At 49.9% G+C, this 141,900-nt stretch overlaps 5 protein-coding genes across 9 annotated transcripts in view; 1 reads left to right on the top strand and 4 right to left on the bottom strand.

Moving 5' to 3' along the window:
• Positions 1–23,107: 23,107 nt before the first annotated feature.
• On the top strand, positions 23,108–28,394 carry LOC140396799 (uncharacterized). The gene is made up of 5 exons (XM_072485521.1): positions 23,108–23,381; positions 23,718–23,855; positions 23,901–24,697; positions 27,238–27,321; positions 27,461–28,394. The coding sequence occupies exons 1-5, from the start codon at positions 23,333–23,335 to the stop codon at positions 27,464–27,466; spliced, it is 1,074 nt and encodes a 357-aa protein (XP_072341622.1). The 5' UTR covers positions 23,108–23,332; the 3' UTR covers positions 27,467–28,394.
• A 4,190-nt stretch (positions 28,395–32,584) lies between these two features.
• LOC140396800 (caspase-7-like) lies at positions 32,585–41,909 on the bottom strand. Its single transcript, XM_072485522.1, has 4 exons — positions 39,906–41,909; positions 38,646–38,818; positions 36,848–36,995; positions 32,585–35,906 (listed from the first exon to the last, which is right to left on the bottom strand). Exons 1-4 carry the CDS (start codon positions 40,129–40,131, stop codon positions 35,674–35,676), a joined length of 780 nt encoding a protein of 259 aa, XP_072341623.1. The 5' UTR covers positions 40,132–41,909; the 3' UTR covers positions 32,585–35,673.
• An 11,488-nt stretch (positions 41,910–53,397) lies between these two features.
• Positions 53,398–97,163, bottom strand: LOC140396801 (cell division cycle and apoptosis regulator protein 1-like). Of its 2 annotated transcripts, XM_072485523.1 has the most exons (23): positions 97,070–97,163; positions 89,864–89,980; positions 88,970–89,037; positions 86,821–86,930; positions 86,324–86,438; positions 82,093–82,228; positions 75,665–75,788; positions 74,527–74,667; positions 72,792–73,017; positions 72,185–72,298; positions 70,751–70,917; positions 69,332–69,542; positions 66,522–66,605; positions 64,594–64,794; positions 61,114–61,305; positions 60,552–60,863; positions 59,220–59,331; positions 58,320–58,393; positions 57,676–57,822; positions 56,736–56,862; positions 56,052–56,243; positions 55,233–55,438; positions 53,398–54,087 (listed from the first exon to the last, which is right to left on the bottom strand). In XM_072485523.1, exons 2-23 carry the CDS (start codon positions 89,898–89,900, stop codon positions 54,055–54,057), a joined length of 3,129 nt encoding a protein of 1,042 aa, XP_072341624.1. In that variant the 5' UTR covers positions 89,901–89,980; positions 97,070–97,163; the 3' UTR covers positions 53,398–54,054. The 2 variants fall into 2 exon arrangements, with proteins under 2 accessions (XP_072341624.1, XP_072341626.1); XM_072485525.1 differs by lacking the exons at positions 86,324–86,438; positions 86,821–86,930.
• A 954-nt stretch (positions 97,164–98,117) lies between these two features.
• On the bottom strand, positions 98,118–115,050 carry LOC140396803 (uncharacterized). Of its 4 annotated transcripts, XM_072485528.1 has the most exons (7): positions 112,744–115,050; positions 111,571–111,945; positions 107,171–107,332; positions 105,942–106,158; positions 104,477–104,592; positions 102,383–102,489; positions 98,118–101,174 (listed from the first exon to the last, which is right to left on the bottom strand). In XM_072485528.1, exons 2-7 carry the CDS (start codon positions 111,892–111,894, stop codon positions 101,132–101,134), a joined length of 969 nt encoding a protein of 322 aa, XP_072341629.1. In that variant the 5' UTR covers positions 111,895–111,945; positions 112,744–115,050; the 3' UTR covers positions 98,118–101,131. The 4 variants fall into 4 exon arrangements, 3 of the variants coding, with proteins under 3 accessions (XP_072341629.1, XP_072341628.1, XP_072341630.1); XR_011936635.1 differs by lacking the exon at positions 112,744–115,050 and having other exon boundaries at positions 105,958–106,158; positions 111,571–112,731; XM_072485527.1 differs by lacking the exon at positions 112,744–115,050 and having other exon boundaries at positions 111,571–112,731.
• Positions 115,051–125,915: 10,865 nt separating this feature from the next.
• The window catches only part of pdlim2 (PDZ and LIM domain 2 (mystique)), a 16,840-nt gene continuing 855 nt past the window's right edge, over positions 125,916–141,900 (bottom strand). The window contains exons 2-9 of the mRNA XM_072485526.1: positions 137,060–137,211; positions 134,875–134,944; positions 132,675–132,823; positions 131,155–131,224; positions 129,747–129,904; positions 128,275–128,420; positions 128,054–128,150; positions 125,916–126,187 (exon numbers count right to left, since the gene is read on the bottom strand). Coding sequence (XP_072341627.1) covers positions 126,019–126,187; positions 128,054–128,150; positions 128,275–128,420; positions 129,747–129,904; positions 131,155–131,224; positions 132,675–132,823; positions 134,875–134,944; positions 137,060–137,211 — 1,011 coding nt within the window. The 3' untranslated portion in view covers positions 125,916–126,018. The remainder of the gene's footprint in view (positions 126,188–128,053; positions 128,151–128,274; positions 128,421–129,746; positions 129,905–131,154; positions 131,225–132,674; positions 132,824–134,874; positions 134,945–137,059; positions 137,212–141,900) is intronic.

Genomic DNA, 141,900 nt, shown 5'->3' on the forward strand with positions numbered 1-141,900 from the left:
AGACAGGTTAGGGGAGTGGGCAGATGGAGCATAATGTAGGAAAATGTGAAGTTATGCACTTTGGGAGGAAGAATAAAGGTGCGGAAAATTATCTAAGTGGAGAAAGATTGCAGAAAGCAGCAGCACAGAGGGGATTTAGGGGTTCCCTACATAAAATCATAAAAAGCTGGTATGCAAGTTCAAGTAATAGGGGAGGCAAATGGAATGTTGGCTTAATTTCAAAGGGAGTCTAAAAATCGGGAAGTCTTGCTAAAACTAGACAAAAACCACACCTGGAATACTGTGAAGTTTTGGGCCCGTTATCTAGGGACTGGTTTAGCACAGTGGGCTAAACAGCTGGCTTGTAATGCAGAACAAGGCCAGCAGCACGGGTTCAATTCCCCTAACAGTCTCCCCGAACAGGCGCCGGAATGTGGCGACTAGGGGCTTTTCACAGTAACTTCATTGAAGCCTACCTGTGACAATAAGCAATTATTATTATTATTATTATTATTATTATTAAGGAAAGATTTACTGGCATTGGAAGCAGTCCGGAGAAGGTTCACTTGGTTGATCCCGGAATTGGAGGGATTTTCTTATGAGAAGAGGTTGAGTAGGTTGGGCATGTACTCATTGGAGTTTAGAAGAATGAGAGCTGACCTTATTAAGACATTTTCAGGCAATTTGACAGCGTAGATGCTGAGAGGTTGTTTCCCCTTGTGGGAGAGTCTAGGTCCAGAGGGCAAAATCTCAGAATAAGGGGTTGCCTCTTTAAGACAGAGATGAGGAGGAATTTCTTCTCTCAGGGGGGAGTGAATCTGTGGAAAGCTTTACCGCAGAGAGCTGTAGAGGCTGGGGCGTTAAGTAAGTTTAAGGCTGAGAGAGACACATTTTCAACCAGTTGGAATCAAGGGTTATGGGGAGAAGGCGGGAAAGTGGAGTTTAGGATAATCACATGACATCAGTCATGATCTCATTGAATGACAGAGCAGAATAGATGAGCAGAATGGCCTAATTCTGCTCCTACATCTCATGGTCAGTGAGGGGTGTGAGATAGATCAACGTGTTTTGGCGAGGGTTGTAAGGTGCAGCAGTGTAGTGGTTATTTTATTGAATCAGCAATTCAGAAGTACGAGTTGAAATCCCACCGTGCCAGTTGGGGAATTATTCAGTTTATTAACTTAATCTGGAATTAAAAAGCCAGGCACCATGACGGTGATCGCATTCTAGAGTTTACTTTCGAGAGTCGAGGACAGAGCAAGTTAGGATGATCAAGATTTGGGTGTTAATGGGATGCTTCAAGAGACCTGGGGGAGTACAGGGGGGGCCCGCGATGGGTTTTGGGGGATGTCTTTCGATGAGAGGTTAGGGGACCAGAGGTTTGGCCTCCAATTAAGATCTGAACATCCTGTTTAGCTCGTAAAATCACCAGCCACATGGATTTTGCTTGTCTGGCTGATCTTTTCTGAAACAAAAACAGCAGTGTTGATCAAATGATATGTTAGCCACATACTTCAGTTAATGTTACAAGCTTTGCACATAAAATGAAGCTGAAAGGCAATGATTTAAATTGGTGTTACCACAGCAGTAAGCCCCTCATTACCAGTCGGATGAGTTGCCTGCTCAAGTTAGAGTTGTGTGACCTTCCAATCTGAATATGTATGACCAGCTGGCAAAGGCAACTCAATCAGATAACAACCACCATGAGGCCTGCATCGTTTCCTTGCAAATGAGCAGGTAGCAGCTGTATTGCCAGCCTCTTTGCCCCTTCTTACTTGTTGCCTCCTGTTGCCCCCTTGAGACACTGCCCCTTTATCTGTGCTGTCCTGGCACAGCCCTTGAATCAGCTAACAAGAAATTCAACTACTTACATTTATGTGAGGCTGGTAAAATAGCCAGATGTTCTAAGGTGCTTCACAGCAGTCTTAAGGGAGCAAAATTTGACACCGATCCATACAAGGAGATATTAGGACTGATGACCAGAGTTTTGACACAAGAGGTAGATTTTAAGAAGTATCTTAGAGGAGTCAGAGAGTCGTTGTGGCACAGAAGGCAGATATTCAGCTCATTGAGTCCATGTCACTCTCTGCAGAACAATTCAGCATTCTATCCCTGTAATCCTGCAAGTTTATTTTGAGGACCTACTCCTAATTTCCCACACGTCCAATTCCCTTTTGAAATCCTGGATCATCTCTGCTTCCTGTAACCTCGTAGGCAGCGAATTCCAGATCATGAATACTCCCGAGATAAACAGTTTCTTCCTCACAATTCGCCGGCAGTGAGACTGTGGAATGCGTTGCCAGCTGGTATGGTGGGTGCTGACTATCTGCCTTCAATAGGGAGCGAGACTGATTCTGACTGGCAACAAGATTACCTCATACAGAAGCAGAGTATTTATAGAGAAGACCGTTTGTCTAACCTCCTCAACTCTTTTTAATTGTCTGATGCAGTCAGGATGGGACTGTATTCCTGATTAGCTCTGGGATTCCCTAATCTTTTGCACAGTTGAGGGAGCAGGGGTGGGTGTGGATGGAGAAGGGGTGGGAGGGGAGGAAAGATGGAGGAGTGATCGTGCCATGGATACACTGGGATAGATTGCATCAGGGAGATGCCTTTACTAAATCCCAGCAGAAAAGACAATACATTACTTAAAATTCATTTTACGGGCAGCACGGTAGCACACAAAGACCAAAGAAAAGTACAGCACAGGAACAGGCCCTTCGGCCCTCCAAGCCCGTGCCGACCAATCTGCCCGACTAAACTACAATCTTCTACACTTCCTGGGTCCGTATCCCTCTATTCCGATCCTATTCATGTATTTGTCAAGGTGCCCCTTAAATGTCACTATCGTCCCTGCTTCCACCACCTCCTCCGGTAGCGAGTTCCAGGCACCCACTACCCTCTGTGTAAAAAAACTTGCCTCGTACATCTCCTCTAAACCTTGCCCCTCGCACCTTAAACCTATGCCCCCTAGTAATTGATCCCTCTACCCTGGGAAAAAGTCTCTGACTATCCACTATGTCTATGCCCCTCATAATTTTATAGACCTCTATCAGGTTGCCCCTCAACCTCCTTCATTCAGTGAGAACAAACCAAGTTTATTTAACCTCTCCTCATAGCTAATGCCCTCTATGCCAGGCACCATCCTGGTAAATCTCTTCTGCACCCTCTCTAAAGCCTCCACATCCTTCTGGTAGTGTGGCGACCAGAATTGAACACGAGACTCTGAGTGTGGCCTAACTAAGGTTCTATACAGCTGCAACATGACTTGCCAATTCTTATACTCAATGCCCCGGCCAATGAAGGCAAGCATGCCGTATGCCTTCTCGGCTACCTTCTCCACCTGTGTTGCCCCTTTCAGTGACCTGTGGACCTGTACATCTAGATCTCTCTGACTTTCAATACTTGAGGGTTGTACCATTCACTGTACATTACCTATCTGCATTAGACCTTCCAAAATGCATTACCTCACATTTGTCCGGATTAACTCCATCTGCCATCTCTCCGCCCAAGTCTCCAAACAATCTAAATCCTGCTGTATCCTCTGGCAGTCCTCATCACTATCCGCAATTCCACCAACCATTGTGTCGTCTGCAAACTTACTAATCAGACCAATAAAATTTTCCTCCAAATCATTTATATATACTACGAACAGCAAAGGTCCCAGCACTGATCCCTGCAGAACACCACTAGTCACAGCCCTCCAATTAGAAAAGCACCCTTCCATTGCTACTCTCTGCCTTCTATGACCTAGCCAGTTCTGTATCCACCTTGCCAGCTCACCCCTGATCCCGTGTGACTTCACCTTTTGTACCAGTCTACCATGAGGGACCTTGTCAAAGGCCTTACTGAAGTCCATATAGACAACATCCACTGCCCTACCTGCATCAATCATCTTTGTGACCTCTTCGAAAAACTCTATCAAGTTAGTGAGACACGACCTCCACTTCACAAAACCATGCTGCCTCTCACTAATACGTCCATTTGCTTCCAAATGGGAGTAGATCCTGTCTCAAAAGAATTCTCTCCAGTAATTTCCCTACCATTGACGTAAGGCTCACCGGCCTGTAGTTCCCTGGATTATCGTGCTACCCTTCTTAAACAAAGGAACAACATTGGCTATTCTCCAGTCCTCTGGGACATCACCTGAAGACAGTGAGGATCCAAAGATTTCTGTCAAGGCCTCAGCAATTTCCTCTCTAGCCTCTTTCAGTATTCTGGGGTAGATCCCATCAGGCCCTGGGGACTTATTTATCTTAATATTTTTCAAAACGCCCAACACCTCGTCTTTTTGGATCTCAATCTGACCCAGGCTATCTACACATGTGGCTAGCACTGTGGCTTCAAAGCGCCAGGGTCCCAGGTTCGATTACCAGCTGGGTCACTGTCTGTGTGGAGTCTGCTCCTTCTCCCAGTGTCTGCGTGGGTTTCCTCCCACAGTGTAAAGACGTTCAAGTTAGGTGGATTGGCCATGCTAAATTGCACTTAGTGTCCAAAAAGGTCAGATGGGGTTATTGGGTTACGGGGATAGGGTGGAAGTGAGGGCTTAAGTGGGTCGGTGCAGACGCGATGGGCCGACTGGCCTCCATCTGCACTGTACTATGTGGCATTTATTGCCCATCCCTAATTGCCCTCAACAAGGTGGTGGTGAGCTGCCTCCCTGAAGTGCTGCAGTCCATGTGGTGTAGGTACATCCACAATGCTGTTCGGCAGGGAGTTCTAGGATTTTTGAAAGAACGGCGATGTATTTCCAAGTCAGGGTGGTGAGTGACTCGGAGGGGAACCTCCAGGTGGTGGGGTTCCCAGGTATCTGCTGCTCTTGTCCTTCTGGATGGTAGTGGTCGTGGGTTTGGAAGGTGCTGCCGAAGGAACCTTGGGGAGTTCCCGCAGTGCATCTTGTAGACGGTACACACGGCTGCTGCTGTTCGTCAGCAGTGGAGGGAGTGAATGTTTGTGGAAGGGGGAGCAATCAAGAGGGCTGCTTTGTCCTGGATGATGACGATACATCGATAAATCTCCATCACTGAACAGCAACTATGGAAGCTGTTGGGTCACAGAGTCCCACCTTATCCTGATACAATCCCCTTCCCCTTGGAGACCGATAACTTATCGAAAGAAAGGAATCTCCATGATGTCAACGGAAAGAAAACCCTTGGACAAGATTTCACTTTTACTGTAACAACCAGCGAAAAGCAACACAATTCAAACATTCATGTACAGGTGAAGGGTATTTCAAACAAAATGTAATTTTCACTTCAAATTAAAATAAATTTAAAGTACCCAATTCTTTTTTTTTTCCAATTAAAGGGTATTTAGCGTGGCCAATTCACCTACCCTGCACATCTTTTTGGGTTGCAGGGGTGAGACCCATGCAAACAGGGGGAAACAGTGGGGTTGTGTGCAAACCCCACACAGACAATGATCGGGGCTGGGATCAAACCCGGGTCCTCGGCACCGTGAGGCAGCAGTTCTAACCACTGCACCACCATGCCTTCCCGAAGAATAGTTTCTTGTTAAAGCTCTTTCTCCTTGCTCAAAACCTAGTGGTTTCGATGTCTGATCACGGCGAGTAACTTGGTTTTTGGTGTTGTTGCTCTCGCACTACAATGGTGGTAGTGTCAGGCGGTAAGAGCAAATCACACTTGGTTCTCAACTTCAAAACAATATTATCGGCGGGTTTTGGGGTGTCACATGGGCGGTGTTTCTGTAGGAAATGATAAACTTGTTTATTTTCTTCGCTATCGGTCCTTTGTCCCTTGATGGCATTCTTCAATAATTGTACCCACCTCTCCGCCGACCTGTTTGTGGAGGATGATGAGGCGCAATTCGCATTTGTTGTCTGTTATTATTTTGAAGAGAGTCCACAAACACTTTCATGTGAACGGAGTCCCGTTATCTCGAGCTAGTTGTTCCGGTTTTCCAAATGGTGCAAGTATTTCTCCCAGACGCTCGACTGTCTTTTTCGACCTCATTCTCATTATTTTGGGCCATTTGGAATGTGCGTCCACTCGGACATGAAACATACAACCTTCAATTGGTTCCGCAAAATCGATATGTATTCTTTTGCCATGGTTGCTTTGGCCAATACGAGTGAAGTGGTTGAAGAGGTGGAGTATATTGTATCCTACTACAAGACTGACATTGACCTCTTTCTTTAATCTGCGAGTCCTGGCCATCAGAAATACCCTCTTATGAACTCTTCCATATGTACAACTCCAGGATGTCTTTCATGGATTTGATCTAGTATACGACTCCACACAATGGAGGGACGATGACTCGGATCCTCATGTACTCTGTTTTGTATCGGAAAGATCACGTTTCCTTGTTCAGTACGGCTTAAATTCCGGATTCCTCCTTTGTTTATCCGGTCGTACAACTTGAAATGAAATGAAAATCGCTTATTATCACAAGTAGGCTTCAAATGAAGTTACTGTGAAAAGCCCCTAGTCGCCACATTCCGGAGCCTGTTTGGGGACAATGTCCATGATCTTTCCCATCACCACATGTGACATTGCGTGTCTTTACACTGGAGATGCAGTAACAGGTACACCATACATCTGGGTAAAGTACACAAGTTCTCCTGTGACCCGGCTTTGTCCCACATCGGCATTCGCATGTTGCTCCGATCTGCTATCTTCAATCTCGTAATTATGCACTGATAAGATGATGGAGCATCTTTGCAAACGGTTCGCAGCTGGAGACGGTATTCCTTTGTATGGACCAAAGATCATTGTTTAAGGCCGGTGGGCTGTCCATGAGGTATAATGTCTTCCATAGACATGATGAAATTGTTTGAGTCCAAAAACTATACTCAAGGCTTCTTTTTCCAATTGAGCAGAGTTCTGATCAGTGTTTGTCAGCGTTATCGAAGTGAAAGCTATTGGTCTTTAGTCTGCATTTTATTAGATGACAGACAACTGTACCCACCCTATAGGGCGATGCGGAACATGCAAGTTGTATTTTCAACTGAGGGTCAAAATGAACTAAGATTTCCGATTTCTTCGGCACATTTTTGACTTCAGTGTCTGCGTCTTCAGTCTTTTGTCCAAGTCCATTGTCGGTTCGCACATAATAATGTATGAAGTGGTTGTAATATGGTAGTGGGATTCCGAATAGTTTCCATAATTGATGAATCCCCAAAAAGATCTGTAGTGGTACATTCTGCGGTTTTGGCACATCTGAATTCACAATCACCTTCTTAGGTTCCTTGTGGAACCCGTCCTCATCAATTACACGGCGAAGATAGCTTATTGATGAGTGGAAAAATTTACATTTCTCTCTTGACGCAGAGATTGTGTCTTTCAAGACTCTCCAATGTGTCTTCTAAATTCTGCTGTAGTCCTTCCAGTAATTATTGAATTTACAGTACAGAAGGAGGCCCATTGAGTCTGCACCAGCCGCAGGAAAGAGCACTCTACCTAAGCCCACACCTCCACCCCATCCCCGTAACCCAGTAATCCCACCCAACCTTCTTGGACACAAAGGGCAATTTAGCGTGGCCAATCCACCTAACCTGCACATCCTTAACTGTGGGAGGAAACCGGAGCACTCGGAGGAAACCCACGCAGACACGGGAAGAACATGCAGACTCTGCACAGTCAGTGATCCAGCGGGGAATCGAACCTGGGACCCTGGTGCTGTGAATCCACAGTGCTATCCACTTGTGCTACTTTGCCGCCCACTAAGGTGAAAATATTCAACAATTTGTACGTGTACTATGGAAACTAGCAACAAATTGTCAGTTTGTCTGAACCTTGAGGACATGCTGCGAGACAGATCTGTGTGCAGATTGAGAAATGAGACAATCCAGAAATGATTGGTGACAGAAAGCTCTCCAACACCACCTAAACTTCCTGTTGAAATAGCGGTGTCTATGGAATTGGCAGAAAAAGCTTCCCAAATTGGAGCTGGTGCCAAAATAAACAAGATGAATACTTAGAAAAGAAGATCTCTCAATGTGCATGCTTACCATAGGTGTGCCCAGATGGGGCACTCTCCACAGGAATGTTGATGTCGAGAAAACAAATATCGTAATTGTGGCAAGAACGGTCACATTACAAACGTGTGCTGGGCTAGACAAAGTCCTCAAACCTCGAAGATGGGTAAAGGCAAGAACATACCCGAATGCCCAAAAAAGAACGACCAAAGACAATGACATTTCCCAGAAGGACACAATGTCTACAGACATCAAATAACCAAGTATTATTGGGATCTATCCGAAACTGGGAATGAAATGAAAATGGATGTAGCTACAGGAGCCACTGGATCGCTCACTTCTATTTCAACAAAATCTCAACATACCATTAAAACCATCTGATACGGACCTCCGGGTGCGGCTATGCAGAGCTAGGTCGCATATTCGGTAACTCCCGCTTGGAACGGACTTTTAGGCTCTTTTACAGGGCCCCCACGGCATTTGTTTGACATTTCCCGGTGTGGCAAGAAGACTGCAGCATTCCCCTGACAGTGTCTCCCAGGAATGTTATGTCTTTTGGCTACCAGGCCCAGCAGAAACAGTAAATGATTTGGCTTTGGCTGCAGGTTTAGACAAAAGCCTCTTCCAGCATGCAGGCGGGGGAAGGGCAAGCTTAAAGCTGCAAGCTGGCTTGACTCTATCAAAGGTGAATTCTAGCAGCAGAGGGAACAACTGATCTACCAAGGCCATTGAAGAAGCAGGGACGAGGCTTCCGGTGGCGGCCATGGAGGAGTAGGTCGCACATTCGGCAGCTCCCGTCTGGAACTGACTCTCGGACCTTTTTCAGGAGTTTCCATAGACTTTTTAAACGGACCAGAAGTGTAACGGCCAAAGGAGCGACACTGGAGCAACGGGAGAAGCGAGGGAAAGAAAACAAAATGGTGGCGGCCAGGGACAAAGGGGAGCTGCAGGAGTTCATCAAGCGCTGCTTCGAGGAGCAGCGCAAGGAGATGTTGGCGCCTATGCTTTCGGCAATTGAAGGACTCGGGATCACCCAGAAGGTCCACGAAGCTAAGATCCAGGAGGTACAGAAAAGAGTCAGTCAGGACGAGGACGAGCTCGTGGGCGGTGAGTGTGGAGCAGAACAAGGCGCTACACAAGAGGTGGGCGGGAAGACTCGAAGACCTGGAGAACAGGTCAAGGAGAAAGAATCTGCGAATCCTGGGTCTCCCTGAGGGAGTGGAGGGGGCTGATGCCGGGGCATATGCGAGCACGATGCTCGAGACGATGATGGGCACAAAGGCCCCTTCGAGGCCGCTGGAGTTGGACGGGGCACATCGGGTGCTGGCGAAGAAGCCCCAGGCAAATGAGCCGCCAAGGGCGATGGTGGTGAGGTTCCACCGGTTCACGGACAGAGAGTGGGTCCTGAGATGGGCCAAGAAGGAGCGGAGCAGTAAGTGGGACAATGCAGAGATCCGAATATACCCGGACTGGAGCACGGAGGTAGCAAAGCGGAGAGCGGGTTTCAACCGGGCCAAAGCGGCGTTGTACCGGAAAGAAGTGAAATTTGGAATGCTGCAGCCAGCTTGACTGTGGGTCACATACAAGGGCCAACACTATTACTTTGAAACGCCTGAAGAGGCGTGGACCTTTGTACAAGCCGAAAAGTTGGACTCTAACTGAGGGTTTATGAGGGTAGGGGGGATGTTTGAGGTTTGATGTGTGATGGTTGTTGTATATAGGGGGTCAATCACACGCAGGAAATGTTACATGGGCTGGGGGAGAGAGACAAGACCGCGACAGGAGCTGCGCCAGAGGGGGCAGAGCAGGCTTTGGAAAGCGTGGGGTGTTTTCCCACGCGCGGGAATAAAGGCGGGAAGGGGAACGAAGGAATGCATATGGATTGGGAGACTTCCACGCGGTGAGGTCAATGGGACAGCGGGGTCAGCAGGCGTCAGCTGACTTACGGGAGTGACATGGGGGGAGCAAAAAAGCTAGACAGGGGTCCAGCGGGGGGAGGAAAGGGTTGCTGCTGCACTGGCTGAAAGGGAATGGGACACAGAAGAGGTGGTCGGGACGGGGATCCCCCGGGACTGGAGGGTGAGGGAGGCGTGGACACGGGACTGGCCCAGAAAAGGAGATGGCTAGTTGGCGGGGCGTGGGGGGTGTGAGAGCCCCTCCAATCCGGCTGATAACGTGGAATGTGAGGGGCCTGAATGGGCCGGTGAAGAGGGCTCGAGTGTTCGTGCACTTAAAGGGACTGAAGGCGGACGTGGCCATGCTCCAAGAGACACACCTGAAGGTGGCGGACCAGGTCAGGTTAAGAAAGGGATGGGTAGGACAGGTATTCCACTCGGGACTGGACACGAAGAATAGAGGGGTGGCAATATTGGTGGGAAAGCGGGTGTCATTTGAGGCCAAGACTATTGTAGCGGACAATGGAGGGTGATAAGTAATGGTGAGCGATAGGCTGCAAGGGACGTGGGTGGTGTTGGTAAACGTATACGCCCCGAACTGGGATGATGCAGGATTCATGAAGCGCATGTTGGGGCGCATTCCGGACCTGGAGATAGGAGGCCTGATAATGGGAGGGGACTTCAATACAGTGCTGGATCCAGCACTAGACCGCTCCAAATCAAGGACTGGAAAGAGGCCAGCGGCGGCCAAGGTATTTAGGGGGTTTATGGATCAGATGGGGGGAGTGGACCCATGGCGGTTTGCAAGGCCGCAGGCCAGCGAATTTTCTTTCTTCTCCCATGTACACAAAGCCTACTCCCGGATAATTTCTTTGTTCTGGATCGGGCGCTCATCCCGAGGGTGGAGGGGACGGAGTATTCGGCTATAGCCGTTTCGGACCATGCCCCACACTGGGTGGAACTGGAGCTGGGAGAGGAGAGGGACCAATGCCCATTGTGGCGGCTGGATGTGGGACTGCTGGCGGACGAGGTGGTGTGTGGGAAGGTGAGGGGGTGTATCGAAAGGTACTTGGAGACCAACGACAACGGGGAGGTCCAGATGGGGGTGGTATGGGAGGCGTTGAAGGCGGTGATCAGGGAGAGCTAATTTCCATTAGGGCTCACAGGGAGAAGACAGAGGGTATGGAAAGGGAGAGGTTAGTGGGGGAGATTTTGAGAGTGGACAGGAGATACGCAGAGGCCCCGGAGGAAAGATTACTTGGGCAAAGACGACGGCTCCAGACGGAGTTTGACCTGTTGACCACAGGGAAGGCGGAGGCACAGTGGAGGAAAGCACAGGGGGCGACCTACGAGTATGGGGAAAAGGCTAGTCGGATGCTGGCACACCAGCTCCGTAAGAGGATGGCAGCGAGGGAAATAGGGGGAGTCAAAGATGGAAGGGGAGCCACGGTTCGGAGTGCGACGAAAATAAACGAGGTATTCAAGGCCTTTTATGAAGAGCTGTACAGATCCCAGCCCCCAGCGGGGGAAGAGGGGATGAGACGATTCCTAGATCAGCTGAGATTCCCGAGGGTGGAGGAGCAAGAGGTGGCTGGTTTGGGGGCACCAATTGGGTTGGAGGAGCTGAGCAAGGGTTTGGGGAGCATGGATGCGGGGAAGGCCCCGGGACCGGACGGATTCCCGGTGGAGTTCTACAGGAAGTACGCAGACCTGTTGGCCCCGCTACTGGTGAGGACCTTTAATGAGGCAAGAGAGGAGGGGACCCTGCCCCCGACAATGTCGGAAGCGACAATTTCTTTGATCCTAAAGCGGGACAAGGACCCACTGCGATGTGGATCGTACAGGCCGATCTCGCTCCTCAATGTGGATGCAAAGTTGCTGGCAAAAGTGCTGGCCACGAGGATCGAGGACTGTGTCCCGGGGGTAATCCACGAGGACCAGACGGGATTTGTAAAGGGCAGGCAACTAAACACCAATGTGCGGCGGCTCTTAAACGTGATAATAATGCCATTGGAGGAGGGAGAGGCGGAGATAGTGGCAGCTATGGACGCCAAGAAGGCCTTTGACCGAGTAGAGTGGGAGTACCTCTGGGAGGGTGCTGCGTAGGTTTGGGTTCAGGGTAGGGTTTATCAATTGGGTTAAGCTCCTTTACAGAGCCCCGATGGCGAGTGTAGTGACGAACCGGCGGAGGTCGGAGTACTTTTGACTGTACCGAGGGACGAGGCAGGGGTGCCCCCTGTTGTTCACATTGGCGATCGAACCATTGGCCATGTCATTGAGGGAGTCTAATCAATGGAAGGGGGTGGTCCGAGGGGGAGAAGAGCATCGGGTGTTACTATATGCGGATGACCTGTTGCTGTACGTGGCGGATCCAATGGAGGGGATGGTGGAGGTCATGCAGACTCTAAGGGAGTTTTCGGGCTATAAGCTCAATGTAGGGAAGAGTGAGCTCTTTGTATTACAGGCGGGGGACCAAGAAAGAGGGATAGGGGACCTACCGCTGAGGAGGGCGGAGGGGAGCTTCCGGTATCTGGGAATCCAGATAGCCAGGAGTTGGGGGACCCTACATAAACTGAATCTGACGAGGTTGGTGGAGCAAATGGAGGAGGATTTCAAAAGATGGGACATGTTACCGCTCTCGCTGGCGGGTAGAGTGCAGTCGGTCAAAATGGTGGTCCTCCTGAGGTTTCTGTTTGTGTTTCAGTGCCTTCCCATCGTGATCACCAAGGGCTTTTTTAAGAGTAGGCAGGAGTATTATGGGGTTTGTGTGGGCGAATAAGACCCCGAGAGTAAGGAGAGGGTTCCTGGAACGCAGTAGGGACCGAGGAGGGTTGGCGCTGCCAAACCTGGGGAGCTACTACTGGGCAGCAAATGTGGCGATGATCCGCAAGTGGGTTATGGAGGGAGAGGGGGCGGCATGGAAGAGGATGGAGATGGTGTCCTGTAAAGGAACGAGCCTGGGGGCGTTGGTGACGGCACCGCTGCCGCTCTCGCCGACAAAGTATACCACGAGCCCGGTGGTGGCCGCAACGCTAAGGATCTGGGGCCAGTGGAGACGGCACCGGGGTGCAATGGGAGCATCGGTGTGGTCCCCGATCAGGGGTAACCACCGGTTTGTCCCGGGGAACATGGATGGCATCGGGCGGGGATTGGAAGAATGGGGGACCTGTTCATCGACGGGACGTTTGCGAGCCATGGGGCACTGGAGGAGAAGTTTGAGTTACCCCCGGGAAATGCCTTTAGATATATGCAGGTGAGGGCTTTTGTGAGGCGACAGGTGAGGGAATTCCCGTTGCTCCCGGCACAAGAAGTTCAAGGTAGGGTGATCTCGGATGTATGGGTCGGGGAGGGCAAGGTGTCGGAAATACACCAGGAGTTGAAAGAGGGGGAAGCGCTGGTAGAAGAGTTGAAGGGTAAATGGGAGGAGAAGCTGGGGAAGGAGATCGAGGAAGGTCTGTGCGCTGATGCCCTAGGTAGGGTTAATTCCTCCTCCTCGTGTGCCAGGCTCAGCCTGATACAATTTAAGGTGGTCCACAGAGCGCACTTGACGGGGGCGAGGTTGAGTAGGTTCTTTGGGGTAGAGGACAGATGTGGAAGGTGCTCAGGGAGCCCGGCGAACCATGTCCATATGTTTTGGTCATGCCCGGCACTGGAGGGGTTCTGGAGAGGAGTGGCGGGAGCAATATCTCAGGTGGTGAAAGTCCGGGTCAAGCCAAGCTGGGGGCTAGCAATATTTGGAGTAGTGGACGAACCGGGAGTGCAGGAGGCGAAAGAGGCCGGCATTCTGGCCTTTGCGTCCCTAGTAGTCTGGCGAAGGATCTTGCTAATGTGGAAGGAGGCAAAGCCCCCCAGCCTGGAGGCCTGGATAAATGATATGGCTGGGTTCATAAAGTTGGAGAGGATTAAGTTCGCCTTGAGAGGGTCTGCGCAGGGGTTTTACAGGCGGTGGCAACCGTTCCTAGACTATCTCGCGGAGCGTTAGAGGAAGGTCGGTCAGCAGCAGCAGCAACCTTGGGGGGACGGGGACGTCCTGGGAGGGGGGACGTCCTGGGAGGGGGGACTGCCTGGGAGGGTGGATGAGCAAGAGATAATATGAAGGGTTGGGGAAACTGGCACGTACGGGTGAGGGCCAGTGTACAAAGCTATGTAAATATACTATTTTGCCATGTATATATCTTGCTCTGCGCGATTTTTTTTTTTGTTGTTGTTACGGGGGGGGGGGGGGGGGTATTGTTTGTAAGGGAGAAAAATTGTGTTAAAAAACTTTCATAAATATATATATTTTTTAAAAAACCATCTGATACAATCTTGAGAACTTACACAGAAGAGGCGGTTCCAGTGAAGGGTTGTATCTTAGTGCAAGTTGAAGTGAATGATCGATCTGAAGAATTGTCATCACATGTCATAAAAGGACATTTTCTGCACTTTTCAGAAGAGCATGGTTCAACAAAATTGGTTGATGGAAAGAACACATTATAGAAACTTGGACAAGTACAAGAAAATATTTGAAAACACTTCAGAGGAAATGAGCAGAGTCGAGGCACGATTCATGATAAGACCTGACAGCACCACAAAATGCTTAAAGGCAAGAACTGTTCCATGTGCTAGCAAACCAAAAGTCAAAATGGAACTTGACAAATTGATCAAAGATGGGAGTGATCGAGAATTTGACGAGCGATTGGGCAACCCATTGTTCCAGTTATCAAGCCAGATGGCTCAGTCAGAATCTGTGATGACTTCCAGTGTTTTGAGCCGACTAGTATACCTTACCATTAATAGAGGATCTCTTTGCTGGATTGTTGGGTGGACAACAGTTCAGTGAGCTCGATCTGTCCCAATCATACCTCTGGATGGAAGTATTCGAACTATTATAACACACAAAGGACTGTTCAGGTACAAGCGCCTCCCATTCGGAAAAATGTCACCGCTGGTCCTATTCAGTCTATAGACCAAATCCTTAGGGACCTCAATGGTGTTCAATGTTATCTGGATGACATTTGGGTGGGCAACACGGTGGCACAGTGGTTAGCACTGCTGCCTCGCAGCTCCAGGGTTCAATTCCGGCCACGGGTGACTGTGGGGTGTTTGCACATTCTCCCAGTGTCTGCGTGGGTTTCGCCCCCACGTTGGAGCGCAGGGTAGTGGATTGGCCACGCTAAAATTGTCCCTTAATTGGAAAAAATTGAATTGGGCACTCTAAATTTATCTAAAAAAAAAAAAGTAATTGGGTGAAAGTTATCTGTCCTGTTACACTCAAGAAAGTTGCTGCTTTAATTTAATCCGGTATCCTGTTTGCAACAAGGTAATATTGAAATCTTTCTTCATAGGACCTTCTGCATTTGCATTGAATGGTTCCATGGCAGTGTCTTTTCCTGCCATCGCAGTTACCTGTTCTTCAGTTCTAGTCCAACATTCCTCCCCATTTGTTTATTTTCTTGGTTGGACTGTGGCTTTAAAAAAAAAAATTGTTGTTTGGTTATTATTTTTATTTCATTCTGAGCAGTTGTTTTTTTCCAAAAGCAGACATTTCCTTGTCTCTGAAATCGAGGATCCAAATCCGGAACTTGCGAAAGCTGGGAAAGATTCTCATTTTACTCAACATACCCCCTTATTTTCTTTCTCTGCTCATTTTACAGATTTGGAGCCCACCAGTTGTTTGATTCACCCAGTTATACCATCCACATGCTAGCTGAGAAAAAATGTTCTTTTCCCGCCTCTGTATCTCCGAGCACCTGTGGTTGAGTAAACAAAGTTAAGGAAGAGCCTGGAGTGCTTTCTATAACTTTTAAAATTAATGTACACCCTTAGCAAATGCCAACACTCTGTTTTCAATGGTCAGATTTACCACACTTCATTCGATGGTGGAGTGTTCGCCTGAAAATCAATCCTTGACTCGAGGTCATGGTCTGAATTATCTTTTCTGACTACTTTTACCGAAGAACCATTCTCGTTGCCAGCTTTGTCTTTAGTACGGTTATGTTTTGGGGGGTTTGCTTTTCTTCACCGTAGAGACAAATGACAGCCAGGCTGCCACACCATAGGTTACTTAGCCAGTTGTCAGAGTTTATTGCAGAGGTGTTGCTTGCTCAGTCTAAGGTGGAACATAGAACATTACAGCGCAGTACAGGCCCTTCGGCCCTCGATGTTGCGCCGACCTGTGAAACCACTCTAAAGCCCATCTACACTATTCCCTTATCGTCCATATGTCTATCCAATGACCATTTGAATGCCCTTAGTGTTGGCGAGTCCACTACTGTTGCAGGCAGGGCATTCCACGCCCTTACTACTCTGAGTAAAGAACCTACCTCTGACATCTGTCCTATATCTATCGCCCCTCAATTTAAAGCTATGTAGCCTCGTGCTAGACATCACCATCCGAGGAACAAGGCTCTCACTGTCCACCCTATCCAATCCTCTGATCATCTTGTATGCCTCAATTAAGTTCACCTCTTAACCTTCTTCTCTCTCACAAAAACAGCCTCAAGTCCCTCAGCCTTTCCTCATAATATCTTCCCTCCATACCAGGCAACATTCTGGTAAATCTCCTCTGCACCCTTTCCAATGCTTCCACATCCTTCCTATAATGCGGTGACCAGAATTGCACGCAATACTCTAAACGCGGCCGCACCAGAGTTTCGTACAGCTGCATCATGACCTCATGGCTCCAAAACTCAATCCCTCTACCAATAAAAGCTAACACACCGTACGCCTTCTTAACAACCCTCTCAACCTGAATGGCAACTTTCAGGGATCTATGTACATGGACACCGAGATCTCTCTGCTCATCCACACTGCCAAGAATCTTACAATTAGCCCAGTACTCTGTCTTCCTGTAATTCCTTCCAAAATGAATCACCTCACACTTTTCTGCATTAAACTCCATTTGCCACCTCTCAGCCCAGTGCTGCAGTTTATCTATGTCCCTCTGTAACTTGTAACATCCTTCCGCACTGTCCACAACTCCACCGACTTCAGTGTCATTTGCAAATTTCCTTCTACGCCCTCCTCCAGGTCATTTATAAAAATGACAAACAGCAGTGGCCCCAAAACAGATCCTTGTGGTACACCACTAGTAACTGGACTCCAGTCTGAACACTTCCCATCAACCACCACCCTTTGTCTTCTTCCAGCTAGCCAATTTCTGATCCAAACTGCTAAATCTCCCTGAATCCCATGCTTCCGTATTTTCTGCAGTAGCCTACCGTGGGGAACCTTATCAAACGCTTTACTGAAATCCATATACACCACATCAACTGCTTTACCCTCATCCACCTGTTTGGTCACCTTCTCAAAGAACTCAATAAGGTTTGTGAGGCACGACCTACCCTTCACGAAACCGTGTTGACTATCTCTAATCAAATTATTCCTTTCCAGATGATTATACACCCTATCTCTTATAAACCTTTCCAAGATTTTGCCCACAACAGAAGTAAGGCTCACTGGTCTATAGTTACCGGGGTTGTCTCTTCTCCCCTTCTTGAACAAGGGGACAACATTTGCTATCCTCCAGTCTTCTGGCACTATTCCTGTTGACAAAGATGACTTAAAGATCAAAGCCAAAGGCTCAGCAATCTCCTCCCTAGCTTACCAAAGAATCCTAGGATAAATCCCATCCGGCCCAGGGGACTTATCTATTTTCACCCTTTCCAGAATTGTTAACACCTCCTCATGAACCTCAAGCCCTTCTAGTCTAGTAGCCTGAATCTCAGTATTCTCCTCGACAATATTCTTTTTTTCCTGTGTGAATACTGACGAAAAATATTCATTTAGCACCTCTCCTATCTCCTCGGACTCCAAGCACAACTTCCCACTACTGTCCTTGACTGGCCCTACTCTTATCCTAGTCATTCTTTTATTCCTGACATATCTATAGAAAGCTTTAGGGTTATCCTTGATCCTACCTGCCAAAGACTTCTCATGTCCCCTCCTGGCTCTTCTTAGCTCTCTCTTTAGGTCCTTCCTAGCTAACTTGTAACTCTCGAGCACCCTAACTGAACCTTCATGTCTCATCTTTACATAAGCCTCCTTCTTCCTCTTGAAAAGTGTTTTGACTGCCTTAGTAAACCACGGTTCCCTTGCTCGACCACTTCCTCCCTGCCTGACAGGCACATACTTATCAAGGACATGCAGTAGCTGTTCCTTGAACAAGCTCCACATTTCCATTGCGCCCATCCCCTGCAGTTTTCCTCTCCAACCGATGCATCCTAAGTCTTGCCTTATCGCATCATAATTGCCTTTCCCCCAGATATAACTCTTGCCCTGTGATATATACCAATCCCTTTCCATCACTAAAGTAAACGTAATCAAATTGTGGTCACTATCACCAAAGTGCTCACCTACCTCCAAATCTAACACCTGTCCTGGTTCATTACCCAGTACCAAATCCAATACGGCCTCGCCTCTCGTTGGCCTATCTACATACTGTGTCAGGAACCCCTCCTGCACACATTAACAAAAACGGACCCATCTAAAGTACTCGAACTATAGCGTTTCCAGTCAATATTTGGAAAGTTAAAGTCCCCCATAACAACTACCCTGTTGCTTTCGCTCCTATCCAGAATCATCTTTGCAATCCTTTCCTCTACATCTCTGGAACTTTTCGGAGGCCTATAGAAAACCCCTAACAGGGTGACCTCTCCTTTCCTGTTTCTAACCTCAGCCCATACTACCTCAATTGACGAGTCCTCATCAAACGTCCTTTCTGCCACCGTAATACAGTCCTTGACTAAATGCCACCCCTCCCCCTCTTTTACCACCTTCCCTGAGCTTACTGAAATATCTAAACCCCGGCACCTGCAACAACCATTCCTGTCCCTGCTCTATCCATGTCTCCGAAATGGCCACATGTGGAAGAGAGGGAAATCTTCCAAATTCCCTGAGGATGTCACCACATAATCATGAGACACACTACACAGAAGGGCATTGGTTACAATACATAACACTACCCAAGAAGGGGCGTACAAAGTCCACATGTACCCTCGTCCAGGAATGACCAGGCCATTCCCATTGGGTGGATGTTAGCTGAGGGTGGCAATGTCTGCTGTGTCTGGCAAGGGTCGCACTGACGCACCATGTGTTAAATATCCGCCAAATATAGCTCCTAGCTCGTATTTTCATGTTTGGCCTGGATGGGGAACAATGCAATAACTGGCCACATTTATCACGGTGCTACCTGGCTAAGATCATGCGCTTCACTTTGGACTGGACAGGACGGGTTCGTGTTGCATCCAGTTCTTCAGATACACAAGTATATAAGAACTAGAAGCCCTTCGAGCCCACTCTGCCATTCAATACGATCATGGTTGATCTCATCTCAGCCTCAACTCCACCGTCCCGCCCGTTCTCCAGAACCCTTCAACCCTTTACCGATTAAAAATCTGTCTAACTCCTCCTTAAATGTACTCAATGTACTCTGGGGCCGCGAATGCCAGATTCACCACCCTTTGTGAGAGGTAATTTTTGATCATCTGTTTTAAATCTGCGACCGCTTATCCGAAACTATGACCTCTCGTTCTCGATTGCTCCTCATGACGAAGCATCCTCTTTATGTCGACTTTGTCAAGTCCCTTTATCATCTTACATACCTCAATTACATCTCCTCTCATTCTTCTAAACTCTAGAGTCTTGGCCTCAATTGCGCGATCACTCCTCATACAACAAACCCCGCATCTCTCGAACCGATCTGGTGAACCTCCTCTGAACTGCCTCCAATGTAACTACATCCCTCCTCAAGTAAGGGGATCAAAACTGTGCACAGTACTCCAGGTGAGGTCTCACTAATGCCTCGTACAGTTGCAGCAACACTTCCCTACTTTTATACTCTGTTACTTGAACTATGAAGGCCAAAAATACATTTGTCTTCCTTATTACCTGCTGTACCTGCAGACTAGTTTTCTGCGATTCATGCACTAGGACACCCAGATCCCTCTGAACTGAAGCTTTGTTCTGCTATGTTCTTAGGTGCTGGGACTTCTCTCATGGCTCTTACTTTGTCTTTGAGTGGGTGCCGGTCTTTTGAGTCCACTTTGAACCCTAGGTGTGACCTGGCTAGGTTGAAAAGTGCACTTCTCACGTTTCAGTCAGATTCGCGCATCTCTGAATCTTCTCAGCACCTCTTCTAGGCTTGCGAGGTGATGTTCCTGTTACTCGTCCAGGTAGGTCACAACCTTTGGAATGTCAGAGAGCAGACTCTCCATTGAGAGTTGGAATATCGCACAGGCCAAGGAGATATCAACGGGTAATTGGGTTATTGAAACAGGCCTTTGTGTGTGTGAAAACCTGCGAGAATCTTCATCCACTTTGAACTGCAAATAGGCCTGACTGAGGTGGAGTTTGGTGTACGTGAGCACCCCCCAACTTTGAAGAAAGGTTTTCAATTCATGGAATTGGACATGTGTCTACTTGAGCTGCCTGGTTCATCATAAGCTTGAAATGTCCACATATTCTAACTGAGGGGTCCGGTTTCAGCACAGGGACGATGGCGGCTGCCCATTGAGAAAACTGCACGGGTCTGATAATTCCCAATTCCTCCAGGTGTTTATGTTCGGCTTCCACCTTTTGGTGTAAGGCTTAAGAGACGGGTCACGCCCTGAAAAACTTCAGTGTGGAATTAGGGTTGATGTAAATCTTGGTTTTTACTCCCCTTATTCGACCCAACACGTTCTGAAATACATCTTTATACTTACATAAGAATTCCTGTAAAATATGGTCAGACATTTTGAAGACCTCCAACCAGTTCAAATGATTTGGATGAAGGGACTGAACATATGATTGCTAAATGTGCTGACGACAAAAGGTAGGTAGGCAAGTAAATTGCGGAGGACGTAAGGAGGCCAGAAAGGGCTATATGTCGATAAGGATCTGGCAGATCGAGTATAATGTGGACAAATGTAAAATTGTCCATTTTGGGAGGAAGGATAAAGCAGAAGCTTATTATCCAAATGGTGAGAGATTGCAGAGCTTTGAGGTGAAGAGGGATCTGGGTGCTCAATTCCCGTACCTGCTTACCTGAACAGGTGCCGGAATGTGGCGACTAGGGGCTTTTCACAGTAACTTCATACTTGTGACAATAAAAGATTATTATTACAAGGAGTTTTAACAGGGTGGATGCGGAGAGGATGTTTCCTCCTGTTGTCAGGAATACAGAACAAGGTGATAAAAGCCAATACTGCGGATGCATAATCTGAAACAAAAGCAGAAAACAATAGACAATCTCAGCAGGTCTGACAGCATTGGTGGCGAGAGAAGGGAGCTAACGTTGTGTGCATGACAAAGCTGGAGAGATCTGGAAATAGGGTCAGTTTTACACTGTTTTGGGGGGCGTGAAGCAGGATAGATGGGCCAGGGATAGGAGGAGACTGACAAAGATTTGTGGACAAAGAGACAAAGGAAAGGTAAATGCTGGTGATCAAGGCTAAGAAGGGTGCGACTAGTGGCACATAATGAGATCAGAATGTGTTGGTATAAGGGCGTCACAGTGGTCAGCCCTGCTGCCTCACAGCTCCAGGGGCCCAGATTCAATTCTGGCCTCAGGTGACGGTCTGTGCGGAGTCTGCACTTTCTCCCCGTGTCTGCATGCGTTTCCTCCGGGTGCTCCGATTTCCTCCCGCAGTCCAAAGATGTGCAGGTTAGGTGGTTTGGCTATGCTAAATTGTCCCTTAGTATCCAAAAGGTTAGGTGGGGTACTGGGTTTTCTGGATAGGTTGGGAGAATGGGCCTGGGTAGGGTGCTCCTTCCCAGGGCGAGTGCAGACTCAATGGGCTGAATGGCCTCCTTCTGCACTGTAAGGATTCTATGATTCTGTGGCCTAAGGGCCACTGTTTAAAAATAAGGGGTTGCTCATTTAAGACAGATGAGGAGAAGTCTTTTCTCTCAGAGAGTTCCGAGTCTTTGGAACTCTGTTGCTCAAAAAGCAGTGGAAGCAGAGTCTTTGAATTTTTAAAAATAAATTTAGAGTGCCCAATTCATTTTTTCCAATGAAGGGGCAATTTAGCGTGGCCAATTCACCTAACCTGCACATCTTTGGGTTGCGGGGGCGAACACTGGGAGAATGTGCAAACTCCACACGGACAGTGACCCGGGATCGAACCTGGGACCTCGGTGCCGTGAGGCAGCAGTGCTAACCACTGCGCCACCCATCTTTGAATATTTTAAAGGCGGAGCTGGATAGATTCTTGATTAACAAGCGGGTGTAAGGTTAATCGGGGCCGGCAGGAATGTGGGGGTGAAGTTACCATCAGATAAGCCACAACCTCATTGAATGGAGCAGACTAGGAGGACTCATTTGTATGACCGTTGGTATGTTAGTGGGCATTTTCTCTGGAGAATCACATGGATTCAAAATGTTAACTCTGTTGCTGCAAGACCTTCTGCGTTTTGGCAGCATTTTGTTTTTATTGCCCTCATGTGGTCCGATTGTGGATTTACAGTTTTCACAAGCTGGACGGAGACTGAATCCGTTTCCCATCAGGACAGTGCGGAACAGGCCAGATTACTGAGGTCAGGCTAATGACAAGTCACCAAGTGGTGCTCACTGATTTCTAACCCCAGCTAATTGCACAGAAAATCCTTCCAGAAGCCATTCTTGCCCCATCCAGTCCCTGCAGCCCAAACCTCAAATACTTCCGCCTGGAGCAGAACATCTGCCTCCACCCACCCCCCAGGAGCCCTAAACCTGGACTCTGGGCCTGCTCGGGCGGGGGGCCCGGGCTGCCCAGCCCCGGGATTCAGCGCCTTGTCCGGACCCCACAGCCCCTCCGCCTGCCCCGCGGTCCGAGCAGCGCCTCCGCCATCGGCTCCCACTCACTGCCTTTCCATTCCGGCGCCAAACCGAGGGACAGCTCCACCTCGGAGTGATGTCGCGCTCCCTCCAGACCTGCTGTCATTTTCTCTTTCACCTCAGAGAGCGCACTTCCGGCCGCCTGCCCCTCACTGACATCACTTCCTGTCATCTGCCCCTTAGTTAACTAATTTCCGGTCACTTGTCCTCTTCACCTCAGGTGAATGAATACCTCTTCATTCGCCTGAGGAAGGAGCAGCGCTCCGAAAGCTAGTGACATCGAAACAAACCTGTTGGACTTTAACCTGGTGTTATAAGACTTCGTACTGTAATTTGCCGCTCCGTGGGCTCAATTCCGGCCACCTTGCCCCTCACTGACATCACTTCCTGTCACTTGTCCCTCCGCGAATCACTTTCCGGTAACCTTGCCCCTCACTGACGTCACGTCCTGTAATTTGCCGCTCAGTGGGCTCTTTTCCGGCCACCTGCCCCCTCACTGACATCACTTCCTGTCATTTGCCCCTCAGTTAGCAAATCGTCGGCCACCTACCCCCTCACTGACTTCGCTTCCTGTCGTTTGCCCCTCAATTAGCTTATTTCGTCACCTGCCCGAAATTTGCCCCTCACAAAGATGGTGGCTGTCATCCCATTCGTCAGGGTTTCGTGGCTGACCCGCTCCAGGTTTTAGCTCTGATCCGCTCCGGGTTTGTGCGGGATCCGCTCCGGAGTTGCTGTGCCGCCGGGATGAGGCCCTGGTTGTTGTTGTTGCCGCTGCTCCTGTGGCTTTGGGCCGGTGAGTGACCCCCTCCCCACCCCCCGAGGCCGGGACCTTCCTGATTATCCCGGGCCTAGGAACCCGGAAATGCCCCAAATCCGCCTTTTTCCTCCAAATCTCCCCAATCACAGCCCCTTCTGTCATTTAAAATACCCAATTATTTACTTTTCCAATTTAACACGGCCAATTCCCCGAACAGCCGCCGGAGGAAACCCACTCAGACAGTGACCCAGCGGGGAATCGAACCTGGGGCCCTGGCGCTGTGAGGCAGCAGTGCTAACCACTGTGCTACCGTCCCTTCTGCCCCCCTTCCCACACTGCTAATTTTTAATTTTCTGCTTCTTTGCTCCTCAGATGCAGCCTCAAGCAATAATCCCACCAACTCTGCTTCACCCAGTATTCATCATGCTGAAAATGCCACAAAATCTGGCCAAGAGAAGATGGCGGGTGATGGCGGGGGCAAGGCCGCAGGTGAAGGGGGCAAGACCGCAGGTGAAGGGGGCAAGACTACAGGTGATGGCGGGGGCAAGACCGCAGGTGATGGCGGGGGCAAGGCCGCAGGTGATGGCGGGGGCAAGACCGCAGGTGATGGCGGGGGCAAGACCGCAGGCGATGGCGGGGGCAAGGCCGCAGGTGATGGCGGGGGCAAGACCGCAGGTGATGGCGGGGGCAAGACCGCAGGTGATGGCGGGGGCAAGACCGCAGGTGATGGCGGGGGCAAGGCCGCAGGTGAAGGGGGCAAGACCGCAGGTGATGGCGGGGGCAAGACCGCAGGTGATGGCGGGGGCAAGACCGCAGGTGATGGCGGGGGCAAGGCCGTAGGTGATGGCGGGGGCAAGGCCGAGAATGAGAGCAAGACTCAAAACAGCACCAAGGGAGAAGCCAATGGCAATAACCAGGCTGCCAGGGTAGGGAAGATGGAGAACAGGACGAGGACCAGCAACGAGGACAAGACTGGGGCTGCCGGCAGTGGAATCCACAATGTTGAGACTGGTGATCGAACTTCTAAAAATGCAGTGAATGAGGTGAGGGGCAGTGAGCACCCAGCAATTGCTGGGCAGAGCGAAAAGGACAATGAGGGAGATGGCAAGGAGGGTGGTGCTGATCAAGAGGAGGATGATGAGACACCAGAAACAGTTGGAGATGAGAATGTCAAGGAGGCTGGTGACAGTGCAACTTCCAATGGTGGATTGGTGAAGGATGGAGCAGGGACGGACATTGGTGCTGAATCAGTGCCCAGAGACGAACCGGAGAGCAGCCATTTCTTTGCATATCTGGTGACCACAGCAGTTATTGTTGCAGTTCTGTACATCGCCTATCACAACAAGCGCAAGGTGAGAGGGATGCGTGACTGAGCTGTGCGATTGCCCTGAGAAATGAGAAAGTTGCAGAGAGTAATACATCTATTCAAAAAGGAAGAAAGCAGGAAACCAGACCAGTTAGCTTCACCCTTGTCATAGGGAGATTTCCAGAATTCTTTATCAAACAGATAGTAGCAGAACATTTAGAAAATCATACTACAATCAGGCAGAGTCAACATGGTTTTGTGAGGGGCGGCATGTGATGCAGTAGTAGCACTTGGACTGCGGCGCTGAGGATCCGGGTTTGAATCACGGCTCTGGGTCACTGTCCAGGTGGAGTTTGCACATTCTCCCCGTGTCTGCGTGGGTCTCACTACCACAACCCAAGGATGTGCAGGGTAGGCGGATTGGCCATGCTAAATTGCCTCTTAATTGGGGGGGGGAGGGAAATTGGGCACACTAAATTTATATTTCAAAAAAATGGTTTTGGGAAAGGGAAATAGTGTTTCATAATTTTCTGCTAGTTCTTTGGGGATGGAACTGTCAAGGTGAATAAATGGAAACCCGTAGATGTCACGTGCTTGGCTTTCCAACGATACCACAATAGCAACGTTTACGATGTATCTTGAGAGACACATGAACGGGCGGGGAACACAGGGACACAGATCGTTTAGGCATTATGTAGTAGGTCTAAATAAGGAATCTGGATCGGTGCTGGTTTGGTAGGCCGAAGGGCCTGTTCCTCAGCTGTAACGTTCTTTGTTCTTTGATTGTAGCCAGATTTGCTGACGACACAAAGATAGGTGGGCAAGTGTTATGGGCTAGGGTTTAGAGATCCCCAAAGTGTATCATGGAGTTCACCTGACCCACAACTTTTATTAGATTGTGGTATGGGGGGCACAGGGCCCACTCTACAGGTGTGGTGCAGCAGACAGCGAACAGTATTTTTTTCAAGCAAAACAATGTTTATTTGATGAACTCAAGTTAACCTTTTAAAACATACAGTGAACATCTCAGCAACCATCAATTCAAATATAACCCCCAAAGAATACAACACTAAGTAATCCTTAAACTTCCCTTTTAACATCCATAAAACATTTTTAAAAAACTTTTAACAGAAGCACATCAGGTTTAAATTCACTACTGAGAACTGTTATTACTCTGGATTCACCAAATGATCAAGAGATCGTCTTTACATGGCAGAGAGAACAACATTACACCATCTCTGGCTGGCTGCAGCTCCAACACTGAAACAAAACCAAAAGGCACAGACACACCCAAGCTTTTCTCAACGTGAAACTAAAAGCAGAGCCAGAGCTCAGCTCCACCCACTCTCTGACATCACTGCAGTAATAAACACCCATTTCTTAAAGGCACTCTCACGTGACACAAGCAAGTTAGGAGGAGACAGGAAAGAGTCTGCAAAGGGATATAGATAGATTGAGTGACAGATGGAGTGTAATGTGTGAAAATGTGAGGTTGTCCATATTGGCAGGATAATAGAAAATGAGAATATTATTTACATTGAGAGATACGGCAGAATGCTGCAATGCAGGCAGATGTGGCTGACCAGGTATCTATCCCAATAGGTCAGTGTTCAGTAACAAAGGCAGCAAACAAAATGTTGGCCTTTATTGCAAGAAGGATAAAGCATGAAAGTGGAGGTCTTGCTCTACCTGTACAGGGTATTGGTGAGACCACACCTGGTACACTGGTGCAGTTTTATAATTGCTTGGAAGCAGTTCAAAGAAGGTTCACTCCGCCCATTCTTGGGATGAAAGGGTTTGTCTTATGAGGAAAGGTTGAGCAAGTTGGGCCTGTACAGAGTTGAAAAGAATGAAAGGTGACCGTACTGGAACATGAAGGCACTGAGGAGGTGTGATGGGGTCGGTGATGGGAGAATGGTTCACTTCGTGGAAAATGTGGAACCAGAGGACATGGTTTAAAAATGAAGGATTTCCCATTTAAAGCGGTGTTGAGGATGAATTTACTGTCAGAGGGTCATTCGTCTGTGGAATCCTCTTCCCGTGTGAGTTGTGGAGGCTGGATCATTGAATATGAGTTACAGCAGTTTTAAATGATAAGTGAGTCAAGGGTTATGGGGACAGACAGGAAAGTACAATCAAATCAGCCATGATCATACTGAGCGGCATAGTGGTGCAGTGGTTAGCACTGCTGCCTCACGGCGCCGAGGTCCCAGGTTTGATCCCGGCCTCGGGTCAGTGTCCGTGTGGAGTTGTCTCGCCCCCACAACCCAAAGATATGCAAGGCAGGTGCCCCTTAATTGGAAAAAAAAGAATTGGCTACTCTAAATTAATTTTTTAAAAAGCCGCGACCTTGCTGAATGGTGGAAAGATTTGAGAGGCCGACTGTTGCTCCTAATTCAAATGTTCGGTTGCTCACTGGAGGCATCATATTAGGTTCTCTCCAACACCGTCACCCCAGCCCTTTGCGCAACCCACCCCCAGGAAAAGTAGAGCATATGTCATTGTGGGTCCAGGAGAAAATAGAGTTATCCTGGGGGTGGGTTTATCCCGAAGCAGGATTGTATTAATGCTGTTTTTCTGTTGTAGATTATTGCTGTTGTTATTGAAGGTCGGAGGTCAAAAGCCAATCGACGCCCAAAGTCAACAGATTATCAGCGATTGGACCAGAAGGTATGTCCATCTCCCACCTCACCTTCCACTCTCTGTCCTTGACCCCCCCTCCCCTTAGCCACTCCCCTTATCCACTCCTCTTTCTCTGCCCCTCACTCAAGTCTCAAGTTTGATTTTCTATTGTGCCTTGTCTCTCCAGATGTGAAGATCCTTTGAACACCGATGGACCCCCATGCAGAAGCACTTTTAACCCCCCACCCACCTTCCTTTCTAACCTATGAGACTCTTAAAGCCTGCCCAAGGCCAGTTCCGCCAAGAGCTTGATTCAGAATCATTTCTCCAGTTTCCAATCAGCTTTGTGTGAACGATATTTCCTTCTTTGTACAAAGACAATCTATTATGTTTCTGTGGGGTCGGGGGTGCGATTTGGGTCCTTCATTGAATTGTAACTATCTGATAATGCAGAGCTCAGCCACAATGTGCTGGATGGGTGGTGGGCTTGAATAGTGGGTAAGTATGGATGAGGAGTGGGGTCATTGGAATGCATAGGGGATTGAGTGTGGGGAGCGGAGGGGGATGAGATGAGGAGGTGGGGGTGAATGGGACAGCTCTTTCCTGGAGATTGCAGTTCCAGTGAGAGACAGTGACACTGGGAAGAGTTGCTATTGTTTCTAGGCTGGGTAGGTCCAAGGACTGGTTTTCAGGATCTTCTCTTCATATCTGAATCAACTTTGAGGGAAGCCCCTGCTCCCCAACTTTGCCCACGGTCACGGGGCCAGTCGCTGGAGGATGTGTGATGTCTGCCAGGGAAGGTTTGGAGTGCCCTCCTGTTGGAGGCCCCACCAAGGCTTGCTGAGTGAGCTGCTGAACAGTTAGTAAAATGGGCTTTTCAGCACATCTTAGTGACCAGGAAAGGAAGCAGTGCTTTCAGTGATGGACTCCACACATGGCTCCGTGTACTTGGCTAACACTCAGTCTCTCCCCGTTTGTATTTTTGGTTGAAAAAGGTCTGTAAATTATTGTAGCAGAGGATTGGTAAGTGCCGAGTCTGTGTCCACTGTGGAGCGAACCTCCCCTGAAGCCACACCATCATGTAATCATTCGAAAGAGAATTAAACTCACTGGCTGTTAAATCTCTTGCTGGTTTGACTGCTGCTTCCTTAATGTTCCTGTTTTCCACATTGCACCATTAAAATTCTTTACTGAGACATAGAACATAGAAAATACAGCACAGAACAGGCCCTTCGGTCCACGATGTTGTGCCGAACCTTTGTCCTAGATTAATCATAGATTATCATTGAATCTACAGTGCAGAAGGAGGCCATTCGGCCCCCTGAGTCTGCACCGGCTCTTGGAAAGAGCACCCTACCCAAACTCAACACCTCCACCCAACACCAAGGGCAATTTGGACACTAAGGGCAATTTATCATTGGCCAATTCACCTAACCCACACATCTTTGGACTGTGGGAGGAAACCAGAGCCCCCGGAGGAAACCAGAGCCCCCGGAGGAAACCCACGCAGACACAGGGAGGACGTGCAGACTCCGCACAGACAGTGACCCAAGCCGGAATCGAACCTGGGACCCTGGAGCTGTGAAGCAATTGTGCTATCCACAATGCTACCGTGCTGCCCTTGAGAACAAATAAATCTACACTATATCATTTTACCGTAATCCATGTACCTATCCAACAGCTGCTTGAAGGTCCCTAATGTTTCCGACTCAACTACTTCCACAGGCAGTGCATTCCATGCCCCCACTACTCTCTGGGTAAAGAACCTACCTCTGATATCCCTCCTATATCTTCCACCTTTCACCTTAAATTTATGTCCCCTTGTAATGGTTTGTTCCACCCGGGGAAAAAGTCTCTGTCTACTCTATCTATTCCCCTGATCATCTTATAAACCTCTATCAAGTCGCCCCTCGTCCTTCTCCGTTCTAATGAGAAAAGGCCTAGCACCCTCAACCTTTCCTCGTAAGACCTACTCTCCATTCCAGGTAACATCCTGGTAAATCTTCTTTGCACCTTTTCCAAAGCTTCCACATCCTTCCTAAAATGAGGTGACCAGAACTGTACACAGTACTCCAAATGTGGCCTTACCAAAGTTTTGTACAGCTGCATCATCACCTCACGGCTCTTAAATTCAATCCCTCTGTTAATGAACGCTAGCACACCATAGGCCTTCTTCACAGCTCTATCCACTTGAGTGGCAACTTTCAAAGATGTATGAACATAGACCCCAAGATCTCTCTGCTCCTCCACATTGCCAAGAACTCTACCGTTAACCCTGTATTCCGCATTCATATTTGTCCTTCCAAAATGGACAACCTCACACTTTTCAGGGTTAAACTCCATCTGCCACTTCTCAGCCCAGCTCTGCATCCTATCTATGTCTCTTTGCAGCCGACAACAGCCCTCCTTACTATCCACAATTCCACCAATCTTCGTATTGTCTGCAAATTTACTGACCCACCCTTCAACTCCCTCATCCAAGTCATTAATGAAAATCACAAACAGCAGAGGACCCAGAACTGATCCCTGCGGTACGCCACTGGTAACTGGGATCCAGGCTGAATATTTGCCATCCACCACCACTCTCTGACTTCTATCGGTTAGCCAGTTTGTTATCCAACTGGCCAAATTTCCCACTATCCCATGCCTCCTTACTTTCTGCAGAAGCCTACCATGGGGAACCTTATCAAATGCCTTACTAAAATCCATGTACACTACATCCACTGCTTTACCTTCATCCACATGCTTGGTCACCTCCTCAAAGAATTCAATAAGATTTGTAAGGCAAGACCTACCCCTCACAAATCCGTGCTGACTATCCCTAATCAAGCAGTGTATTTCCAGATGCTCAGAAATCCTATCCTTCAGTACCCTTTCCATTACTTTGCCTACCACCGAAGTAAGACTAACTGGCCTGTAATTCCCAGGGTTATCCCTAGTTCCTTTTTTGAACAGGGGCATGACATTTGCCACTCTCCAATCCCCTGGTACCACCCCTGTTGACAGTGAGGACGAAAAGATAATTGCCAACGGCTCTGCAATTTCATCTCTTGCTTCCCATAGAATCCTTGGATATATCCCGTCAGGCCCGGGGGACTTGTCTATCCTCAAGTTTTTCAAAATGCCCAACACATCTTCCTTCCTAACAAGTATTTCCTCGAGCTTACCAATCTGTTTCACACTGTCCTCTCCAACAATATCGCCCCTCTCATTTGTAAATACAGAAGAAAAGTACTCATTCAAGACCTCTCCTATCTCTTCAGACTCAATACACAATCTCCCGCTACTGTCCTTGATCGGACCTACCCTGGCTCTAGTCATTCTAGGGACACTCCGACTAGGGAAGGTTCGAGAGCCGGTTTGTCTTGGGATGAAACACAGTTCACAAAAATCCAAAGCAATTCCTTTTATTAAAAATATGGGGCAGGATTCTCTTGAGGCCAGCCGGTCAATGGGGTTCCCCATTGTGGGGCAGCCCCACACCGTCGGGAAACCCCCGGGATCCCGGCAAAACGGGGAATCCAGACCCATGGTTATTGCAATTTTTTCATTTTAAACAAAATAATATAAAACAATTAATTCATGTTAGAACGACAAAGAATACTACAATCAAAAGCACCAAATTAACTTTAACCCCACAGAATTAAACTCCCTCACAGTTGACGGTGACCAGCTCCTGAAAGCAGGAAATGAATGGCTGCCCTGAGGTAGAACCCCCCCCCGCACCACCACCACGCCTGATGGTGAACTTCACCTTCTCCAAATGTAAGAATGACATGAGGTCACCCAACCAGGCCGAGGCACTGGGTGGAGTAGGAGACCTCCATCCCAGCGGAACCCGTCTCCGGGCTATCAACGAGGTGAAGGCGAGGACATCCCCCTTCACCCCGTCTGCAGCCCCGGTGAGTTTGATACCCCGAAAATGGCCACCGGTGGACATGGCTCCAAATCAACATCCGGAATCTCGGACATGGTGTTGAAGAAAGAGGCCCAAAGCTGACCAACTTGGGAGAGAACCAGAACACGTGTGTGGTTAGCCGGCCCCCGAGAGCAACGCTACCCGCGTCCTCCACCCCAGAGAAGAATCTGATCATCCTCGCTTTAGTCAGATGCATCACCTTGAATTGGCCCAGACTTAGCCCAGCACATGAAGACGTGGAGTTGACCCTGTGAAGGACCTCACTCCAAACCTCATCGCCCAGAATGGGACCCAGCTCACCCTCCCATTTCACCCTCACCTCACTCGTCGGAGCTGATAGGATCTGGCTGTTTATGTAGAAAATAAATCCAGGCACGGCCAAAGACAAAATCGTCAACAGGGAGGAGGGGGGTGCCAAGGGGATAGAGGGAAGAGCCTTGCGCAAAAAAATCAGAAACCTGTATCTGAAAAAATTGGTACCAGGGAGTTGAAATTTCTCCTCCAGCTCCTTAAAGCTGGCAAACCTTCCTGCCACAAACAGGTCCCTAAATTGTTCCAAACCCCTCCCTTTCCCTGACTTAAACATCAAGTCCAAACCCACTGGCAAAAAAAGGTGATTGTTGCAGATAGGGGCCATCAAAGACATGGGACTGAGTTTAAAAGGCTGTGTGAACTGCTTCCAGATTCTCAGTGTGGACAGGGAAAATCTTACCAGAGAGCGGCAGTGACGTGGTTACTATTGCACCAAGGCTAGAACCCTGACTGGAACTCTCCCCCATATGGAACCCGGAGCAGTGAACCACAACTGTACCTTCTGAACATTGGCTGCCCAATAGTGAAATAATAAATTGGGTAAAGTCCAGCCTCCTGATTGCTGATCTCCCTGGAGGAACTCCCTCCGAATTCTCGTGGCTTTACCCGCACAAATCTATGAAGACACTAATTTATTAACTTTGACAAAGGACTTGGAGAGAAAAATGGGGAGACATTGAAAAACAGTGTCAAATCAACAAAATGTGGGGCATGGTCTGAAATCACAATCACTGAGTAATCTGCACCAAGGTGAGGAGAGAGATCGCCACCACAAAACCGTTGATACGTGAGTATACCTACTACTGCACCCAAATACACAAACAGAATACCGTAAGTCAAACATGAACCACTAAAACCTACCTCTAATAAACCTAACGCCAAACAGAACGAAAACACAAAGCCCTTTACCTAAAACAGAACTAATATTTCAGGTGACCAAACAAATTGGCGGCTTCCCACCCAGCTTCAGTCAACCCCTCAGCACCGCTCCCATTAGCTAACTCTTCAACTCGCAGGGCGGCTTCCGCCCAGAGTGAAGAGAAACACTTACAGAAAAAAGAAACAAAGTATAAAAACCCATTGAAACATCGTACTCCTAACAGGGAGCTTTTTTATTTTCACAACTTAAAACAAATAGAGCAAAAAAACCACAAGATTAAACCCTCTAAGTCCAACTTGAAAAACATTCTACCTAAACAAGAACAGAAAAATGCAACATGAACAAGGAACCCCAACAATTCCACATAGCATGCCCATCCCCAAAACCCAACAACCTCAATCACCCCACACTCAGCCCGTTTCTTTATAAAGCAATCTGCCTCCCCCAGCGCATCAAAAAAAGTATTTTCGGGCAGCACGGTGGCAAGCATTGCTGCCTATGGCACCGAGGACCGGGGATCGAATCCCGCCCCGGGTCACTGCCCGTGTGGAGTTTACACATTCTCCCCGTGTCTGCGTGGGTTTCACCCCCACAACCCTAAAGATGTGCAGGGTAGGTGGATTGGCCACACTAAATTGGCCCTTAATTAGAAAAAATTAATTGTGTACTCTAAATTTATTTTAAAAAAATATTTTTTAAAGTATTTTCCTCGAAAGTCACTCTTAGCCGAGTCGAGTGCACCACCCCAAACCAGGCTCCGTTTTTACATAGGGCAGCTTTGACCTTGTTGAACTCCACCCACACCTCCATCCCACATCCTGGTAAAACCTGACGGTGTGGCCTTTCCCATTTTGTAGTCGCAATGCCCCCTCGCCCATGTCAGGTTTCGCTCCTTTTCTTTGAAGATGTGAAACTTCCCGTTTGCTGCTCACGGTGGTTCGTGAGGACGAGGTTTCTGTCTAAGTGTCTGATGGGCTGGGTCTAGCTCAGAAGAGTTAGTCCACTCTCCCCACCATCTTCCCAAACATCTTTGCAAAATACTCTGTGGGAGTTGGGCCTCCCAATCCCCTCTGGCAGCCCCACAATTCAGATATATTGCCTCCCTGAACGTTTCTCCAAATCATTTACTTTGGCCGTCAGTGCTTTATTCACATCGGCCATCAGAGACATCTCTGCTTCCAGAGAGGCAATCTGGTCACGATTTCTCGACAGGGAGACCTCCATTCCTGTATCATGGCCCCATGTGCCTTTACCGTTTCATTGGTCCTCTCCAATGCCAAACAGATGGGAACAAGGCCCCTTCATCGATTTGCAGAGGTCGCCCCAACAGAACCAGTCAGTGTTTGTCAAATTTTGGTGTTAAGGTGCTCAGAAGCATCTCGGCCGTTACTGGAGTGGCTGGAGTCGCTGAGGCTGCCTCCGCCATTTCTTCCACCGACAAGCCCACCTAAACAAGTGGGTTTTTAAATGAAAATACCCCCTGAAACTAAGCGAAAAGGAGTAAAAGAGCAGTACCTGAGCAGGAGCCACCTTAACAATAATAATCTTTCTTGTCTCAAGTATTCTTACATTGACACTGCAATGAAGTTACTGTGAAAAGCCCCTAGTCGCCACATTCCTCCTCCTGTTCAGGTACACAGAGGGAGAATTCAGAATGTCCAAATTATCTAACAGCACGGGATTGTGGGAGGAAACCCACGCAGTGAGAGCGTGCAGACTCCGCACAGACAGTTTCAGTAGCTGCTTGATCAAAGACAAAAAGGAAATAGAAAGAAACGAAGGTGAACAAGGTAAAAGAGGAAAATGGAATTCCTGGCAGAGAGGAGGTCAGAACTCCCTCAAGGCAGATGTTCTTGGAAGATTGAGTGAATTGAGCAAAAGACTGGAAATCTGAATGATCAGGCAGCACGTCAGGCAGAATCTGTGGGTCTTCTTTGCGGATGACCTACCAAATATTTCTCTTTGATTCCCAATTTCCAACTATTTTGCTATTGCTTTTGTTAAGCATGACCTCTTCTCAACAGTGTGCAAGATGTGTAGCAGGAAGAACGGAATGTGATTCAACAAATGAGTCTTGTCTTTTCCAAATGGTCTTTCTCTGCTGGCCCTGAACTGTGAGCTCCTGCCGCCTCAGACACCGGCAGCTGTCCATCCATTTCCTCAAGTCAACCAACCATCAGGGAAATGTCACTCACTCAACCAGCGTTCGACAGGCGCAAAAAAGAAGTTTCATTTGCAACAAAACATTATACAGAAGTGAAACTACTGTTATGAGGATAAAACAGAAGACTGAGCAGAGAATTAAAGCCCTTCTCTATGAAGGCAATCTCTCAGCCGGATCCCAGAGCCAAGCAGTTGCAGAAAAATCTAATTCCCTAATTGAGCAGCAAGCCCAGAAACCTAAACAGGATTACAGTCATCTTCTTCCACGGCCTGGACTGTGGTCTTGTAAATAACCAGCCGAGGTTGCAGTATCTTTGTATAAACTCTGACACTGGAGCGAGACTGCACATCTTTGGAGTCCAAACTCTTGTTGCTCTTTGAAGCGACAGGTATCTCACTAGCTCAGCTCTTTGGGGCCAAGTGAGGGCTGTGCGCAGACACCCATCTGCCTAATGGCCATTTCCCAGTGGCTAACACATTTGCAGCGTCATAGCCAGAAGATTGTCGCTTCAAGCCCTTGTTCAGAGACTAGAGCATAAATTCCAGGCAACACTGGGTGCCATGGTGGCACCGTGGTCAGCACTGCTGCCTCACAGCGCCGGGGACCCGGGTTCAATTCCAGCCTTGGGTGACTGTGTGGCATCTCTATGTCCCCGTCCCCCCATGTCTGGGTGGGTTTCCTCCCACAGTCCAAAGGTATACAGGTTAGGTGCATTGGCCATGATCAATTACCCCTTAGTGTCCAAAAGGTTAGGTGGGGTTACTCGGATAAGGTGGGGACGTGGGCCTAGGTAAGGAGCTGTTCGGAGGGTTGGTGCAGACTCGATGGGCCAAATGGCCTACTTCTGCACTGTAAGGATTCTATGAACATTACCAGTGCAGTAGTGAGAGGCCCCTGCACTGCAAGAGGGCACTAACTTTAATCTACCTTTTTAAGCAAGCCTATAAATGATCTGCTCTAATATTCCCATATCTGTGGCTGGGTGTTAGAATGTGGAATGCTTTGGGGCGTTTAACTGCATGCAAGGGTGCAATATAAATACAAGTAGTGATTGAAACATTACAGCGCTCAAGGCTCAGCGGGTGGAGGTGTTGAGCTTGGGAATTGTCACTATGTGGGGCGGGTTCACATTGACCCATCAGAAAATGGAAAAGCCTCTCGGAGCAGCTTGGTGATGAAGCAAGGCATCTGCTTCTTGCCCCCAAGTCTCTGTCCTCTGGACTCGAAATTCCAGGCAACCAGCCCGTTAACTCTGGTCATGATCCGCAGTATTTCCAGGTGTCTGCCATTGCCGTCCAACACCCGACACAAACTCTGCAGGAAGACTGAGCCACCAGGGCTGAGAAAGGCAGCGTGATCTGGAAGCACAAAAATACCATTCAGTCGGATCTGTAAACATTGCTGATAGGGCAGCTGAGCATACAAGTTTGCAAAGTTGGCCAACGTGCCAGTTTGCAAGCTTCATCCTGCCTCTGGGCTATTTCCGAAAGGCAGGATCAGGAAAAACAACACACCTAAAAGCGGCAGCTAGTGACTGTCATGTGAGAGTACCTTTAAGAAATGGGTGTTTAAGAAATGTACCTTTAAGAAATGGGTGTTTATCAGTGATGTCAGAGTGTGCGTGGAGCTGGGCTGTCTGTCAGCTTTTTAGTTTCATTTTAGGCTGATTGCTGCAGGGTGTGTTTTAGCTTCGTTTTCAGTGTTGGAGCTGAAGCCAGACCAAGCAGGTGTACTGTTGATCTCTCTGCCATGAAAAGACTAACTCTTGATCATTTGGTGAATTCAGAATTATAAATGTTCTCAGTAGTGAATGTAAACCTAATGTGTTTCTGTTAAAAGGTTTCTTTTGTCTGGATGTTGTTTGGGAAGTTATTAAGGATTACTTAGTGTTGTATTCTTTGGGGGTTGTATTTGAATTGATGGTTGCTAAGATGTTCACTGTATGTTTTAAAAAGGTTAACTTGAGTTCATCGAACAAACAATGTTTTGCTTTAAAAAATACTTTTGCATTTCTGCTGTCCCACACCTGTAGAGTGGGCCGTGTGCTCCCCATACCACAATCTATTAAAAGTTGTGGGTCAGGTGAACTCCATGATACACGCTGGGGTTCTCTAAACCCTGGTCTATAACACTGTGCCTTCTCTCCTCTCCCTCACTTTATGTCCATCATCCTCTCTTCCCCACCCTCCCCTTTCTCTCTCACTCTCCCAATCACTTTCTCTATCTCCTTCTCTCCCCTTTTGTTCCTTCCCCTGCTCGGTCTCAGTGTTGAGTTGCCTGAACATTCTGCAACACTTACCAGAACTAGTGGAGAAATGGACAGCAGTGTCTTCAGGCACGGCTTCATAATGAGAGAAGGGATTCTGTGGAGGGTGCCCACTGGGTGTTTCAGTCCCTCTGTCAGTTTCCACAAATGCGCCATCATCCAGCTCTGCACCTCTGCAAGCCTGAGGAAAGCAACAGAGAATGGGCAAGATATCTGGGTACGCTGGCAAATCAGGCACATACTTAGGGGCACAACGTGGACCGGACATGTGCATACACAGCTACAGAATTACATTACATTTACAGCACAGAATCAGGCCATTTGGCCCAACTGTCTCCACAAGCCTGCTCCTCCACCTCATCACCATACCCCTATACCCTCCTCTATTTATCTAGCTTCCTATTTAATTTAGAGTATCCAATTCATTTTTTCCAATTAAGGGGCAATTTAGCGTGGCCAATCCACCGACCCTGCACATCTTTGGGTTGTGGGGGTGAGACCCACGCAGGCACGGGGAGAATGTGCAAACTCCACACGGACAGTGACCCAGAGCCGGGATCGAACCTGGGACCTCGGCGCCATGAGGCAGCAGTGCTACTCACTGCGCCACCGTGCTGCCCTGCTTTCTCTTAAGTTGATCAAAACTATTCATTTCAACTACTCTGTGGTAGTAGGTGGCACGAGCTCTCCACTCACCACTGTAATTTCTGTTGTTTTTTCAGTGACAAGTTTTTTTTCCGGCCTCTAGTTTTATTTTTCCTACAAGCGAAGCATTCTGTATCCACTCTACCAAAAGCTTTCATATCATTTTGACGATCTCATGTCAATCGTGTTATCACCCCCTGGGCTAGCGCGCGGTCAATTCCAGCCCCGCTTGACCTGGAGTAACAACACAATTGAAATTAACAACCAATTCTTCAAAAATACCCAGTCTCTGGCTGCCCAATAACTAGTCGCCAGGTGTGTAAATTTAAACACAATTAGTTTTTATTAATACCAATAACTATAATTAAATAGGCAGCAGATACAACTGGTTAACTAATTCTAATTCCCTCCCCCTTTTTAACTTCCCCCCCCCCCCACCCTCCCCTCTACACAAACATAAGACAGACAAATACAGAGCGAAGAGGGGTGTAAAATAATGATGAAAGTAAAAGGATGAGTCTTTGTTGTCTTCCAAGACACCTTTCTTCAGTCTAGGCTCTCAGTTCAAGGTTTCTGCTTTCAGTCTGTAATGGCTTTTATTGTAGGTTCAGAAACCTGCAGATAGGCAGTATGTCTGTGGAGAGTGGCATTCACAACTGCTCCTCTCACTGTCCAGGACCTGATTGCATCCTCTGAAAACCCTCCCAATCACCACCTGTCGCTGGGCATAATACGGCCTTTTGCCAATTCATTGGCCAACCAACCAATCGACTCAAATCCCTTCAATCTCTCTTGGGTGCCAGAAAGTCTGACTTCTGCTGTTCAAAATCTATCTCAGTGGTGCCTTTATGGGAAGGCTTACATTAACACTGCGATGAAGTTATTGTGCAAACCCCTAGTCGCCACACTCCGGCACCTGTTCGGGTACACGGAGGGAGAATTCGGAATGTTCAATTCACCTAACAAGCACGTCTTTCGGGACTTGTGGGAGGAAACCGATGCACCCGGAGGAAACCCACAGAGACACGGGGAGAACATGCAGAGTCCGCACAGACAGTAACCCCAACGGGAATCCCCACGGTATTTGACTATTGAATATTTGACTATTTTGGATCAGGGCAGAATAAGCAGAGATGGAGATTAAGAAATAAGAAACTAAAATTTTCCCCTGTATGAACACACATACCTGAATGAAGAAGATCTTTGGTTTCCCAGCCAGCGATGGACAGCTCTTCGGTGTGAACATGGAATAAATGTCTCCGAGCTTTACAGGGCAACTGTCTGATCCATAAATTACTCCTTCCTCACCATGGCTGGAGATTATTGAGATGAAGCAGGAGCCATGAGTCTGACAGCTTTCTGAGTTGGGGAGGAGGGGATGCGGGAAACATATCACTGATCCAGGATCCAAACATTGTACATAGCCCACTCTTTGCGGCCTTTAATACCCCACCCAGTCTTATCCCACTCTCCTGCTCTTTTGTTTGGTTCAATCATGGGATGTGGGCATCACTGGTAGGGCCGTCATTTATTTCCCCATCACTAATTGCTCTTGAACTGAGTGACGAGCGAGGTCATTTCAGAGCATTTTAAGAGTCAACCACATGGCTGTAGATCTGGAGTCAGACCAGATCAAGTGAGAACGGCAGATTTCCTTCCCGAAAGGACATTACTGAACCACGTGTGTTTTTGCTGACAATTGGCAACAGTTTCATAGAATCCCTACAGTGCAGAAGGCCGTTCGGCCCATCGACCCTCTGACAGAGCAGCCTACCTAGTCTCACTTCCCCCACCCAAACCTCGCACCCCACCTAACCGTTTGACACTAAGGGGCAATTTTAGCATGGCCAATTCACCTAAACCTGCACATCTTTGGACTGTGGGAGGAAACCGGAGCACCCGGAGGAAACCCACGCAGACACGGGGAGAACGTGCAGACTCCGCACAGACAGTGACCCAAGGCCGGAATTGAACCCGGGTCCCTGGTGCTGTGAGGCAGCAGTGCTAACCTTTGCACCATTATAAGACTTTTAATTTCACATTTTATTGAATTCACATTTCATGGCGATATTTGAACCCGGGTCACTCCTCATACCCTTTAATTTAAAAAAAAAATTTAGAATAACCAATTCATTTTTTTCCAATTAAAGGGGCAATTTAGTGTGGCCAATCCGCCTACCCGGCACATCTTTGGGTTGTGGGGGCGAAACCCACGCAGACACGGGGAGAATGTGCAAACTCCACACGGACAGTTACCCTGAACCGGGATCGAACCTGGGACCTCGGCACCGTGAGGCAGCAATGCTAACCACTGAAACACCATTTCATACCATTTAATATCCCATCTAGTCCAGCACATTCCCCAAATACTTTAATATTCCGCTCAGTTTAACCCCACTCTCCCCCTCACTCTCAGTTTAATCTCACGCCCCACCTCGTCACTTACCTTTCCTGTACTCTTGTAGAATCTCTTCTGCTGTGTAATCAATCTTAAATGCCACCTCAAAGCCCAGGTTGAACAGTACCTTGTGAAGTTTCTTGGTGTCCATTGAAGCTCCACACCTGTTTTCGAAGTTAGAGGGAGGGTAGAATTTCTGCACTGTCAAGATCAGCACTCTGGGTTTGATTCTGCTGCTGTGTGAACCAGCCAGGGAATCTGTCATTTTAACCATGAACAGAACACAGCTCTGATCGATTGCAGCTCGCAGTGACTGATCTACCGGTTTAATTAGAGGCGGTTCTCAAACACAGGTCCCCACAAGCTTGTGGCCCCACCCTGTTCAATCCAAAGGGATATGCTGTCACCATGTGTAAGGGTTTTATGGAGTTTGGGACACAAAAAAGGAGCGGGCATTATTTCTGCTGTACGATACAGATTACAGGGTCAAGAACTAAGAGATTGGACAGTTTAAACAGTATCATAGCAGAGTGCGAAACACTCAACAGATACTGGGTGTAATAAAAACAGAGCAAGCGTCACTGTCCTTAGCAGTTCATTCAACACCATTGCAGAGCGAAGTTGTATTCATGATTCCGGTACCTGACTCAGTTCTGGTGAAATGTTTTTTTGAATATAAATTTAGTGTACCCAATTATTTTTGTTTCCAATTAAGGGGTAATTTAGCGTGGCCAATCCACCTCGCCTGCACAACTTTGGTTGTGGGGGTGAGACCCACGCAAACACGGGGAGAATGTGTAAACTCCACACGGACACTGACCCTGGGCCGGGATCGAACCTGGGACCTCAGCGCTGTTCGGACATTGTATTACCTTAAACGTGCGATATTAATAGGCATTGTTAATCGGTGTCTTTCTAATCATCATTGCTCAGTTGCTAGTTTATAGTTCAATCTGATAATGAGATTATCTTCTCACGCAATGAGGTTAATCACGTGGTTAATCATTAGGATAACTCAGAGCCTGGCCGAATGAAGCAGCTGGAAGAATGAAAAGATTAGCGTTTATATAGCTTGTCACAACCTCAGGATATCCCAAAGCGCTTTACAGCCGATCAAGGATTGTTGAAGTGATGTCAGTGTGATCATGTAGGAAACCCGGTTGCCAACTTGTACACAGTAAGATCCCACAAATACAAATAAATAAACAGGCAGATCATCAGGTCAGAACCATGTTGCTGGAACGTTGAATTCTTTTTCCATGGTGGCTGTTATTTTGTTCATTTGTGGGATGTGGGTGTCCATGAGGTTTTGTCCTGGATGGTATGACTCCAAGCAGCGGAAAGACTCCTCCCGATTCCCATCAACGTATTTAGCTCAGTCCCCTTGATCCTACACTCGGCCAAATGCTGCTGGACAGCTGGTTTGTGATGCAGAACAAGGCCAGCAGCGTGGGTTCAATTCCCGTACCAGTGTACCCGAACAGGCGCCGGAATGTGGCAACTAGGGGCTTTTCACAGTAACTTCACTAAAAGATGATGTCAGGGGCAGTCACTCTCACCTCACCTCTGGCATTCAGCTCTTTTGTCCATGTTTGAAGCAAGACTGTAATGAGGTCAGGAGCTGAGTGACCCTGGCGGAACCCAAACAGCGTCCGTGAGCAGGTAACAGCTAAGCAAGCGGCACTCAATAGCATTGTTGATGACCCCTTCCATCACTTTACCAATGATCAAAAATAGATTGATATACTGATATACAGGACACACCTGGACAATCTTTCACATTGCCAGGTCGATGCTGTACTGGAACAGCTTGCAAGTTCTTGAGCATAAGTTGCCAGAACTATTGCCGGGATATTGTCAGGGCTCATAGCCGTTGCAGTATCCAGCGGCTTCAGACATTCCTTGATATCACGTGAAGCGGATTGGCTGAAGACTGGCACCTTTGATGCTGGTGACCTCCAGAGGAGGATCACCCACTCGATACTTCTGGCTGAAGAATGTTGTGAATGCTTGAGCCTGATCTTTGCACTGATATTCTGGAGTTGGAGTGATAGATTGATTAAGCAGAGTGAATGAACCAAAGGTATAACTACAAATCTTTCAATACATCAATGTCCCAAAGTGCATTGCAACATATCAATTAATTTTGAATTGCATTCACTGTTTAGCTATTCACAATATATATGAATGATTTAGATGAGGGAACAAAATGTCATATTTCCAAATTTCCAGATGACACAAAGCTGGGTGGGAGGGTGAGCTGTGAGGAGGATGCAGAGATCCTTCAGTGTGATTTGGGTAAGTTGAGTGAATGAGCAAATGAATGTCTAATGCAGTATAATGTGGACAAATGTGAGGATCCACTTGGTAGCTAAAACAGGAAGGCAGCTTATCTGACTGGCTATAGTTGCGAAAGGGAAAGAATCAAGGCGACCTGGGTGTCCATGTGCATTAGTCACTGAAAGTAAGCATCAAAGTGCAGCAGACAGTAAAGTTTTTTAATTTTCCCAATTAAAAGGCAATTTAGCGTGGCCAATCCACCTACCCTGCACATCTTTGGGTTGTGGGGGTGATACCCACATGGACAAGAGACCCAGAGCCAGGATCGAACCTGGGTCCTCGGTGCAGTGAGTGCTCACCATTGCGCTACCCATTCAACAGGCAGTAGAAGTGGTAAATGGTATGGAAAAGTAGGTAGGGGATCAGATATGTCTTGCTACAATTATACAGGGACTTGGCGAGACCATACCTGGAATAGTGTGCACAGTTTTGGCCTCCTTTTCTGAGGAAGGATGTTCTTGCTATGGAGGGAGAGCAGCGAAGGTTAATCAGCGAAGGCTGATTCCTGGGATTGATGTATGAGAAGCGATTGAGGCAGGTTGGTTTATATTTGCTGAAGTTCAGAAGAATGAGGGGGAATCTCATAGAAACCTATAAAATTCTAACAGGACTGGACAGGGTAGATGCTGTAAGGATGTTTCCGATGGCAGGGGAGTCTAGGTCCAGAGGGTCACAGTCTGAGGATACAGAGTAAACTATTTAGGACTGAGGTTAGGAGGAATTTCTTCACCCAGAGTGGTGAGCCTGTGGAATTCACTACCACAGAAAGCAGTTGATGCCAAAATGTTGTATGTCTTCGACAAGGAGTTAGGTATAGCTATAGGGGATAAAGGAATCAAAGGATACAGGGGGAAAGCAGGAACAGGTTGATGAATGATGGTGCAGACTCAAAGGGCTGAATGGCCTCCTCCTGCTCCTATCGGGAAACTTCCCTGTTCTGTGAATGTGTGATGGGATCTTTTGTATCTACCTCAGTGGGTAGAAAGAACCTTGAATTCAACATCTCATCGGAAAGATTGTGGAGTGCAGCACTCCCTCACAGCACGGTAGCATTGTGGATAGCACAGTTGCTTCATAGCTCCAGGGTCCCAGGTTCGATTCCGGCTTGGGTCACTGTCTGTGCGGAGTCTGCACGTTCTCTCCATGTCTGCGTGGGTTTCTTCCGGGTGCTTCGGTTTCCTCCCACAGTCCAAAGACGTGCAGGTTAGGTGGATTGGCCATGGTAAATTGCCCTTAGTGTCCAAAATTGCCCTTAGTGTTGGGTGGGGTTACTGGGTTATGGGGATAGGGTGGAGGTGTCGACCTTGGGTAGGGTGCTCTTTCCAAGAGCCGGTGCAGACTCGATGGGCCGAATGGCCTCCTTCTGCACTGTAAATTCTATGATTCGCAGGCCTCTGGAGTGCAATTCTAACCTACAATCTTCTGACGCAGAAGCTAGAGAAACCACAGCTGACTGTGGGTAAATAAATGCCGAGTGTAATGAGGCTGACCAGTCCCACATTTCTGCAGTGCAAGGAGACACAATCTATACAAGAACCGATATTTGGTTTGGAGTGTTGCTGTTTATCTGGTTATAAATATGGTGGTCAATATGGTCGCCTTTCCTAATCCTAATTATGTTTCTACTTTCAGAGTCGCCGGTATCTCTCGATACCGCCACAAGGTTCAACCCGAATACCGATCAAAGAGCCAATACAGCAGTTAGTTAGTTCAAAGTCAATACTATTTATTCACACAGTAAGATCTACTCATGCACAACAGTACAACAAACTAAACTATCTCTAACCCTAACGCCTATACTTAACTTCCGGTGCCCACTTAGTCAGAGGAACAATGGCCGTTGTTCGGATCTGAGGCTGTTGGGTTCAAAGAGATACAGAACAGCTAAGGTCGCGCGTCTAGTAGCGAGCGTTGCCCTTAAACTTACTTGCTTCTGGTGGATGAGTCTCTCCGCCTGACAGCCAAATCCAAGAGAGCAAATCTCTCGTGGGGTTCCTTCTTATACTTGGGCGGGGGCTTCGCGCGCTTTTAGGCGGGCCTTAAACTTGGTCACAATTAATTGGGCCACTTCTCGATCATTGTTATCGATCTTAACCAATAAAGGGGTGGGTGCCCTGATGGCTGGGCATGTCTTAGGTGGCCGTTGGCCTTGCTTTGTGTCTTTCTGGCGCCGGGATGTCTGTAACAGTATCAACTACCTGAGTGTTAGTCCTTTGTTCCTCGGAGATGGGCCATCAATATGCTAATCGACCCAGAGTTTCGATTCCGTCTCGTAACTGCTTCCCAAATATACATTCAGGCACTGTGCTTGCTTGTTGTCTAGCATTGTCCACATTTCCCTACATGCTTTGTGAGCGTCCATTTTGTATTCTGGAAGTGGCCATCCCAGATGGCTACACACCCTCATGATCCTCAACGCGAAGCGTGAAGGATCATATTACTGCTTGTTCTTTGTTCTCTGCCTAAGTCGAGCACCCGCAATCAAGGACAGGCTCTATTCTATTCTGTCCTATGGATTGGAACTTTACCTAAATTGTTTCATATACACACGATAATAAAATTCTACGGGGCGCTATGACATTCAGGTATGCATTACAATTAAAATACAGGAACTTCTAACTATTCTTATCTGAACTATCCTTAGTCAATTACAAGAATGTACAACATTTTATCCATTTTGGTAGGAATAACAGCAAAAGGGATTATTATTTAAATGATAAAATATTAGAACATGCTGCTGTGCAGAGACCTGGGTGTGCTAGTGCATGAGTCGCAAAAAGTTGGTTTACAGGTGGTTAAGGTGGCGAATGAAATTTTGTCCTTCATTGCTAGAGGGATGGAGTTTAAGACTAGGGAGGTTATGCTGCAATTGTATAGGGTGTTGGTGAGGCCACATCTGGAGTATTGTGTTCAGTTTTGGTCTCCTTACTTGAGAAAGGACATATTGGCACTGGAGGGAGTGCAGGGGAGATTCACTAGGTTAATCCCAGAGCTGAAGGGGTTGGATTAGGAGAGGTTGAGTAGACTGGGACTGTACTCGTTGGAATTCAGAAACATATTAAATTATGAAGGGAATAGATAGGATAGATGCAGGCAGGTTGTTTCCACTGGCGGGTGAAAGCAGAACTAGGGGGCATAGCCTCAAAATATGGGGATGTAGATTTATGACTGAGTTTAGGAGGAACTTCTTCACCCAAAGGGTTGTGAATCTATGGAATTCCTTGCCCAGTGAAGCAGTTGAGGCTCCTTCATTAAATGTTTTTAAGATAAAGATAGATAGTTTTTTGAAGAATAAAGGGATTAAGGGTTTATGGTGTTCGGGCCGGAAAGTGGAGCTGAGTCCACAAAAGATCAGCCATGATCTCATTGAATGGCGGAGCAGGCTCGAGGGGTCAGATGGCCTACTCCTGCTCCTAGTCCTTATGTTCGAACAGTATAAACTATACAGTAGCAGCAATACAGGTCTCTGTAGCTTGGCAGTCAAGTACAGAGTTTTACATCTTTTTATTAGAACAAACAAAAACAAGTCGATGCACTTTAATTCACTTAAAGAGAGTGGGGGGTTTGCTGAATTCCAGAAAAAGGGGGTCTGGATGTATATACTGGAGTGCGGGAGGCTTTCCTTCGCCATTTCCTAAGTCTCAGTGTCTGGATGACACAACAGAGCATTGCCATGGCTAACAGTGCTTCCACAATGTAGGACAGGGAATACCAGGTGATGACCTTGTCACACAAGGCTGGTGTATCAGTTGCTGTCTCTGGGTGTGGTGTGTGGCAGGGATGGGAAACATTCACGGCCTGTGAGGTAGGGGTCAGGGGGGGGGGGGGGGGTCGCATCCACGCGCAAGTGTAGGGATCCCGCGAAGATCCAAATGTAGACCATGGTGTCTGTCTTCATGTTCTCTTCTTCCTTCCGTGGTCTTCCTGTGGCTTCTGTGGTTCTGGATTTCTGCGGACACAAGCATAATATCTGGTATTATCTTGCTTAAGATCTCGTATGTCTGTCTGTCTGTCCTTCATTACCAATTACCCATTATAATTGGTCACCATCTGTGACTCCCTCATTTTTTTATTTATTTTTTTAAACCAAATATTTTGGGACAAGACATCCGAGAAGAAAATACTGTCACAGCGCGAGCAGTCTTGCAGCCTGTGCGATCGATGCGGTGAGTGTATCACCCCAGTGTTTGAGGATGTAAATAGCATATGGAGAGCAACCCAAGGGTCACTGGAAAACAAACAAAAGTTTTTAACCAAATGTTCCAAATGGGGTGCGTATGGGCCGTGGCGGGTAAGAATGGGTGGAATCCCCGGGTAGGACGGTGACCAGTGCCGTATGTGCACTACCCGAGCGTAGCTGACCAGATGGGGGTCCTCAGGCAGGGCGGGGACCAGTGCCATTTATCCACTGCCTGAGTGAGCGCACAAGAACTGAAAGAATTTGTGTTCATCGTGGATACTGCCTCTTGTGATTACCTTCGAATCAGAAGAGTAGTTATGATTGGGTGTCTGCCGACAAACTTGTTCCTTTAACTGCCAGTGGGCATTAAAAGAGTGGTGGTGTGGGGCCATGAAAACTTTAAGTGAACAAACAACATTCAACATTTACAGTAACAAACACTTAAAGTAACAAACTACCATAACAAAAATCGTGCCGGTTCCATCAGAAAGGACACCGTAAATCTCCATTGGTTCCTTTTTACCATCATCTCATTTACCTCATTGCTCTATAGCAAACAGAGTCGCAAAGGGGTTCGTTTGGTGGGAGTCAGAGTCCAAGTCATCATCTTCTCCCGGTTGCCATACTCATGACTGGAGTAGTTGTGCCAAAGCTGCTTGGGGCGAATTGGGGCCCATCTCATCATTCCGGATGAGTCTGTACGAATTGTCTCGGTATCAGTGTTTCGTGTCGAGGTGGTAGGGGGCAACCCATAATCATCGGTCGGTGGGTCCAGATCAGGAGCTTTAATATACGTGGTCTAAAAGGGATCGCTGGAATCTTGTTTGGAGTCGTTGGTGCATCTAGGATTGCTGTGTGCATTTCTTGGAGAGTGCCTGCTCCTACATTTTGTGGGTCGGGAAGGGCTGCCACGACTGAGGGGTCGAGGCTCAAAACTGTGAGCTTCACTTACTCCTTTTCATCCAGGCCGCACATGGTCGCCTGTTGTTTGACTCTTGCGAAATAATGGTGTGGGTCCGATGTGGGTAGGAACGGTGTTATTTTATCGCACGCATCCCTTAATTGAGTGACGGTTAATAGGGTGTACAGAAAGTCTGGGTCTCAGTTTGTTGTGGCCTGCGCTGTGTGGTGACAGGGTTCATAGGGTTGCGTTCTGCCTGTGCAGTCGGGGGTGGGGGTGCGTTCCTTTTCTGTGGTTTGTCCTGTGTACATATCTCTGGGCAGTCTCATTTAACTCCTGCCAATCGGGGCCATTTTCTTGGTTTAATTGGGGTCCAAATGTGTCCTGGAATCCATTTTGTACAGAAAGCAGAGATTGCAGGGCTGCAATTTGCTTTCGGCATTTGGCGTGGTCTACCGAGCTCTGCCGTTGTTCCGTCGTGGAACTGTGGAGTGCACGTAGGACTGCTTTTAAATTGTTACATTGTTTCTGTAACTGCTCGACTTGGTGTTCTGTTTCTTCTTTTACCAACACCGCGCGTCTTGGTAGGCATTATCATATTGCGACTGAAAGCTGCTTAAATGGGCGAGACAAGATTGGTGTGCCCGTTTGACATCAGACATCTCCTTGTCCTTCGCCGCTAACTGCTCTCAGTTCCCTGTTAACTTTCTCGTACTCACTCACGTCTCCCTCACTATTCTTATCTCTCTGTGGAGCGTCCTCACGACCTCCTCTGTGCCTCGCAACTGTGCCAAGCAGGACACGATTGCCATCGGCTTACGAGCTTACCCCAAGCTCTTTTTATGGATCTCTGTCAGGTTCTCCCACCAAGTATGCCCTATACTTCCGGGACCTGTTTCATCGTTCTCACAAAATTCACTCCAAAGGGGCCATCCTTTCCCTGAGAGATATTTTCTGATTTCCTCTTCCCACACGAGACACTGTCCTACTCCACTGGTCGCTGCGACCTCAAATTTCTGGGGGTTCATAAGGCGTTCCATTGCCATTTCTATCACCATCTCTGGGGTTTCTACCAAATTTGGAACAAGGGGTGATAAAGTGGTGATGTAAACACAGGCACGGCTTATGCTATTTTCCGGTCTACAAAACTCCCGACAGTTTTACGCAACAAAATCTCTCAGGTTTACCTTATAATCCCTGTTAGTACGCATGCAAATAACACATTTCCGAATCTTGGGAGGTTTGATCGGTATTGGTCTTACGCTTGTGGTTTTTCTTTTTCCAATTGGATTCCAATTCAAATTTGGGTTCTCTCGGAGTGACAAAACCACTTCTAGGTTGAGTCCCATTAGATGTTGCCAGTAATGTTGCTCTGTTTATCTGGTTATAAATATGGCCGTCAATATGGTCGCCTTTCTTAATCCTAATTATGTTTCTACTTTCAGAGTCGCCGGTATCTTTCGATACCGCCACAAGGTTCAACCCGAATACCGATCAAAGAGCCAATACACCAGTTAGTTAGTTCAAAGTCAATACTATTTATTTACACACAGTAAGATCTACTCATGCACAACAGTACTACAAACTAAACTATCTCTCACGCTAACGCCTATACTTAACTTCGGGTACCCACTTAGTCAGAGGAGCAATGGCTGTTGTTCGGATCTGAGGTTGTTGGGTTTGAAGATACACAGGAGAACAGCTAAGGTCGTCAGTCTGGTAGCGAGCGTTGACCTTGAACTTACTTGCTTCTGGTGATGCTGGTGGATGGGTCTCTCCGCCGGAGAGCCAAATCCAAGAGAGCGAATCTCTCGTGGGGGTCCCGTCTTATACTTGGAAGGGCTTCGCACGCTTTTAGGCAGGCCTTAAACTTGATCGCAATTAATTGGGCTGCTTCTCGATCATTGTTATCGATCTTGACCAATAAAGGGGTGGGTGCCCTGATGGCTGGGCATGTCTTAGGTGGCCGTTGGCCTTGCTTTGTTTGTGTCTTTCTGGCGCTGGGATGTCTGTAACAGTATCAACTACCTGAGTGTTAGTCCTTTGTTCCTCGGAGATGGGCCATCAATATGCTAATCGACCCAGAGTTTCGATTCTGTCTGGTAACTGCTTCCCAAATAAACATTTAGGCACTGTGCCTGCTTGTTGTCTAGCATTGTCCACATTTCCCTACATGCTTTGCGAGAGTCCATTTTATAATCTGGAAGTGGCCATCCCAGATGGCTACAGGAGGAAGGGATTTCTCGATGTCTGCCAGGACTCTGGTTGGGTTTGACCTCAGTGAGAGTTTTGGGAGGGCGTCTCTTGGAATAAACAGGCTGAGCTGAGGGTCTAATTTACAGCAATAAAGACAAGTCATTTTGTTTTTTAAAGGAAGTAATTTAGTGGACAGAGCAAGCATGTAAAACTGCTACAAGTAATGATCGATCAATGTCATCTGAGGCAGTTGCAGACAGATTTTCTGGAGTATTTATTTCTTCCTTTATTGGTTTGGGTTTTTTTCCTTGCTTTTTTTTGCCTCTCAGGTGACAAGGTTTGGGGGTGCGGGGGCAAGTCCAGTCATAATGCTCTTGGCCATTGAGAGTGGGGCAGGCTTTATAGGCACACTGGGTTTTGCTCATCCATCAATGTTATGTGGGCGGCACAGTGGTTAGCACTGTTGCTTCCCAGCGCCAGGGTCCCAGGTTCAATTCCCACTTGGGTCATTGTCGGTGTGGAATCTGCACATTCTCCCCGTGTCTGCGTGGGTTTCCTCCGGGTGCTCTGGTTTCCTCCCACAAGTCCCGAAAGACGCACTGTTAAGATAATTTGGACATTCTGAATTCTCCCTCCGTGTACCCGAACAGACGCCGGAATGTGGCGACTGGGGGCTTTTCACAGTAACTTCATTGCAGTGTTAATGTAAGCCTACTTGTGACACTAGTAAAGATTATATTATATTTCTATTGCATCTTTCATAATGTCCGGATGTGTCTGGGCCAATAAAACAGAGTTCTTATTGCAACAGAGGAACCTGATAATTTTGAATCTGAAACTAAAGCTAACCAAACAGTTTAATGCACCTGGTAAGGTGTGTAGCCTGGAGTGCAATAACTGCGGAGTCCGGATGAGTTTGTGATCCGGGAAACCGCAATCTATCCGGGGTTAAAGTTCAATCTACCACCTGCCTGAAGTTGTCAAATAACAACACCCAAGTTTGCAAATCATGAATACATCCAGTGCCAGCTGTTGCATAACCTAAACTCATTGCTCTTAAACTTCTGCTGATTGACCCACCTTGTGCAATCACTAACTCACTTACCTCAACCAACTTATCATTGATCTCTCACAAATTCATGGTTAATTGCTGATGGGGATGATGCAATGTTTAACTATTTGAATGCACAGTTTGCATGTCCCTGAGGAATGAGGAGTGAGGCACTACGAAGGGTAAATGCGATCTCGTGTGCAAGGATATGCCTGATACAGTTCAAGGAGGTAAACCAGGTACACATGATGTGGGCATGAATTAGTGCATTCTTACAGGGGTGGCAGACGAGTTTGAGAAGTGTGAGCAGGGACCAGCGAATCATGTTCATATGTTCTGGGGCTGCAAGAGGTTGGAGATTCTGAGCGTACTAACTAGGATAGTGGGGGAAGTGGAGCCGGACTCTTTGGTGGCGCTATATGAAATATCGGAGAAGCTGGAGCTGATGGGAGGGGAGGAGGGCAAATGTTGTGGCCTTCGCCTCTCTGATTGCCCGGCAAAGAATCCTGTTGGAGTGACAGTCAGCAGCGCCACTGGGGGGTTTGGATTGGCTGGGGGACTTATATGACTTTCTTGAAAAAGATTAAGTACTAATTAAGGGGTTCAGCATATGGCTTCGAGGTGAGGTAGGGAATGTTCGTGGCCATGTTTGAGGAGTTGTTCGTGGGGTGGGGGTGAAAAAGGGGAACATTTGTATAAACTGTATACTTGTGTGTTGGAGAGTTTGTTCCCCGAATTGTTTATGTTTTGTAATCTTTTATATACATTTAGAATCAAATACGTTCAGTTTGCAATGTCCCACATATCTGCCTTCATCGAAACCCAACATGAATCAATTGATGATTTGGGGGGGGGGGGGGGGGGGGGGGGGGGGGGGAGGAGAGAAAACACGGTGGCGCAGTGGTTAGCACTTCAGCCTCACGGCACCGAGTTCGATCCCAGCCTTGGGCCACTATCTGTGTGGAGTTTGCACATTCACCACGTGTCTGCGTGGGTCTCACCCCCCCTACAACCCAAAGATCATAGAACTTAGTGTAGAAGGTCATTCAGCCCATCGAGTCTGCACCGGCCTTTGGAAAGAGAACCCTACCCAAACCCACACCTCCACCGTAACCTCATAACCCAGTAACCCCACCCAACCTTTTGGACACTAAGGGGCAATTTATCATGGCCAATCCACCTAACCTGCACATCTTTGGACTGTGGGAGGAAACCAGAGCACCCGGAGGAAACCCACGCAGACACTGGTATGGCAACTGCTCGGCCCAAGACCGTAAGAAACTAGAGAGCCGTGAACACCGCCCAGTCCATCACACAAAGCTGCCTCCCATTCATTGACTCCATCTACACCTTCCGCTGCCTTGGGAAAGCGGGCAGCATAATGAAAGACCCCTTCCATCCAGGTTATTCTCTATTCCAACTTCTTCCATCAGGAGACACAGAAGTCGGAGAACACGCACGAACAGATTCAAAAACAGCTTCTTCCCCGCTGTTACCAGACTCCTAAACGACCCTCTTATGGACTGATCTGATCTCTTCACAGAGTACTATTGAGTAGTAATACACTCCTGTATGCTTCACCTGTCTATATATTTACATTGTATATTTTATGTTTGCCCCATTGTTTTCTTTTCATGTACGGAATGATCTGTCTGAACTGTGTGCAGAACAATACTTTTTACTGCAACTCGGTATACGTGGCAATAAACAAATCCAGTTGCCTTCTTGATCTGCTGAAGGTACCACAGGTCTATAAGGCAATATGTTCCAAGACTATAGACCAATAACGATGATAGAATAACAAAAACTGTCCAAGTCAGGGTATCAGAATTGGAGATGCTGATGTCCTTCAAAGAATTGGAATATATTTTCATGCGATCTTCATTAGCTAGACAGCCAATGCTATACTTTTAAAATGCATAAAAAATAGCTCATTTATGCATAACCAACTCCCACTACAGGAGTTTGAAGGTGCTGTTAAAGAAGTTTGGTAAGTTTATGCAGATTATAGACAATGCAGCCTCGCTGGTTGATGCTGTGATTCTCCTCGTTTTAGCTGGTGGGAAGGAAACCGATTGCCATTATCATAGAATCCCCACAGTGCAGGAGGCCATTCGGCCCATTGAGACCACACTTACCCCTTGAAAGAGCACCCTACCTAGGTTCACTCCCCCACCGTATTCCTCTAACCCCATAAGTCCATCTAACCATTGGACACTAAGGGACAAATTAACCTGGTCAATCCATCTAACCTGCACACATCTTTGGACTGTAGGGAGAAACAGGAGCACCCGGGGAGAATTGCCAGACACGGTACAGACCGTCTGATATTCAGGAGTATGGGTGCCAAAGTCTATTTTAACTGCTCGGCGAACATGTGACAAAAAGCTTTGATGGCTCAGGCAAAGAGAATAGTAGTTAAATAAATTGCTGCCTCATATTTACCCCCCCTCACAAACCCATCCATATCCCCAGCCCTCAAACCAGGGACAGCACAAGGTGCTGAGACCTCAGACGAGTCTGCAGGGAGCTGACAATTTGATCCCTCACTTGTCAATCATTCCATTGCCACTTCAGTACATTCAGGTACTGTCGCGGACAGCTGAATGACAGCAACACAGGAGCAGGGGTAGGCTGCTAATGATGCATGCAAATCCCTGTCTTGTGAACGCAATGAATGGAGTGTATCGCCCCCTTTCCTTTGGCTGAGGTGTAAAACTGTGATGGTTCCCCCAATGGCAGCAGAATCCAGTATGAACATTGCTGTGTCCAATCGGACTTGGCACCTCACACACAACCCAGTATACACTATCTGCTTCTCAGCTCAGCTCAACAATAAACCCTGGAAGAAATGAACACAACACACAGCAGATATTTTAAAAACAGTGAAGAATCTTTATATTGTAAATACTGTGACATCCTGACAGAGGACGGGGCAACAAGGATCTAAGGAAAGGCAGTTGTGGGAGGAGAGAGATCTGGTCCCACAAGCCTCAGGCTAGGGGTAGAAATGGGAAACGGGGTTGAAATAGTTTGCTCAGTGAATGCTCTGACCAGCCAGCTCCAACAATCAGTCGCCCGCATTCAGCAGGAGTCCGGAGAAGGCTGTTTTCTCTTCAGAGTCTGCCACGTGTTTCACGGGGAAAGGAAGCCTTCACAGGCTCGAGTGGACTGGAGAAAGGCCCAGACCACGCCTTCACACCCTGGCTCCAATTGAGGAGATATGAGGAAGAGAGAACAGTCCCGCTGAGGACACCACTAAAATATGGATGTTGACACACAAATATACACACTGATCTCTGTCCCCCTGTTGTACACCCGGAATAGGATGCACAGGACCAATGTAAAAATCAAAACACACGGTACAATTCAGCAAACTTGCAGTTTGGAGTCACTTGGTATTTCTATTCGGCCTTAATAATATTAGGAAAGCAAGGGTTCAAGCAGGTCACAATATACGAATCTGATGCTAGCTCACTGTATTCTATCGAGGAGTCCACGCTCTATCTCTGGGGACAAGGCCCCTTTCTCATTTCTCTTTCTTCTCGGTCACTGCATTGTTCTGAGAGAGAGAGAAAAGAAAAGTCTTTAGAATTGATGAAGTCACCCCAGGCCAACTACCCGCCAACAAGCTACGCCACACCCCATTTCCTTGACCCACCTCTACCCACCTGTATAAAGAGACAAGCCAACTCACCCAGAGAGCGCCGTCTTGGCAGACGCCCCAGCCCACTGACACCTATCCCACCCTGAAGGATCAGTGATTCTCAAATAAGACCTGCTGAATGATGACAAACTGGGGTTCAACACATAATTGGAGCCAGTCATGTGATGAACGTAGGGATTTCAGGTATATATTGTAAATGTATCTGGTACAACAATGGTTAAAAGACTGGGTTAGTGAGTGTAGGTATGCCTGTACTGCAGTGAGATTTTACAAACTCCTGGTTTGAAAGACAGGCAGACGCTGTGGCTACAGAAGGGGTAATTAAAGCATCGTAAAAGAGCCTGATTCAGTCCAGCCGTGTATAGTGTTTATCCAAATACGGCCAATGGAATTTTGCTGTTAGTCTTAGTAAGATGGTCATAACCCAGTCAGTGGGATAGAGATGATGTAGTTAATGGGAGGAGCCCGGGGTTGCACCAACTGGCTGTCGAGTTTCAGTTTAGATTTTGCCGAGAACAGAACAGGAGCTTTTTGCCAAATGCTGGGAAGTGAAACAGTAGTTTGACAGAGGCAAAAATCTACAGGCTGTTTCCTGAAGGATCTCTCTCTTTCAAAGCAGTTTCTCCAAGACATCTCTATACAGCAAGTATTCCTATGTTTGCTGAATGTATTTAAAAGTGCGTTTTGACCTGAGATTGGTTTTGCCTGATTGCAGATGAAAGGATAGTAGTTAAGAGTTAAAGTGTCACATTTTGTTCAACATTGTTTAACTAGTAATTGTAAGGTATTTCTTGTGTGATGTTAAAGTTAGTTTAATACTGTGTTAATAATACCGTTTGTTTTAATATATTATACCCCTGTTTGTGCGTGGAGTCACTCCTGGAGCGAAATATCCTTTCCTCAGTCTTACAAATTAAATAAAACATTGGGGTCTGGTCCAGGATCCCAATAATACAAAGACAAAGTGCAGGGTGTGTTTGTTGTCATAGGCTGTTGGGGGAGGGGGGGTTGGCTTGTGTAAATGTTATGGGACTCGTTACCTTTTTAATGATGCGCTGAATCTCCTCCATCATGGAGTTGAGATTCCTGGTGTTGTCTTGGAGCCGCAGTTCATAGAATAGCTTCAGTTTCTCTGCTGCCTTCACCCGGTCCTCCAGTTCAGACACCTGTTTCTGCATCTCCTGCATCCCTGAGCTCAGAGACTTGTTTACACTGTCATTTGAAGACAGTTTTCCCAGAGTTTCAGCTGCACAGGAAACATTTTTCAACCATCAGTCATAACACCAAAGCCCAACTCCCGATCCCCAGGAACTGGCCACATCTTAAAAACCCCACCCCACCCCCAATCTCCCTTTCACTCAATCAGAGAACCTTGCTGCACAAGAGGAGGCTGTTTGACACATTGGCCACCGCCATCTCCTTGAAGCAATTACACAATCAGCCCCACTTTGAACTCTCTTACCCCCTCGCTCATTAAATTTCTATTTGTCAAAAAAAAATTTCCATTCTCTTTGAGCTACTATTGAATCTGCTTCTACCATCCCTTTAGTCAGCTCTTCCAAATCATAGTTCCTGCATTTAATAAGTTCTCATCTTTCTTATGGTTCCTTTTCCAATGAAAATTGTATCCTCTGGTTACTGATCCTTCTCCCAGTAGAAACAGTTTCTCCTTATTTACTCAATCAAAACAGGATTTTGAATATCTCAATTAAATCTCCCACTTATATTTCTGTTCTCAGGAGCAAATCAGCTTCTTCGGTCTCTCTACTTCCCTGGAACCAATAGAGTAAATCTCCTCGGCACGTCTCAACACTTTTCTCTTCAGCATACCTACTACCCGGCATCATTTCCGTGCTCACCCAGCTGGGACTCCATTGACTCCAGTTTATTTTCCATGTCTGCGCGGTTCCTCTCGTCTCGCTCCAGTTTCTGGATCAGATTCCCAACATTGACCATGTTGCCATTGTGCTCAATCAGGCTGGTGTCTCCAGACCGGGTCCTCGGTTTACTGGGAGCGGCGCTGGGGCAGGGTAGCAAGAGATGATGGTTCCCTGAGGGAGATACACAACAATCAGAGGCTCGAATTCCTCTCCTCGCTAAACAAATAGCCACGGAAGGCAACCAGAAGCCACCACTGAGTAACACTGACATCGCCATGAGGCATCAGGGATCAGGTGACTGGACAGGGGAGGTGAGGAGCAGGGGAGGGGGGTGAAGTGAGGAGGAGGAAATGAAGAATGCGTGGTAATGAGGGGAGAGTCGGCATGGAGCCGTGGGTTTTACTGTGTGCACTCAGGCAGGCTAGAATACAAGATATTATGTTTAAGCCTTGAATAGGCTGAAGGACTGAATTTCCAGAGCGCAGTGTCCAATCAGCAGTTACACAGGGAGCTCAGTGGCTGATCGGGGCTCATCATAATGGGGGGCAATAATTGCCCTGGGCCAGTGTGGAATAGCAGGGGGTCAACGCATTAAAATCCTAACGGCTCCCCTGGAGTATAATACCGGCAGGAGGAGGATGGACCAAATAATACACATCTTACCGAGCAGCATCTCCTCTGTCACAAGGCTCTTGTCCTCCAATTTCTCCAGGTCTCCTTCCCAGCCATCGGTGAGGGTTCGATAAAGACACATGTTCTGGGAGCACACCTTCACCACCAGCTGCTTAATCTGCAACAACAGTATGCAATTTAGATTAGGGTCCATTGACTGCAAGTCCCTTTGCTGAGCTACCACTCAGTGGTGTCAGGGGTGTATGTTCATTGCCCTCAGCAGTTTTATCCCATTCAATCCACTTAATGAGTCATGTCCCTCACCCTGTGGACAGTCAAACTGGCCAGTATCCAACAAGCCAGTCAGGAATTGGAGCCCGTCCCAAACCCCGTGACGTTTACTCAGCAACACCCTGTCTCTGTAATGTTAGCCTTGCTGATTGTGTTCCTGGCTGAATAACAGTGACTGAAATGTGACAAAGCATTGAAATGAACGTGCGGTCAATGTAGTGACATAAGGTGCTCCACACAGATATACACACACAGGACACCCAGCTCCCTTGCAAAATATCTCGCAAAGGAAGAGGGGCTCGGAAGGTTGCTCCAGTCAAGCTGCAAGAGCAGAGTTAATCGAGGCCCAAGAGTCAGGAAACAGCTCTTGCTGTTTAACAGTGACCGGAATAACTTGCCTGATGGTCTGCTCAGTTCACTATGTGATGGAATATAGGAAATCAGCCAGGGTTCCAGTTGCCAACCACAAGATCCCTGATTGGAAAAGCTTGCAGTGAAGCTGTCGACTCAGCTTGTGCTCAGGTTAACTCTCAAAGTCAAAAGAGAGGTGTTGGTACCCATTGAACTGTTGCTCGGGTGGAAGGAGGAACTATATTGGGTTAAGCAGGAACATCGAACAGGAACAAGCAAGCTGTGAAAAAGTATGCAGGTGCCAGGGAAGCTTGTGTGCACTGTATACATGGGCAGGATTGCAGCATACCTGAGCTCTGGATAGATGCAGTCCCAAGGTGCAGATGATCTGCTCCAGGTCTTTCTCCAGAATGTAACTACACAGATTGCGGTCAAAGTAGATGAAGGCGAGTAGAAGATCCTTGCGCAATGACACCATTTGACTGACATCCTTCTCCTGTGACACAAAGAGAGATGAAAGCAGAGTTATGTTACTGCCCTTCCAGTTCTAACCACTGTGAATGTTCCTAAGTTAACCGGACTGAAGCTTCATACTGCAAACTCTCCATGTCCCATTCAACCCCGGGCTCAGTTTCAAAGCTTCCACTGGGTGCAGTGCAAGGGCCTTAGTACCCAGTCCACTGCCAGCTCCACAGAGCCCAATCAGCCCCCTCCCACACCACCATAGCTGCACCCAGTTCTCCACCAGCTCCAGCAAGCAGCCTCTCTGCTCTGACTGATGGCGTTGCATTATACACCCCCCGCCCCCCCCCCCCCCCCCCCCCCCCCCGGGTCACATTCTGTGATCCTGCAGCTTCACCGGCCTGCCCCCCCGCCCCCCCCACCCCTCCCGCTCGCCCTGTGATACACCTCATCCCAAAGCCTCGGAATTCAGTGATGTCCAGAAAGCTCCTGCTGTCCTACCAGTCTCTCATTGCACCAATATTTCCTTACCATCTCTTTGACAGATTCACTCTCTGCGCTATTCCCTTTCACAATTGGCTTTTTCTCATCAGTGTTCGAGATACCTGCAGGAAGCACAAACAAGCATCATCACAAACTCAACACGTGACACTGGGGATAAGCACAAAGGGAGGGAACAGCAAAGTTGGTGCGGTCTCAGAGCTGATTATAGCAGTATTAGATATGGGATAAAAACTCTCTCTACATTGTCCCATCAAACACTCCCTCAAATATGCAATTGAATGTTCAGTTGCATTCAGATGATAGTTCCTGTACAGGAACAGATTAAAGTGGTGATTGTTGAGATTTGGAGCTTGCATATTTGTAAAGTGTGCCTCTGCAAACCAAAGCTCAAGTGGATAAAAACTTGGTTATGGTTTTATCCTTCTCCACCTGGTCTTTGGGATTGAGAACCAGGGAGATATTACACAGGTTACATGTGCCTAAATTCCACTGCACTGAACAATCCACACCCTCGAGTCATTGACCAGAGTCTTCCTGATGCCAGTTTGGTTCATTGGGCAGCTTATCGGTGATTCTTTGATATCAGAACGTCACAGAATGGCCCAAGTGTTTTACTTCTGATTGCCGTTGGTATAGGATGAAACTGGAGCCAACATTTACTCATTTTCCATTTATTCTGAATGAAAGATAACAAGTACCTCCTAACTCAACCACAATGCTGTGTCGCAAAGTGTCTTTGCAAACGTGCTGAAGTAACAACCGAATAAATGCCCTCTTGCATAGAGTTAACCACAAATTATGTAAAATTAACATGAAGATCAGGAGAACTGCAGCTCTGAGAACCGCACACAGATCCAACAGCCTCCATACTATGTGGTGAGATGGTTGGGACTATGTTGAATTGCTTTCAAACTAACTGTTCCTCACCAAAATCCTCCTCGTTGTCCTCCAGGAGCAGAACATCATCAATCTGCAGAAGTGCATCGTCATCGCACTCTTTCTCTTTCCCATCCTTTTCTTTAGCCACTCCCTCTTCGGGCTACAATAATCATTGGAAAGATATGGTTAACCATAAATAAATGATATTTTCAATGAGGGTTGGCTGGATATGTGGGGAGGAGAGGGATTTGAGATTATAATCCATTAAAATAGCAGCCCCTCGTGTCAAAGAGTTGGTTCACAGCACCAGCTCTGGAATAGAAAAATGAACATGTAGCTATGAATCTCCGAGTAGCCAATACTCAGCAGGTCAGACCCTCAGTCTCTCTTCTCCATCTGCCAAAGGCTGATCTAAAAACAGATTCTTCTGGCTGAACAATCAGAAAACCAAGGTCAACCCCACCATGGCAGATGGGAAAATTTGAAATAAAAATCTGGAATTAAATGTCCATGAAACCAGTCAATTGTTGTAAAAACCCACCTTGCTCACTAATGTCCTTTCGGGAAGGAAATCTGCCATCCTTACCCGGTCTGGCCTACATGTGACTCCAGACCCACAGCAATGTGGTTGCCTCTGAAATTCCCTCAGGGCAGCACGGTGGCTTAGTGGTTATCACAGCGTCTGGGAGCTGGGTTCGATTCCTGGCTTGGGTCAATGTCTGTGTGGAGTCCGCACGCTCTCCCCGTGTCTGCATGTGTTTCCTCCGGATGCTCCGGTTTCCTCCCACAGTCCGAAGATGTGCAGGTTAGGTGGATTTGCTAGGCTAAATAGATGGGATTATTGGGATGGTTTAGCTGGTTTAGCACAGTGGGCTAAATCGCTGGCTTGTAGTGCAAAACAAGACCAGCAGCACGGGTTCAATTTCCGTACCGGCCTCCCCGAACAGGCACCGGAATGTGGCGACTAGGGGCTTTTCACAGTAACTTTATTGAAGCCTACTTGTGACAATAAGCGGTTTTCATTTTTCTTTTCAATTGGTTGAGGGTTTGGATTGGGCCTACCTGGAGTGATCCTTCAGAGGGTCCGACTCAGTTCAAGGGCAATTAGGGATGGGCAACAAATGCTGGCCCTGCCTGCAACCCCACAACACATGAAGATATAAAGAAAACCCTATCTGCTCCACTGTGCCCTTCCTGGTGATGTTTCATATCCACCTATCCCCATGGCCTTCCCCTCCATTCCTCGGGTTTCAATGGCTATCAACCCAATTCAAACTCTCCCATTGGCCACTTTGTGTTTGCCCATAAACCGGCTACGTCTCGATCCCATTGGCCCAATTGCCCCCCCCGCCCCCCCATTTTCCCGTTCGTGGTCTGTACCTTTGTCAGCTCCCAGTCCCAATCCTCTTCCAGTGGAGCAGCTTTAACGGACGCCTCGCTCGATTCCTTTATCTCCTCCGCCTCCATCATCTCCTCGGCTTCCTTCACCTCAGCTTCTTTCTTCGGCTGTTTCAACTTGTCCTCCGGCTCCTTCTGATCTTTCTCTTCACTTTCTTCATTGGCAGTTGCGGCCTTGGGTTTCTCCACCTCCTCCTCTGGCTTCTTCTCGGGGAATGCTAGCAGGGCTTTGTAGACGGTGTATCCAAAATCCCTTTGCAGCATTTCACCAAACATCTCAGCGAGCCATAAAACCTAGGGTCAAAGCACAGGATTCAGACTCAAAACTAAATCTTCCTCCTCCACCGTCATGCGGGAAACTGGAACGATTGGACAAGTATAGCACGGGTTAGGTACAGAGTGAAACTCCCTCTACACCCCCCAGGCGGGTGCAGCATGGCACAGATCCAACATCAAGCTCATGCTGCATGGCTTCAACATCGTGGCCAATGGCAGGAGCCAGAGAAAAGTGTTAAACTGTTTGTCACGTGCAAAAGGAAATTACCTCAAAGGAATGGCCCTTGGAATCATTCCGGTAGCTTCTCAGTGTACTCAGAGACAGGACGCCACAGCCAAAATTCCCTCCCATGGAGGAGCGATTGGGACGCACAATCACAGCGGGTTCAGCCGGCAGGGGGCAGCGAGGTTCTTCCTTAGGCGGGGCGGTAGCATCTCCAGCCTGCTTCCCCGTGGCATCCTTCACACATTTCAATGCAATTCAATTAGATTAACAAGGCAGAAACAAAGCAGTACAGCTCTCTGCAGTGAGAAATGAGGGGGGGGGGGGGGGGGGGGGGAGGGGGACGGAGAAGAGAGGGGGAGGGGGACGGAGAGAGGGGGGGGGACGGAGAGAGGGGGAGGGGGACGGAGAGAGGGGGGGGAGACAGAGAGAGAGACGGAGAGAGGGGGAGGGAGACGGAGAGAGAGAGGGAGGGAGGGAGACGGAGAAAGAGAGAGGGAGGGTGACAGAGAGAGAGGGAGGGAGACGGAGAGAGGGAGGACCCAGAGAGAGAGGGAGGGAGCCAGAGAGAGAGGGAGGGAGCCAGAGAGAGAGGGAGGGAGACAGAGAGAGAGGGAGGGAGACAGAGAGAGAGGGAGGGAGACAGAGAGAGAGGGAGGGAGACAGAGAGAGAGGGAGGGAGACAGAGAGGGGAGGGAGGGAGACGGAGAGGGAGGGAGGGAGACGGAGAGGGAGGGAGGGAGGGAGACGGAGAGAGAGAGAGAGAGAGAGAGGGAGACGGAGAGAGAGAGAGGGAGACGGAGAGAGATGGAGGGAGACGGAGAGAGAGAGAGAGAGACGGAGAGAGAGAGAGAGAGAGGGAGACGGAGAGAGAGAGGGAGACAGAGAGAGAGGGAGGGAGACGGAGAGAGAGGGAGGGAGACGGAGAGAGAGGGAGGGAGACGGAGAAAGAGGGAGGGAGACGGAGAGAGAGGGAGGGAGACGGAGAGAGAGGGAGGGAGACGGAGAGAGAGGGAGGGAGACGGAGAGAGAGGGAGGGAGACGGAGAGAGAGGGAGGGAGACGGAGAGAGAGGGAGGGAGACGGAGAGAGAGGGAGGGAGACGGAGAGAGAGGGAGGGAGACGGAGAGGGAGGGAGACGGAGAGAGAGGGAGGGAGACGGAGAGGGGAGGGAGGGAGACGGAGAGGGAGGGAGGGAGACGGAGAGGGAGGGAGGGAGACGGAGAGGGAGGGAGACGGAGAGAGGGGAAGGGGGGCAGAGAGAGAGGGAGGGAGACAGAGAGAGAGGGAGGGAGACAGAGAGGGGAGGGAGGGAGACAGAGAGGGAGGGAGACGGAGAGAGAGAGAGAGAGAGAGGGAGACGGAGAGAGAGAGAGGGAGACGGAGAGAGAGAGAGAGAGAGAGAGAGAGGGAGACGGAGAGAGATGGAGGGAGACGGAGAGAGAGAGAGAGAGACGGAGAGAGAGAGAGAGAGAGGGAGACGGAGAGAGAGAGGGAGACAGAGAGAGAGGGAGGGAGACGGAGAGAGAGAGAGGGAGACGGAGAGAGAGGGAGGGAGACGGAGAGAGAGGGAGGGAGACGGAGAGAGAGGGAGGGAGACGGAGAGAGAGGGAGGGAGACGGAGAGAGAGGGAGGGAGACGGAGAGAGAGGGAGGGAGACGGAGAGAGAGGGAGGGAGACGGAGAGAGAGGGAGGGAGACGGAGAGGGAGGGAGACGGAGAGAGAGGGAGGGAGACGGAGAGGGAGGGAGGGAGACGGAGAGGGAGGGAGGGAGACGGAGAGGGAGGGAGGGAGACGGAGAGGGAGGGAGGGAGACGGAGAGGGAGACGGAGAGGGAGGGAGACGGAGAGAGGGGAAGGGGGGCAGAGAGAGAGGGAGGGAGACAGAGAGAGAGGGAGGGAGACAGAGAGAGAGGGAGGGAGACAGAGAGGGAGGGAGGGAGACGGAGAGAGAGGGAGGGAGACGGAGAGGGAGGGAGGGAGACAGAGAGGGAGGGAGGGAGACAGAGAAAGAGGGAGGGAGACGGAGAGAGAGAGGGAGGGAGACGGAGAGAGAGAGGGAGGGAGACGGACAGAGAGAGGGAGGGAGGCGGACAGAGAGAGGGAGGGAGACGGACAGAGAGAGGGAGGGAGACAGAGAGAGCGGGAGGGAGACCGAGAGAGAGAGGGAGGGGGATGGAGCGCAGAGGGTAGTGGAGGTGGAAAGGAGGGTAATGAGCATAGGAACATTGGAAATAGGAGTTGGCCAAGCGTGACAAGCCTGCTCTGCCATTCAAACAGAGCTTGGCTGGTCATTGACCTCGATGCCACCCCCCTCCCACTAGCCCAGATCAGAAATTCCCAAAGATACAACACCCTCTGATTGATCAAATTCCTCATCTCAATGTAAAACGGCCTCCCTATTACTCTCAGCCTGCTTCTCCTGGTTCTACACTCAGCAGCCAGGGCAAACATCCACCCTGTCATGTCTGGAAGGACCAGGTAACCCCTCATTCTTGAAAACATATGGGAACACAGCCAGTTTCCACAATCTCTCCATTTCAGGCAATGCCGCCATCCCTGGGGTTCACCTGGTGACCCTCCGCTGCAGCCAGTCTATGGGTGTTGCGACCCAGAATCTGACAATCTCAGGTGGTGTCATCGGCCTAACAAAGGATGTCACCTGAAAGAAGGATGCTAAGTGAGCACGTCACACATGCCTCCAGATCCACAGCAGTGGGTCATTGGTCAAGCTGTTCCGTTCAGAAATGTTGGCCTTGACAGCGACATCCATATCCCACAAAATAATTTTAGCAAGTGCTCAATGCCAACAAGGATGTTTATTACCCAATCCTAGCGGCACTCCATTCAGCCCATCTTGTACATGTTAGCACTTTCCAAAAACAATGTACTTCACCCAACGTTCCTGCTCTTTCTCCATATCACTGCATTTTTTTCTCCTTTTAGCCAATTTCCTTGCGAAGACTCCAATTGAAACTGTTGCCACCACCCAATCCGGCTGTGCTTTCCGAATCCTAACCACTGACTTCATTATGAAAGTATTTGCTCGTGTCCCCTCTGCTCTTGTTGCCAATCGCTTCGTATCTCTGTTTATTGACCTTGGGAGTGACTGAAAACCATCTCTCGCTTGCCGCTATCTGAAACTTTCAGAATTTTAAACACTTTTATCACGTTTCCTCTCAGATCTTTCTGCTCTTTGGTCTATTATGATTGTCATGCCTCATTTTGACAATCATTCCTGTAAATTTCTGCACCCTCCGAGGCCTGGACAGCTTCCCTCAAGTGCGGTGCTCAGAACTGGACACAATACTCCAGAGGTTGAATGAGTGCTTTATCAAGTTTTAGTATGTTTTGGCTTGGTGTTGAGTCTGGGTTAATATAGCCTGCTTTAAGAACTGTCTCAAACATCTGTGCACAATCACCCCCACCAGCTTTCTGTTCTTGCACCCTCTCCTGCGTCAATGCTGACTTTGCCTTTCTGTACAAATTTTGAAATCATATCCCATCTATACATTCAATATTCTCACCTCCTTCTGCTCCTCCATGGGGGAACTCTTTTCTTCTGTAGCATCATTTGCGGCCTCCTTCTGGATTGCTGTTTCATCCTTTTCAATCTCTTCCTTTGCGGCCTCTTCTTCCAGTTCTTTCTCCAGACGGCTGACAAGCTGCGCTTTCGTCCCCTTGGAATTCATATTCCTTGCTTTCAGCTCCCTGCGGAAATCTTCCACCTAAATCAATGAAAAATCCGTCACAGCCCACAGGTTCAATCCAAGTTAGCAACCTCTTTAAGCTTCTTGCTCCTCTATCGATGCTTTCACAGTCTCGTCTATCATTCACACAATCACGTTGCTTTGAAAACAGACGCAAAGGACCAAATCGGGAAACAGAAATGCGGGGGCAGCACAACCAGGTGACTGCGAAGTTCAATTTCGAAGCGAAATTGATTAGGGCAGCACGGTAGCATGGTGGTTAGCACAATTTCTTCACAGCTCCAGGGTCCCAGGTTCGATTCCCCGCTGGGTCACTGTCTGTGCGGAGTTTGCACGTTCTCCCCGTGTCTGCGTGGGTTTCCTCCGGGTGCTCCGGTTTCCTCCCACAGTCCAAAGATGTGCAGGTTAGGTGGATTGGCTATGCTAAATTGCCCATAGTGTCCAAAATTGCCCTTAGTGCTGGGTGGGGTTACTGGGTTATGGGGATGGGGTGGAGGTGTGGACTTGGGTAGGGTGCTCTTTCCAAGAGCCGGTGCAGACTCGATGGGCCGAATGGCCTCCTTCTGCACTGTAAATTCTATGTATCTATAAGACACGACGACAGTTAGGTGGAGGTGGTGAAAGTTGAGAAAAATCAGGGAGTAATAATAATTTGATCATGAGCAGGTCATGAATATTGACCACCCTCTGTAAACCACACATATCCAAGTATTGTATCAGAATTAATCTCTGTCGCACAGTATTTATATATTTTGAGGTAAAGCTTTCCAGGACTGCATTTCTACCTTTCACAGCCTCAGGACATCGCAAATGAAGTACTTCAGAAGTGGAATTACTGTTAAAATGTTGGAAACATAGCAACAGTAATCTGGGCAGCACAGTGGTTAGCACTGCAGCCTCACAGCACCAGGGACCCAGGTTCAATTCTAGCCTTGGGCCACTGTCTGTGTGGAGTCTGCAAGTTCTCCCCGTGTCTGTGTGGGTTTCCTCCGGGTGCTCCGGTTTCCTCCCACGGTCCAAAGGTGTGCAGCTAGGTGGATTGGCCATGATCAATTGCCCTTAGTGTCCAAAAAGGTTAGGTTGAGTTACTGGGTTATGGAGATAGGGTGGAGGTGTGGGCTTAAGTAGGGTGCTCTTTCCAAGGGCCAGTGCAGACTCGATGGGCCGAATGACCTCCTTCTGTACTGTAAATTCTATCATCTGTTTTAGTGATGCTGCTTGAGGGATGAATGTTGGCCAGGACACCAGACAGAAACAGCTTGCCCATCTTTGAATACTGGTTGTGGGCTAATTTCCATGAGGTTAAGGGGCTTCAATTTAACAGCTCTTGCTAAACACAGCCCCTCTGACAACGCAGCAATCCCTCAACTACTGGCACTGGAATGTCAGCTAGATTGTGCGCTCAGGTCATTGGGGCTGGGCTGGGGGCAGCTTGACTCCACAAACCTCTGCCTCAGACAAGTCTCCTGAGGCTCTTTTGACCTCCAGGTCGAAGCTTGACAAGGTAGCTCAGCCAGAATGGTCTCACAGGCCTGAATGGCCCATTTTGTGTTCTGGCTGATTAGAAATGCACAAAGTACTTTCTTGCTGAACGCGAAGGGAGCTAGAATAGGAGTTTTGATATGAATGCAGCCTGGAACAAGAATGAATAGGAACAGAGATTTTGAGTTAGGATGACACACACTGACGATAATGCCATCTCGAATCAGCATGTACACACTTTGCGATACAGAAGCAGGTCTTACTTTCATGGTCTTCAGGTCCAGACTGCTCCACTGGGTTGGAGTGGGGAGTGCATCTTCTCCTTGCTCTTCCATCTTCTCTTCAGTCTGTGAGGATAAATATGTCTTACATTATTCTGAGCAGCCTCGAAGATCAGCTGAGCTCATCTTCCTACCCAGGTTCCAAGGGTCGTCTGCCAATGCATCAAACGCCGCATACAAGACCTCTATTTGACCCTGTCCTGGCCTTTGACCTCCAAACAAAACCTGGAGTAGCTATGGTCTGTGAGCTGTGCGACTCTGGATCACCTTCCGAAACGAGGGAGGCCGCTCCCAGCACAGGTCCAGAGAGACAAAGAAGGGAAGTTTAGTTATATGGAGTTGAAACTAAGAGAGACAGAGGTGCAGAACAAAGTCCCATGTCCTTCTCCACTCACAAGAGAGCACAATGGCTTCCTTCTGCACTGTAACAATTCTGTAATTCAATGATCAGACGGCTTTTTGAATTGTCCATCCACCCCTACCTGTCAGCTGCTTCACTGAGACATGCCTCTCCCTCCACAACATCAGCCATTGCTCAGCAATGCTTTTCAAATGTTCCTCTTCAAGGTTTAAAGAATGCAACACCACAATTCAGACACCTGACAGGAGTATCAAATACGCAACGGATAGGAATATCACAGGATAGATACAGAGTTAAGCTCCCTCTATGCTGTCCCCATTAAACACTCCCAGGACAGGGCCAACTATGAAATGAAGCTCCTTCTACACTGTCCCCATCACACACTACAGTGGTAGACACATCACAGATTCCCCCTGCACTGTCCTATCCTGTGGGCCCAATGCGATGAGAGCTCTGCAGCCCCTTTCCTGCACTGACAGCCTGGCGACCCCGCAGGACCAGATCGTCAATCAGCCCCAAAGTGACTCGGGTGTCGATTCGTTAATTGCTTCTCTTAGCTCCAAACGAACACATTGCCCAGCAGGGAAACTGAACATGCATCAAATTATGGAGGACATTTCAGCAAACCATTATTCAACCCTTGTGTTCACGTGGATGAGGGACAAAGCCACACTTTCAGCCGGCAGAAGTGAGACTGTAGGCGATAACTCCGCATGTTACAAGTCGGAGGCCACAAGGACCAATCGCCAGCCAGCAGATTCCTGCAGTAAGGGTCTCCTCTATTCAGGGCTGCGCTGTGCAACTCTACAACCTGCCCCCAGGTCTCCATCCTCTGATAATCTATTCACGCTGCATTTAATGTGGAGCCACTTGTAACTTCTGACTGAGGTGCAAATCTGAACCAGGGGTAGTCAGAAGTCAAAATGACTGCGCAACACTGAGGTACAGCACTAGTCGTAACAGGTCTCTCACTGTATAATACTGGGGTGTCGTAGGTATAGATGTCAATGTCAGTAATACTCTACCAACAAGTGCTATGTCAGTCCTCAAGCGGCCAACCTAGGAGGGGGGGGGGCCTTTAATACTGGTCTTATTCCCTCTTGAGCAAGTGGTTGAAATTTGGCTGACTGCTCCACCTTAAACCTTGATTGCTTGCTGCTGGTATTCTCATTCCCATTGAGGAGAGGTCTCTTCCATAGTAGATAGAAAACCTCGAGTCCATAAGTTATGTGACTGCCACTTAATGACAGGCTTAGCTGTATCACAAACTCACTACCTGCTCCACCATTAAAGGACGCTGTTCTGAGTGGACACCTGCCCAGGAATAAGACTCCCTTACAAGAACTGAGGAGCGGTCTTTGTAGCGTTGGTTCGTCAAATGAGATGGAATTCACCCTGAAGGTATCAGACTGAATACCCGGAGCAGAAATGGGCCACGCACACACACAGGACAGTGCTCCTTACATTCACAGGAGGTGCAGAGCTGAAGGGTCAGAGAGCCTGTCAGGGGAAGGAACAACAAATTGTCTGGCAAACTGCATCATAAACAGTGTTTCAGTAGGTGTGGAGAGATGTCACAGAGGAAGGTAGTTGTGTGAGAGTGTGTGTGGAGCAGATGTATTATTGGTGTGTGTGCATGTGTGTGTGTGTGCCAACTCACATTTCCTTAAACAGGGTGTTCTGGGAGGTAAAGAATTTGCTGCAGTTTTCAGATTCTATACCGTGAACAAAAAGGGCTGTTGAATTCAGATAGTTAAGTCCACTGAATGCTCTTCTTTCCTTCCTATGTTGCAATGTTAGCCACTGCATTACCGGGTGCCGAAAGCACCCAGGAGAGATATTACCGACACCAGGCCAGGTTCTCTCATTCTGTGGGGGTGACAGGGGATCTGTGTTCAGTAACCCCGCTGTGTTACACGCTGAGTACTGAACAAAGGTGCTGTGTGTAATTGTGATTCTTAGATGCAGCTCCTGCTCTGTCCCAGGAGGAAAGACACCTCGTGGCACTGGCAGTGTCTCCTTCACTCTGCATCAGTAACAGCTCCACAGTGAGAACTGGAAGGGGCGGACGACAAATTATCCTTCAGATGATGCTACTTGACAACTACTAGATTAATGATTGAAGTTTACCAAGATGCCAACTCTAGTGCCACCCCGACTCTGTTTAAGGAATTGAGGTGGGCCAGTTGCTGTGCTTCAGTGTGTCAATGAAGCCCCCTCCACATTCACACAGAGTGCCAAGAGGAGCTGCAATCATTCTCCGCTCCACCATTTGAAAATTTAACGGTCAGCAACTTTTAAGGACGGCAAATGGTCACGTCAACTGAGTGCTCCTGATCATTCTTGATATGGCAGTGGAGGGGTTAAGGTGTGTGTGTGTGTGTGTGTCAGTGCGTGTTAGAAAATGGAGTAATAAAAAAAGATTCAATGCCTCATCTCGGTCCGTGTCCTTGTGCTCTGCCTGCTCCCTGTCAGTCAGCTGTTGCGTGTATCCCAGGGACAGTGCGTCCCACTCCAAGCGAGTAGGGAGGCAATGCCAAACATCCGGCAGAAATACAACCACAGTCTCCACGCGGGCTGGAGGCAGCCACCCTTCATGGAGCTCCCCAGGCTGATGGTAGCGAATCTCAGCAAAGCGAAACCTGTCACAAGGGAAGAGGGTTACTGGATATAACAGCACACAGGAGCAGAAATCCAATGCTCAGTCTACAGTTCCGCGTCAATCCGCACTTTTGAATTAAATCTCCCCTTCCTAAAAACAAGGCTTTCATTCCCAATGTACCTAATCCCCATCCCGCTGCCCTCCATCAGTTCCCTAGACAGGCTCAGCTCCCAGTTTGTCCCAGGAGAAAGGGCATGTGGTTCGGGAGACAGAGAAATAGTGGGCCACCAATCTCCAGGCCAGCTCCACCCACCCGTTGACTCGAACTGTCTGCGCACTGACCTCCCTTCCATCTCCTACTTCTATTTGCAAGGCTAACATAGCAAGCTCATCAAGGGCAGCAACCCGTTCTCCTTCTCAAGAACTGCTTTTAGTCTTGGCTTTACAAACACAAACAGTTCAAACTCACAATGGGTTTGACGTATGACACACAACAGAAACAAACAGGCCAGTGATGAGACGACGCCCGGGGCCTCAGTGCAGAGATTGGGCACAGGTGGCTCTGGGGTCCCAGAAGACATTTGTCTTTAAACATTTGGGTGCCCTCAGCATCTACCATTTAGAATATTAACCCAGGAGCCATTGAAAAAAGCAGCAAATGACCAGAGATCTGTCAGCCTCCCAGCTGTTTGCAGCAGGAACATTACACATCTGGGCAACACGCCACCAGCACAGCCTCACTGGGCGCTGGAAGGAAAGGCTCACTTTGCTACAAGCCAGAGAGCACAAGGTTCTGTCCGACACCTGTGGCCAATGGTTATGATGAACTATTGCCAAAACTGCTCATTCCCCTCACTCGCTTTGTCACGTTTTAGTTAATTCCCTCACCCGGTGTCACTCAAACACATTCTCCCTCGGAAATATCTGCATGACCCTGGAGGATGGACCTCACCGGGTCACTGAGCAGTGACACCAGCAGGTTTTGCATGCTCATTGCATGCGAGTCCAACATTTGAAAGTGGCGTTAAAGTGATGGGAGATATTGTTCCATTGACCAAGTCGTGCAATGCACCGGCACTGAATCATGTTGCGTACAGCAGAACTGCATAGTTTTCCTCCACGGATTCATATAACTGGTGTTCTCTTCATTAATGTGCCTGCCATGCCCCTTCATCATGCTTCCTGCACCTTCAGAACGTGTACCCATGCCCAGTGCCCACCCGCTCCTCTGCGAGGTCACAAACTCACCACTGAGTGCAGGCGGTCAGGTCAATGCCAGTTAGGGCCTTGGTGGTGCGAATGGCAGTCTTGATCAGTACCCTGGGATCCTTATCTGGACATGGACCATCAAGAGAAGGGGACCAAGAGCCTCCAATCAGTCCAGCTGCTTCCTGGCCCTTCATCCCCACCAAGAACTGCACAAAGGAAGAGAGAGAGAGAGAGAGAACGGGGGGGATCAGAAGGATAAATCCATATATAAAGTCAGGCAGTACAGAAATGAAGATGCCACAAACTGGAAGTGATAATTGACCAGATAATATTAAGTGATGTTAGTTGAGGAATTAATATCAACTGCAGGACACATTGGGAGGAATACCCCAATTTTTTTTTTTAATATAAATTTAGAGTACCCAATTAATTTTTTCCAATTAAGGGGCAATTTAGTGTGGCCAATCCACCTACCCTGCACATCTTTGGGTTGTGGGGGCTAGACCCACGCAGACACAGAGTGAATGTGCAAACTACACACAGTGACCCAGAGCTGGAACCTCGGCACCGTGAGGCAGCAGGTGTCACTGCGTCACCGTGCTGCCCGGAATTCCCCAATTCTTCCTTGAATGATGCCAGGACAAGATTTACTTTTACCTGAAGGGGAAGATGGGGCTTCAATTTAATGCCTCACCCAAAAGACAGCCCCCTTCGATTGCACAGAACACCCCCAGTTCAGACCCTCCCACAGTGCCATGCTCCCTCCGCACCGTCCCTCCCGCAGTGAAGTACTGCCTCAGTATCGGCCTCCCGCGGTGGCACGCTCCCTCAGCACAGCCCCTCCGACTGACTGCTGCATTCCCTCAGCATCAACTCTCCCAACAGTGTAGTGCTCCCCTAAGATTGGGCCTTTTGGCCTGCAGTATTGGGTCAATGACCTGTTAATAGTGATCCCAGGTGGAACTGTACTGAACTATTTAAACCAGACATCCTAGTGCCCGTGGAGTTGGCTTGATCTCGACACCAGAATTTGCAATCTCTCGCAAATCACAATCCAGTGAGACGACTTCAGAGTGGGCACATTGACTGAGGATACAACTGTGCCAGGGCTGGCACGGTGGCGCAGTGGTTAGCACTGCTGCCTCATGGTGCCGAGAACCCGGGTTGATCCCGGCCCCTTGTCCGTGGGGAGTTTGCACATTCTCCCCGTGTCTGCATGGGTCTCATCCCCATAACCCAAAGATGTGCAGGCTAGGTGGATTAGCCACGCTAAATTGACCTTAAAGGAATTTTCTTTTTAAAACGGGCCCAGTGCTTTAGCTGCTAAAACAGCCTGGCAGCGTAGGCTGACGCAAAAACTCAGTTTGCCTGCTTGTGATGCAAAGGAGCTTGTATCCTGGTGGGCAGACATTACCCTTGCAAGATAATAGGACAAAAACAATCCCTTTGCAAAAACCATCACAGAGAACCTACCTTGATCAGTTTGGTGGGATGTTGAGGAACCTCCGCTGTCTCTTTTGGGGCTTCAGCCAAGGTGCATGTCTGATGATAGAGCTTCTGAAGGTCAGGGCACGACAGCAGGATCACCTAAAATTTCAGTCAAGACCGTCAGTGAAAGAGCTGGAGACAAGCAGTGAATACAGAAGTCAAATTCAGACTCTCAATGGCAAACAGTCAGCAAAATTACAGCAGCAAAGGCAGCCATTCGGCCCGTCGAACACTGCTGACTAGTCACCAACAGTGGCAGAACTCAACCCAATAACCATTTGCACTTGACCTGGAATCCTGCACGGTTACCTTGATGAATAATGCAAGATTTGAAGTGCAGTACCCACATAGTGATACCGTAATCTTTATTAAATGTGCTGCAGTTTTAACTGAAGGATCGGGACTCACATCGATTGTGCTCATGCAAGGTCGAGACAGGCCAGTTTGGAAGAGACAGGAGAGATGCACTCCATGTGCTTGCAAGTAAGGGAGAAAGATATAATGAGCAGGAGCCTGGAACTGTGCCATGTTTCAGAGTGGTATTCAAACCACACATACAGTAAGATTAATTCCCTGAAGGTCCTCAGCTCACCTTGGCACTGTAGGTGGAATCTGCATCAGAGGGCTCCACGTAACTCTCCTGTCCCTCAGCAGGGTCTGATCCACCCTCCATCACATGGAATACACATTTCTGCCCTATCTGGAAAGGTTCACTCAACGGGAATGTATTGACCCAGCACAGCTTACTATCGAAGAACCTATCTGGGATGTGCAGGCAAGGATATCGGCGCTGGACTTCGATTGCATCACAAGTAGAGCTGCAGAACAAAAAGAAAAATGCTGCTTCACAATGACTGACAATCTGGAGCATTACACACAAAAACCCCTAAACATCCCATTTGTGCCAATGTCGCGCCCTAACAGCAAGTTCTATTGATCTCATTAACACAATACAATTCATCAGAGCCCAGCTCACCAGTTTTGAATGTCCACCCTCAATTTGTATCACACAGACCAACCCCCTCCCACCATGTCGGTAACAGACTGACCTGCATCCCGGCGTCCAGAGGGTAATCACAGACATAAATTGCTGGAAATCATACAGGGGAGAGACAGTGTTATGTGGAGAGTCCTTCAATCAGGAAACAGTCCGTGAACACATTCCACCTAGAGCAGCCATCCAGCACTCTGACACACTGTGCTACCATAATTCCCTGTGGCAGGTGAACAACGCAGACTGTTACGATCTCAGCTGACGTTACCCTGGACGGGCAGATCCCAGCATGGAACCCTGCCTCAAACTTTTACTTTGTTTAGAAAACGTGGAAGGATAGTTACAGGGCTGCCAATTATTTTTTAACAGAAAAAACTAATTATTAAACACGACTATAATACTATATTCTTCCACACTTATCTTCACAATTGTACACAGACTTAAAGGATAATACAGGTTACAAAATGTATCTTATGCTATGATGTTCTCAGTAAATAAACAGTCCCTGTAACCTAGCAGGTTAACTGTGGTCAAATACACTCCACTCTGAAACCAATGTTAAATGCTACCCAATCGAACTTCTGTGTATTTCTCAAGATCCCCAGATGGTTTATTATATCGTGAGCCGGCTGATCACACTGGAATCCGCCTTTCACATAAGTGTTTCCAACCTCCACTCTCAAAAACACATGCCGTAGAATTTTCATTCAAACAATGCTTTCCCTCAACTGTTTCCAGCAAGGATCCACTTCCAGAATTTCCAACTGTCCATTCAGTGTGCTTTTGTCTTGAATAGCCACGTGTTTTAAGCTTTCACACAATCTCTCAGGGATCCAGTCACCAAATGATTCACAATTTCTTCAATTTTTATTTAACAGGCTGCAGTGAAATATCAGCAACCTCACGATTACTTCAGAGCTCTGGCTTCACACTCGTCAGCTTCAGCAGGTCTGCTCGATTCAGCTCTACCTTTAACTTCAATGAACTGGAACCAGAGTTCAGTTAAAACACAATCACAAGGTCTGTTAATCCTAAAGCGGTCCTGGTTGCTAAGCAACAGCTCATTCTCTCTCCGAGCGTGTTTGCATTTCACACCATGAACTCTCAAAGCACAATAGACACACAGCTTAAATGAAACCAAAACTCTAACTAGGAGTTATACGCTTTCTTACACAGAAACACGAAATCAACCCCCCTTAAATAGATACCGTATTTCTAACATCCAATAATGCAAACATAGCTCACAGAAAACTACCTCTGCTCTTGACACAAGTGCCTCTCGTACTATCAGCTGATACGATTCTACAAACACTCTGGTATTGAGAGCCAGTACCTGTCAAGGGAGAAGCGGGCATACTGCACGCTGTACGAGGGGATGTAATGCCGTGCCTTTTTTGCTGGTCCTTCCCCAGATGCCATATCCTGGTACCGTTTCTGAGAGCTGCCCTGGCCGCCCATGCGCTTGTAATTGCCTCTGTTTGACACACAGGGAAACAAAACAAAGACAGTTGGAGAGTTTAGATGTGTAAAATTGATTAGTCCCTCAGGATAACGTAAATAAACAGCTGGAGTCCATGACATCCAATTTTGAGCACTTTCCCGACAAAATTAATTCCAGCAGAATAAGATGCCGCATCATTCGCAACCGAGCTCAGACATACAGCAAGGCTGTCAATTATAGTTCAGGGCTGGGGCCAGGGACGGGAACTCACGGGTGAGGGCCAGACTGGCAAAGAGACAGCCACCAGCCTGTTTCTGCCGCAACAGCCGGCACCGTCCGAGGACAGCCCCCCCCGCTGACCCAGGACAGCCCATACCGACCCAGGACAGACCCCGCTGACCCAGGACAGCCCGTACCGACCCAGGACAGACCCCGCTGACCCAGGACAGCCCATACCGACCCAGGACAGCCCCCGCTGACCCAGGACAGCCCATACCGACCAAGGACAGCCCCCCCGCTGACCCAGGACAGCCCATACCGACCCAGGACAGCCCCCGCTGACCCAGGACAGCCCGTACCGACCCAGGACAGCCCCCTCCCCGCCGACCAAGGACAGCCCCCCCCCCGCCGACCCAGGACAGCCCGTACTGACCCAGGACAGCCCATACTGACCCAAGACAGCCCCCACTGACCCAGGACAGCCACCCCCCCCCCCCACCCCCCCCCCCCCGCTGACCCAGGACAGCCCGTACTGACCCAGGACAGCCCGTACCGACCCAGGACAGCCCCCTCCCCGCCGACCCAGGACAGCCCCTCCCCGCCGACCCAGTACAGCCCCCCCGTACTTATCCAGAACAGCCCAGTTGGAGGAAGCGGAACTCATTGGTCTCTCAACACTTCCCAATCTGACAGAAAAAGAGAGATTGACAGTTTGGAGAGCACCCCATTAGGAAATCTTCAAAACTCTCCAAACAAAAGCAGCAAGTTATTTCACACATGCCACCTGAACAAAGAATACAGATGCTCCTACCTCCTGTCACCTCTCCTGCCAATGTCCATTCGGCCATTTCTCCCCATTGCCCGTAGTCCTATATCCAGCCTACGGCCAAGCTGGGCATGTGGGCTCAGGTGAACCAAAGGCTGCAGTAAACCAGCTGGGGGAGAGAGAGAGAAATGATTCAAACAGCATGACTGCCACTTAACACAGGCCAGGGTACAGCAACAAGCACACGGAGGTGGTGCTGCTGAACATTTCATACCATGCTGACTACATCACCGTTCCTTCATCAGCACGGCTTCCAAATCCGAGAAGTCCCTCCCTAACATCACTTTGGATGTACCCATACCAAACAGATGATTGCTGAAAGGCAGCGGCTCACCACCACCCGTTTGAGAGCAATAAACACCAGTGTTGCCAGTGACCCTCACACCCAGAAATACATTTGGAAAACACAAAAGGGATGGCAAAGCTCAACCAACCCTCAATCGGTCTTATTTGCAGGATGTTAACTTCAACCACTGAACATCTTTAGCTGTTCTAGATCAGAAAGGAATTTTCCCGGGATTGGATGTTGGGTGATCTGGGTGCTGGGTGATCTGGGTGCTGGGTGATCAGGGTGCTGGGTGATCTGGGTGCTGGGTGATCTGGGTGCTGGGTGATCTGGGTGCTGGGTGATCTGGGTGCTGGGTGATCTGGGTGCTGGGTGATCTGGGTGCTGGGTGATGTGGGTGATCTGGGTGCTGGGTGATCTGGGTGCTGGGTGATCTGGGTGCTGGGTGATCTGGGTGCTGGGTGATCTGGGTGCTGGGTGATCTGGGTGATCTGGGTGCTGGGTGATCTGGGTGCTGGGTGATCTGGGTGCTGGGTGATCTGGGTGCTGGGTGATCTGGGTGCTGGGTGATCTGGGTGCTGGGTGATCTGGATGTTGGGTGATCTGGGTGCTGGGTGATCTGGGTGCTGGGTGATCTGGATGTTGGGTGATCTGGATGCTGGGTGATCTGGATGCTGGGTGATCTGGATGCTGGGTGATCTGGGTGCTGGGTGATCTGGGTGCTGGGTGATCTGGGTGCTGGGTGATCTGGGTGCTGGGTGATCTGGGTGCTGGGTGATCTGGATGTTGGGTGATCTGGATGTTGGGTGATCTGGATGTTGGGTGATCTGGATGCTGGGTGATCTGGATGCTGGGTGATCTGGATGCTGGGTGATCTGGATGCTGGGTGATCTGGATGCTGGGTGATCTGGGTGCTGGGTGATCTGGATGTTGGGTGATCTGGATGTTGGGTGATCTGGATGTTGGGTGATCTGGATGTTGGGTGATCTGGGTGCTGGGTGATCTGGATGTTGGGTGATCTGGATGTTGGGTGATCTGGATGTTGGGTGATCTGGGTGCTGGGTGATCTGGGTGTTGGGTGATGTGGGTGCTGGGTGATCTGGATGTTGGGTGATCTGGATGTTGGGTGATCTGGATGTGGATGTTGGGTGATGGGTAATCTGGGTGAGCGCTGCCACCTGGAAGTCAGACACAAGCTGTGTTTCTCCTCACTTTATGTGTCAGCAACGCCATCTGAAATTCCATCCCAAGACCATGGCAAGAGCGAGTGAGGGGCTCCGCGCTTGGGTTGCAGTGATCTCCACTTTAAAACCACACAAGAATCCCGCAGCGGACATCAACAAGAACAGGGAAATGAGTTTCAGGAAAGCATGTGAAATATGGTGCTGCCAGTGTGAGGTGATACAAAGGTGCCGTGCAAGGACAGAGCAATTTATAGATAGGAGTTTGTGAACTTTATAAAATGTAAATAGGCCATTCAGCCCATGCTAGTTTTGAATTTGCATTCCATCAAATAGTTTGAATCACATTTCCCCCACCCCATCCCTTCACCCACCAACCCAACCAAATGTCCATTGTTGACAGTCTCTGCCTCAGGCTACAGTCAGAGGGGTTCAATCCTAGCCCAGATTATTCAAGGCAGCACCTCCTGTTGGTGAGTAAAAACTGATCGAACCGATGTTTTATCTCAAAGGTGACCATGAGCCCTGCAATCTGTGCAGAATGTTTCAGAGATTATCATAGAATTTACAGTGCAGAAGGAGGCCATTCGGCCCATCGAGTTTGCACCGGCTCTTGGAAAGAGCACCCTACCCAAGGTCAACACCTCCACCCTATCCCCATAACCCAGTAACCCCACCCAACATTAAGGGCAATTTTGGACACCAAGGGCAATTTATCATGGCCAATCCACCTAACCTGCACATCTTTGGACTGTGGGAGGAAACCGGAGCACCCGGAGGAAACCCCGACAGACACGGGGAGGATGTGCAGACTCCGCAGACAGTGACCCAAGCCGGAATCGAACCTGGGACCCTGGAGCTGTGAAGCAATTGTGCTATCCACAATGCTACCGTTCTACCCTGCCACAGGTTTTAGACTTGATACAGCAAAATCATTACGATGCTGCCTGAAACACAATGAAGAAAAATGGACAAATTACAAAAATCTGTCTGGGACAATACAATAAATGTTTAGAATGTTGAAAGGATAAGATAGGGAGACAAAGGCAGACGGTTTGTAATTCGGGAAGAGACTTCACTGGCAGAGTAACCCAGAGCTCCAGGGTTCAAATCCCACCATGACAGCTGATTACATTTAAATTCAATTCGTACATTCGGAATTAAACGATTGCCCAATAGTGACCCTGTACCCAGTGTTGATTGTTGCCAAACCAATCTAGCTTACCAATGTCCTAATGTCCATTAGGGACACAGATCCACTCTCACCGGTCTGGCACAGACCCACAGCAATGTGCTTCACTCTGAAATGGCCCAGCGAGCCACTCAGTTCAAGGGCAATGAAGGATGGGAAGCAAATGCTCGCCTTGCCAGTGACACCCACATTCCACAAAAGAATTTCTGAAAAATTCTGAGGAAGAATGAGGGGCAATAAATACAAGATTAAATGTGAGCGATTTAGGAGGGGGCAGGAACATGAGGCGGTGAGATCCACTCCCAGAGATAGTGGCAGAAACTGTGCCAATATTCAAGACTAGATGAATAAGTGGATGAAGGGAAAGGAACAGGAATATTACAGGAATTACAACATCATCAGGCTTCGTGACAGAAAATTGGGGGCTTGTGTCCACGATCTTAAAAAGGTTTAATTCCTTGGGTGTAAGAAATTTCTGACTTTTGAACGTAACGAGAGTAAGAAACAAGTAAGAACATGTTAAATTAAGACGCTGCTGGAAATAGCTCTTGATCAGCTGACTCTTATCTGGACGTACACAATATAACCGTAGCAAGTTTGAAAAGTGTACCTAAAGCCAAACTGATGGAATTGGCAGGTAAATTGGAAGCACTTACAGGAGCTAAGAAGGCTGAGATAATTGTACGCCTAGTAACAATTTAAATATACGAGAGCGGTTAGCTAGACTCAAAATGTTGAGAAGTGAGGATTTTGAATTTTTATTCTCCTTTTTCACATTTTCTCCCACATTTACACCCATCAACAATAATCAGCAAGATATGTCAATCCCCATAATAACAACGATCCCATCTGCCCACCAACCCCCAAACCTCAACCCGCATGTTTACATAAACAAATGACAAAAAGGAATCGGGGATTACCCGGAGTCACCCTTAATCTACACAGCCCCCCTCCCCCAACTAATGTTCGATGTTATCCCATTCTTGAAAGTGCATAATAAATAGTGCCCATGACTTGTAGAACCCCTCCGAGCTTCCCCTCAGTTCGAACTTAACCTTCTCACGGGTCAAGTATTCCAACAGGTCCCCCGCCACGCCAGGGCACTGGGTGGAGAGGCTGCTCTCCATCCCAGCAGGATCCACCTTCGGGCGATCAACGAGGCGAAGGCTATGATATCTGCCTCCGCTCCCGTTTCCAACCCTGGCTGGTCCGACACCCCGAATATGGCCTCCTGGGGACCCGGGTCCAGTTTCACACGCACCACCTTGGAAATTACCCTAAACACCTCCTTCCAGTACTCCCCTAGCTTTGGACAGGACCAAAACATGTGAACGTGATCCTCCCCCCCCCCCCCCACCGCTCACACACATCCTCTACTCCTTCAAAAAATCGGCTCATCCTCGCACTCGTGAGGTGCGCTCTATATACCACCTTCAGCTGTATCAGCCCCAACCTCGCATGAGGTGGAGGCATTCACTCTCCGGAGCACCTCACACCAGACCCCCTCCTCTATAACCTCTCCCAGCTCTTCCTCCCACTTTGCTTTGATCCCTTCCAGTGGTGCCTTATCCTCTTCCAGAATAGCTCCGTACACCGCTGACACTGCCCTTCTCCAGTCCCCTTGTCGTCAACACCTCCTCCAGCAATGTGGAGGCCGGTTCCTCTGAGAAGCTCTGTATCTCCTTCCTGGCAAAATCCCGAACCTGCATGTACCTAAACACTTCTCCCCGCTCTAGCCCATACTTCGCTTCCAGCTCCCTCAATCCTGCAAACCGACCCCGAAGAAACAAATCTTTTAGCGTCTTAATCCCCTTCTCTTCCCATTTCCGAAAACTTCCATCCCACCTCCCTGGCTCAAATCTGTAGTTCCCCCGAATCGGCATTTCCCTTGACCCTAAACCCAACCCGAAGTGTTGGCGAAACTGCCTCCAGATTTTCAATGAAGCTATTATTACCGGACTCCCTGAATATTTCCCCGGAGCTATCGGGAGCGGCGCTGTTGCAAGTGCCTTCAGCCCCGACCCCCTGCACAAACTTGAGGATTTTGAATTAACGAAGCTTCAATTACAAAGGGAGGTAGAAGTTAAGAAGCTAGATATGCAGGAAAAAGAGGGAGAGAGAGCGTTTCAATGGGAACGAGAAGGGGGAGTTTAAAAGGGAAAGCCACCCGGGAAGAAAGACGGGCTTCTAACTTCGGACAAGCAGCAGGAACCGAAAGGTTAGAGCAGTGGGCGGAGGAAGGTGGTTCTGGAAGGGAACCTCGTGGGGAGATGCTCCAATATGTACAAGCCATGCCAAAATTTGATGGAAAAGATGCTGAAACATTCTTGTGTGCTTCTGAGAAAATGGCTAAACAGATGAGGTGCCCACATGATTGTTGGATCCCACTCTTATAGGTAAACGTGTGGATACGGCTAGTGAAGTCTAGATGTCCGCATCAGAGGAAATGTTCTGGAGACTATACGAGTGAAGAAAGCGATATTAGGGGCATATGAGCTCGTACTGGAGACGTACAGTAGACAGAAATGTAAAAAAACAGGCTGGGCAGACTTAGCTCAAATTCAAAAGGGTTAAGCAAAGTGATTTTGAGAGGTGGGTAAGAAACCCATGGAGCCCTTAAGAGATAATTCTGATGGAGGAATTTAAAGGTTTATTGCCTCACAGAACTATGATTAGAACTCATGCTGAGGAGCAAGGTTCGAGCTGTCAACAGAGCTTGTGGTTAACTATGAGCTGGTCCATGGGACAAAGCCTTTCTTCAGACCCAATTTTAAATCAGAGAAATCGGAAATAGGAAAGAGTGGACAGGTCAGCCAGAGGAGTGGTCAGAAACTCCAAGATTTCATCTCAGAATACAACACAGCCCCTTGAAAGGGTCAGATGTTCTCATTGTGATAGACTGGAATACACTGAATCACTATGCCGGAGATTAAACAGTCAGGCACAAGGTGAGACAAATCTTTAAACTGGAAATATGAAATTAGGGACTGGAGTATGGGAGAAGCACGTGTGACTTGTACACACACTAACGCTGAATGACCAGCAGGTGGCAGGCGTGTTTACAAAATGGGTGCCAGGGTAAAATATTTCCATGTGGACAGGCTCAAAGGGGGAAAGATATTAAAATGATACGAGATACAAGGGTGGGACGATTACCAATGTTGTGGGATAAAGATATTTGTTGTCCAGAAAGAATATTAAAAGAAACGGTGATCAGCAGCATGCTCAGAAAAAGCAAAGACATTGCTCGAGTAAAAATAAGCTTATAGAGCAGCTTGAAGACGGGGGACTGTGGTAGACCTGGCAGCATTCGTGCCCATTGCAGGCATTCAATTAGTTCTAGGGAATTATATCCAGGATCCCAGATGGTAGTGATGCCTACTGTGGTCAACAGCCGATAAAGGCCCCTACCCCGGAGAAATTACAGACCCTCCTGGGGAATTTTTGGATCGCACGGTGATGCAATCAGAGGCTCTAAGCTAAGTGTTTAGTAATTCATGCATCTTAATTGTGTGAGAGTATAGTCCTGTTTGTGTATAATTGTCTTTCCTTCACTTTAATAAATAGTATTTAATAATTGTTACACGACGACTGAATTGTTTATTCTCACTGGAGTTTCATTCATCTCCTCACACTAAAACAAAACTGTACATCCCCGCGAATCGGAGTTCCACGTTGGGATCAGCGTGCCTCGAGGTTATTGGTAGCTTCCTGACTCCAGTGGATAATGTCGCGCATTCTTGTTCATACTCACGTTTATGGGGGAGTTGGGAAAGCAGTGGCTGCGAGGATAATAAGGAGGGAATGCGTGGAGCTTGGAGTAGGGGCTGTGGCTGGGGTTTTGCTCCGAGGATGCCTTGCTTCTGACCAGACAACATGTGTGATGGGCTCTGCAAAAAATAAATACAACAAAAGTAGTAAGTATAAGGAAGGCTTTCACCTGATACAATGCCCGCTCTGCGAAGGTTCAGTCATCCTTGTGAAGTCTCAAACATCTAATCATAGAATTTACAGTGCAGAAGGACACCATTCGGCCCATCGAGCCCGCACCAGCCCTTAGAAAGAGCACCCTACCCAAGCCCCCTCACTCACCCAAATCCCACAACACCAACCCCACCTAACCTTTTGGACACTAAGGGCAATTTAGCATGGTAATTTCACCTAACCTGCACATCTATGGACCGTGGGAGGAAACCGGAGCACCCGGAGAAAATCCATGCAGACACAGGGAGAACGTGTAGACTCCGCACAGACACCTGAGGCCAGAATTGAACCCAGGACCCTGGTGTTGTGAGGCAGCAGTGCTAACTGGGGTAGTGATGGTAGAGCAGAGCGTCACAAGGTTTACAACCTTTATAATGCAGGAGGTTGTGTGGGACAGTCCTTCACACGCTAGACTCCAGTCCCGTTATAGATTTAACTGTGGGCAGCAGCCTGAGAGCCCCATCCCCATGTCAAGACAGTCTCCACTGAGGTGAAGAGCAGGGCAAAAGTAGTCAGCTGCAGGGGGGGAGAAAGAGTGCAGTCCCGGGGACTCCAGTGACTCCTGCACCATTACAGTGATGACTCAACAACAAATCCTGCTCTGGATACTGTTGAGGGGAATGTCCTCTCAGGGGAAAGCAGCAACAGCCAAATTCATTGCACCGTGGTCGGTTCTGCTGCAGAGGGGGGGGGGGGGAAACTAAAGAGTGTGGGAATGCAATAGTTACAGGGAATTCGATTGTAAGGGGAATAGACAGGCGTTTCTGTGGTCGCAAACGAGACTTCAGGATGGTATATTGCCTCCCTGGTGCTAGGATCAATGTCTTGGAGCGGGTACAGGACATTCTGGAGGGGGAGGGTGAACAGCCAGTGGCCGTGGTACACATCGGTGCCAACGACATAGGTAAATAAAAAGGGACGAGGCCCTAAAAGCAGAATTTCGGGAGTGAGTAAGAAAGTTGAGAAGTCGGATCTCTTCGGTAGTGACCTCAGGATTACTCCCAGTGCCACATGCTAGTCAGAGTAGAAATAGCAGGATATATTGGAGAAACACGTGGCTGAAGAGGTGGTGTCAGAGGAGGGTTTCAGATTCCTGGGGCATTGGGACCGGTTCTGGGGGAGGTGGGACCTGTACAAACTGGACGGGTTACACCTGGCCAGGATGGGGACTGATGTCCTTGGGAGAGTATTTGCTGGAGTGGTTGGGGGAGGGTGTAAACTAATAAGGCAGGGGATGGAAACATAGGCAAGGAGTCGGAGGAGGAATCAAGGGCCAGGCAAAAGACAGAAAGGGGAACAAGAAAAGTGATAGGCAGATAAACCAAGAGCCAAGATTCAAACAGGGCCAGTGAAATACAGTGGGAGTGGGACTAGTAACGATTAAAAGACAAGCTTCAAGGCTTTGTGCCTTAACGCACAGAGCATTCGCAATAAAGTGGACGAACTAACCGTGTAAATAGACGCGACTGGGTATGATTATAAAATTTACAGTGCAGAAATTCTATGATTAGAGTTTGAGATTTCACAGGGATGACCGAACCTTCACAGGAGGCCATTCGGCCCATCAAGTCTGCAGCGGCCCTTTTGAAAGAACACCCCACTGGAGCCCACACTTCCAACCTACCCCCATAACCCAGTAACCCCACCCAACCTTTTTGGACACGAAGGGCATGGCCAATCCACCTAACCTGCACATCTTTGGACTGTGGGAGGAAACCGGAGCACCCGGAGGAAACCCACGGGGAGAACGCGCAGACTCCGCACAGTGAATCAAGCCGGGAATCGAACCTGGGACACTGGAGCTGTGAAGCAACTGTGCTAACCACTGTGTCGCCCTAAATTGTCCTCCTTATCTGAGGAAGGATGTTCTAGCTATAGAGGGAGTGCTGTGAAGGTTTACTAGACTGATTCCTGGGATGGCGGGACTGACGTGCAAGGAGAGATTGAATCGGTTAGGATTGTATTCGCTGGAGTTCAGAAGAATGGAGGGGGAAATTCTCACAGGACTGGACAGGGTAGATGCAGGAAGGATGCTCCCCATGGTGAGTGGGTCCGGAACCAGAGCTCACAGTCTGAGGATACGGGGTAGATCACTGAAGACAGAGGAGGAGAAATTTCTTCACCCAGAGAGTGGTCGGCCTGTGGAATTTGTAACCACGGGAAGTAGTTGAGTCCAAAACATTGTATGGTTCCAAGAAGCAATTATATATATATTATATATATATATAGAACTTAGGGCGAAGAGGAACAAAGGCTATGGAAAGAGCACTCCACCCACCCTCCCTATCCCAATAGCTCCTGCACATCTTTTTTGGACACAATGGAGCAATTTAGCATGGCCAATCCACCTTTGGGCTGTGGGAGGAAACCGGAGCACCCGGAGGAAACCCACAGACACGGGGTAAAGTGTAAACTCCACACAGGCAGTGACCCACTGTTGGAATTGAACCAGAGTCCCTGGCGCTGTGAGGCAGCAGTGCTAACCGCTGTGCCACCCTGCTGAGTGGCCATTCTGGGGAGTCCCACGCTCTCAGCCCCATATATCACAATTTTAAATATTTGGACACATGTTCCAGATTTATAATCTCCATCAACAACTTCCACTTAGAAACATCTTCAATTCAATGAAACATCCAAAACGTGTTGCTCAGGAGCATTATAAAACCAAGTATAAAACCAAGTGACACAAAGAGGTACAAGGACTTGGTCAAAGAGCTGGATTGTGCGGAATATTTGAAAGGAGATGAGGTAGAGGGGCAGAATATTCCGGAACTTGAGGCCTGGGCAACAGAAGATACGGCCACCAACGGTGGAGAAATTTCAATTGGGGACCTGAAGTTCAGAGGGAAGTGTGAGACACCAGCCAGGGAGGCACTGGAAAGGTTGAGGGTTTCAGCAGCAGATGGGCGAAGACATGGACAAGGTCGGGTGCTATGGCTGAGGCTGAAATAGGTGGTCTGAGTGATGACACAAATGTGTTTGGAAGCACAAATCAGGGTCAAATCTCAAGGTTGTGAGCAGACTTCTGACAATTACCGGGGAGCAGGGCGGAGTTGGTCCAAATCAGGGTAGTGAGAGACTTGGTGTTGGTGGTGTCCCCACTCGCTTGCTGCCCTTGCCCTTCTAGGTGGAAGAGGATGCGAGTTTGGAAGGAACTGTTGAAGAAGAATTGCTGAATTCCTCAGTGCATCTTGTTCATCATCTCTAGATACGTTCAGAGAGGGCACCAGGGGAGGCAGAAGAGAAATTTGAGAAAGATGCGAGTTCAGGGTTTGGGAAGAGGGGAAATTTAAAGGATGCTTGGTCCAGTGGGCTCATGGAAGGGAAGGACACAATACAGCAACTGATCGATGGTCTCCATCTCAATGACAAAGAAATTCATGAACACCTCGCACTGCGTATTGGAGAGAGATGGAAGGGTCAGCTGAGATGGGTTTAGGGCGACAGTTCACAGTGGAGGAAGGGAGCTGGGTTATCGTGTATTGCAAGATGACAACAAGCTGTTTTAGCAAATCATGACAGCATCCAACAGCAGTCTTTGCAGTCTAGACAGATCTGGCAGTGAATGGCTAAACCAGTTGTCAGCTGTCACCTCTTGGACTTCACAACTTGGAGATGAAGGCAGTATCAGGTTGGAGAGCCAGGGTGAAAGACTGCAATTGGGACGAGGACATTATAGGACAAAATTGATTAAGCTGGAGTTCAGGAATAGAAAAGGTGCTTGGTGTAGTCCACAGCTCATCCACTCGTGGGAAGGATGTAGAGGAACAAATATGCAAAGAGCAGACAGTGGGGGGGGGGGGGGGGCTCAAAACAGGAAAGGAGCGCACAGAAAGGGGGTTTGTTTGAAACTTCAGTGTCAAATCCTGCTTCACAGTCTCCGTCACAAACCCTATCTCACAACATGGGGAGGCTGAACCAGGAAAGGCCATTGTCACCCTATACTCGCCTGCCCTTCACTAATACATGTGCTTCCCTCGCTGCTACACTAATGCCTGTACCTGTGTTGGCTGCACCTGGACTTTCAGTGCATTCCACTTCACTGAGTGACTGGGGTTGTACACAGCTTTCACCAGCACTCGCTCCCCAGCCTGGGGCATGCGTCCCTTCACCACACTGCAATACAAAGACACAGAGATCAGAACTCTTCCACATGCTGCTTAAACTGCTCAATACTGTCAGCACACGCTGATGGTTGGGATTTTCCCAAGTGGGAATGGGGCACAGATTGCCGGGAATGCAGGCCTCTGGCACTTCAAACTGGCTAGTCCTCATTTGAGCTAGTTGATAATGGTATGCATGACCAGCCAAGGTTAACTCTTGGTATACGGACCGTTCCAGCCATCAGGAGTCGAGTCTCATGGGGACATTGGGGCAAACTGTGGCACAGACTGCCCATCAAGCTTGGAGCAACTGAATGGCTCAGTGCCAGACAGGGCAGCAATCATTAACGGAGTCCTCTCTCAGTGCACTGTCTACTGGTTCGTGGATCACTTACTTCAGATGAAACAACACTTCCTCATCAATGAACCCAAAGTAATCGTGAAGACTTGTGACTACTCCTGTGAACACACGTTGCTTCTGCGATTGGCCCGCCTGCCCGTGACCCTGCCAATAGCAACAGAACCAGTCAGTATTGTAAAGGGACAAGTCCACCACAAAATCTTTTCTCTGCCCACTCCCTCACCCCGCTCTCCGGAACTCTGTGGCACAATTCCACATTCACCCTCCAGCAGAGGCCTTCTGTTCAGTGTCAGCCAGATATTCAACTGCAAAGACATTTCAGCTGAGTAACCTCTCGCTCTCACCTGACACCCCTGCTTTCGTAGTTCCCAAGTTTGTAATTTATCTGGGGCAGAACATCTCGGGTCATTTACATCCATGAACACGCCGTGAGAGGTTCAGCTGTTAATTCTTAATACAACTGCTAAGGACAGGCTCAATGATACACGACTTAATGGCTACGTTTCAACGTGGTGCAGAGTGGACATGAAGTCAAGATCTACACGTGGTTCAGTTCTTCCGTTAATCGCAGACTCGATTTGTGCACTCAGGTGGGAGGGAAGGATCCATCTCCACCAGCCAAATAACAGCAAAGGAGTTCTTTCTCGTGACCTAAACAACATTTACTCCTTTCAGTAACATGACCATAAACCATTTCAGCTCATCGTGAGCTGTGACATCTTTATGTCCACAAAGGATCTGCTATGTTGTAAAAGCAGAGACTGCATTAAGAAGCAATTCATTGGCTATGAAGTTCTGTAGTGCGTTTCGAAGACTTAACAGCGCAATTCTGAACACAACCTGCAACAGAGTAAAAATGCTCCAAGATGCTTGACAGGGCTGCAAACAAACAGAATGTGGCTGATATCAAGACAGGCTGGGACAGAAGAGGGTGGCAATGAGGAGCAGCTTCAAAGATAGAAAGTTGGGGGGATCAGGCCTAGATAGCCGAAGGCATTTTGCCTGGAGGGGGAAAGGGAATGGGCAATAGACAGGACGCCAGAATTGAGGGAGCGCGGAAACCTTGAAAGGTTGTTGGAGCTGGATGAGGGCAGAGAGATGAGGGAGGGATGTGAACAAGAATCAGAAATTTAAAAATGGAGTTTGGATGAGCTGCAAATCATAAGAGGATGAAAGATAGAAATCTGGGTAAATGTTGCAACGGTTGGGCCTGGAGGTAATGAAGATATGGGTGAATATTTCAGCAGGTGAGCTAAGGTCAGTGTGGCAGGAACACAAGACGACGGAATTAGGTGATCTTTGTGACAAGGAGGACATGGACTTGGAATCACAGCTTAAACATCAAACTCTATCTAGTTATCATCCTTTGAAGCAGCGATCATTCATTTACAGATTATCTGAGAGTTGAATACTTCGAGTAAATTGTTGTCTGACTTCAAGGATTGAATTTAGTTCTGCTCCCCAGCAAGAGCTTTATTGAGACTGCAGCTCTTGGCACACTGAACATAACGAGACCTATATCCTTACAAGGAAACAACAGGTTAGTCAGCATCTGTGAGGGAACTGGCAAGCTCAAAGACAAAGGGACAAAGTGAGAAACAGAGGGAAAGGAAATCAGAATTTGACAGCGAACATGTAGAGATCAGCTGTATGGGGCGGCACAGTGGCTAGCACTGCTGCCTCACAGCGCTGACGGCCTGGGTTCGATCCCGGCCCCGAGTCACTGTCCTTGTGGAGTTTGCACATTCTTCCCGTGTCTGCGTTGATCTCACCCCACACGACCCAAAGATGGGCATGGTAGGTGCACCGCCACGCTAAATTGCCCCTTAATTGGAAAAAAAAACCAGCATATCTCACCATAATAAAGACAAAGAGCTGAGAAAATAGAAAGACAGCTTGAAGTTCAAGTGGGAAGTATCTATCCTGGGACCCCTTCACTCCATATTTAATCTCCCACCAGGAAACTCAGCAAATGCAGGGCTCAGGAATATGAACAGCTTTCTGATGGAACCGCTTGCAGTAATACTAATTCATTCAGAAAATGCCAGAAATAGACAATATCCCCAACACTGTCCTCCACCCCAGTGTGACTCCATTCCCCAACATTCACCTCCAGCTCAGAGTGACTGCACTAACTCCCCACCCCCAGAGTGACAGCAATGTGTTCCATGTGCAGTGATTACCTGAAGCAATGCCTGTTGTAGAGATGGTGGTCCAGGTCCCAGCAGTGATTGTTGCTGGCCATGAACACCTATAGGAAGAAACACAGGCTTCAATCTCACTTCCAATTGTAAAGTTTATACACACGCCATCAGGCACCTCCGTGTCCACCATTCTCGCCAGAAACTGTATCATTTTTGCACTCAGTAATTGGCCCACACAATACCAAATGAAGAGCTTCTCTATAAAGAATCCAGTGAAATAGTTTGTGATTTTATTGAACACTCAAGTGTCCACACCGTGTGAGAGAATCCATAAATCGGGCAGAGTTATGGAGGCAGGCAGCAAAGTAACATTAAGGCCATTGTCAGATCAGTTCTGATCTTATTGACTGGCAGAGCAGGCTCGAGATGCAGAATGGCCTACGCCAGGCTCTCATTTCTTATCCTCTTACTACTGTTGTATTGGCTCCCAGGAAGTACAATATCTGGTTTCCATGTCCCACACCCATAGTGGACAGACACAGGAGCAGTCAGTCTGCCAAAGAGAACACGGCATGCCAACACAGTAGGAACTGAGAGATTAGGTGCGACCGGTAATGTTGCAGGCCATGGCAGAGGGGGAAGCAGTCCGGTCTGATCCAGCAGCCACAATGGGGAGGACAGTGGCAGAGAGGGGAGTGAGGAGTGGTTGGGGATGGGAAGTGTCGAGGCCATGAGGGAAATCCCAAAGCGGGAACAGGGAGGGCCTATGGGCCAGGCTGAGGACACTAAGGTCTGGGCAAGCTCAGGCTTGAGAATTGAGGAACAAGAGGTCAGAATGGATTGGTGGTGATGCAGTCTGAGGAATGTTTTGATAGGATAAATTAAGGATGCTAACTGCAGTTCATACATCAGACTCACTCTGCGACTACGTACCTGCCTTGGTGGCAGACTGGAACTGATTGCCCCACATTGATCTCGTCTGGTCTTTTCACCAACTAAGAACACAACGTTGTCCTTCGGAAGCTTGTGTCTGATTGAGCTGACAGTCACCTGAGAAAGGAAAGCAAATACAGATAGTTCACACAGTTGAATCTGGATCGCACACTCTCAGTTTCTTCAACAATTACCAACAAGGCCCCAGTCTAATGGACAACACAGTTCATTTAGTTCATGACTGGCAAGTCTTGTCAGTGAAGATGAAAGGAGAGAAACAGAGCGGTGCTCATCTGTATCCTAAACTCTACATTCCAGTGGTGTACACCATCACCCACACTGGTGACAATATAGCCACGGGCACAGTGGCATCTGGACATTACCTGTGTCTAATTGCAACCTTGAACACTTCTACATGGTGTCCCTCAGAGACACAAGGGAAATAATCCAAGTGCCAGAGAGACATGGCAGAATCTGTTTGCTGAAGCAAACAGAAACTTCTTTGTGGGGGGAGAGAATTCGGTTTGCCCACAGACTCAGGTAGAGGCCATCATGAGTCAAGCAAAGGGTACAGGTATAGCCAGGAGGCCACTTGGTATCTCTATGCCCACCCCAGCCATCCTGCTCAGACATCTAAGGAGAGGTGCAGTGAGAACCCCATCAGCACCTCATAATGGATCAACATGGAGCGTCAGGATATCTGCAGCAGGTTCATTCCCTTACCCAAAGTGAAGGCTTAGAGCCCACTTGAGGCCTCTAGCAGGACTCAACTTCAAAGGGCACTAGTTTCTGAAGAGTTAAGAATCACCCTGGAGATCGGAAGAAATTGAAAAAGTAGGACCTCAAACACCACAATCTCTGGATTACCCCCAGTGCCGCGCACGAGTGACAGCAGAGATCGGGAGACCGTAAAGATCAATGTGTGGCTTGAAGAATGGAGCAAAGGAGAGAGCTTCAGATTCTTGGGGCATCGCAACCAGTTCATGGCCGATTCAACAGGACTGGGACCAATGTTCTTGTGTAGAAATGCATTAGCGTGACTGAGGAGGCTTCAACTTCAATCCGCAGAGGGGTGTGCACCTGCTTATTGTGGTGGAAAACAGGAATACAGTGGTGAATCAGGGTGCTGAACAGTATTGGAGATGGGAGCAGTCCCATTTTAGATAGCAACAGATGGAGGAGGAAAATGAGGAATGCAAAGACAGGTTTAGCTGAATATGCTGAACAAGTTTTGTGAGTTCCAAGCATAAACAGCAGTATGGAACACTTCACATTCAAGGATTCTTTAAAACCCCAGTCAGGATAGGCCCTTTCCTCATAAGACCACTTACATCCCAGGAATCAGCCGAGCAAACCTTCTCTGATCTACTTCCAATGTAAGTGTACCCCTTCTTAAGTAATCTCACGTTTTCGCACATTAAATTCCATCTGCTAAATAAATCCTTCTGCATCCTCCTCACAACTTTCCCACCTATCTTTATAGCACCAAACGTGGCTACAATGTAGTCAGTTCCCTCAGCCAAGTCATAAAATATGCCATAAGTCATTGGGACGGCACAGTGGCTAGCACTGCTGCTGCCTCAGCGCCAGGGACCCGGGTTCAATTCCAACCTTGGGTGACTGTGTGGAGTTTGCACCTCCTCCCTGTGTCTGTCTGGGTTTCCTCCGGGTGCTCCGGTTTCCTCCCAGTCCAAAGATGTGCAGGTTAGGTGGATTGACTATGCTAAATTCAAACGGTTAGGTGGGGTTCTTGGCTTACGGTGTTTGTGGGGCTAGGTAGGGTGTTCTATGCGAGGGTCAGTGCAGACTTGATGGGCCAAATGGCCTCCTTCTGCACTGTCACATAACAAAGAACTAGGAACAGGAGTAGGCCATCTGGCCCCTCGAGCCTGCTCCGCCATTCAATGAGATCATGGCTGATCTTTGTGGACTCAGCTCCACTCTCCGGACCGTACACCATATCCCCAAATTCTATGAAATATGGATTAGTTGAGGCCCCAACACCAATCCCTGCTGCACTCTTCTAGTTAGTTTGCCAATCGGAAAATAACCTATTTATCCCAACTCTGCCTCATATCAGTTGGCCAATCATCTATCTATGCTAATATATCACCCCGTCATCATCTTGTGTGGTGACCTTATCGGTGACACCTAATCTTTCCAGCATTGTACATCTTATCTTTCAATTTGATATTATCCTCAACTTCCTTAGTTAGCCACAGATGGTGCATTGTGTCTTTTTTATTGGAATACATCTTTGTTGACAGTTATGAAATATCCCCATAAATATCTGACTCTGCTTCTCTACCATCTTACCGTTTAAGCTGTTTGCCCATTCTACTTCAGCCAACTTCCTTCCTTTCAACATGAAGACTTCAGTTTCAAACCCACATTTCTCAATCTCAAACTGAATGTGAAATTCCATCACGTTCACATCAAGTCTACCTAGAGAACCCATGACTGAAGTCATAATTCATCCCACCTCATTGACATATCGCCAGGTGTAAAATAGATTTTCCCCGGTTGACTCTGGAACATATTGTTCCAAGAAACTGCCCTGAATAATTTCAACAATAATCCGGACTCCCAGTTTTATTGGTCCAGTCGATATGAAGACTCAAATCTCCCATGAATGTGGCAGTACCTTTCTGCTGACCCCCCCATGATTTTTGGATAAATTCTGCATGGTGTTGTCCGGGGAGGGGGCTGTGTATTGGGGTGGGGGGCCACGCCCCTGGGGGTAAAGAGGCTGATGGGGAGGGAGGCTCAGAGAGAGGCGGGTGGGGGAGGGGAAATGGGCTTGTGGGGGGGAGGGGGGGAAATGGGCTGTGGGGGGGGAGGGGGAAATGGGCTCGTGGGGGGGAGGGGGGAAATGGGCTCGTGGGGGGGAGGGGGGAAATGGGCTCGTGGGGGGGAGGGGGGAAATGGGCTCGTGGGGGGGAGGGGGGAAATGGGCTCGTGGGGGGGAGGGGGGAAATGGGCTCGTGGGGGGGAGGGGGAAATGGGCTCGTGGGGGGAGGGGGAAATGGGCTCGTGGGGGGGAGGGGGAAATGGGCTCGTGGGGGGGAGGGGGGAAATGGCTCGTGGGGGGGAGAAATGGGCTCGTGGGGGGGAGAAATGGGCTCGGGGAGGGGGGGAAATGGGCTCGGGGGGGGAAATGGGCTCGGGGGGGGGGAAATGGGCTCGGGGCGGGGGGGAAATGGGCTCGGGGGGGGGGGGAAATGGGCTCGGGGGGGGGGGGAAATGGGATCGGGGGGGGGGGAAATGGGATCGGGGGGGGGGAAATGGGATCGGGGGGGGGGAAAATGGGATCGGGGGGGGGGGAAATGGGATCGGGGGGGGGGGAAATGGGATCGGGGGGGGGGAAATGGGATCGGGGGGGGGAAATGGGATCGGGGGGGGGGAAATGGGATCGGGGGGGGGGAAATGGGATCGGGGGGGGGGAAATGGGATCGGGGGGGGGGGAAATGGGATCGGGGGGGGGGGAAATGGGATCGGGGGGGGGGGAAATGGATCGGGGGGGGGGGAAATGGGATCGGGGGGGGGGAAATGGGATCGGGGGGGGGGAAATGGGATCGGGGGGGGGGGGAAATGGGATCGGGGGGGGGGGGAAATGGGCTCGGGGGGGGGGGAAATGGGCTCGGGGGGGGGGAAATGGGCTGGGGGGGGGAAATGGGCTGGGGGGGGGAAATGGGCTGGGGGGGGGAAATGGGCTGGGGGGGGAGGGGGGGGGGAAATGGGCTCGGGGGGGGGGAAATGGGCTCGGGGGGGGGGAAATGGGCTCGGGGGGGGGGAAATGGGCTCGGGGGGGGGGAAATGGGCTCGGGGGGGGGAAATGGGCTCGGGGGGGGGGAAATGGGCTGGGGGGGGGGAAATGGGCTTGGGGGGGGGGGAAATGGGCTCGGGGGGGGGGGGGAAATGGGCTCGGGGAGGGGGGGGAAATGGGCTCGGGGGGGGGGGAAATGGGCTCGGGGGGGGGGGGGAAATGGGCTCGGGGGGGGGGGGAAAATGGGCTCGGGGGGGGGGGGAAATGGGCTCGGGGGGGGGGGGAAATGGGCTCGGGGGGGGGGGGAAATGGGCTCGGGGGGGGGGGGGAAATGGGCTCGGGGGGGGGGGGGAAATGGGCTCGGGGGGGGGAGAAATGGGCTCGGGGGGGGGAGAAATGGGCTCGGGGGGGGGGGGAAATGGGCTCGGGGGGGGGGGGAAATGGGCTCGGGGGGGGGGGGAAATAGGCTCGGGGGGAGGGGGGGAATGGGCTCGGGGGGAGGGGGGGAATGGGCTCGGGGGGAGGGGGGGAATGGGCTCGGGGGGGGGGGAATGGGCTCGGGGGGGGGGGAATGGGCTCGGGGGGGGGGAAATGGGCTCGGGGGGGGGGAAATGGGCTCGGGGGGGGGGAAATGGGCTCGGGGGGGGGGAAATGGGCTCGGGGGGGGGGAAATGGGCTCGGGGGGGGGGAAATGGGCTCGGGGGGGGGGGAAATGGGCTCGGGGGGGGGGAAATGGGCTCGGGGGGGGGGGGAAATGGGCTCGGGGGGGGGGGGAATGGGCTCGGGGGGGGGGGGAAATGGGCTCGGAGGGGGGGGATGGGCTCGGGGGGGGGAAATGGGCTCGGGGGGGAAATGGGCTCGGGGGGGGAAATGGGCTCGGGGGGGGGAAATGGGCTCGGGGGGGGGGGAAATGAGCTCGGGGGGGGGAAATGAGCTCGGGGGGGGGGGGGGGGGAAATGGGCTCGGGGGGGGGGGGAAATGGGCTCGGGGGGGGGGGGGGGGAAATGGGCTCGGGGGTGGGGGAAATGGGCTCGGGGGGGGGGGAATTGGGCTCGGGGGGGGGAAATGGGCTCGGGGGGGGGAAATGGGCTCGGGGGGGGGGGAATGGGCTCGGGGGGGGGGGGGGAAATGGGCTCGGGGGGGGGGGGGGATGGGCTCGGGGGGGGGGGAATGGGCTCGGGGGGGGGGAATGGGCTCGGGGGGGGGGGGGGAATGGGCTCGGGGGGGGGGGGAATGGGCTCGGGGGGGGGGGGGGGAATGGGCTGGGGGGGGGGGGTGGGAATTGGGCTCGGGGGGGGGGAAATGGGCTCAGGGGGGAGAATAGGCTCGGGGGGAGGGGGGGGAATGGGCTCGGGGGGAGGATGGGCTCGGGGGGGGGGAATGGGCTCGGGGGGGGAATGGGCTCGGGGGGGGAATGGGCTCGGGGGGGGAATGGGCTCGGGGGGGGAATGGGCTCGGGGGGGGGGGGGGAATGGGCTCGGGGGGGGGGGGGGAATGGGCTCGGTGGGGGGAAATGGGCTCGGGGGGGAGGAAATGGGGCTCGGGGGGGGGGGGAAATGGGCTCGGGGGGGGGGAAATGGGCTCGGGGGGGGGGGGGGGAAATGGGCTCGGGGGGGGGGGGGAAATGGGCTCGGGGGGGGGGGAAATGGGCTCGGGGGGGGGGGGGGGAAATGGGCTCGGGGGGGGGGGAAATGGGCTCGGGGGGGGGGGGGGAATGGGCTCGGGGGGGGGAAAATGGGCTCGGGGGGGGGGGGGGAGAAATGGGCTCGGGGGGGGGGGAAATGGGCTCGGGGGGGGAAATGGGCTCGGGGGGGGGGGGGAAATGGGCTCGGGGGGGGGGGGGAGAAATGGGCTCGGGGGGGGGGGAGAAATGGGCTCGGGGGGGGGGGGGGAAATGGGCTCGGGGGGGGGGAGAAATGGGCTCGGGGGGGGGGGAAATGGGCTCGGGGGGGGGGGGAATGGGGCTCGGGGGGGGGGGAGAATGGGGCTCGGGGGGGGGGGGGAGAATGGGGCTCGGGGGGGGGGGAATTGGGCTCGGGGGGGGGGAATTGGGCTCGGGGGGGGGGAATTGGGCTCGGGGGGGGGAATTGGGCTCGGGGGGGGGGAATTGGGCTCGGGGGGGGGGAATTGGGCTCGGGGGGGGAATTGGGCTCGGGGGGGGGGGGAATTGGGCTCGGGGGGGGGGTGATTTGGGCTCGGGGGGGGGGGGAATTGGGCTCGGGGGGGGGGGGGAATTGGGCTCGGGGGGGGGGGGAATTGGGCTCGGGGGGGGGGGGAAATAGGCTCGGGGGGGGGGGGGGAAATGGGCTCGGGGGGGGGGGAAATGGGCTCGGGGGGGGAAATGGGCTCGGGGGGGGGGAAATGGGCTCGGGGGGGGGAAATGGGCTCGGGGGGGGGGGGGGAAATGGGCTCGGGGGGGGGGGGAAATGGGCTCGGGGGGGGGGGGGAAAATGGGCTCGGGGGGGGGGGAAATGGGCTCGGGGGGGGGGAAATGGGCTCGGGGGGGGGGAAATGGGCTCGGGGGGGGGGGAAATGGGCTCGGGGGGGGGAAATGGGCTCGGGGGGGGGGAAATGGGCTCGGGGGGGGGGAAATGGGCTCGGGGGGGGGGGAAATGGGCTCGGGGGGGGGGGAAATGGGCTCGGGGGGGGGGGAAATGGGCTCGGGGGGGGGGGGGGAAATGGGCTCGGGGGGGGGGGGGGGAAATGGGCTCGGGGGGGGGGGAATGGGCTCGGGGGGGGGGGGGAATGGGCTCGGGGGGGGGGGGGAATGGGCTCGGGGGGGGGGGGGGGAATGGGCTCGGGGGGGGGGGGGGGAATTGGGCTCGGGGGGGGGGGGGGGAATTGGGCTCGGGGGGGGGGGGGGAATTGGGCTCGGGGGGGGGGAATTGGGCTCGGGGGGGGGGGAAATGGGCTCGGGGGGGGGGGAAATGGGCTCGGGGGGGGGGGGGAATGGGCTCGGGGGGGGGGGGAATGGGCCCCGGGGGGGGGGGAATTGGGCCCCGGGGGGGGGGGGAATGGGCTCGGGGGGGGGGTCTGTGTGAGGGGGGGGGGGGGTCTGTGTGAGGGGGGGGGGGGTCTGTGTGAGGGGGGGGGTCTGGGCGGGCGGCCGGGCCTGAGGCTGCTGCTGGGACAAAAGGAGCTGCTGGAAGCCACGGGCGGGATGTGCTGGGGGCCGGATGCCGCGGCCCGGGGAGCGGGGGGCAGACACGCGGCGGCAGCGCGGCGGTGACGAGGGCCCGGCGGCTCCGGGAAGCGGCCGGCCGTGTCGCTGCTCCCAGGCCCCGGGCCGGATTTGCCGCTCTGCCCGCGCCCTTTCCCCGGCGAGGCCGCGGCTTCCTGAGGCCTCCGCGCGCGCCTCAGGCCCGGCCGCCGCCTCGGCCTCGCCTCCCCCTCCGCCTGGCCTGAGGGCCTTGCGGCCGCTCCCGGGCCGGGCCACCTACCGTCGCCGATCCGCCGCCTCACTGGCCGCCCGCTCCCGCCTGCCAAGACCGAGGAGTGCACGCTGCGCCAAGCTGAACCTGAGGCTGCAGCGCCGCGCACCGGCCGGAGGGCCAGGCACAACAGGACCTCCCGCTGCACCTCCACCCGGCGGCACCGGGAAGTACTGCAGGCGGCAGCTGGAAAGTTATTGATCAAAAAGAGACGGATTTATAACTAAATAGCACAAAGTAATAATGACAGTGCCACACAGGGGGGGAGGTTTGTGTTAGAATATTGAAGCAGACCAGTCAGTTTATCCTCCGCAGTGCTTGTTGTTTTCTGGTGACTTTAAGGTAGATTGTGCTAAGTGTGATCATCCTATTATTATTATTATTAATAGTCTTGGAGCCTGGAGATTGATCCATCTGCTAGGAAGGAGATCGAAACTGACTTCCCCTCTCCAGGCCAGTCCAGACCGTAAGATAGGGGGCTCTTTCCAAGAACCGGTGCAGACTTGATGGGCCGAATGGCCTCCTTCTGTACTGTAGATTCTGTGACTGGCCAAAATGAATGATGACGGGCAGAATAATATAATAATCGCTTATTGTCACAAGTAGACTTCAATGAAATTACTGTGAAAAGCCCCTAGTTGCCACGGGAATTGAACCCGTGCTGCTGGCATTGTTCTCCATTGCAAACCAGCTATTTAGCCCACTGTGCTAAACCAGCCCCAATGACTGAACTCATTGTTAATCTGGCTGTTAATCTCTTTGGCAATCTTAGTTCCATATCTCTCCGCATCCCCCAACCCAACAAAAATCCAGAAATCTCACTTTTAAAATTTTGATTTGACCCTGAGTCTGAGTGGAGGAGAGAGTGTTTCAGCTTTCCACTTGGAAGGAAGGGGTTCATGGACTGGCTACAAGCTCAGAGCATTGTTTATTCTGTGGGAACAAGAAGGGTGTGGTGATACAAGCTGCATTGAGGAGAACAATTTACATGGAATAAAACAATTTGAATCAAAATAGAATAGTTAATCACAGAAAAGTGATGGAGTCAGACAGGTGGTCACAGTGGGACGGGAATAAATCCTTATTTGATTTGATTTATTATTGTCATATGCATTAGTATACAGTGAGAAGTATTGTTTCTTGCATGCTGTACAGACAATGCATACCGTACATAGGGAAGGAAGGAGAGACTGCAGAATATAATGTTACAGTTATAGCAAGGTGTAGAGAAAAGATCAACATAATACAAGGTAAGTCCATTCAGAAGTCTGATGACAGTAGGGAAGAAGCTGCTCTTGAGTCAGTTGATACATGACCTCAAACTTTGGTATCTTTTTCCTGACGGAAGAAGGTAGAAGAGAGTATGTCCTGGGTGCGTGGGGTCCTTAATTATGCTGGCTGCCTTTCCGAGGTAGCAGAAATTGTCAATGGATGGGAGGCTGGTTTGCGTGATGGATTGGGTTAGGGTTAAGAGGTGGCACAGTGGTTAGCCCTGTTGCTTCACAGCTCCAGGGACCTGGGTTTGATTTCCTGCTTGGGTCACTGTCTGTGCAGAGTCTGCACGTTCTCGCCGTATCTGCGTGGGTTTCCTCCGGGTGCTCCGGTTTCCTCCCACAGTCCAAAGATGTGCAGGTTAGGTGGATTGGCCATGATAAATTGCCCTTAGTGTCCAAAAAGGTTAGGTGGGGTTACTGGGAATAGAGTGTAGGTGTGGGCTTAGGTAGGGTGCTCTTTCCAAGGTCAGGTGCAGACTCGATGGGCCGAATGGCCTCCTTCTGCACTGTAAATTCTATGATTCATTGGCAGACAACGTGGGAAAGCCAGAACTAACCAAAGCCAATCGTGCTTCCCGCTAATCTGCACCCAGAAGAGGATTGTGCGTGAGCATTTTCACAAACTGTATTCTGCAAACAAATCACTGGACTGGCCCACACAGGAGTGCTCAAAAAAGATAGGAGTGCTCAAAAAAGATAGAAGTGACGTATCTACAGAAAGTGTCCCGATGCACCAGACAGGAAGAACTTCATCAAAGGTCACTCTGAAATGACCTACAATCATCTCAGATCGAACTCCCGAGGGCTAGCCACGTGATCTAACTGAAAACGTTTTATTTAAAATTCACAACTAAGGTGTTGGATTGAATGTAAAAAAGCATTGTGTCGATTGTAGTTCTCAGTCTCTGCATTTAAGCAGTCAAGAGCATTCAGACTCTGATCTCCGGGTAAGCGTTCTCCAAGGCGGCCTTCAGGACGCACGACAACGCAGAATCGCTGAGCAGAAGCTTATAGCCAAGTTCCGCACACATGAGTGCGGCCTCAACCGGGACCTGGGATTTATGTTGCATTTCATTCACCCCCCACCATCTGGCCTGCGAAATCCTACCAACTGTCCTGGGCTTGACACAATTCACACCTCTTTAACCTGGGGTTACCCCATCTCTGGATCTGTAAAGATTTAATCACCTGCTAATGCTCGCATTCCAAGCATTGTCTTGAATCAGTCTATATCTATGTTTCTGGAACATACCTCTTCATTCACCTGAGGAAGGAGCAGCGCTCCGAAAGCTAGTGACATCGAAACAAACCTGTTGGGCTTTAACCTGGTGTAAGACTTCGTACTGTGCTCACCCCAGTCCAACGCCGGCATCTCCACATCTGAATTTAAGAAAGAGGAACAATTACCTCCAACTCCCCTTTTGAGCCTTCTGACATCACGCATGAATGACCAGGCTTGGAGTTGAAGATTTTCCCCTTAAGTATAAGAGAGTAATTTTAACTGAAGGAACATTCTTTCTGATTTTGTCCTGTCTAATCTTCCTCGAATTTTATAAGTTTCCGTGCGATCCCCTCTCACTCTTCTAAACTCCAATGAATATAATCCTAACTGATTTAGTCTCTCCTCATATGACAGTCCCGCCACCCCAGGAATCAGCCTGGTCCTTCGCTGCTCTCCCTCCACAGCAAGAACATCCTTCCTCAGATAAGGACACCAAAACTGCCACAATACTCGGCGGCGTGAGGCAACAGTGCTACCCACTGCGCCACCATGCTGCCCTTGTATTTCTCTTCTTAATCAATCCCTTGGTCTGCCTTTGCTGAATTTTAAATTTAAATTTTAATTCCTCAGGTCTACTGTTTTTTCTTGCTTATATGCCTCGTCTTTCAATCAATTGAATCTATTCCTCTCCTTAACTCTGAACTGAAACGGAGATATCTGGCTCATAGTGCTGGAAACTGTAAACCCCGACTGACTAAGACAACATGTAAATAATGAACAGTGTGAATGGTCACTGATTCGGTCGCCCTGGTCACATTCACGGCCACCACCACAGGGAGTGACATTCTCACCAGAACCCAAATCTAAATCTCTGAAACTGCACCTGAGGATGGTGTGAGTCAGGGAGCTCTGTTATTGGGTGGGTTGAGGGTGAGGGAGGTCAGTTTTAAAAGGAGCTGACATGGGCACAGCAGCTGATAGGCCTCCTTCTGTATTGTTTAATTTATCTGTGACTGTGAGACTATCTTCTCCGCAGGGCGGATTTTAGAAAGTCTAGCACCACGTCGCAGAAAACAATGGCTTGTGTTAAACTCACATTGAACTTTGGCTAGAGCTCACCTGGAGCACTGGGCACAGTTATTTAATAAAACATAGAGACACATTCACAAGAATTATACCAGAATTGAGATCAGGAAGGACTAAACACTCAGCGACTTTCCCAGCCACAGAGACGGCAGGGAAGTCATTGAATAGAGGGGCAGGTCACACTGAGGAGGGAGAGTGAAGAGGTGAGTAGTGCTGAGCAGTTTATCAGTCCCTGTGGAGTGAGAACATTTATTGTTTCATTCAGCTGGATAGAAACAGTCCAGTTAATGCAACAATGTGAATTCAATAACTCTCTTGGAATGGCAAGCCAGGCTGTGTACTTCCACTCATCCCTCTCCACGATACAATCAGTTTACAGGGCTTCAGCCAAGTCTATCCGTGGAATTTGCTGCTGGTGGTGTCCTCCTTGCTCAGTGGGCGCATCCCTCTTTCCCCATTCCCACTCAATTCTTGGATTGAGGAGCAGTTTCACTGAGGTTTCACCTCCATTCCTGAGGCTCTACTAGGCCAGCTGAGGAAAAGAACAGGCCATTATTTATTTTCTTTCTCCTATCAGCAAGATCCTCTTTCGGATTATAATCTCTTCGCCACGTCACAGAGCCAGAACCTATTCCCCCCCCCCATGGAAATCCAGGCTGTTTCACCCAGCCTCGTTCTCTCCAGCATTCTGCCCCAGCAATGGGATCAGTGTTCGCCACTAAAAAGCCTTTCTGTCTAGGCCGAAACCGGGAGACAATGCGGTAGCCTGGGAGTATGAAAGGTTGTTGGGATTGAGAGAGAAGCTGCAACAGAATGACTGGTTCCTTTCTAACATGTGTCACCTTCTTATGAACACAGCTTCACCCAAGCTAAAAGCAGGAGAGCTCTCCCAAATGTACTGGTGTCAACATTTACCCCTCAGTCCAACGTCACAAAAGCAATTCTTCCCTCCTTCTATTTAAAAATCAGGGAAATCTCGATCTGTGTGTCTCCCTGTCGGGAAATGCTGGACATCAGCATCCTTATTAGCGTCACAAAGATGGGGTTCCGGGCCCTCCACAGACATAGCGATTGTGAGGTTCTTAAACCCTACAGCAAATCATAGAATCCAGTGCAGAAGGAGGCCATTCAGCCCATCGAGTCTGCACTGATCTTCCGAAAGAGCACCCTATCTAGGCCCAATTCCCTGACCTATCACCGTAACCCCACCTAACCCTTTGGACACTAAGAGGCAATTTATCATGGCCAAGCCACCTAACCCGCACATCTTTGGACTGTGGGAGGAAACCGGAGCACCCGGAGGAAACCCACGCAGACACGGGGAGAACGTGCAGACTCCGCACAGTCACCCGAGGCCAGAATTGAACCCGGGACCCTGGGATACCGGTGTCGCCCATGCACCTTCACTGCCAGTAAGGAGGGAGGAGAAGACATTCTCCGTGTGGACCAGCTTCACCAACATGGGCAAACTGGAAGAAGCATCTTCCTGTTTCTTCCCCCTCGAGCTGTGGCATCTCTCACCCTCACCTCAACCCATTTAATATCTACCTCCTTCTATTCATTCCAATCACTCTCCAACACTGTTATCCTGCAAATGATTGTCTTCATTCAGCTTCCCTTACTAGAAAAAAAACGTCCAAAACTCTGCCGTGAAGTTCTTCGTCGATGAGATGGAAGTTCCTGAACCCTGATTCCCAGCTCCTATTCAACATTTACATTCTGTGTCTTTTCATGTCTTACCGGGGATTATGATGATTCGAACCTTTAAATTTGGTCACAAAATTGCCTCTTCTCTTGGACTTGCCCGTTAAGCGGTGCAGCACATCCCGCACTCCATCCCAGCGATGCTGACGATTGTGAAACAAGAAATTAGGCATTGAAACTCAACTCAATGCAGGCGACTGGCTTAGAGTTGGTATTTCAGGATGAAGAGTTTAGAGAGATGGGCTTAACCACGATGAACGCAATATGTTTGTTGAAACAATGCCAGCAGAGAGGGTCACGGATTTTATACTTTGTGTTTTCAAGGAGCATTTCATCAGGAGCCACAGACATTTATTAGGAAAATTAAAACTGTGGTATTAAAGGGATTATTTACTGGAGGGATAGATGAGGCTCAGAGGGCAAAGTGTTCTGGAGGGAAGGGATACGTTTTAGTTTGGACAGACATTTATTAGGAAAATTAAAACTGTGGTATTAAAGGGATTATTTACTGGAGGGATAGATGAGGCTCAGAGGGCAAAGTGTTCTGGAGGGAAGGGATACGTTTTAGTTTGGGATAGGGATAAAGGCAAGACCCACAATCTGTGTTGGGATCTTTATTATTTTCCCTCTGTACAAATGATGTGGAAGTAAGCACAGGAACAAATAGTGAGGTTTGTGATAGATGGTAAACAGGATCCATAGAATCTCCACAATGCAGGCCCATCAAATCTGCACTGACCCTCTGAAAGAGCATCCTACCTGGGCCCACATCATAACCCAGCAAAGCCCACCTCACCTTTCTGGACACCAAGGGGTCATTTATCACGGCCAATCCACCTAACCCGCACATCTTTGGGCTGCGGGAGGAAACCGGAGCACCCGGAGGAAACCCACGCAGACACGGGGAGAACGTACAGACTCCACACAGGCAGTCACCCAACGCCGGATTTGAACCCGGGACCTTGGTGCTGTGAGGCAGCCATGCTAACCACTGTGCCACTGTGCTTGGATTGGGCAGACAAAGGAGGCAGATACACTTTAGTAGATATGCTCCAAATGCAGAGATTGTAACAGAGGATACGAAGAGACAGAGAGATCGAAACATTCAATCTTTAACTGTGGAAGTTAAAAAAGACAGAGAAAAATCTGGCTTTCATGCACAGGGGCTGACTAGAAAAAGAAGTAAATGGTGCCATATCTATGTGAGCCGTTGACCCAGTCGCAGAGCCTTGACAAAGAGTCATCTGGACTCGGAACGCTAGCTTCTTTCTCTCGATTTTGATTTGATTTATTGTCACATGTGCCGAAGTTCAGTGAAAAGTATTTTTCTGCGGCCGAGGGAACGTACACAGTACGTACATAGTAGACAAAAAGAATAATCAACAGAGAACATTGGCATATGGTACATCGACAAGCAGTGATTGGTTACAGCGCGGAACAAGGGGACGAACAAAGCAAATACATGAGCAAGAGCAGCATAGGGCGTCGTGAATAGTGTTCTTAATGGGAACAGATCAGTCCAAGGGGGAATCGCTGAGGAGTCTGGTAGATGTGGGGAAGAAGATGTTCCTATGTCTGGATGTGCACCTCCACAGATGCTGTCAGATCTGCTGGGATTGTTCAGTATTTCCTGTTTTTGTCCCAGTTGGAATGTTGTCGCTGTTCTGGGCACCCTGTTGTAGGAAGGATATTAGAGACATAGGAAAGGGAGCAGTGAAACTACAACCAAAAAAAAATCCCTCCCCTCCCCCTACTCTTGGCCCTCGAGGCCTTATCTATCCTTCACCTATAGTCGGAATATTGTAGGAGGAGAGATTGTGTAATAAAGAAACAAATGCAAAACAGACAAAGTGAAGTGGGAAATTTATTTAAGAATTTCAACATCAGGAGTGATGACGGGAGGGGACAGATGGAAAATTACTCCCACCAGAGGGAAAATCAGTGTCAAAGACGCAATATTGGAAGAATGAAAGGGGTGATTGAGAGGAATATTGAGGCAAGGATTGGGCATCAGATGGGAACGGAGAAACGGGTCTGCAGGGAGAGTGGACAGCAGCTGGTGGACACACGAGGGGCTGAATGGCCACAATGTGTGCAATAACTCTGTACGTGCCAGCAGTAGCACCTTACCTTGCCAGCTTGTGCAGTATTGTTGTGAAAGGTTTCTCGATGAACCGTGCTGGCAAGATGATCCTGACTCCGATATTGACGGGAGTCACGTTCATCCATCTGGAACCTACTGCCCACTGGAAAAGGAAAAATATGATAAAAGCAGGAGATCAGAGAGGGATTCGAGATAAAATACTAACTTTTAGTTCAGAATCCAATTCACATGTTCTCTTTGACAAGCCGTCACTCACAGTGAGTCTCCAAACTTCCCATCACATTCCCATTCTCACACACCTCAGCACGTCTGAGACACAGCTCAGAAAGATGCCATCACCAATAGTGCAGCACTCCCTCAGTACTGACCCTCTGACAGTGCGGCACCCTCAGTACTGACCCTCTGACAGTGCAGCACTCCCTCAGTACTGACCCTCTGACAGTGCGGCGCTCCCTCAGTACTGACCCTCTGACAGTGCGGCATCCTCAGTACTGACTCTCTGACAGTGCGGCGCTCCCTCAGTACTGACCCTCTGACAGTGCGGCGCTCCCTCAGTACTGACCCTCTGACAGTGCGGCGCTCCCTCAGTACTGACCCTCTGACAGTGCGGCACTCCCTCAGTACTGACCCTCTGACAGTGCGGCACTCCCTCAGTACTGACCCTCTGAAAGTGCGGCGCTCCCTCAGTACTGACCCTCTGACAGTGTGGGGCTCCCTCAGTACTGACCCTCTGACAGTGCGGGGCTCCCTCAGTACTGACCCTCTGACAGTGCAGCACTCCCTCAGTACTGATCCTCTGACAGTGCAGCACTCCCTCAGTACTGACCCTCTGACAGTGCAGCACTCCCTCAGTACTGACCCTCTGACAGTGCGGCACTCCCTCAGTACTGACCCTCTGACAGTGCAGCACTCCCTCAGTACTGACACTCTCCCCCATTGTCCGCAATACCAATACAAACAGAAAATGCTGGATAAACATGCAGATACCAGCATTCCTGCCAGTATCTGCAGAGAGAGGCAGAGTTTTTAAAAAATAAATGTAGAGCACCCAATTATTTTTTCCCCAATTAAGGTGCAATTTAGCGTGGCCAATCCACCTACCCTGCACATCTTTGGGTTGTGGGGGTGAAACCCACACAAACACGGGGAGAATGTGTAAACTCCATACGGACAGTGACCCAGGGCCAGGATTGAACCCGGTTCCTCGGCGGCGTGAGACAGCAGTGCTAACCACTGCGTCACCGTGCCGCCCTCAAGAGAGAGACAGACAGACAGAGTTAACATTGAGTCTGTAGGTATCTTTCTTCTCCACTGACGCTGCCGGACTTGCCAAATGTTTTTAGCATTTTGTTTTGATTTCGAGGACCAGCATCAGCATTATTTTGCTTTAATTATCCTCATTACCGAATCTACTGATCTCAAATGCTAATTCCTCATTGTAAAAGTGACCATTAAGAGAATTCAGTAATATTTGCACAATGAACACCTCACCATTCGCCTCATGCACCTTGTCAGGGTCTGATGCCCATCTCTTTTGGAAGGAGATGTGCGAGTAGCGCCTAGAATGTTCCAGAAGGTGTTGCGGCTGACGTTGAGACGGGGTTGTGGACTTGTGAGTGAGATGCGGAGAATCCTTAAACCCACGTAGGCTGTGGTCTCCCAGGGACCGAGCAGCTGAGCCACAGGAACAATAATGCTGAAGCAGCTCCTAAACAACAGAACTCAAAAGGCATCAAGCAGAAACTGACTTAACCTCAGAGATACACCAATTAAACATATTCATTTTATACTTGTCTGAAGTCCCGAAAGACGTGCTGTTAGGTGAATTGGATATTCTGAATTCTCCCTCCGTGTACCCGAACAGGCGCCACAGTGTGGCAACTAGGGGCTTTTCACAGTAACTCCATTGCAGTGTTAATCTAAGCCTACTTGTGACACTAAAAAAGATTATTATTAAGATTAATTACTGCCCAGCAGAACAGTTTAACAATTGCTGATGTGAAGATTCTGGACTCAATGCCAGGTTAGTGTGAGTGGGACGGTGAGGGGCAGAGACGGTGAGGGGCAGAAACGGTGAGGGGCAGAGACGGTGAGGGGCAGAGACGGTGAGGGGCAGAGAACCTCGAGAGGGTTCAGCATAACTCTTTTTAAAAAAAATTTAAATTACCCAATTCTTTTTTTTTCCAATTAAGGGGCAATTTAGCGTGGCCAATCCGCCTACCCGGCACATCTTTGGGCTGTGGGGGTGAGACCCACGCAGACAGGGGGAGAATGTGCAAACCCCACACGGACAGTGACCCGGGGCCGGGATCGAACCTGGGACCACGGCGCCGTGAGGCAGCAGTGCTAACCCACTGCATCACCGTGCCACCTGGGTTCAGCATAACTCAACCACTGGTTTAGATTAGAGACCAAAGACAGGCTGAGCATCTATTTGCAATGACCCAGCCCGCTCCTGGCATTCAGTTCCCATCAATGACCCTGGGGAGATCACGGGTAACCGTGGGGATGGGGGAAAGGGTGAAGATAAAAAGTGTTAGTCACCCTGGGGGTGCAGATTATGACCCTCTTACTCCTCCAGGGGGGTGGTGAAGAGGGGTGCCCGTGTTCTCTGGAGGTGAGGGTGCTGGGGTGGGGTTGTTGCTCATGTATGTGGAGAGGGGGAAGGGTGTCTGTGAAGCTGTGGGTGGACGATGCCAAGGAAACGTGTTTAATCATACCTGTTGCTTCGCTATTTGTCTCAGTTTCATGTCCAACTGCAATTTGTCTTCTTTCAGCAGTGCATTCCTTTCCTGAAGGTCAGCGATCCTGTCCAACAAGCGACATACTTGCTCCAGATACTTCAGGCCTGGAGCCCTCAGACCCGACGGTCCCCATGTCTCCTGAGACACAACAAGCAGCTCGTCACAGGGGAAACTGTTGCTCTTTTTAGCCTTAGTCTATTGGCTCTGATTACGTCACCTTTGCTCACGAGTCGCCAGGTATCTTTATGATACCGCCACGTGGTTCAAGTTCAGGTTATGATTAATAACACAGCACACCGCTTAGTAAGGATTAAAACAACGGTCATTTATTATATACAACAAGCAATATTAATACCCTAATACTACTTTCTATATAATAAACCTATCACTACTGGCCAATACTTAACTTAGGAAGAGCCCACCAGGTCAGGGAAACGAATGGCTTGTCCAATCAGATCTGGCCCACGGGATTCAAAAGGCTGCTACAGGTCGGTGGCTAGGTGTCTCTACCGGATAGCGATCGCTGGATTCAAACTTACTGTTGCCGGTTGCTGTTCTTGCGAAGGTCTCGAGCAGGCGAAGAGGAGAGAGAGATCTGAACTTGGACCCTCACTTTTATAGGGCCCAGGGGCTTCCGCCTCCCGGAGCGGCCCTTGACCCTGAGTCCCAAGTGATTGGATCTGTCCCCAATCCCTGGGGTCGATGTGTCCAATGGTGAGGCGATTCCTCTGTCGGGGGGTGGTCGCTCACCTGTCTTTGTTTCGGCCACTGCCGGCGCCGACAGGTCTGGCCCGGTAATCAATTGCTAATATGTTGCAGTTGTTCCCGGGGATAGCCGATTTAACTGTGGATGTCTGAATAGATGGGCTGCAAACAGTCCTGAATGTAACTGCGAATACCTGGGTTGATGGGCTGTTGATAGCCCTGAGTATCGATCTGGGCTAACTTCCCAGAGCCGAATATGCAAACCTGTCTGCAGCTGCCTGCTTGTGTCTTCTTAGCTGCTTTTCCCAGCAGTCTTTCGGGTTAGCCGTTTTAAACTGGGTTTTGGCCAGATTAATCGGAACGCAGCCATTATACGTGGCTACAAAACCATAGAATCCCAACCATGCAGAAGGAGGCCATTCAGATCTACACAGGCCCAATCCCCATACTATCCCTCTAACCCCACCTAACCTTTGGACACTAAGGGGCAATTTATCATGGTCATGGCCAATCCACCTAACACGCACATCCTTTGGACTGTGGGAGGAAACCAGAGACCCCGGGGGAAACACACGTGTGAATGTGCAAACTCCACGCAGCCAGCCTCCCGTGGTCGGAATCGAACCCGGGTCCCTGGCGCTGTGAGGTAGCGGCACTAACCATTGTGACAAGCCAGTTCCAGCTGGGAGACAGGATGACATGGCAGCGATGAGGTGATTGCGATTAGGAACATAGAACATACAGTGCAGAAGGAGGCCATTCAGCCCATCGAGTCTGAATGGAGAGAGAGAGCGGGGGTATGGAGGTACCGACCGACTTAAGCCCTCACTTCCACCCTATCCCCGTAACCCAATAACCCTCCTAACTTTTCTGGACACTAGGGGCAATTTAGCGTGGCCAATCCACCTATCCTGCACGTCTTTGGACAGTGGGAGGAAACCGGAGCACCCGGAGGAAACCCATAAAGACACGGGGAGAACGTGCAGACTCCACACAGACAGTGACCCAAGCTGGGAATCGAACCTGGGACCCTGGCGCTGTGAAGCCACAGTGCTAACCACTGTGCTAGAGATTCTAGTCTCCAAGCCAGGGAGTGCTGTTACATGACTCACCTCACAGTCCCAGAAAAACCTGTACCTTCAAACCCAGAGGTAGATTCACACACCCACAAAATAACAAATCTAACTCATAGCTGCTCCAGAAACCAAACATTGCACACAGGAAGCTTTTGCACTGAGCAAGGAGATGTGAGAGGGCGTGGAGGATTCACCAACAGGCCCTACACCTGCTAATCTCTCACAGACACACACACTAAAACCAGGATAATTACAACAGTTACATTACAATTCCAGGAATGTGGCGAGGAGGGCAAATGATTCAGAGATATGTTTTCAAATCTCATGGCAGCTGGAGATTTGAAATTCAGTCACTTAAATACATCTGGAATTAAAAATAAGGATCGGTATTCGCATTGATGTCATAACCCAGGTGGTCAGTAATTTCCTTTAAGGTGAGGCCTCTGTCGTATTGACTGAGATACTCCAGGACGCCGAGTGGTGAAGGAATAAAATTAGAGCACAGCATTGAAACATAGAAAATAGATGCTGGAGGAGCCACTTGGCCTTGAACCTGCCTCCTCTTTCAATATGATCATCAAGACTCATCCTCTTATCGCGACACCATACCCCGCTCTCCCTCTCCAAAGCCCCACTCTCCCTCTCCATACCCCCGCTCTCCCTCTCCATACCCCCGCTCTCCCTCTCCATACCCCCGCTCTCCCTCTCCATACCCCCGCTCTCCCTCTCCATACCCCCGCTCTCCCTCTCCATACCCCCGCTCTCCCTTTCCATACCCCCGCTCTCCCTCTCCATACCCCGATGCCTTCAGAGTTTAGAAATCTATTTTCTACATCAATATATTTAGGCCTCTGCACACTTGAAGCATTTAACAAACAAACTCGCAGCTCCTCACAGCTACCCTTACAATTTGGTTTGATGGCTGTGTCTCAGAGACCCAAGTGACTCCCCAATTACTGCCCACCGTCACGATATAGACAGACACTCGATTAGTATAGAATGAACACTCGGGCAGCACGGTGGCACAGTGGGTTAGCCCTGCAGCCTCACGGCGCCGAGGTCCCAGGTTCGATCCCGGCCCTGGGTCACTGTCCGTGTGGAGTTTGCAAATTCTCCCCGCGTCTGCGTGGGTTTCGCCCCCACAACCCAAAGATGTGCGGGGTAGGTGGATTGAACACGCTAAATTGCCCCTTAAATTGGAATAAATGAATTGGTTACTCTAAATTTTTTTTAAAAAATAGAATGAACACTCAGTTGGTCCAGTGATTCCGGTCCCACTTGTAAGAACCCTCTGAAGTTGTTCGGGATGAAAAATGTCCACTTCCTTCTCATCCTTTCACTTTTTAAATGTTATCAGCAAAAGTAAATAGGTTATGTTCCATCTCAATTATCAATGCAATTGTGTTACTTTCATTTGTAACAAAAGGATTTGCAAGTCCCTCAGATGGATTGAAGAAGGTGTTCACCATCTTATTGTAGGTAGCCATGGAGGGGAAATAAAATGTTGACTTTGCCAGCACTGCTCCATCTCAGAACGAATGAAGCAAATGACACCGGCTCACGCAGCCGTATATAGATGTACACACACATTCTCAACCACACCCAAGCACATCTTTGGACTGTGGGAGGAAACCGGAGCACCTGAAGGAAACTCATTCAGACACGGGGACGGCGTACAAACTCCAGAAAGACAGTCACTCGAGGCTGGAATTGAAGCCGGGTCCTTGGGGCTAAGGTAGCAGTGCTAACCACTGTGCCGCCGTGCTGCCTGGTATGATGCGGGCTGTTGGGAGTGAGGGTGGGGGGGAAACGACTGGTCTAATAGCCTCTGCACGATTATAAAGCAAGAGAACGGGAGTTATCCTGGGGAATATTTATCCCTCAAACATCATCACAAAAGCAACTGCTGTTTGTGGGATCCTGCTGTGCAAATAGTTCTTACCTTTCAACAGTGACTATGATGGACAGTATTACAGTGCTGAAATGTTTTGGGACAGTCCGAAGCCATTAAAGGCGATGAAGAAATTCTTTCTATCGTTCATTCAACAAAGTATATCGCAGCTCAGAATCTGATCTTAAGGAATTTCAAAGGAGGTGAAATTGGAATAAAGCATGGACCTCAGCCAAGGGATGAAGAGAGATTCCTTCTTCTCTCAGCCAGCACTGGCTGCTCCTGCTCTGTAATCTGCCAGCAACTCAATTTACTGTCATCTTTGATAGTCTTGAACAGCAATCTCCACCCAGCCAGGTTTGCAGATTCCTGCACACAAACTGTGTTTAATAGGCCACTTACCAAAACCAGACAATTGGTACAGTCTCTCCGTCAGACTCTCAGCTCCGTTCCATTCTGTGTTGTAATGAATCGAATCTCAGCACGTTGGGAAAATTAATCCCCGAATAATTTTGTTACCTCCAGACTCAACAATTCCAATGCTCACCAGCTCGGCTTCCCAAATTGCACCCTCTGTAAATGTCAATTCACCCCCAACTCTGCTGCCTGCTCCAAGTACTGATTACCCTCTGTGCCCACTGAACTACACTGCCCGTTGGTCCAATAATACCCCCCCTTTTAAAGATGGTCACCCTGGTGCTTACCTCTAGGTGGTCACTCATGCTGTTGGTGATGGCGACCCTCCGAAGGGTGCAACGAGTGCCTGGCACTGCCTCCTTACCGCAGCTGGTGAGCACGGGCTGTGACTGGGCCAGGGGTCTGAGGGACAAGAGAGAGTGCTGGTGGCCTGCTCCATCAGATGCAGCCTCCCAGGGTCGAATTGCTTCTCTCTGTTTCCGTGACAATGTTTTGTGGAGGACCCTCTCGAGCATCTGGTGCACTGGGTCCAGTGGAGGGAGCCTGGTAACTGAAGTCTCGTCACTCGATCCTGACAGACCACTGTCCAAAGATCCCCTCCGGAAATCCATTTTGGTCAAGGCTGAGGTGTTGCTGGTGTCTCCAGGGAGGGAGCTTCAAGTCTGGAGAGGGAGAGAATTAATGGGTGAGTAAAATGGTTTCAGTCAATTGTTCATCGCAGTCGCTGCTGGAACTTGGAGAATGTGAATCCCTTGAGGCAACAGGAAGAGAGCCAATTCCTCAAACCCAGCGATGGGATTATCTCACCTCACACCCACAGTTTCTTACACAACTCTCCTCCAATCCAATAAACACACCCTCAGTCTCTCGCTGTCGCACAAACACTCCTTCTCCCAGGACCAACTTTTAAGGGAAGCAGAAATAATCGATTGACAGGAAACTGGTGACTTTACAGGAGCTGACAGTACAACCAACAGAGTGGGGGGGGGAGGGAGAGAGTCTGAGTGTCAGAGAGAGACAGAGAGAAGGAGGAGGGGATGTAAAGGATGGGAGAAACTGAACGAGGTGGGGCAGTGATAGGGGGCACAGTGGAAAAAGAGAGAAGCAGGAAGCAGGGAGAGGCTGCACAAGAGAGGCTGATCGAGAAATATGGTGAGAGATATGGAGAAAGAGAGACAGGCAAGAATAGACAGAGAAAATGACAAAGGAAGAGGCAGAGAGAAAAGGGCTAAGTGAGATAAAGAAGGAAAGAGGAGAGGCAGAGACAGAGAGATATAAAAGAGATAGAGGTGGAGCAATATTACACAAAAACTGGATTTTGAAGAATAATCAGATCAGACTTGAAAAGTTAAGCTCTCTCTCTCTCCACAGTTGCTACCTGACCCGGTTGAGTTTATCCTACACTTGCTGATTCTATTTTAAAAAGTCACGAATGATGAGAACGCGAAATAAAAACCAACCGTGTTGGAACAAACAGCAGGTCGATCAACGTGGAAGAGGCTTGATTGTCAGGATGGTGTCCAGAGGGCTGAGGATTCACCTGCCATGTGTGTCTATCTCCTCCCTCTGGGAGAGGCAGTTCTATCCTTGGCTTCACAACAGGATGTCGCACATCACAGGGGAGAAATGTGTGGAATGTGAAACCTGCTTTGGATGTGATGGTACTGAGTCAAAGCTGATTGCACCATCCTGGGCCAGACAATGTGTCCTCATGTCTCTGTCGCAGAGACATATCAGTGTCAGCTCTCAGTCACCAAGTATACAGACTGATTCCAGAGCAAATCTCCAATGGTCACAGCCCAGTCGGCACACCTGTCACACACTGACTGACCCCCTGAGCATTTCCAGAATTGCTGCCATTTCCCATTGGTCAACTTATTGGTGAGATTTGGGGATTGCCCACTGCGCCGAGATAGTGTGGGTTACCTCACCTTGGGTGTTGTAGCATGCCCAGAGAGAGCCAGGTTTTAAAGGTGTTTCAGGAGGATAGAGTGATGAGAGGGAGGGGACAGTAGGATTTGGGGGAAATTGGCACGTGCTGCTGGGGGCAGGAACCAGGGTTGCAGACCCTTCTCACCCCCACTCCCCGCCCTCTCGTCACTTTGGCTCATCTTATCCCCATAGCAATGTCACTGACCACCCGTGCTTGATGCGGGGCAGAATTCAGGAAAGGGTCACGTGAAATCCTCATCCTTCCATTTTACTGTGAATGAAAGAGAAAGTCCCAAAATATAACAAGCCTATAAACGTCAGATTTGTAACACCAGGACCCCGGAACAATCCCACCAGGAGGTGTCTGATCATCCAGTTCCTTCACATTGAGGCAGCAAAGATCAGACATGGAGGATTGGGAGGGCGGTGACAATAGCAGCTTTTCCTCAGGCTTTGGCGTCACTCATTTTACCATCCGTCTTTTATCCAGTTTGCGCAACACAAGCTCGCCTAATCCGAGAGTTAATACTTAGTAGTGTGCCCCTGGAAGACTTTTGAATAAGCATTGAAGAATGCCGAAGAACTGAAAAAAATCCTGTGATAAAAGTATGCAGTCGGATGCGACGGTTTGAGCTGCCTTTTCAATATGGCAACTTGATCCTGAGGCAATCTCTCAACCCGGCGCTCTCTCAGGCACTGGAAACGATGACTGTTATCATTCTCTGAGTAATAGATGACAGACCCGGCTTGTTGACACAGAATCGGAGTACTCATCAGGCCGAGCACTAATAAGAGGTTTGAGGAAACGGAGGGAAGAATCCTGAATGTGGAAAATGTTGCTTCCTCAGCTGAAGCTCATATTCAATCCTTGAAAAACCAACTAAATGGCATGTCAGAAATCCTGGAAGATTTGGAGAATGGAGGCCGGAAGAAGCCTATCCGGGTTGTGGGCCTGCCAGAAGGAGTGGAGGCAAGGCTCCTGTTCAGTGCTTTAACTGGCTGCCACGTTTTATCAAGCTGAATGTGAAGGCTAGGCGTTTCAAATTGGAAAGGGTGCACCATATCCTGTCTTTGAGGTATTGTGTGAGAATGTCTTCTATCTCAGCCTGGAGATTCGCATTGGGCGAGGCCGTCGCCGGTGTCGAGGACATGGCATGGACTCGCTGGACCAGATTTAGGAGTTTGCATGCGCGAGCACCGAGCAGGGATGCCTTGTCAGGAGGATCTCGAATCGCAACGTCGCCTTAATTTCCTTGTGAGATACACCTAGCTGACACGACCCAGTGGCAGCTATGGCATTACCATTGTCGTCAAGGAGCTGGCAGGCTGGTGGAAGAATGCTCGGTTGGTGTCGGATGCTGTCGAGGTCCGACTGTGATATGAGGTTCGCAGACGCGCCAGTGTCCAATTTAAATCGGATGCGAGACTGGTTGGCCGTGATGACGGCACACCACTCGTCGTCGGGATCCACACTGAGGATCGAAAGGCGGTTGGCAGGCGCGGTGGAGACCAACTCGCGTGTGGTGATGATGCCCACCAGATATGGAGACTCGAGGCAGTCAGCATCGGGGTCTGTTGGGCTGTCGGGATCAGAATCCTGCAAGCCTTGTTGTACGCAGCGGACACGTCTGCGCTGCAGCTGGGATCGCTGGCTGTTGTTCGGTGGAGCGGACCTGCAGAGGGCCGTGTAGTGGCCAGGCTTTCCACACTGTGGACATCGCCTGCCTTTGGCTGGACATTGCTGCTTTAAATGGGCGGAGCCACAATTCGGACACAACATGACGCTGACGTCAGCACGTTCTGTGCGCCACCGCGCATGCGCAGTGCGGTCGGCCGACGTTCGCGCATGCGCCTCAGGGTCTTCGGCCTCATCGTCCACCCGGTCGTGGCGCATGCGTGGGGACCCGGGAAAAGCGCGCGAAGCGGCCACTCTCCTCGATGCTCAGGCCTTGCATTTTCGCTATGGCCAGCACCTTTTCTGCCTCGTGGGAGGCCAGTTTTGCAGTTTCTGCCGCCCTGATGCGGAGTAGCGATTTCTGGCATGCTCATGGACAACGCACATTTCGATGGTGACCGAGCGGGTCAACTGTTTGATTTTGAGGAGCTGCTCCCCCAGGGAGTCGGACTGGACCCCGAAAACGATCTGATCCCGGATCATGGAATCAGTCGTTGAGTCATAATTACATGACTGCGCTGGGATGCAGAGATGGGTCAAGAAGGACTGAAAAGGTTCATCCTTACCCTGAAGCCTCTGTTGGAAGATGTACCATTCAAAGCCCTCATTCACCTCGACTTTGCAGTGGCTGTGGAATTTCAGCAGAACTGTCTTGAACTTTGTCTTGTCTTCGCCATCGGCAAATGTAAGCGAGTTATAGATGTGGATGGCGTGATCCCCCGCAGTCGACAGGAACAGCGCGATCTTTCTGGCATCCGATGCTGCCTCGCGGTCGGAGGCCTCGATGTACAGGAGGAACTTCTGTTTGAAGACCTTCCAGTTGGCGCCGAGGTTGCCGGAGATCCGGAGTTGCGAAGGAGGCTGGATCTTCTCCATGCCACTGGATGGCTGCTCGCTGGGCGTTGCAGATTCACTCGAGGTAGGTTCGTTAGGATTAATAGCACTCTGGTACCATGATGTGTTCAGTAAGTTTGTTCTACGTTGACTGCAACTGGATCCAGTGAAACTAGAAACAGGTTTCTGACACAGGAGTTGGTCCAACACTGTTTTATTTAACTTCCTGATTGCTGTACATAGTCTGCTGTGAGTTGAAACTCTATTAATCTAACTGATAACCTCCTACTGGCCTGAGCAGACTAACTCTCTACCACATGGTGATAGTGCTCACTGGCTTGTGCACTCTATCTCAGTAGCTGTGTCCTGTGAGAGAGGGAGAGTCTTAATGCCCTGTGGGCTTTATAGTGGTGTCCTGTCTGGTGATTGGTTGTTCTGTGTCACGTGTGTTCATTGGTTATCCTGTGCGTCACTCACTGCCTGTATCTCATTATATACATGAGTGGATATTATGACAGGGCCCTGTTGTCTTCAAGTTGCGGCTATGCCTAGGTAGGTCGCACGTTCGGCAGCTCCCGCCGGGAACGGACTTTTGGGCTCTTCAGAGGGGCCCCAACGGCAATTGTTCGACGGCTTCCAGTGTGGGAAGGTGACAGCAGGGCCCCCCGACAATATATGGATTGGACCAGGAGTGGAGTGGTTAAAAAAGTGATCCTGGTGCAGCGAAAAGTGCAAGGGAGGAAAAGCAAGATGGCGGCGGGTGGAGACCAAGCAGCGTGGGCGCAGTGGTCGCAGGAGCAGCAGGGGTTTCTTAAACGCTGCTTTGAGGAGCTGAGGACAGAAATGCTGGCGCCAATGAAAGCAGCGATTGAGAAGCTTGTTGAGACCCAGAAGGCCCAAGGGGCGGCGATCTGGGAGGTGCGGCAAAAAGCTTGGAGAACGGGGATGAGATCTTGGGCCTGGCGGTGAAGGTGGAGGTGCTGCACAAGAGGTGGGTGGAAAAATTCGAGGACCTGGAGAATAGGTCGAGGAGGAAGAATCTTCGGATTCGGGGTCTCCCTGAAGGAGTGGAGGGGCCCGATGCCAGGGCACACTGAGCACGATGCTCAATTCGCTGATGGGCGCGGGAGCTTTCCCGAGGCCCCTGGAGCTGGATGGGGCTCATCGGGTCTTGGCAAGGAGACCCAAAGCCAACGAGCCGCCAAGGGCTGTAGTGGTGAGGTTCCACCGCTTTATGGGCAGAGAGTGTGTCCTGAGATGGGCCAAAAAAGAGCAGAGCAGTAGGTGGGAGAACATGGAGATCCGAATTTACCAGGACTGGAGTGCGGAGGTGGCTAAGAAGAGGGCTGGTTTCAACTGGGCTAAGGCGGTGCTCCATCGGAGGGGGGTGAAGTTCGGGGTGCTGCAGCCAGCGCGATTGTGGGTCACGTTCCAAGATCGGCACCACTATTTTGAAACGCCCGATGAGGCATGGAACTTTATACGGACTGAAAGGTTGGACTCAAATTGAAGTTTTGTCGTGGGGGGATGTTTACTGTGTTTGGAGAATGTTCTTTTTGTTTGAGTGCTGAGTGGGGTGGGTGAATGGATTTGATGTGGGGGCTGTGGGAGAGTGTGGGCGTCGGTGTTGGAGTGGCAGGGCCCCACGGAGGAAGAGGGGGGGGGGGGTGGAGGCCCAGGGATGGGGAGTTGGGGTAAGGCCGCAAAAAGGAGCTGTGCCGGATGGGGTGGGGCCGGCTCAGGGAAGCGCGGGCTTTTCCCCGCGTCAGGGAAGGATGGGAGTGGGGCCGGCGGGGGGGTGCTGGAGAGGAGCGCACACTGATTGCCAAGGGGTGGGGGGATTCTCACAATGGGGGGTCGATGGAATGGCGGGAGAGGCCGGGGTCAGCAGACTTACGGGAGTGTCATGGGGGGAGCAAAATGGCTAGATGAGGATCTAGGGGGGGGGGGGGGGAAACTGGGTTGCTGCTGCATTGGCCAAAAGGGAGCTGGAAGTAGGAGAGGTAGTCAGGGCAGGGGTCCGCCGCCTGGGCGACTGGAGGGTGCGGGAGGCACGGGCACGTGGCTGGCCTAGAATAGGAGATGCCTAGTCGGCGGGAGGGGGCGGGGGGGGGGGGGGGGGGGGAGCAGCCCCCCGATCCGGCTGATAACTTGGAATGTGAGGGGCTTGAACGGGCCAGTCAAGCGGGCCCGGGTGTTCACGCACTTAAAGGGACTGAAGGCAGATGTGGTTATGCTCCAGGAGACACATCTGAAGGTGGCAGATCAGGTTAGGCTGAGAAAGGGATGGGTAGGGCAGGTCTTCCATTCAGGGCTGGGTGCGAAGAACAGAGGGGTTGCAATCCTGGTGGGGAAGCGGGTGTCGTTCGAGGCACTGAATATTGTAGTGGATAACGGAGGTCGGTACGTGATGGTGAGCGGTAGGTTGCAGGGGGCGCGGGTGGTACTGGTGAACGTACATGCCCCGAATTGGGATGATGCCAGATTTATGAAACGCAGGCTGGGTCGGATTCCGGATCTGGAGGTAGGAAGCTTGATAATGGGGGGGGGGGGGGGGATCTGGAGGTAGGAAGCTTAATTGGGGGGGGGGGGGGGGGCTGGCCAGGGAATTTTCCTTCTTTTCCCACATTCATAGAGCCTACTCCCAGATAGATTTTTTCATTTTGAGTAGGGCGCTAATCCCGAAAGTGGAGGGAACGGAATATTCGGCCACAGCCATCTCGGACCACGCCCCGCATTGGGTGGAGCTGGAATTTAGGGAGGAGAGGGACCAGCGCCCGCTGTGGCGCCTGGATGTGGGACCGTTGGCGGATGAGGGGGTGTGCGAGCGGGTGCGGTGATGTATTGAAAGATATTTGGAGGCCAACGACAACGGGGAGGTGCAGGTGGGGGTAGTCTGGGAGGCGTTGAAGGCGGTGGTCAGGGGAGAGTTAAGGGAGAGGTCGGTGGGGGAGATTTTAAGGGTGGACAGGAGATATCATAGAATATTCGGCCCATCGAGTCTGCACTGGCCCTTGGAAAGAGCACCCTACCCAAGGTCAACACCGCCACCCTATCACCATAACCCAGTAACCCCACCCAACACGAAGGGCAATTTATCATGGCCAATCCACCTAACCTGCACATCTTTGGACTGTGGGAGGAAACCGGAGCACCCGGAGGAAACCCACGCAGACACGGAGAGAACGTGCAGACTCCGCACAGACAGTGACCCAAGCCGGAATCGAACCTGGGACCCTGGAGCTGTGAAGCAATTGTGCTATCCACAAGGCTACCGTGCTGCCCCTGCAGAGGCCCCCGAGGAGGGGCTACTTGGGGAGCGACGGAAACGCCAGACGGAATTCGACCTGTTGACCACGGGGAAAGCAGAGGCAAAGTGGAGGAAAGCGCAGGGGGCGACGTATGAGTATGGGGAGAAGGCGAGTCAGATGCTGGCACACCAGCTTCGTAAGAGGGAGGCAGCGAGGGAGATTGGTGGAGTTAAGGATAGAGGGGGGAATACGGTGCGGAGTGCGGTGAGAATAAACAAGGTGTTTAGGGACTTCTATGGGGATCTGTACAGGTCTGAGCCCCCAGCGGGGGAGGAGGGGATGCGACGATTCATAGATCAGCTGAGGTTCCTGTGGAGGAGGAGGAGGTGGCTGGTTTGGGTGCGCCGATTGGGCTGGAGGAGCTGGTTAAAGGATTGGGGAGCATGCAGGTGGGGAAGGCCCCGGGGCCGGATGGGTTCCCGGTTGAATTCTACAGGAAATACATGGACCTGCTGGGCCCGTTGCTAGTGAGGACTTTTAATAAGGCGAGGGAGGGGGGGGGGACCTTGCCCCCGACAATGTCTAGGGCGCTGATTTCTTTGATCTTGAAGCGGGACAAGGATCCACTGCAATGTGGGTCGTATAGACCGATCTCGCTCCTCAATGTTGACGCTAAGTTGCTGACGAAGGTGCTGGCTACGAGAATTGAGGACTATGTCCCGGGGGTGATCCATGAGGACCAGACGGGATTTGTGAAGGGTAGGCAATTAAATACAAATGTGCGGAGGCTCCTCAATGTGATTATGATGCCCTCGGTGGAGGGGGAAGCGGAGGTAGTGGCAGCTATGGACGCGGAGAAGGCCTTTGACCGGGTGGAGTGGGAGTATCTGTGGGAAGTGTTGCGGATGTTTGGGTTCGGGGAAGGGTTCATCAGTTGGGTCAGGCTGCTCTATAGAGCCCCAGTGGCGAGTGTGGCTACGAATCGGCAGAGGTCGGAGTACTTTCGGCTGTACCGGGGGACGAGGCAGAGGTGCCCCAATCCCCCTTGTTTGCACTGGCAATTGAGTCGCTGGCTATGGCACTGAGGGAGTCCAGGAAATGGTGGGGGGGGGGGGGGGAAAGAGGAACACCGGGTGTTGTTGTATGCCGACAACCTGTTGTTGTATGTGGTGGATCCAGTGGAGGGGATGGCGGAGGTCATGCGGACCCTTAGGGAGTTTGGGGTCTTTTCGGGGTATAAACTCAACATAGGGAAGAGTGAGCTCTTTGTGGTGCATTCAGGGGACAAGGGAAGGGGGATAGATGAGCTACCGCTGAAGAGGGCAGAAAGGAGCTTTCGGTACCTAGGGATCCAAGTAGCTAGGTGTTGGGGGGGCCCTGCACAAGCTCAATTTGACACGGTTGGTGGAGCAGATGGAGGAGGATTTTAAAAGATGGGATATGCTGCCACTCTCACTAGCGGGTAGGGTGCAGTCGGTCAAAATGACGGTCCTCCCGAGGTTTCTCTGTGTTCCAGTGCCTTCCCATTATGATCCCCAAGGCCTTTTTCAAACGGGTAAGCAGGAGCGTCATGGGATTTGTGTGGGCGAATAAGACCCCGAGGGTGAAGAGAGTGTTTCTGGAGCGTGGCAGGGACAGGGGGGGGGGGGCTGGCTCTGCCGAATTTGTGCGGCTATTATTGGGCAGCCAATGTGGCGATGATCCGTAAGTGGGTAATGGAGGGAGGGGGCGGCGTGGAAGAGGCTATAGATGGCGTCCTGTGTGGGCATGAGCCTGAGAGCGCTGGTGACTCTCTCGCCGACAAGGTACACCACGAGTCCGGTGGTGGCGGCGACGCTGAAGATCTGGGGGCAGTGGAGGCGACACAGGGGCGAGGTGGGAGCCTCGGTTTGGTCCCCGATTCGGGAGAATCATCGGTTCGTCCCGGGAAGGATGGATGGGGGATTTCGGAGCTGGCATCGGGCAGGGATTAGAAGAATGGGGGACCTGTTCATCGATGGGACGTTTGCGAGCCTAGGGGCGCTGGAGGAGAAGTTTGGGCTACTCCCGGGAAATGCTTTCAGGTTCATGCAAGTGAGGGCGTTTGTGAGGCGGCAGGTGAGGGAATTCCCGCTGCTCCCGGCACAGGGGATTCAGGACAGGGTGATTTTGGGTGTATGGGTTGGAGAAGGCAAGGTTTTGGCGATCTATCAGGAGCTGAAGGAAGAGGAGGAGGCCTCGGTGGAGGAGTTAAAGGGCAAGTGGGAGGAGGAGCTTGGGGAGGAGATAGATGAGGGTTTGTGGGCTGATGCCCTGAGTAGGGTTAATTCTTCCTCCTCTTGCGCCAGGCTCAGCCTAATACAATTCAAGGTTGTTCATAGAGCGCATATGACAGGGACGAGGTTGAGTAGGTTCTTTGGGGTAGAGGACAGATGTGGGAGGTGCTCGGGGAGCCCGGCAAATCACGTCCATATGTTCTGGTCGTGCCCGGCACTGGAGGGGTTTTGGAGGAGTTTTGCGAGGACTATGTCCAAGGTGGTGAACGCCCGGGTCAAGCCGAGCTGGGGGTTGGCATTATTTGGGGTATCAGACGAGCCGGGAGTGCAGGAGGCGAAAGAGGCCGGTATTCTGGCCTTTGTGTCCCTGGTAGCCCGGCGGAGGATTCTGCTACACTGGAAGGATGCGAGGCACCCCCCCCCCCCCCCACCCCCGAGTGTGGAAGCTTGGATCAATGACATGGCAGGGTTCATTAAATTGGAGAGGGTAAAATTTGCCTTGCGAGGGTCTGTGCAAGGGTTCCTCAGGCGGTGGCAACAGTTCCTAGACTATCTCGCGGAGCGTTAGGAGGAGGTCGGCAGCAGCAGCCCCCCAAGGGCAGGGGGTGGGGGGGGGTCCCTATTTGTGCTTTTAAATGTTATATGGGGGGTTATTGTAAATGGGGGAAATCCAATGTATAATTTTTGTATAATTTCTGATTGTTGTGTTCTTGTTTCTTTCTTTTTGTTGGGGGGGGGGGGGGGGGGTTTGTTGAAAAATTTGAATAAATATATATATATTTTCAAAATGACAGGGGCCTGTTGACATAGACTGTGTTCACTGTAGGGCACTGTTTACATAGGGGTGCACGGCCTCCCAGTGGTTAGCACAGTTGCTTCACAGATCCAGGGTCCCGGGTTCGATTCCCGGCTTGGGTCACTGTCTGTGCTGTAGCCACCTGAGTTGGCCACTTCCCGACTTAAAATGGAGAGCCGCAAAGACTACAGGAAAATTCAGCCAAGCCAGGAAAAACTAGCAGGTGCAAAGTCTCCTGTGTGTTAGAACTTGCAGAAACCCGGACAGCACTGAAACTCACAGCCATCTGCATAGTAATGAGCGATCCCCGGGAACAATTGAAACATTTAAGGTGAATAAGGCCAAGCCAGACTCCTCGGCGCCAGCAGGAGCCGAGACAAAGGAAGGCCAATGGACACTCAGGGATCAGGGAACGGCTCTAGTATTGGAGAAATCGAACCAAGTGATCGGAACGTAGTCCAATCACTTGGAACCAGATACGGGGTCCGCCCCGAACGGCACGAAGCCCCTGGGGACGATAAAGTTGAGACCCCAAGTTCAATTTGTCCTTCTTGGCAGGGTCACTCAGCAACTCGAATCAACCCTTGACAGTGACCTGCCTCGCTGCCGCACCAACCAAGTAAGTCTCCAGTTAACGCTCGCTACGAGATAGGCGCTCCTAGCTACCAGTCCATACCAGCTTTTGAATCCTGCAGACTCAGATCGGACGAAAGGACATTTGTTCCCCTGACCTGGTGGGCCAGTTCCGAAGCTAAGTATAAGCCTTTTAGAGATAGAGATAGTCTAGAAAGTAGAGTTTATGCATGAGATATGATTTACTGTGCATAATAAATGTGCTTTGATTTGAATCTTACTAATTGGTGTGTTGAGTTATTGATCAGCACTTGAACTTGAACCTCGTGGTGGTATCATAAAGATACCTGGCAACTCTCGAGCAAAGGTTATAGAAACAGAATAAATTAAGTAAAGATACAATGGGCAACATTTAAGAGCCAACCAAAAGTTAGCAACAGTGCGGAGTCTGCACGTTCTCCCAGTGTCTGCGTGGGTTTCCTCCGGGTGCTCCGGTTTCCTCCCACAGTCCAAAGATGTGCAGGTTAGGTGGACTGGCCATGATAAATTGCCCTCAATGTCCAAAAAATGGTTTAGTGGGGTTACTGGGTTGGGTTGGAGGTCAGGGGTTAGGTAGGGTGCTCATTCCAAGAGCCGGTGCAGATTCGATGGGCCGGGTGGCCTCCTTCTGCACTGTAAATTCTATGAGTCTATGATCTTTGGGTCGTGCGGGCGAAACCCACGCAAACACGGGGAGAATGTGCAAACTCCACGCGGACAGTGACTCAGGGCCGGGATCGAACCCGGGACTTCGGCGCCGTGAGGCTGCAGTGCTAACCACTGTGCCACCGTGCCTCCCTATATTTACATTTTTAGTATTAACTTTTAATAATGCATTCAACACCAACACACAGACACAAACAATCATTCAATCAACAGACCTGGAGCCTGCGCTATTTCGTCCCCAGACACATTCCCTCCTCAAAATCCACTCACTGAACCGTCAGCTCTGCACTCACCTCAAGCTCACTGCACTCCACTTACTGACCTCTGCCGGTGGACTGGGCTGTGATGTCCCATCAGCTGGCCCCCTGAGACAATGTGCAGGCAGTGGCCTGAAGCACCAACATCTTTTTATTCCACCTCAAATTGTCCATAATATGTGCACGTCTGCTGCCTTAGCTCGGAGATGGAGGGTCTTGCGTGGCTAAACGATCACCGACTCATCTGAGAGTTCTAGGAAAAGACACTGCGGGAGGTGGGAATTCCAGAATATCCCTACAGTGCAGAAGGAGGCCATTTGGCCCATTGAGTCTGCACTGACCTTCCAAAAGGGCGCCCTACCCCGGCCCACTCTCCTGCCCTATCCCCGTAACCCCGCACATTGGTCATGACCACAACTTTGGAATGTGGGAGGAAACCGGAGCACCCGGAGGAAACCCACGCAGACACGGAGAGAATGCACCAACTCGTTGTGTACGAAGCACTCCGAGATTTCCACAGTTCACCCTGATTAGGGGCTGAGCCAGTGATCTTGGATTTCATCATCCGGAGGGTTACCACTCACCACAAACAGAATTGGACCAGCGACATGTGGTCTGCTACAGCAAGTCAGAGGCTGGGAATCCTGCTGTGAGTAACTCTCCTGACCCCCCAAAGCCTGTCCACCATCTACAAGGCACAAGTCAGGAGTGTGATGGAATACTCCCCACTTGCCTGGATGAGCGCAGCTCCAACAACACTCAAGAAGCTCGACACCATCCTGGACAAAGCAGCCCCGCTTGATTGCTCCCCCTTCCACAAACATTCACTCCCTCCACCACCGACACACAGTGGCAGCCGTGTGTGCCATAGAGGTGTCAGCTGTGGACTAGTTGGTCGCACTCTTGCTTCTGAATCAAGTTCCAGGTTCAAAAACCGCTCTCTAACCTGGGAGAACCACAAAGCTGCAGACCCTCCAGGGCAGGACTGAGGGATGTTGACCTTTGGATGAGGAACCAAACCCAGACCACACCTGCCTGCTCAGGTGGATGTTAGAGAGCCCATGGCACTCTTTTGAAGAGCAAGTGACTTCGCCCTCCTGTTCTGGACAATATTTACCCCTCGATGAACTTTGTAAAATATAAAAGATCATATTGTTCTTATTGCCTGTTGTTGTGTCTGCAATTCAATCATTCTTCATTGGCTGTGAGCCCTTTGAGACGTCCGCTTGTTCTGAAGGACGCTCGACGAATGCACGTCTTGCTTTTCCTTTTCCCTCGCACCGAAGATGCAGCAACTCGACAAGCCTCCTCCAAACCCATGACCCCCACCACCGAGAAGGACAAGTACAGTCGATGCAAGTTCGCCTCCAATCCATCAACCATCCTGAGCTGGAACTATATTGCCGTTCCTTCACTGTCGCCACACTAAGACAGCTGAGATACATGAATAGGACACCAAAGTGGAACGGAGATCGAAGGTCAATTCTGATTTGATTGAGTTGGAAGCTATTCCTGCGCCTCCATCTTGTAAATCTTCTGCTCCAGTGCCGAGTGTCAGTGTGTCTGTAACCAGCGAACCTTTCCGCACTGGGATCAGGTGGCTTTATAGAATGAAGCACACCCAGGTGTGTGGGAAGCCCAGAGCTCTCAGCCCGCTCTTCAAACCCCTTCGCACTTATCTCATTCCCTCACCTTGGGCCTATTCTAGTTGGACCAAGTGTCAAGCCCCTGGGCCAGACCCCTGCTGAGATCAGTGAGCTCAGGAGGGGCCTTATGCCAACATGGTCAACTCTGGGAAGCTGTCAGCCATGATTTAATGGGCGATGTTCACACCTGGGTCAGATGGTGCTGGATTCGAGACTCACTCTTGAGATTTTAATATTGTACCGAGGCCAGCGGACATTCCCAGTACAATACCAAGGGAACACAGAACTGCTGGAGGCGTCTTGTTTTGGATTTGACATGAAATACTGGGCTGGACCACCCGCGTGTTGCTGGGTGGCGCGCCTTCCAGTCGGATTCTCTCTTCCCACCGCTCGTTAATAGGATTTTCCATTGAATCCGAACATGTGGGAGGGGTCCACAACTATCGGGAAAGGAGAATTCCAGCGGCCAGTGTTTGTGGGATCTTGCTGTGTTCAACCAGCTGCCTTTCTGACATTAACAACACTGATTGTATTTCAGAAAGCAGCAGTTTGGAATGGTGCGTGACTGTCAAATATTCACATTCTTAAAGTAAAGGCTTGTTTTGGAAAGAATGAATATAAAGTACCTGCAATATTCCAGGTTGAGGATTCAGGCGAGACACAGGCCTCGCCCTGTCTCTATGGCAAGAGATCAGAGAATCCACAAGCTGCTATAATTCCTTTATTAAATCATCTGATATTTTACAAAGGGGTTTTAGGTGATCATTGGAAGGGTTTCTGAGATCAGACCGATAGTCGAGCAGGGCCCAGGTCACAAGCTGCCCTCCGCAGCCTCGAAATGCTCTTGCGCATGTTTCTCACAGTACATTTTATCCCGGAACCAGAAATGCCCCCTCATGCCGAGGTTCAGGCCGCAGTCGGTGCAGACGTAGCAATTGTGGTGCCAGTAACAACCATCCCGAATCTTCACTGCCTCAGTCCTGCATCACCACAAAAAAAACAGGGTCAATGACAGGAGTGCAAAGCCATCCCTCGTCACACATTCGGTCACAGCAACTCAGTAATGTAGCCCCCCCCCCCCCCCCCCCCCCCCCCCCACACACACACACAACCCTACACCAAACAGCGAAACCTTCCCTGCATGTTGGAATTAAACTGGATCGGTACAGAGCTCTAGCGGGAAACGGGAAGAGTGAGACTAGTTTGGGATTTATAGTGTTGGGATAACCATCTTTTCGGAAGCTGTGTCTTCTTTTAAAGTATGGAAGGCCACAGTATTATTTGGACACTTGGATTTTTTAAAAAGACGGTCATACATTCACCTGCCTATTCGAAGAAATCCCCTGACCAGCATGGTGCTGGAGGGGCAGGAGTTGCTGGTTTGTTTTGAACTGCAATCACCTCAATCGATGAGGGGGGAAAATGGTCAAAAGCAAAGGCTAGGGATTTACTGGAAAGTACTCGACAGAGACGTGCTTTAAGTTTTGGACCTGTGGTTTTTGAAATCAGTGCGTTGTGGTGAATATGTGGAGAAGGAATGCTTTCTCCCTGACTCTCCGGAAATTCTGTGTGTGGTTAAGCAGCACCTTGGTATAATTAATCCTCACCTTGGTATAATTAATCTGCGTTTGGAAACCTGCAAAGCGGAGATGAAAAGAATGGACCCAGGTATTCTCCCCCACGACGAAGCTCTGTTGGCGAGAACCTCAAAACCTCCATTGAGACAAGCAGCCTGTCTTTACATAAGGGGGCTCCAGACCAACTCTGTCAACTTTATTCTTTATTTTATAAAGCCCAATCTCCAAAATCCATCTCTGTAGAGACACTATCGGTTTGTTCTTGGTGTGTGTGTGTTGCGTGGGAGGGGGGGGGGGGGGTTATTTTTAAAAAGGGAGAGAGTTATATTTCCAGAGTACAAATGTGCGTACACCAGTTCTTTCACTTGCTTTAACAAAGGAAATTTTTAAATAATAAATCAATCATTCTGATTTTATTGAAAGAAGTCTGGTTAGAGTCTCTTTTGTTCTGGGCCTAACAGCAGCAAAGGTAAATAATTGGCCATTTTGGTGAGTGAATTAAACTTTAAAAAAATAAAATTTCCAATTAAGGGGCAATTTAGCGTGGCCAATCCACCTACCCTGCACATCTTTCGGTTGTGGGGGTGAAACCCACGCAGACACGGGAAGAATGTGCAAACTCCACACGGACAGTGACCCAGGGCCAGGATTTGAACCCAGGTCCTCGCAGCCATGAGGTAGCAGTGCTAACCACTGTGCCCCTGTGCCGCCTGTGAGTCAATTAAACTTTTAAACTAACGCTGCAACCTGTGGAGTAGATAAACTGTGCAATCTCCTGTGGTAGTCACCACTGTTGTATTGTATGTACCGCATATGAGGTGTATTACTGTAAGGCCCCTGTACTACAGGTACGGGGGTAGATCCTTGCCTGCTGGTTCCGCCCAGTAGGCGGAGTATAAATGTGTGTGCTCTCCGAGCTGCAGCCATTTCGGAGGCTACACATCTCTGCGTAATAAAGCCTCGATTACACTCTACTCTCGTCTCGTCGTAATTGATAGTGCATCATCCCCTCATCATACAAAGAGAAGAAAGAACAAAGAAAATGGTTGTAGCAACAAGCTGTCGCACTAGTCACATGTTAGGTAAATCAATACAAGGCAGGAATGGGGAGTGTGTCTGGTACCTGTACAGAATGAATATTTACTCAATACTATTAACCCTCACTCACCATGCACCAAGACCCCCCCCACCCCCCGCTCTTCCCTCTCCCCATCTCCTGGATCAGTTTGAATGGGTTAAAATCCAGCACCCGCATTGGTCGGTACTCACACAATGCTGGAGCCGCACTTCTCGCACGTTTGATACTTGGCTGCTCCTGCGATTGGGGCCGAGGGAGAGAATCTCCCTGGGAATTTAACGGCAGCTCCTAGGGGAATGAGACCAGAGAGCAGATCATATCGAATCCAGCTGTCCTCCCTCGCTGCTGATCCATGTCCCCATCTGTCCCTACCCTCCTCAAACATGCTGACATTTCCCAGTCCTGGCCTCACCATCCTGGTCTGCATCTAGAGCCTCCTGGAGCTGACGGAAGCGGTTGGATTGCCGCGGAGGCTCCTTCGCAGCTCGATTCTCCTGGATCATCTTATAAACCTCCGAGTCTTTGTCAATTCGATTCAAGTTGCGACGTTCAGGGGCTCTGAGGACAGAAAGGAAATGGATAAATACACACCAGAGGTGCCGAGTAAATGCCAATGGAGCCCGGGACCCAGCGTACAGTTCTGGTCACCGCATTATAGGAAGGACGTGGAGGCTTTGGAGCGGGTGCAGAGGAGATTTACCAGGATGTTGCCTGGTATGGAGGGAAAATCTTATGAGGAAAGGCTGATGGACTTGAGGTTGTTTTCGTTGGAGAGAAGAAGGTTAAGAGGAGACTTAATAGAGGCATACAAAATGATCAGGGGGTTGGATAGGGTGGACAGTGAGAGCCTTCTCCCGCGGATGGACATGGCTGGCACGAGGGGACATAGCTTTAAACTGAGGGGTAATAGATATAGGACAGAGGTCAGAGGTAGGTTCTTTACGCAAAGAGTGGTGAGGCCGTGGAATGCCCTACCTGCTACAGTAGTGAACTCGCCAACATTGAGGGCATTTAAAAGTTTATTGGATAAACATATGGATGATAATGGCATAGTGTAGGTTAGGTGGCTTTTGTTTCGGGGCAACATCGTGGGCCGAAGGGCCTGTACTGCGCTGTATCGTTCTATGTTCTAAACTGCTGCCAAGGTTACCTGACAGGAGAAACAACTTTTATTCAAATCTGTTACTTGCATTTAAATAATATCTTTGATGTAATAAAATGTCCTCAGGTATGTCCCAGGACTATTATCAAATTTGACTATTATTAAAATTTGACACCGGTCCACATTAGGTACAATGACCAAAAGTTCAGTCAAAGCGAGAGATTTGCTGGACGTTCCATTATGACAGGTAGAAGGATTTTTAGGGAGGGAATTCTGGAGCTTAGGACCCAGGCAGCTGAAGACACGGGCACTAAAGGTGGAGCGATGGGAAAGGGATCCGTCTTGGGTGTTGGTTATATTCCGTTGGTCGGAAGAAGTTTTCAGTCATACCCGTGTATAGATTCTTTGAACTATTTACAAATATACAGTCATGGGTACAAGCTCGGAATTGTCTCCATGCTTGCTGGTACACACAGCTCTGTCCAACACTCGTGGGGGGATCATGTGCTCTCTGACACATTAACCCCATATGTGCCAGACCATTATTCTCTAGGTATTCTCTAGGTACAACCCCCATGACCTCTTGCTGTTCCTTGTTTAGCCTGCCTTATTGAGACCGCGCTGTCTGCAAATTTGTCCCCAGGTTGCCTATTTTACATCACTGACCATACTTGACAAATATTTCATTGTCTGTGCAGCTCTCTGTGATGTCCTGAGGGGGTGAACATTGCGACAGAACTCCAAGTCCTTCTTGTACATGTTTGAGACACTTTGGCACGTACCCTTTGCTCAAAAAAGCAGAGCTGGGCGATTGCGATTCCTCACTGTGATCCCTCACCTCCGAGGGACTGGAGTCTGCCGAGTGGTTCATCCTGGGCACAGACAGGGCACTGGTGATGGGCGACAGACTCCTGAAACCTTTGATTCCAACTTGGAATTCCTGAGAAACAAACATGGGAGGGGAGAGTCAGACAGGAAACCCACAAGAGAGCAGTAAATCTCACCGGGACACCGAGAGGGAGCGAATCTTCCACACACAGCTCAGTCATATCTCTCAGGACACTGCTCATCTCAATATTTCCCAACTCCGTCCTCATGGTAGCAACAGCCCACCCAACCCCACTTCACAAAGAGACAAGGCGGCAACAAGCATTTCAGGGTACGCAGAGGCCTTGTAAGGCACCACAAAAGTGAAAATGTACTCCTTTCTTTTTTTACAATAAATTTAGAGTACCCAATTATTTTTTTTTCCAATTAAGGGGCAATTTACCGTGGCCAATCCACCTACCCTGCACATCTTTTGGGTTGTGGGGGTGAGACCCACGCAGACACTGGGAGAATATGCAAACCCCACACGGACAGTGACCCAGAGCCGGGATCGAGCCTGGGACCTCAGTGCCGTGAGACAGCAGTGCTAACCATTGCCTCACGTGCCACCTGCAAGTTTACTCCTTCTCCTCTTCAAGGTCACTCTTGCTCCTCGCACCCCCGGTTAAGCCCAAAGGCCCATCCGCACGACCAACAAAGAACAAAGAAAAGTACAGCACAGGAACAGGCCCTTCGGCCCTCCAAGCCTGCGCCGACCATGCTACCCGTCTAAACTAAAATCTTCCACACTTCCGGGGTCCAAGTGTGGCCTAACTAAGGTTCTATACAGCTGCAACATGACTTGCCAATTTCTACACTCAATGCCCCGGCCAATGAAGGCAAGCTTGACTACCTTCTCCACCTCTGTTGCCCCTTTCAGTGACCTGTGGACCTGTACACCTAGATCTCTCTGACTGTCAATACTCTTGAGGGTTCTACCATTCACTGTATATTCCCTACCTGCATTAGACCTCCCAAAATGCAGTACCTCACATTTGTCCAGATTAAACTCCATCTGCCATCTCTCTGCCCAAGTCTCCAAACAATCTAAATCCTGCTGTATCCTTTGACAGTCCTCATCGCTATCCGCAATCCCACCAACCTTTCTGTCGGCTGCAAACTTACTAATCAGACCAGTTACATTTTCCTCCAAATCATTTATATATACTATGAATACTCACAGCACTGATCCCTGTGGAACACCACTGGTCACAGCCCTCCAATCAGAAAAGCATCCTTCCATTGCTACTCTCTGCCTTCTATGACCTAGCCAGTTCTGTATCCACCTTGCCAGCTCACCCCTGATCCCGTATGAACACTTGCCTTTGACACCACATTTCCCTGATGTGGCATTTCCTCCTTCTCTCTCGGGCTCCAAACTGGGGATGCAGACCTGGAACCAATGAGAGTTGATGTGATTGAAAGTTGTCTTGGTTAGCCTAACAGGGTTGGTGACTGTGTCAAGCCGCTCCCCTTAACCCTAAGTGGAATCTTCAGGCCCGTGTAAGCACAGCACCCCCTCCTTGTGAACAGGAGGCAGGGTTGGTGCCAGGGAAGAAGTGGGCGTTGGACACAAGCTGAAAGGGAAGGCGGTAGAGGAACCTGGCTGCTTTAACATTCAGGTTGGACGGTAAGTTAAACAAGTCAGTCAGTGATACACATGAATAAAATGTCCGACTTTAAAAAGATATTTGTCAGTTGCTTTTTTCAAACTAGTGAAAATGAATGACTATAATGATTCTGATTGATGTCTGCTTCTGTATATTTTATCTTTGGGTAAATCTGACTCATAGTCTTAACCTGAAACCTATGGTTTGACAACATGGTGGTCCTGTCTCTAATGTATTCCTAAAGCTCGATCATTTGCCTCTTGCGGAGGCATTGGTGCCTTGGTATTGGTTTGGTTTAGACAGCAGGATTGCTCAAAGGAGTCCGGGTTTGAAGTTGAATTAAGTGTTTGGAAGGAGACCGAATGAGCTGCTAAAAGAGCAAATCATTGTGAACAAGCTACCCGATTGGTATGGAAAAGTCGGCAATCACTTTGGGATCCTTGGCTCTGTCACCCTCTAAATGTGAAATTAAACAAGGAGCTTTAAAATTCAGCCAAGTTCTGAAAGTTAATTAAATAATATAACCATGACCGCTCTGAATACAGAAACTGCATGTAACCCGGTAAAACCTCTCAAGGCGATTCACAGGAACGGTATTAAACCAAATTAGATTCAGAGCCACATCAGGAGGTTTGGGGACTGTGCCAAAACCTTCACAGAGCAAACTGAAATGAGGGAGTTGATGGATAGAAACCAGAGTTTTGGTTGCAGCTGAAGCCATAGCTTCCACCAATCAGGCAATTCATTTAAAAAAAAAAAATTTAAGAATACCCAATTATTATTTTCCAATTAAGGGACAATTTATCGTGGTCAATCCGCCTACCCTGCACATCTTTGTGTTGTGGGGGGTGAAACCCACGCAGACATGGGGAGAATGTGCAAACTCCACACAGACAGTGACCCGGGGCCGGGATCGAACCCGGGTCCTCGACGCAGTATCACAGGAGGATACATTCTGATTTGGGTGGTGGGCCTGAAAAGGCACTTTTCCCAGTTGTCAGAACACGGAGGAAAGGTTCTGCCTTGACAAACACTGAAGCTCTGATATGGAGTCTGTCAGTGACAGCCCCTGCAAGGTGAACACCCATCAAACCAACACAGAAGAGCAAAGATTGAGACAGAAGAATAACATTCTCTCCGTAAGTTTAAACCATCGACCAAGTCGGAACCAGAACAGAAATTGACCTTTTTCTTGTTGGCAGCAGCTTTGAAGTCGAGCAGAAATTTCCTTACCTCCGGCCTGTGTTTGGAGACATGGATTTAGGTGGAGGTGTCGAACTGAGGGATGTGTGTGGTGTCAGGCTGAGGGAACCGGAGCTGCTGTCTGCACTCGATCTCTCCAAAATATTTTTATTCTCATCCCTGCTCGGGCTAAGGACAGCCTGGGAAAAAGAAGAGAAATAGAAAAAATACTCAAAACTCCAGACACAGGTCTTGCCTTCTGACCCTGTAAATTTCTGTATAACGTTTCACAATCTTCGCATGGCAGAGCCATTGAGAAGCTTTCCAAGTGTATCCAGTGCTATAATGTGGGAAATTAGTCAATTTGCAGTTCCCAATGAGAGTCAGGATCAGATTATCTGCTCCACTGATTGTTATTTAAGAGTTAACTATCAACTCCAACACACTGGGAGACCCGTCCTGCTCTGTTTCAATTATTGGCCATCAACATCCACCCAGAGACTGCAGGGTTTAATATCTCATTGAAGAATTGACCCTCTGACAGTGCGACGCTCCCTCAGTACTGACCCTCGGACAGTGCGGCACTCCCTCAGTACTGACCCTCTGACAGTGCGGCACTCCCTCAGTACTGACCCTCTGACAGTGCGGCACTCCCTCAGTACTGACCCTCTGACAGTGCAGCACTCCCTCAGTACTGACCCTCTGACAGTGCAGCACTCCCTCAGTACTGACCCTCTAACAGTGCAGCACTCCCTCAGTACTGACTCTCTGACAGTGCAGCACTCCCTCGGTACTGACCCTCTGACAGTGCGGCACTCCCTCGGTACTGACCCTCTGACAGTGCGGCACTCCCTCAGTACTGACCCTCTGACAGTGCGGCGCTCCCTCAGTACTGACCCTCTGACGGTGCAGCACTCCCTCGGTACGGACTCTCTGACAGTGCAACACTCCCTCAGTACTGAGAAACTGGGCTGGCTCTGCTGACACTGACAGTGGAGAACAATCCCGGACCAAGAGAGGGCGGAGATTTAGCAGGAAGAAATCAAGTTGTTCTCTCAGTGAAGGCCCACAGCAAGCTTACACCGTCAGCATTGACACGAAACTCACAGCAGTTCATTCTCTCCCCACTTTGCAGTAGGAGAGGCTTTCCTCTTGCCCACACTGTCCAGTTACAGCCCCCCCCCCCATCCAAATCTACACACACACAAGCAGAAAGTCTTTGAAATGGTCTTGGAGTGCTGTTGAAACACCAATTTGGTGGCACTCGAGTTACTCAGTGGAATATTTTGGATGAGTTGACGATCTTTGTAGCTATAGGAACTGCAATTTGTCCTTCAGCCAGGCGGGGGGCTCAACATTTTGTCAAGCATTATTCGTGAAGAAATATCCAAGGCTGACCCCCTTGAGTCAAAGGTCGTGGAAGAATCTGGTCAAGAACAACCAGGCCTCGATGGAGAGTGGGAATGATTCCTGTCACCCATACAATAATCCACATCCCGGGCTGGTATATATCAGCTTTTACACTGTCCTGACCCCTACCTGATCGACAGCACAGGTCAGACCAAAATGCTTCAATCTGTCACTCAAAATGTGTGGTACAACAGAGTTGTGGATGGGAGTATATTCAACTCACATGGTCTATCCCAGAGAGTTGTGGATGGGAGTATATTCAACTCACATGGTCTATCCCAGAGAGTTGTGGATGGGAGTATATTCAACTCACATGGTCTATCCCAGAGAGTTGTGGATGGGAGTATATTCAACTCACAGGTGTAGAGATTTCTGAACACTAAGAAATGTAAGTGAGATGGATTGTGCTGGAAGGTTCAAGTGAGCAAAAAAAAAAAAATCATTCGCGATCTTGTTGAATGGCAGGTCAGGCTCAAAAGGGTTGAATGGCCTATTCCTGTTCCTAACTCTGATGTGCTATACGAAGGCTTGGGGGTCAATTCCCGGTCAGCACTGTCAGCAATGATGGATCAGTGTTAAATAGCTCGGAGACGTGGAGGGTGTGAGATTGTATTACAGAGGGACACAGAGATAGATCGAGAGATATCACCTCAGTTCCTGTAATCCGAACAGCTGAACAATAAGGAAAAAGAAGGCACAATGAAGGCAAACAATAAACAAGCCTCTCGCTCTCTCTCCTGATTGCAATCAAATCAGGTGAATCACTAGTCAGAAGCAAGTGGGGCCTGTACACTGACACCACCATATTTCCCCTCTGGGCAACATTCTCACCTACACTGACCTGGAATCTCTGTGCAAGAAAAATATCTGTGGAAGATCCATCAAGCACTCGCGGTGAGCCTGGCTCTGGCCTGTAGGAAAGAAAGTTTGGGAAGTTAGAAGAGTGAGAATCAAAGTTTCCAGCACTCGGAAGCATCAATTAATTGCTGAACTCTGCCAGAATCTATTAGCTTCACGTCTGTACCTCGTCTGCCAGGAGTCTGCAAGTGTCGTGGTTATGCCTGAAGGGCAACACGGTGGCTCAGTGGTTAACACTGCAGTCTCACGGCACCGAGGTCCCGGGTTCGATCCCGGCCCGTGTGGAGTTTGCACATTCTCCCCGTGTTTGCGTGGGTTTCGATGGGCATGCTAGGTGGATTGGCCACGCTAAATTGCCCCTTAATTGGAAAAAATGAATTGGGTACTCTAAATTTTTTAAATGACTGAATTTAAATGGGCACAAACACATCTTCAAATCACTTTGCACAAGATTGAGAATTTCATGCAAAGTACAGAAAGCGAGCAAAGCTGTCCGGTTGTTGCTAAAAGGCCAATTGGATCACAAATATCCTGGAGGGAAAGAAATCTTCCGTCCTTAACCTGGTCTGGACTGAAACGTGACCCGAGCCACATACCAACAAGGTTGATTGTGATCGGTCCAGTGAAGCCAATCCGGTGACTCGTGTAATGGTGACCCAAGAAGATCCAACTCGACCTGCGGACAAGTGGGATGGGCAATAAATATCCAGGGCTTCCTGTTCCAGCTCTGGAACAGCAACGGGTTTTATGGGCTGGTCAAAGTCAATGCACCCATTCCCCACAAAGCAGTTTTAAGTGGGATCTCCCTGGTTGAGGACAGGAGCACTTCACTGCGATGTCAGACAGCAATGCACATCTGGGTGGGGCAGGATCACGAGTCTGCTGTTCATGGCTGAACAACTGGTCAATGTCTTTAAAACCCTCTCCAGTTCGGGTTCATTAACCCCTTAGCCCTTCACCCTCCCCATAAGCCTGTCACCCCATCCCCCTTGAACTATTAACGCTTCCTTTCCCATTGCCTGATTGCCCCTCGCTCACTAGTTTGAGGCAGCGCCCCCTCCAGTCCAGTCCCTTCACCGATCCCAAAGGGTGAACAGCAGCTTACTCGCTCAGAGAGCAGAGAGAGTTAGAATTCTCTCTGCGCAGATGCAGTTAAGACACAGAGACACACTCACCAACTGGTCTTGTGCACCCTGAGGCCTCAGAGCATGGGATAGGAACAAAAGAAGCAAAGAGCAGCTGAAACACTGTCCCATTCCTGTTCAGCTTGTAATGGTTACAGATATTGTTGATCCCAGTTACAGCAAGCCCCACCTGATCAATTTATACTCTGTCCTGGAATAGACTGGAATCCAGGGAGTCTTCCCTCTTCTTCATTCCTTGTTCATTTGAGACCCTGGAACTAGGGCTGAGTATCAGGCCCCTGCCATCCTCCCTCCAACTCACCAGGCTCAGTATCGGAACGTGTGAAGCCCAGGATATTAACTCCCCAAACCTCATGTACAGAGTCCACACCAAGTGTAGTGTTTAGCATTCCAAAGACTGCAGATATTCGATCCCATTATTTGTGTTCCTTTAAACATGTCACTCTGAAGTAATTATCCCTGGGTTGTCTGCTACTGCTCTATACCCTCCCCGCCCCGGTGTCATAGAATTATAGAATTTACAGTGCAGAAGGAGGCCATTCGGCCCATCGGGTCTGCACTAGCCCTTGGAAAGAGCACCTCACCCAAGCCCCACACCTCCACCCTATGATCCCGGTGAATGGAGGAACAGAGTGTGAGGAGGGAATAACATCCTGGTTTGGGATAATGGAGGAGGCAGCCCTGATACTCACAATACAACACTACAGCTCCCAATATTGATGGGCGTAGGGAGCAGGAAAATGGACAGGAAAGACGTGCTGAACCCTAATAGACCCTAAACCCGAGAATGGCGCATGTCGGTAAAGGAGAAAAACTGGAAGCAGGAGAGAGGCCAGCAGGATTGGGCAGAACTTTGCTGGATTGGACTAGGCAGCAATCCTGAAACTGGTGATGTCCATCCTGCAATTGTCTCCTTTGCTGCCCCTCCTACAAACCCTCCCAGTGACGGCATCACCAACCTACCACCCTGGGGGCAGCAATAGATGGTGTTTATGACCTCCCCCCCCATTCTTCGCTACCCACCTCTCAACACTGAGGACGAGGTCCCCGTCGCACATTCTAATCTTGTTCTGAGCCTCCATGTTGATCATGTCACAGGTTTCAGATCCATTGATGCTGATGATCAGGTCTCCGAACTGCAAGTCCACGGAATCGGCTTTGCTCTTGTTGGACACCTGCAAGACAAGCACTGTCAGTGTGGACCAATGAACCCATTATCAGGAGCAACTTCCAGCCCATTTCTCCTTATTCAGTGGAGCAAAATCCACTCGAGGGGCTTCAGCTGATTCAAACTGACCCCCACCACCGCACTGTCCGATAGCCAGGACTGAGGCACTGTCACCAAAACCAGGCACCTTGGCAATGCATGTTGGGTGACATTAGATCACAGGGAAGTATTAAATCTGAATTTTGTATCTCTGTTGCATCGAGTTTTTGCAGACAGAATTAGAACCAGCGCACGGTTCAGCTGGTATTTACTGAGTAAAGTTAACCAAGAACCAAAATATCAGGTGTGAAGCCACCTGTGCCTGTCAGTGAGCAGACCAGCTAGAAACAGCAGTGCCCAGTATAAAAACCACACTCCCGGCCAAGATCTAGAGACGGGAGTGATTATGTTGATTTCATACACTGAAATGGGACCAGGTTTTGATTAGAACCCAGTTAAATATTACAGAGGCTTTGAGCTCTCTATTTGCATTGAAACAGGACAGGAGGGATGGAGGGAGTATCCAAATTGAGAAGCAGCTTTGAGAGGGGAGAAAATATCAGGTTGTTCGGACTGGGTGGAAGGTGGCAACATTTCCCCCACCAAGAGATTGAATTTCTGTATTTTCAGGAATGCTGAGAGGAGGGAGCGCGACAGGGAGACACGCAGGGGAGGGGACACAGAGAGACACGCAGGGGAGGGGACACAGAGAGACACGCAGGGGAGGGGACACAGAGAGACACGCAGGGGAGGGGACACAGAGAGACACGCAGGGGAGGGGACACAGAGAGACACGCAGGGGAGGGGACACAGAGAGACACGCAGGGGAGGGGACACAGAGAGACACGCAGGGGAGGGGACACAGAGAGACACGCAGGGGAGGGGACACAGAGACACGCAGGGGAGGGGACACAGAGAGACACGCAGGGGAGGGGACACAGAGAGACACGCAGGGGAGGGGACACAGAGAGACACGCAGGGGAGGGGACACAGAGAGACACGCAGGGGAGGGGACACAGAGAGACACGCAGGGGAGGGGACACAGAGAGACACGCAGGGGAGGGGACACAGAGAGACACGCAGGGGAGGGGACACAGAGAGACACGCAGGGGAGGGGACACAGAGAGACACGCAGGGGAGGGGACAGAGAGAGACACGCAGGGGAGGGGACACAGAGAGACACGCAGGGGAGGGGACACAGAGAGACACGCAGGGGAGGGGACACAGAGAGACACGCAGGGGAGGGGACACAGAGAGACACGCAGGGGAGGGGACACAGAGAGACACGCAGGGGAGGGGACACAGAGAGACACGCAGGGGAGGGGACACAGAGAGACACGCAGGGGAGGGGACACAGAGAGACACGCAGGGGAGGGGACACAGAGAGACACGCAGGGGAGGGGACACAGAGAGACACGCAGGGGAGGGGACACAGAGAGACACGCAGGGGAGGGGACACAGAGAGACACGCAGGGGAGGGGACACAGAGAGACACGCAGGGGAGGGGACACAGAGAGACACGCAGGGGAGGGGACACAGAGAGACACGCAGGGGAGGGGACACAGAGAGACACGCAGGGGAGGGGACACAGAGAGAGATACAGGGGAGGGGACACAGAGACACAGGGGAGGGGACACAGAGACACAGGGGAGGGGACACAGAGACACAGGGGAGGGGACACAGAGAGACACGCAGGGGAGGGGACACAGAGAGACACGCAGGGGAGGGGACACAGAGAGAGATACAGGGGAGGGGACACAGAGACACAGGGGAGGGGACACAGAGAGACACGCAGGGGAGGGGACACAGAGAGAGATACAGGGGAGGGGACACAGAGAGACACAGGGGAGGGTACACAGAGACACAGGGGAGGGGACACAGAGAGAGACACAGGGGAGGGTACACAGAGACACAGGGGAGGGGACACAGAGAGAGACACAGGGGAGGGTACACAGAGACACAGGGGAGGGGACACAGAGAGAGACACAGGGGAGGGGACACAGAGAAGGTTTCCTCGCACATTCCAAGGATGTGCAGATTAGGTTAAGGGGTCATTGGGATAGGGCGGGGTGTGGGCCTAGGTTGGCCGCTCTTCCAGAGGAGTGTGCAGACTCGATGGGCTGAATGGCGTTGTTCTGCACTGTAGGGAGTCTCTGGGAGAGAGAAAGAGGCAGGGGTAGAACAGAGAGAGACGGGGGGGGGGAGGGGGCACAAAGAGAGGGGGAAGGTGGTAAGTAAATGAAGGGAGTGTGAACTGACACTGTTGAAACATTACTTTTTTTCGTGATGAAATGTGACAATCGCAGGCTGACTCCAGTCCCAGTTTACTGGACTGGATCCTCCTTGATGCCCTCAGGGCTCCTCCAGGGATGGGTAATGAGTGCAGCTTTGCCAGTTACACCCATTCTATGACAGTGAATTAAAAATAAACATTGGGAAGTCAGCTTGTCTGCAAACTGGCTACAGACACAGGATACTGGAACCATCAGAAAACAGAGCTGGGGTAAAGTGTGGCCTGACCACCATCATGCACCTAACAAGTCGGCTACTGACCACCTTGTCCGTCCAAACAGTTCTTCTCTATTCCATCTCATCAAAACCCCTCGTAACTTCAAAATCCTCGATTAAATCTCCTTCCCTGAGGAAAACAACTCCAGCCTCCCCATCTTCCCCTTATGTATAATCCTTTATCCCAGGAAACATTCTAGTAAATCACCTCTACACCTTTGCCAAGGCCTTGACATTCTTCTGAAGGAGTGGTGCCTGGAGCTGAACACAATATTCCATTTGACACTGAACCAGTGTTTGTGAAAGTTTCAGCAGAACTTCAATGCTTTAAACACTTTGTCTCGGTTATAAAGCCTTGAACGTTAAACACCATTAACCAGAATGCTGCAATCCAGCTCCAATTCAATAACTATCCAGCTCACTGCCCTACTCCGTCATAGAATCATCACAGCCCCCAACTCATCCCTCACCAGGGGCTACAGCATTTGCTCTGGTTACATGATTCAACAGGTAGAGCAAAGAATGTGAATCCGCTCGGGCAAATTGAAAGTTTGAATTCCAGTTCTGCTCTCAGTAAAGTGACCAAGAAGCTGAATCACTGATGTCCCTCAGCGAAACAAAATCTGCTATCCTCACCCAGCCTGCCTGGAGGCACAGCCGATTCTTCACCCCCCTCTGAAATAGGCCTAACAAGTTGTCCCAGCGAAAATGGTGGTGGTGGTGGTTTGTGGGGGGGGGGGGGGGGGGGCATTCATTGCCAGTGATGTCCACATATGGAGAACAAATCCAGCAAGGACCAGGCATTATTGGCCTGTTGACCAAGTTCCACATTCAGCTTCAAGTTCCCCTTACACAGAGCTGCAGTGCAGAGTCAGGGGAGCCTGAAGAATGGGGACTGAGTGGTGGGGGGGGGGGGTGTGTGTGTGTGCCCGTGGTGGGGACTCTGAGAGGCAGGTTTCGACAGAAGAAACCCACTGCTTGCAGGGAAGGAGAGGATAGGGGCACAATCTCAAATCTGGAAGACAGAATGGCTACTTGTCTATCAGTCGGTGACAGGGGAAATCGAGGGTGTTACATTCAATGCCAGTTAAATCCGGAAATTGCAGATTGCAGAGACAGGAAACTGAAAGGGCACGATCGCAGTGCAAAAAACCCCAGAGCAGCCAGGCAGCACATCTCTGTGGTAACTCACTCAAACTCCACAATATCAACGTTAGAAAGATCAAATCAGCCGTCTTTCCCTTCCCCTTAATTCCCCACACCCTGAGACAGTCTACCAATCGCTGGGCCAGGCCAGGCTCGCCTGCAACCTTCCCAGGGCAGTCCACTAACCTCAGCCCCTTCCCAAACCCCCAACTCCCACCTTGCCAGCCGGTTGGGAAAGCCACACAGACAGAATTCATGTCAAAAGGAAGTGATGGTGAATCTGGACAAGATATTCATGGCGCTTTAGCTGGAATATGGTTCCGAGCTGCCTGTTAGAACCAGGGTTCGGAAGAAAAGATTGGAAAACACCGACTGGTCAGGGCAGCAGGGAGAGTGAGTGAGAGAATGAGGCTGGAAGAGGGAGACTGTGGAAGGGTTAGTCATTCAGTCATGAGGAGACCGCTTGACGATTCTGGTTCTTCCTAAACTTCCATTGGATGAATGTTTAATGAAAGCTCGTCAATTCTTCTATCTCTCCGGAGGTCTTGCCTACAGCTGCTCCCACGCTTCCAGCACTGTCTACAAACCGGAGTCTCCACCAACCAACAGGCAGTTTCTCCAGCTTTCTGCTCAGTGTCACAAGACCAGAGAGAGTCTGAGATTATTTGACCAAATGTCACCCATCTACCCTGTGGGAAGGCCTGGAGCCTGAGGGCAAGGGGGAGACAGAGACTGTGGGAAAGAGGATTCTAGAGGGTTCCATTTGTGACTGAATCACTTCAATTCTCTTGCTCAAACAGGCGGAAAAAATCCTTTATGTTCATTTTAAAAATATTTTAGAGTACCCAATTCTTTTTTTTCCAATTAAGGGGCAATTTAGCACGGCCAATCCACCTAACCTGCACATAAGACATAAGAGCAGAATTAGGCCACTCGGCCCATCGAGTCTGCTCCGCCATTCAATCATGGCTGATATTTTCTCATCCCCATTCTCCTGCCTTCT

The sequence above is a fragment of the Scyliorhinus torazame genome, chromosome 20, assembly GCF_047496885.1.
Source record: "Scyliorhinus torazame isolate Kashiwa2021f chromosome 20, sScyTor2.1, whole genome shotgun sequence".
Classification (NCBI taxonomy): Eukaryota; Metazoa; Chordata; class Chondrichthyes; order Carcharhiniformes; family Scyliorhinidae; genus Scyliorhinus; species Scyliorhinus torazame.

What these genes read in the sequence shown, in the direction of transcription:
- LOC140396799 (XM_072485521.1), top strand. Translation starts at nt 23,333, where the DNA reads ATGAGGCCCTGGTTGTTGTTGTTGCCGCTGCTCCTGTGGCTTTGGGCC. An exon ending in GCTCCTGTGGCTTTGGGCCG is followed by an intron (nt 23,382 to 23,717) that starts GTGAGTGACCCC and finishes TTTGCTCCTCAG; the next exon opens with ATGCAGCCTCAAGCAATAAT. An exon ending in CCTATCACAACAAGCGCAAG is followed by an intron (nt 24,698 to 27,237) that starts GTGAGAGGGATG and finishes TTTCTGTTGTAG; the next exon opens with ATTATTGCTGTTGTTATTGA.
- LOC140396800 (XM_072485522.1), bottom strand. Translation starts at nt 40,131, where the DNA reads ATGGTTAAAATGACAGATTCCCTGGCTGGTTCACACAGCAGCAGAATC. An exon ending in TCTACAAGAGTACAGGAAAG is followed by an intron (nt 38,819 to 39,905) that starts GTAAGTGACGAG and finishes TCCCCAACTCAG; the next exon opens with AAAGCTGTCAGACTCATGGC. An exon ending in CAAAGATCTTCTTCATTCAG is followed by an intron (nt 36,996 to 38,645) that starts GTATGTGTGTTC and finishes TGCTTTCCTCAG; the next exon opens with GCTTGCAGAGGTGCAGAGCT.
- LOC140396801 (XM_072485523.1), bottom strand. Translation starts at nt 89,900, where the DNA reads ATGTGGGGCAATCAGTTCCAGTCTGCCACCAAGGCAG. An exon ending in TTCCCAACTCCCCCATAAAC is followed by an intron (nt 75,789 to 82,092) that starts GTGAGTATGAAC and finishes TCTCTCCCCCAG; the next exon opens with CTGGTTTACTGCAGCCTTTG. An exon ending in GGCAGGAGAGGTGACAGGAG is followed by an intron (nt 74,668 to 75,664) that starts GTAGGAGCATCT and finishes TGTGTCAAACAG; the next exon opens with AGGCAATTACAAGCGCATGG.
- LOC140396803 (XM_072485528.1), bottom strand. Translation starts at nt 111,894, where the DNA reads ATGGATTTCCGGAGGGGATCTTTGGACAGTGGTCTGTCAGGATCGAGT. An exon ending in GCATGAGTGACCACCTAGAG is followed by an intron (nt 107,333 to 111,570) that starts GTAAGCACCAGG and finishes GTTGTGTCTCAG; the next exon opens with GAGACATGGGGACCGTCGGG. An exon ending in CAAGGTGCATGAGGCGAATG is followed by an intron (nt 104,593 to 105,941) that starts GTGAGGTGTTCA and finishes TTCCTTTTCCAG; the next exon opens with TGGGCAGTAGGTTCCAGATG.